The sequence below is a fragment of the Gymnoscopelus braueri genome, assembly GCF_963280865.1.
Source record: "Gymnoscopelus braueri genome assembly, chromosome: 15".
NCBI lineage: Eukaryota > Metazoa > Chordata > Actinopteri > Myctophiformes > Myctophidae > Gymnoscopelus > Gymnoscopelus braueri.
This window is the reverse complement of record NC_137620.1, coordinates 262,301-406,479: the sequence shown is the minus strand read 5'-3', so window position 1 is coordinate 406,479 and position 144,179 is coordinate 262,301. Positions and strand designations below refer to the sequence as shown.

The window sequence follows — 144,179 nt, the reverse complement described above, 5'->3', positions numbered from 1 at the left end:
CTTGGCAGAATAAGAGAATAATCGTATTACTGCTACTGGGCAGCTCACACATACACAACTGCAGAGCAACATTTATAGACACTGTAGGTCAGGTGCACAATAACAATACATTCTAGCATGCAGTGAATAAGGGGGCAAGGAGCCATCTCTGTAGTCACCCGTCACAGCACCACCACTGACACCTTACATCAACAGAGTTGGTTCACAGAGAAAGAGATTCATAACAAAATAATGAGAGAAAACAGTTAGCACGCCATAAACTAGTGGTAGGAGGGTGAGGGGGTTAGCACTGTGGACAGGTGTACAGCTCAGGTACCAGAAGAGGTATGCAAAGTGGATTAACAAATGAACTGGATATATCTCACAACACCATAGCACATACCTCTGATCACTGTAGGGGTTTCCAGAAATTGCGGAAAGTTGAAAAATAATTGTTGAAAATGTTACCCTATATTCCACATGACAGGCCAAATGAAGAGGATCTATGAAGTCCCCACAACACACCTTAAAGGTCATCATTAGTTTCTGTGTTATAAAAATGATGCCAATACTTTTTTAAATGGCATTTTACATTATATTTACATTCTTAAATGTGGCACCATTGACTTACCTTATACTGTATACATTTGTTTTTTTAAATTTCTGATAAGAAGCTGGCTTTGTTACTAACAAAATGACTGTAGAGCAGTTGGTGTTAGAGAGTTAGTGATTAAGAAGGGGTGGGGTGACAGGGTTAATGTTTGTTGGTTTATTAGTTTTTTATTCTGAGCCAATTTGTATACTATAATTTGTCTGTCTGTCTGTCTGTCTGTCTGTCTGTGTGAGTGCGTGGGTGGGTGCGTGCGTGCGTGCCTGCGTGCGTGAATGTGTGAATGTGTGAATTTCCTGTTTTATCAAGCTATTTTTCTTTTTTTCCCCTATATTATAAAGGAAGATTCTACCAAAATTGAACAAAGTTTTTTAATTAAAAGATAACTTTATTGATTGATTGATTGAAACCTTTATTTATTCTCGAAAGGAGCATTGAGGTTTACCCTCATTTGCAATGCTGTCGAGATTACATACAAAGCCCTACTTAATCAGGACGCAAATGAAAGGTTAGCTCCATAAATGGAACTTAGAGATGTTTTCTTTTCTTTTTTCTTTTGTACTCTTAAATTGATCAATTGAGCCCCTGCTCTAATTACAGACATATGACAGGTAAAACATTATATGTTGTAACATTCTAGATATATATTTTTAGAGTAGGGGAATGAATTGCAGCAAATGGTCCGACCAGCCTGGAATCACTCACTGGCATTTTGCACCCATGTGGTATGTGCTAAGACTTCGGGTCTAATCAGGTCACCTCACATTTGGGATTATTGAGACTAATCTGATTCCAAGTAAAATGTATATTTCTATTGTATTTATTTTGGTTTTGTTCATATCTTTATTTAGAAATACAATGAAGTGCAGCTTGTTGGTGCATGTAACTAAACTGTGTTCGCTATCGTATTGAGACTATCTCTCCACCCAACATATTTCATATGTATGGGGAATGACCCCACCTCACTTGAAGTGGATACTAAAGACTTTGGCTTTGGGCCTGGCCCCTGGCCTCTTAGCAATGGGTCTGCCACACACAGTGGTGCGAACCTAGCCTGGTAAACCCTCCCTCCGGAAATCTCAATTCCATTTCATTTCAGGAGTGAGTCTGGCCTGATCGCCCATTGTGGGGATAGAGCGTCGCAGTTCCCGCCCACTTCCTGTTTTTTTTGGTGCCGGAAGAAAAAACTCAATGCATTTTTCCATTGACATTTCCAAAAATATTTATATCTATTAATTTAAGCCTCGAATCAAGCCATCATGACATGACATGAATCATGACCATAAACGTTTGATTCTGTGATTTTTTTTGTTGTTGAAAACGGCAAAACAAAGGGTATTTATTAAATATAGTATATCATATAATTAAATATAAAATTAAAAAAAATCACAGAAAAAAACGTTTTATGGTCATGATTCATGTCATCTCGTGATGGCTTGATTCGAGGCTTAAATTAATAGATATAAATATTTTTGGAAATGTCAATGGAAAAATGCATTGAGTTTTTTCTTCCGGCACCAAAAAAAACAGGAAGTGGGCGGGAACTGCGACGCTCTATTTGGACGTGTGCGGAAGTAGTACTGTTGAATGACAACTCCTTCAGCCAATCAGCGTACCAAAACAAGTGACGTCATCTCAACGCGCGTTAGTCCACTAGCTAGTAGTAGTAGGCATATGGTAGTAGGCTCACTGGCTCAGGCAGAGAGAAGCAACGTTAGCAACTGCAAGCATAGTATTAACCTACCGTATCCATTTATTATTAGTTATGGCTGAATCAGATGTGCACGATTTTTGCCGGCTCTGCAAAGAGAATTGTCGTAAAGGCGGTCGTTTAACGAACACCAAGAAGATTTTCGAACGTGAAGGACCTGACAACAAAAGCTTATTTCAGCGTCTGGCCTCAGTTGGTTTAAAGTTGCAGTCACAGGAGGGCAAATCCTTTCGTATTTGCACGAAGTGCTCCAGACTGGTTAAAACAGTAGAGGAGTCGATATTAACACTCAACAAGTGGAAACTTTCTGAAGAGACTGGTCCACCGGCCGATGCGAGCCAACCCCCAACAACACCTAAAACTACACCACCTCAAACGGAGAAACGGACCAGAGAATCGCCTTCTAAAACACCACGGGCAGCCAAAAGACAAAGGCACCATCCCCCAACACCGAATCGCAAAACAACGCCACTAAAAACCCCTAGTAGTCCATGAGCCAGAGCCCCAAAATTGAGCAAATTTTTTTGAAAGAGTGGGCAAAACCAAACCTATATTAAATTGTTCATAGGGTCAATACGAGTAAATAAATATATGATAACCTCTCCACAGGAGCAGCTTTTTCATGGTTATCACACATTTTGTTATTTTCCCCATACGTACATGACAGGTGAAAAAATGACAAAATTTAAAAAAGAGTTATCATAATGAAACTTCCTGAGTTGATTACTTACATGAAGACAATGATTTATCGTATTACAAGTTTTCTGAAATTGTATATTTAAATATGCAAATTAGGCATAGGAAAATATGCCCAAATTTGCATAACTTTCCAGAATCAACATTGGACAAAGCCAGAGTCAACATACTTATTTCATTTTGTTAAGATGTTGGATTCAAAGGTTTTTAACGAGGGAATATTCAATATCTGCTCAATTTTGGGGCTCTGGCTCATGGACTAAATGCCTAATTTGCATATTTAAATATACAATTTCAGAAAACTTGTAATACGATAAATCATTGTCTTCATGTAAGTAATCAACTCAGGAAGTTTCATTATGATAACTCTTTTTAAAATTTTGTCATTTTTTCACCTGTCATGTACGTATGGGGAAAATAACAAAATGTGTGATAACCATGAAAAAGCTGCTCCTGTGGAGAGGTTATCATATATTTATTTACTCGTATTGACCCTATGAACAATTTAATATAGGTTTGGTTTTGCCCACTCTTTCGATAATTTTTGCTCAATTTTGGGGCTCTGGCTCATGGACTATGGGACAAGACAAAGTGTGTTAGAGGTAAGAAGTTCACAACGATGTACTAATGTAATGCTATTTATTACCGTTTTCGTCAGTATCAGAGGTAATTCTGCAGTGGTGGAAAAAGTACCCAAAGGTTTTTAAGTAAAAGTATCAATATTGCAATGTAGAAATACTCTGTTAGGGCGCGCTCCCACCAAGAGTTGGCTGGCTGCTGTTTGCAGAATCTGCCAATGCATTGTCAATGCAAATGCGTTGATTCACGCAAGAGCAGATTTTTCCGCTAGTCGCGCAGACCTTGCGTTTATCTGCTCTCCGCGACTAAGCATAAATCTGCTGGAGGCAGGCGCTGATTTTCTCCCTCTGTCCAATCGGGTGAGTGGAAGGCGGACCGTCTCAAGACTCAGGAAGCAACATGGTGCTCAAGGCAGCAGGCAGTGCGGGCTACGAAGTGAGTGACAGGCGCGACACTCCCGTTTTTTAGAATCCGCTGGCTGCAAAAAACTGTGGCCGCACACAACCTGCGTTTAACAGCGGCCAGCCAACTCTTGGTGGGAGCGCGCCCTTACAAGTAAAAGTCCGGAATTCAAAATTGACTTGACTAAAAGTACAAACGTCTTGGCATCAAAATACACTTAAACTAAGTACAAAAGTAAAAGTACTCATTATGCAGAATGTCCCATTTGTAGTTTCCCAAACGTAGAAACCCCTTTTGAAAATAACAGATGTACAAGCTCAGGTTGCATTGCATCTGAGCTTGTAGATTTGCTATTTTCAAATAGCCAGAATATATTTAGGGCTGAAATGGTTAATGTATGTTTTGATCATAAACAAAATCTACAAAGTAACTAATTTCTTAATTTTTCAAATTATTGCAGTGGATTAAAAATCCAACATTTGTCTCTGAGATGTAGTGGAGTAAAAGTATAGAAAAATGGAAATACCCCAGTAAAGTAAAAATTCCTCTACTTAAGTACAGTACTTGAGTACATGTACTTAGTTACTTTCCACCACTGAACAGCACCAACATTCTTTCAGTCAAGCAAGTTAACAATGAGAGAGAAGGTTTTCACTTAGATCAAGCATTTTGCTGCTATTTTCCCGTTTAAATTTACAACTGACTAAGTTTTACCTGGCCATTCCACGTTCTCTTTGGTCTGCAATGCTCTGCATACCATTTTTTGTTGAAAATATGGAGTAAGAAAATTTTGTTTTGTTTAATTGTCTTTTTATGATAAAAGATTGGAAATGTATAGCTCAAAAGCCTATTATCATTACCTGTTTATTGATAACAGAAGCTGTAACCAATATAAACCTAGTATTATTCAGTCAACAATACTGTAAATAGTAATGCACTCTCTGTTTAATCTTTCAGGTAATGATTCGATACCCTTCAGCTAAACCAGCCACACTGAAATGCCCTACATCTGCAGCAGGGATTGTGGAAAATATTGCAAAGGAGAAATGGTCAACTGCTGCTAACCTCATCATGAAACATGACATGCTGTTGAACAAAATCAAAGAATCTGTGCTTGGTCCCCTAGACGAAGAATGCAAGAGACTTTGCCATCCTAAAGGAGATTTCATGCTCTTTCGTTGTTCTCCCAAAGACTTGAAGTCCTTCTCATTTGCCAAGATGGAGTCAGATCTCCAGCGTCGGGCTCCATTTCTGTTCTCACTGTTGTCCACCATCACACACCAGTCTCCACTTAAAACCTGTGCTGCTGCATCTGTACTCTTGAGAGGAAGAAATGAGAAACTCCCATCTGCTTTTGCATATTACATAAACAGTGTTCTACAGTATGGTGGTGCAAAAAAGGCTGTGTTTCAAAGACTCTGCAAGTTAGGGATTTCAACCAACCATGACACAGCAGTCAGGAAACAACGTGCACTGGCAGACACGTGTGGTGATGCACTTCAGCAGCTCAAAGCTGCAAACGAATTGTTCCTCAACCCCCAGCAAGACTCAGATGGGGACATAAGGAGATGTATGGAAATGCTTGACTTGTCTGGTAAGAGGAACAGGATTTTTACACTCTGACATTTATTTTGTGCCTTTTTTTAATTCTTCATTTACAGAGCCGTAAATGTAATAGTTTTTAATGATTTCCTAATATATTTTTTTATTGTTTTTCTAATAGAAGGAGCAACACCGAGCACTTCAGCCGCAAAAGAGTTAAGTGTCACAGAGGACCTCCAGGACATGGAGGAGGAACCAAGCACTTCACAGCAGGGCAGTGAAGCCGCAAAAGATTCAAGTGTCACAGAGGACATCCAGGACATGGATGTCCTAACAAGCACTTCACCGCAGACCAGTGAATTACTGGATTACGGTTTATTGATGCCAGCTGAAGATGACCATGTCTTGCCATCATCAAAAGCTGCGTCACCACCAGTAAGCCTAGAGTCAACCAAGCCACCACCGAGCTACTCAGTAATACTGGACAATCTGGACTTCTACATGCCCACACACCACCAGTCAATAGATCAAACCAACAAATCCATACACTGGACTCACCATATTGCTGTGGAAGACCGAGTACCCACCCACCACCTCAGCAACGAGAAACCACCACAGTCTGTCACAGAGTACGACATTCTGGACTCTCTTCCGTCAGAGGACGATCAAAACAGCATGCGAAGTGCATTCATTGTCCTCGGAGCCAGAATCCTCACCCAACATCTTGACGCCTTCAAGCCCTTGAGTGACCGTGTGGTCCGTCACATTCCACATGAATATTTGGAGAACATGTCTAAGGCCTCCACCCATGTAAGTACTGTTTAGCTAAACAATGTAATTCACCTTCACTGTCACTGTGTACGGCTATAGACATAAGCCTGTCTTATTATAATACAATATATTGTCTCCTCATAGCATCCCCTTGGTCTCATCTTTAAAAATGAGAGCCAGTCTAGTGACCTGGCAGACATTCTTCTGCATATCCAGAGCAAGTAAGTGCTTTCAAATGTGAATTGTATGAGTGTTTGAGAGAGAGGGTGTGGCTCGATGGTGTGATAAGAGTTTTGTGTATTTTGTAGCTATGTTCCACAGGGTAAGGATGGCATGGCAACCCTCCTGGTTGGAGGCGACAGGCTGACTGAAGGTGCCAGTCGCAACATACAGTGGTGCTTTGCAGACGGACGATCAGCCGAACAGAGACTTGAAGGACTGCATTTCAAGTTTGAAGATTGGCACGCTATTAGAAATCTCTTTGAAGTGAGTCAATCGAAAAAGTCAACAGATGGTTCAGGAAATTATTTATTTGTCTAATACTAAAATCAAATAGCATGTAGGGGCTTCGAAGTTTGTAGCACCTAGTAACGATGAGAAAAATCTGACTTCAAGGATATGTTTTTATTGAAAAGCACAATGCCCTTGTCTAAGAGAATAAGTAATAAAAGAAAATGTAGATGCAAAAAAAAAACATTAAAGAAAAGAAATGCATTCTACTAATATAGAAATCAATTACCAATGCATAGATGTAATCTTCAAACATATTTTTCTGCTATGTCATTCAGATATATCATAAAGTCTTCTTCAAAGACGCATCTGCCAAAGACCACGGTACCTTGCTGTCAAACATGAACAAGCTCAGGTTTGTAAAACCATCTCACTGAAAATGTAACTGTTCATATTCAAAATTAGTTCACATTACTTGAATGCTCATAATTTACTCAGTTTTTTACCTGTTTAACTGTATGTTCTTTTTATTCCTCAGTGAACACCGGCCCCATGAATTTTGGCCTGGCATCAAGTGTCCGTGTAGCCTGGTAAACCCTCCCTCCGGAAATCTCATTTCCATTTGATTCCTGGAATCAAATGGAAATGAGATTTCCGGAGTGAGGGTTTACCAGGCTAGTGTCCGTGTGCATGCGTATGTGTTTGTGTGAGTGAGTGAGAGATGTTTTCTATGCTGTCCTGTAACCAGTGAACACCAGCCGCCATGAATTCAGGCTTGGTATGAAAAGTTTCCACGGGTTAGTGTATTCTTCTTTCATTGTGTGTGTGTGTGTGTGTGTGTGTCTGTGCGTGTGCGTACATGTGTGTTTCTGCAGTGATCACCGGCCCCCATGAATTTCGCCTCGGTATTGTCTGTATGCATGTGTGTGTGTGAGAGAGAGAGTGTGCTGTGAGAGTTTTCTGTTGTCCTTTTTCCATTGAACACCAGCCACTATGGCTCGGTATCAAAGTTTCAACTGGTTACTTTATTCTTCTTTCATTGTATAACTGTCCATGTTTTTGTGTGTGTCTGTGAGGGAGAGAGAGGCACAGTATAGTGCAATCTTAATCATCTCAAACTCTCAATACGTCTTAGGTGCAGCAATGCAAAGAAAGGCCCACATTCTGCATTCAATGCCTACAAAGAGTTTGTGGATAAAGACACAGCAGCACTGTTCCTGGCAGCAGCAATGACCCATTTTGGGCTGAAGGATGTCACTGGTATAATACATTTTTCATTAACATTTCCTTCCCAAATTGGATTAACATCTAGTAAGTATTTCCTTCAAGATGCTCTTTTTTCTTGTGCCACTTCCGTTAACAGAAATCCCAGAGGGATTCGTTCCAGACCACGTAAGGGATGCTTCATCAGAGGAGAAGAGGGACTGGCTGCATGACAAAGTGGCTCTAGTTGTGGACACCTACATCAACATCACGGACACCACTTCAGCCATTGCAACAGTGGTTATGGCTGAAGATCAACAACCTAAGGTTTTTAAACATATTTGCATAATAGTATTTTGTCTATACACCTTTGAAGATGTGGCCGTGCCGTCTACACTAAATGGGTCAGTATGTATGTATGTATGTATGTGAGCTAGCAAGAAAAATATGTGAACCATATTGTAAGATATTATTGATAACCTATTTAAGCATCCTTCCTTATTTTTATATGACACGATTAAATAAAAACACGCTTGACTGTACCACGTTTGTCGCACCAGCTGTCTTAGGCATAGCACACTGTATTCCATTGTCTCTCTTTTAAGTCTCCCTCTGTTGTCTCCACAGAAACAGCTTAGGTGCCGCATGGAAGGCTGCCCAAAGGTGTACAAGTACAGCAAGGCACGCGCTACACACGAGCTCAAAACCCACAACCTCCAGGTACAACCAGATGTACCCACCTCCCTACCCACCTCCACCAGGGACCACAAACAAGAGCATTCAGTGGCACGATTAAGCTATGGCTTTTTTTTGCTGAACCTCCGGGATGCTGTGAGGGAAGGAGATGGCGAGAGGCTGCTGAGTATGTACAAAGTGGCCATTATGATTTATCACGCCTATGGTCACACTCAGTATGCCTACAGCACCTTCCTGCTATCGGTCCAACTGAATGCCACTCTTCCACCCAAGTTGGCCCACAGCGTCACATGGAACAGATTCTGGAACAGTAAGGGGGGGACAGGAAATAACATCAGCCTGGACTTACACCTGGAACATATGAACAATTTCTGTAAGTCTTTCTTAAAGGGCCTTGGAAGTAACCTGAACGAGAGATCTGCTAGCAGAATCAGTAGGTCCCTCTGTGTCCTCAAGCACTTATTGGATGCCACAGACACTGAGCTCGGAGTGGCACAGCAAAGTGGCATGCATCGCACCCCTGACAAGACGAAGGACATCCGTGCACTTGTTGAGGTTGCCCTGGAGGGAGAGCTCTTTGCAAGTCATCCCGGTAGAGAATTCAAGGCATTCTCTGGTTTTGACAAGAACCTCTTGGCCAAATTAGATCCCTTAGAATTTTATCGGTGGCTGACGGATAGATTGAAAGACTGGAGAAAAGTTCCCATGTGAAACTGCCCAGATTTTCTGGGTGTCACCCATATCACAGGTGCATTTGCCTGTGTCGTATATTGGACATTATTGCTTATATTTTATCAACAGCAGGGTGGGACACTCGCTCAGGAAGCAGCCAGAGAGACATTAACATTCAGGACCTGATCAAAGGAGTTGATCTGATCACACACACAAATGCACCCGACTGTTATTCTAATGTGAGCGACAGTATAAGAATTGAACTGAAATGTGACTTGTTACTGTCCCACTCCCCAGCCGTGATGTCTAAAAAAAAATCAAAAATAGCAGATGTACAAGCTTGCAGTGCGACACGAAGTGACACGCTGTGAGCTTGTAAATCTACTATTTTAAAAAAATCAAACATATCAAATATATATAACAAATATATATATATAATATCAAAAAATTTAAAAGACACAGATTCTTTCCCGTTGTAATGGGACTTTACTACTAAACTGTTTTTACAGGGACATATTTTAGCTTATCTAAGGTCGAATGTAGGATTACCATTTGTCCTTTCCATTCAGTATGTTATTTGTATCGATGTAAATGTTGTTGTTTTTTTTAGAATTTATAATTACATTTGTTTGATTTGTAAATAAAAATGCTTGCAACACCAACTTGGGATTTCTTAAAAAGCACTATTGTGTTAATACAGCAATTGACAGTCTCAAAGGACACGTAGTAGAGTATGTGTACTTTCTTAGGAATGTAAAATGTCACCAGCTATTGCTGTAACTGTACAGAAGCTGTGCAAAACTCTTAGCCCTTGCTGAAATTAAGTCACCGAGTTCCAGGCAGTCGTCGGTCATCCACAAATACATTTATTGGAAGAGACCGCATGTACAAAGGCTCCTTTCTGATGTTGAAGTCATTTACATTTATCATCATAGTGGTTGATCAGTGAAACAGACATTGTGACTCATTGCGACTGTCTAAGGCAGGTGTCTTCAACAGGGGGTCCTCAGAGTTGCTACAGGGGGTCTGCCAAATCTCTGATAGGATCATTGTTTTTTTACATTAACCACTTGAACCTAGCATCCCTATTCTAAGGACAACTTTAGCCAAAAACATCCGATCTACAAGCTCACAACGCCTCGCAGCGCGAGGCGTTGTCAGCTTGTAGATCGGCTATTTTCGGCAGAGGGAAAAAGAGCTGGCCATGAATAGAGTGAAAGGTTAATAAGTATTGACGGTTTAAGTCATTATGTCTGAAAATACACATTGACATGAATCCAACGTCTATAAAAGCTTTAATCTGCAACACAATTTTATGTAATATGTGTGGGGGTCCCTGCTTAATCTCTCAGTTAGGGGGTCCTTGGCCTGAAAAGGTTGAAGACCCCTGGTCTAAGGGAAAACATTTTATTACCTAACCCCCAAGCTATGATATTTTACCTCTCGGACCCAAAAAATATTGATATCGTTAAGATTATCTCCATAATTCCATGCTGTATATATGTGGTTCAATAGAGATGACAGGCAAACGTTTACCGAAATAACTTCTACATTCCATAATTGTGTAGACTTCTTGTTAATTAAGTAATGCTGATGTTTAACAATGTAATTCTTGTTTAATTTTACACTCAAGAGTTAAAGCTCTATAAGGGTCCATTTGGTTACAAACTCCAACTAGCTGGGGACCACCTGGAACTACCTCAGGGACCACTGGTTAAGAACAACTGGTCTAGCACTATTAATGTTATCTAAATTGACAACACAATAAAATCGAGTATCCAACAATGAAATCTTTATTCAGTTGCATTCAGAAAAGTACAAAAGTGTGACTCCAAACAAAATATAACTACATTTCGTGCCCAGGCCAACTTCAAATGTCATCATTTGAGCTGGAATTTGAATCCTCATTGGATAGACAGTCTGCATCTGCACCTTCCTTGTCAAAATGTCCACGGAAATACATATCTGTCTTACGAGATCTTGCCTGCTGTGGGGGGGAGTCAGGCGGCATATCTTCAATGTCATGAAAAACGTCATTGGTCATTCGTAATATGGCCCTTGCATGTTTGCGGCCGAAGACAGGAAGGTGGTTAACAATGTAATCCAAGTCGAAGATGTGTGCACATTTTGCCAAAACGACAACAATCAACTCACTGCTAAATCCTGTACAAGCTGCCTGGCTAGTGAAGAGGTATGGCTTGTGGGCAACCAAATCATTTTTATACTTCTCTAACTTTTCCTTGAGTAATGTTTTCTGAATACGCCCCACCTCCCTTGACTTCACAGGTACAAAAAGATTTTTCGGCAGCTCATAACTGGGCATAGGCTCCACACAAACACCTGGTGCATCACATGAACATAACTTATGGCAAAATGTACAGCAGAGATGACCTGGCTCAAGACTTTGGGTATTCTCCTCAAACTGACTATACAGGGCTTTTCTGAAGCAGCTAGTTTTGCCTGTCTTAACAATTTCTCTTACTTCCTTATCCACACGAATTGACTGTTTTGTGTCGTATAGAACAGCGTGTGATTGCAGACCATTTCTCCCAGCTCTGCCAACCTGTTGGACTATCGCTTCTGTGTCATCTGGTGGACCAAACATCACCACATGAGAGATATTGGGAAAGTTGAGGCCCATCCCAAGTGCTGTTGTGGCAACTACGACTCTGCAATTCCCCCCCTGTCCATTAAGTGAACTAATCACTCTGTCCTTGTTGTCTTGAAAAGTCTTTGCATGGAAAATGCCAATCAGTTGAGTGTCTGCCTTCTGCTCTGGGTCCTTGTCTAACCAGGCATCCTCACCAAGTTCTGCTTTCAGATAGCAGAACACCTCTCCTACTGCCTTCCATGCACGGCAGTAGATAATGATCGGTGCCATCGATGTTGCCTTGGCTCGAACATCATCCACTATCCAGTCCAGGCATTGTAGTTTATCTCGTCGTGGTGTTGATGCCAGTCCTAGTCGGATGTTAGTTCTGTTGGGGCTCACAATCACCCGTTTTGCATTCTCCATGTGTATAATTTTGGTGACTCTGTCTCTGGACTCCAGGTCTGCCGATGCTGTCACAGCCAACACTGGTGTGCCTGAACAAGACATAAGAATATAATACATGACATTTTTATTTTATTGATCATAAGGTATGTCACAAATCAACAGTGCTATTTATTGCACAATTGTCAATAGCAATTACAAAACATAGATATATATTTAAAGCTAAAAACTACCAGGTGATTAGCCTGGTACCCAGTGGTTCTCAACCTGAGGGTCCCCAGATGACAGATGAGTACATTGAAATGTTAAGGCCTTTGTCGTATATTAAAGTCTAAAGTCACATTTCAGTTTACTTTTATGCACTGTATTTCACATTTACATTAGAACACAGACTGGGGGGTGGGGGAGAGCCCCCACCTGTTGACCAACTTCTTTGATCAACTGTTGTCAGGGAGCCTGGGTGATGTCTTCAGCTTTACAATAGGGATGTAAATCAGACTTCACACCCATAGCCAGCCTCTCTAACAAATGGTCTTCTCCTGTCTATGCAAAAGTAGACCTGTAATCCCAGTAATGCTAGCATATGGCTTTAGATTTGTACATTATGTTATGAGGGTATTTACTTGTCTTTAGTATCATTTCTTAATATGTTTTGACTTGCACACTGTTCAGATACCACACCTTCTAAGAACTTTTTAATACTATAAAAAAAAGTTTCAAAAATAAACTTATTAAAGACAAGAATAAGACAATCTACAAGCTGTGTGCTTGTAGATTGGCTATTTTCACAATATTTATCTGTGGACCCGAGTCAAACTAAATGTAATGCCTCAACTTGTACATTCAAAGTGCTTGTCAGGGTTGGGGGTCCCCAGTGCAAATATGATTCTTTTTGGGGACCATCCCCAGTTTAAATGTGATTATTTTGGGGGACCCCAGTTCAAATATGATTATTTTTTGGGGGAGGGGGGTGGCCTGACAAGGTTGCGAACCACTGACCTAGCTCCTGTATTTGCATTATTTACCTCACTACAGTTACAGGGCCAATTTTACTCACCTGGTTTTACAATGGATCGAAGTTCTCCAAGCTTTGCAAAGCACTTTCTGAATGCAGGTTTTCCTTTTGGCCCCTCTCCCCTGATGATGATAATAATAAGACAGACATAGTTTTAATTAGCATGTGCACTTTGAAGCCGGTAGCCTAACGGTCCACTTGTGTTTACAGATAACATTAGGCCTACATTATGACTAGTCCTGGTAGCAGTGGTGGGGATGTAGATATACTTTGTTAAGTAGACGTCCCGTTTTTAAATAATTGTAGTGGAGTAAAAAGCATCATATTTGCCTTGAGATTTAGTAGAGTGGAAGTACAGACAATTGGGAATACTCCAGGAAATGTACCTCAAACTTGTACTAAAGTAAATGTACTTGGTTACTCAACCACTCCCTGGTAGTCTACTACAACACAAATAATCATACCTATACACACTAACAGGAGATCTACAAATAAAATGTGTTTATATTTACCATTTGTACGCGACATGTACCTCGTCGACGACTATCCCCTTGAGATTTTCACGATACACAGGATTTTCCAGCATATTTAGCCACTTTTCATTCAGCCAGGACTCTGGACTGCCGAAAACTAGCTGGTAGCGTCCCTCTTCTATGTCCGTATCGCTGACGCTGTTAACACCAAGCTGCATAGCAGTGATTCCTAGCTTTGATGCCTCTTTTATCTGGTCCTCCATCAGCGCAATGAGTGGTGAAACAACGATGAAAATAGGATTGATGCCGGGGGAAAGTTTCTTAGACACCAACGGTGCAAGTTGATAGATAAGACTTTTGCCAAATCCAGTTGGAAGAATAGCAAGAACGTCTTTTCCGCCGATAAACTCCACAAGTGCATACTCCTGCTCTTGTTTAATTGCTGTAATTGAGTCAATGTCTGCAATTACTTCACCTATGGCTGTTTTTATACGGTCGATGTTAACGCTAGTTAGCTCCGCCATGTTTGTTGTTGTGGTGGGTAAAGGGTTAAGCGTCGCGCATTAGTCATGTCATAGTCTGAACCAGTCGGTCCCTGATTGGCCAACGTAAGCTGTCAATCACAGAACGATGAGCGACGACGCTGATAGGCTCGGTTAGCTGGTAATTCCACTAGAAACCCCCACAATGGGCGATCAGACCAGACTCACTCCTGAAATGAAATGGAATTGAGATTTCCGGAGGGAGGGTTTACCAGGCTAGTGCGAACCCTGCAGGGAGCAAGAGCTCTATCTACGAGGGCTGCTTACTCATACAGGTGGAGGATGTTTGACCCACTCCTGTGTAGGTCTCGGGAGATCCTGCTTTTCCTGCAGGATCAATTGGACAAGGGGAAGGCGTTTTCAACCCTTAGGGATATGGTAGCTGCCATCAAGGCTGCCCGTGTAGGGGAGTGGAGGCTTTCTGCAAGCTGCAGTAACCTGGTTGCACTTTTCCTGAAGGGCGCCCAGAGGTTCAGAGCTCGGGTTAGGGCCCCACCGGCTCCACTTTGGGACCTGGGGTTGGTCCTGGAGGCTCTACGACGAGCCCCCTTCGTACCCCTTGAGTCGGTGAGCCTGAAATGTCACTCAAGACGGCATTCTTGTTGGCTGTCACTTTTGCAACGAGAATTGGGGAGTTGCAAGCTCTGTCAGTCCATGAGGAGACTGGATTGGACTGGATGATGGAGGAGTAGTGCTACGTCCCAACCCGGCCTTTCTCCCCAATGTTCTCTCAGAGGCACATCTCAATCAAGCGATTGAGCTCTGTCCTCTCTTTGACATGCAGGCAGAGTACAAAGAAAGAGTCGGCCCCCACTCTGCCCTGTTAGAGCAATAGAGTCGTACATCGGGACCGCACGTGCCCACAGAGTAACGGACCAGCTCTTTGTGTGCTTTAAGCAGGAGTGCTTGGGTAGACCACTGTCAAAGGCTAGACTGTCCCACTGGATCACAGAAGTGATACAAGCAACATACACTCCACCCGTGGGGTGGCGACCTCCTGGGCACTGTGGAAAGGTTGCGTCTCTGACAGAGATCTGCACAGCAGCAACATGGTCGACTCCAGCGACATTCACCCGGTTCTACCGACTGAACGTGGCTGTATCCGCTCCCTTTTGGGAGTCGGACTCGAGGTAGGCATCACCTTCACCAGTCAAGTCGGCCTTGCGTCTGGCGGGCTGGCTTGGCGGCCCTTCGCCCCTGTGGTCACTGGCCTTAGCGTCTTGTGGGGCCAGGCTCTGGGAAGCGTCTTGCGCCTGAGCATTTAGTGAAGGATGGCGTCTGGCTGTCCGGCATCACAAGGGGTTGTAAATATTTTAAATACAGTATGTGCTGAGTCGGAGCTCACTGGTGTTGGCCCTTGGGTTCTGGGACTACTTCGCTTCCTCGCGAGGTGTCTTACAGAGTTCCCCATACATATGAAATATGTTGGGAGGAGACATAGTCTCGATACGATATATTGAGTCCGGGTGGCTCAGTCGGTAGAGCTCTCGCCTTTAGACCACAAAGTCATAGGTTCGATCCCGGGCACCGCCAACTCAGCGTATGAGCAGCACGGCTTTGGTGCGGTAAGTCGTGCTGTAAGTACTGGGAGCTGATGGTAGGTGTGGCAATCCATCTCCCAGGGGTCTTGCACATTGTACCGGGGACAGACTCCAGTGTGTTATCGGTAGATACTGACACTAAGCCACTCCCAACCTACTTATTATAGAGAACGTTCAGTTATGTTGTAACCTTTGTTCTCTGAGTGAAGAGACTATCTCTCCACCTCGAAATCACTCGGAAGCGATGTTGATCAAGTAAAACCAGTGTAATCACGCACACCTGGGCCTTATATACTCTACTCACTCACTCAGTGACAGCAGCACTGACAGCAGCACTGACAGCAGCAGAGCCGCCCAGCAGCAGAGCCGCTAGCCCAGCACACCACAACGCTTCATGCTAGACCAGACCTCACAACGCTACATGCTAGATCTGATCTTCGCAACGGGCTCCATTCGGAGCCCTTGTGCGTAAGTACCGTTCGGATCTGCCTTCTTCAGTCTCTGACACATCAACTCTATAAATCTACACGAGATCATCGCATTGGGCTCCATCTGGAGCCCTTGTGTGTATGTACCACTGCTTCTCATCTGGCTATTAACCAGCGTTACCACCCGGCTAACAACACACTACTGCCTTGCCTTCTCTAGTGCTGTGTATTGGCGTTTCATTTCTTTTCCCTTAGCATGGCGCCACTTACCCCGGTTGTGAGCATCAACGAGCTGTCCTGTCTGAGGTCCGAGCTCCACACCATTGAGGGCCTCCTGGGTGACGTCCTCCGCAGGAAATCCGTGGTCCTTTCCCGACTGGGTGTACTGAACGCCAAGGGTCTACTCAGCTCACCCCCACAACCCGGGTCATCTACCGCACACTCCCCTTCCTGGTCCACTGTCGTGAGGAGGGGGAGAAGGTTCTCTATCCCGCTGTTTTCCCCAGGCGGAGATATTGACAGAGTCCCACTCTCAAACTTTTTCTCTCCGCTAGCAGTCCACTACGAGTCCGGTCTGCCGGCTAGCATTGTGCCTCCTGCTAGCCTGGAGGTTGCTAGCCCGGAGGTAGCAGCGAAGATGCTAACAACAACAGCTGAGCGTGTGGCTAACGCGGTGCTAACCGCTCCCAGTCCACTCGCCGGCCAGGCACAACAGGTTCGCTCCAACTCCTCACGGAAACGTTCCTGCCCCTCGACTCCGAGAATCCTCCACAAACGCACACGTCGCTGTTCCCCTCCACCGCCTGCCATCCAACTCTCGGTGAGTCCCCCTACTAGCAGCCGACCACACTCTCCCTCAAACTCTCCCGTAGTCCACCTCCTTGTGTCCACTCCAGCTACTCCTCAACTCTCACTTCCAGCTCCACTGCCCGGCTGTGAGTTAGCCACAGCTGTAGCCAATGATGACGTCATTAGTCATCAGGATAACACCAAAACCCCTGAACATGAATCATTCACATTTGTCCCGTCCCCCGTGATAGCTACTACTGCCACCCCGGAATCTGTATTAATTACATGTGACTCTTCCACTGTGATTACCATGGAAACGCTTGAATAAACTGCATGTGCCTCTCCCCCCCCACCCCCTGTGATCAATAATAACCCACTACTCGCCTGGCCAAAACTCTCTGTGTATAAGGGGCTGTTATTTAAGGACAATAATCCTGAGTTTCTCATCATTGGAGATTCTATTACCAGAAACATTGTAATTCCAGGTGCCATCACCTTCTGTCTCCCGGGTGGTACCGTTACCGATGTTTCCCATCTAACACCTATTATTATTGGCCTCTACCCCTCTGCCCACACCGTGTTTGTACACATCGGAACCAACAATGTCCTTAATCGCCAATCTGCAAAACTCAGACTAGATTTAGAAGCACTTGCAAACAACATCGAAAGTTTTAATAAATCTTGTGTCTTCTCTGGTCCCATTCCGGCTCCCTCTAAGAGCCCCGAGCATTTTAGCAGACTCTACAGCTTACAGCAATGGCTTACAGCTTTTTGCATTGCTACAGGTCATGGCTTTATTGACAACTTTGATACATTTTGGACCAGAAATTACTGCTATAAACCTGATGGCCTGCACCCTAGCACCATAGGCATCAAACAGCTCACCGCAAACTATATCCGCCATGTCGCCTTCAAGTCATGATACTCTTCACAGCATGATTCCACCATAGATCCCATATCCTGCAATAATGATGAGCATCCTTCTGAGGGTCATGTTGTCATTCCACTCCCCTTCTGCATACCTGTCAGGATCACCGCAAACCGCACTGCCAATAGACCAAGTAGCTCTGTAAATCCCTCCAATTTAATTTCACTATCATCAACTACACATCCCACTACTCCTGTCTCCTCTACTGTCAAAATTGCTCTATTAAATATCAGATCCATGCTTCACAAATCTATTATTTGTCACGATTTCATCGAAGCACAAAAAGTAGACAGAGACGTGGCTAAGCCCAGAGGACAATGTACCTCTTATTCAAACCACCCCACCGAATTTTTCTTATTTTAACCTGCCCAGACCAGAGGGCACTGGTGGTGGGCTTGCAGTATTCTATAAGAATAATTTTAAATGTTCTCCTATCTCCTTCGGTGCTTTTAAAACCTTTGAAATTTTTAGCTTTTTAATCAACAGTAAAAATCCAGTGCTCTGTGTTTTAATCTATAGGCCCCCCAAACACAACTCTGGTTTTATTATTGAATTCTCTGAGCTATTGTCCCTGATTACACAGCGCTATGACAGCATCATCTTATTAGGAGATCTAAATGTCCATGTCTGCTGTCCTTCCAACTCACTATCCTCTGATTTTATTCATCTCACCGAGTCATTTGATTTTATACAGTTTGTCACTGGGGCTACTCACCGTTTGGGTCACACTTTAGATTTAGTTTTATCCTTGGGTTTGGCTCTCAGTACTGTGGAGTTACTCGACGAGCTGATGGTCCTCGGTGTGACGGACCATAAGGCCTTGGTTTTTAATGCCCCACTCGCCCGCCCTCCTCCCAACCGCCCTGCTTCTATTAGATCACGTGCTTTTAATTCAAAATCAGCCAGCGCATTCTGTAATGCCTTTTTATCTTTTCCATCTCCATATCCCTCTGGGCAGCTTAACAACGCTGATATCAATGTCATGGTCGACAGTTTTAACAGCAACTGCCTAACAATCCTGGACTCCATTGCACCTTTCAGAACCAGAACCCCAAAATCCAACCCAAACCCATGGCTCAATGAACACACCCGGTCAGTCAAAAGAAAGCGCAGAGTAGCAGAACGCAAGTGGAAATCTACCAAACACCCTGATTCCCTCATCATATTAAAACAACTCATGAAAACCTACCAGGAGGCTGTCATCAACGCCAAATTCAAATATTACTCTGACATTATTACCAAAAATAGCAATAACCCCAGGACCCTTTTCTCAGTAATCGACTCTGTTACCAAACCCCCGATCACTCAACATCTAGAACCATCATCACAAAAATGTGAAGAACTTCTGACATTCTTCATTAATAAAGTACTAAACATTCGCCTCCAGATCACATCCACTACTAAAGATACCTCATTACCACCCAACATTCCTGCTCCTCTACATCTGTTTGAACCTATCACCCTGTCAGAACTCACTAAAACCATATCACAAATGAAATCCTCATCCTGCAATCTGGACACAATTCCAACTTCATTACTAAAAGAGGTAATTGAAACAGTTGGTCCATCCATTCTCACCATAATTAACCACTCCATAATCTCCGGTTCTGTCCCATCCTCATTTAAACACGCCTTAATTCACCCCTTTCTAAAGAAACCCAGTCTCGATCCGCTACTTCTCATTAACTATAGACCCATTTCAAAATTATCCTTCATGTCCAAAATTCTAGAAAAAATTATCTCCTCACAACTTCTCACTCACCTATCTAATTACAATCTGTTCGAAAAATTTCAATCCGGTTTTAGAACACTCCACAGTACTGAGACAGCCTTGGTCAGGGTCACCAATGACCTTCTAATGACACTAGATTCTGGGGACGCTGCAATACTGGTCCTCCTTGACCTTAGTGCGGCGTTCGACACAGTTGACCACGCCATTCTGCTGAGCCGACTGGAGTCATGGGTGGGTCTAGGGGGTAGTGCTCTCCAGATGATGAGTTCCTATCTTACAAGAAGGACTGTCTCAGTGGAGATAGGAAATGCCACCTCTTCCTCCGCCCCCCTCATTCATGGTGTCCCGCAAGGATCAATTCTTGGTCCACTACTCTTCTCTATTTATATGCTTCCTCTAGGTCAAATAATCAGAAAACATAACATTCATTTCCACTGTTATGCCGACGACACCCAACTATACCTGCCACTCAACACCTCAAATCCCAACTGTCTAGCTTCCCTTAAAACCTGCCTGGCCGACCTCCAAAAATGGATGTCTGCAAATTTTTTACAACTCCACTCTAACAAATCAGAAATTCTCCTGTTTGGCCCCATCACCTCTAGATCCCAACTTCACAACTGTCTTGACTCCATGTCAGCTAATGTCACACCAATAGCCAAGAATCTGGGCGTACTACTGGACTCTGAACTCCGTCTTGAGGCTCAGGTAAAAACGGTGGTTCGTACCTGCTTTTTTCATATTAGGAACATACATAGAATCAGACCAATACTCTCCACCCCTAACCTTCACAAAGTTGTAAATGCTCTTATTTCATCCCGCCTAGATTATTGCAATGCCCTATACTCCACTCTCAATAAAGGTTCCATACACCGTCTACAATTGGTACAGAATGCCGCCGCCAGACTCATTACCGGAACTAGGAAATCTGAGCACATAACCCCGGTACTGGCGGCACTGCACTGGCTGCCTGTAACTTTTAGAATAGATTTTAAGATTTTATTGTTAACTTTTAAAGCTCTTAATGGCCTGGCACCACATTATCTCACTGACCTGCTCGTTCCCCATGTGCCTGTCCGCCGCCTAAGATCCTCTGACGCCGCCCTATTAGATGTCCCTATATCTAGGCTGGTGACCAAGGGCGATCGGGCCTTTGCCGTCAGGGCCCCTACCCTCTGGAACAGCCTCCCATTGGACATTAGGGTTGCAAGTTCCATTGCCATTTTTAAAACCAAATTAAAGACCCATTTTTATAGAAAGGCCTTTTTAACCTCTTAACAGCAGAATCTCTGTGCTTCTCATTTACTCACTGATACTGTTGTATGTTGTTTTTATTGTTGTAAAATTGTATTTCATTGTTCACTGTCTGATTTTAAGTTGTTAAGCACTTTGTAACATTGTTTAAAAAGGTGCTATATAAATAAAGTTTATTATTATTATATACCCGTGTGTGCAAATACGACTGGTGTGTCTTGTGTATCCACGTCACAAGTGAGGTGGGGTCATTCCCCATACATATGAAATATGTTGGGTGGAGAGATAGTCTCTTCACTCAGAGAACAAAGGTTACAACGTAACCGGACGTTACACACACACACACACACACACACACACACACACACACACACACACACACACACACACACACATTTTAGCATGTAGTCAGGTGAATTCATGCATGCACATGCATGTATTCAGTACCCTGCCACCATCCCAACCTCAGAAAAATAGGGTTCTGCCGACAGCCAGGGTGAATTCAAACCAGTGCGTACATTCACAAACTAATATAAACCTCATTACAGTCATCTTAATGCTTAAAGCTGAAGAGCTGAGAGTAGCTCTGAAAAAAAAAGAAAAATATTTGAGCTAGACTCATTTTGATACAAAAGAGCCAGTGAAAGAGTTGCTTTGCCTAAATTACATTTTTCATCAATCAGCAAAGAACACATTTCTTGCGAGAAACTTTCTTGCAAGAAAGTCAAAAGCAAAACACACACACACACACACGCGCGCGCACACACACAAGCACGTGCACATACACACCCACACACACACATGCATGCACACACGCACGCACGCACGCACACACACACACACACACACACACACACACACACACACACACACACACACACACACACACACACACACACACACACAGAAGCAAGTTGACATAAATGGAACACATTATAATACACTGTGAAGGATATTCAGAAGGATATTGAAGGGGGTTGTTTATGTTGGCATTTGAAGTACATTTTTTGAGAACACAAATATATTAAATCCTCATTGTGGATTTATCCATTTGTAACTCTGAGTGTACAAACTCTCAGAGCATTTGTATACTCTCAGTGCATTTGCATACTCTCTCAGAGTAGCATTTGCATACTCTCTCAGAGTAGCATTTGCATACTCTCTCAGAGTAGCATTTGTATACTCTCAGAATAGAATTTGTATACTCTCAGAGTAGCATTTGTATACTCTCAGAATAGAATTTGTATACTCTCAGAGTAGTATTTGCATACTCTCTCAGAGTAGCATTTGCATACTCTCTCAGAGTAGCATTTGCATACTCTCTCAGAGCAGCATTTGTGTACTCTCAGAGTAGCATTTGTATACTCTCAGAGTAGCATTTGTGTACTCTCAGAGCATTTGCATACTCTCAGAGTAGCATTTGTATACTCTCAGAGTAGCATTTGCATACTCTCAGAGTAGCATTTGTATACTCTCAGAGCATTTGCATACTCTCTCAGAGTAGCATTTGCATACTCTCAGAGTAGCATTTGCATACTCTCAGAGCAGCATTTGCATACTCTCAGAGTAGCATTTGCATACTCTCAGAGTAGAATTTGTATACTCTCAGAGTAGCATTTGCATACTCTCAGAGTAGCATTTGTATACTCTCAGAGTAGCATTTGCATACTCTCAGAATTAAATAAACACTGAGGATTTGATCTCAGACATAAAAGAAAGGGAAGGAGGACAACACAAAGAGTACAGGACATCTGTCTATGATCAATTCCTGACAAAAGGTCTACAGCAGGCGTCTTCATCAGGGGGTCCGGGACCCCTAGGGGGTCCTCAGAGTTACTACAGGGGGGACAGTGATAGGAACTTTGTTTTCATTTGTATTAACCACTTGAACCCTATAGCATTCCTATTCTGGGGAGAACTTTAACCAACACTTGCCAATCTACAAGCTCACAACGCCTCGCAGCGTTTGTGTATAACACAATGTTATACAATATGTATTGGGGGTCCCTGCTTCATCTCTCTCTCAGCTTGGCCTGAAAAACATTGAAGACCCCTGGTATACAGTGAACAAATAACCACGGCAGACGCCTCAAAATCCAATTTCTGTCCATTCACACGTGATTGTAGCTCATGAATGACCACCCTGCAACTGTGGTTATGTGTGCACTACCTCAGTAAATGTGCACACAATGGTGAATTCCTTTGTTTTTTTTCTGGATGCACATGAAGGACATGCACGTACGGCACGTTATGATCCAAAGACTCAGTACAAATGGCAGGGTACTTTAAACAGTAGTTCATCAAACTTATTTGTGCCAAGGACCCCCAAATTGACATATATTTGGCCACGGACCCCCATCTGATTTTTTTTTGTGCAAGGGCATTTAAAAAATGAAAAGATTATTCAAAATCTTTCAATCAAAAGTAGCAGATGTATAAGCTTGTATCTGCAATTTTTCAATAGCCAACATATAAATGGATAAAGTGGTTAAAATGATTGTGATGCTGTATTAACTACTTTAGCTGGGACCCCCTGGAACCCCTCCTAAACCCAACCATTAGCACTGCAGCAGACATGAAGGATCTCTATTACATATATTATCCCAGCCAGCCAGCCAGCCAGGGAGAAATGATATAGTCAAACTGGAGTGCTACAAAAGTACCAAATGTTATGGGAAAAAGAACAGAGAGAGCAGATCTAGAGAGAGAGAGAGAGAGAGAGAGAGAGAGAGAGAGAGAGAGAGAGAGAGAGAGAGAGAGAGAGAGAGAGAGAGAGAGAGAGAGAGAGAGAGAGAGAGTATTAGGCTGTGGACCAACTTTTGAAAGGGTTTGTTGCCAGGGACCCCCTTGAAAAGAATGTTTGTTGTTTGATTAGATTTAGTCCAGCATTCTACAACTGTCTATACTGTAGTTGGGGAGAGAGAAACCTATGATTCGTCATTCTTATGTATGTATATAATAGCTGGTGAAATTATGGTGAAATGAACCACTTTCAACCTGGTGTTCCTATTCCAATGTGTCGTGATGGGACACATTGTTGGCTTGTAGATCGACTATTTCCGCTGTTTAAAAAAATACGTTGGTGGTTGAACTGTTCCTAATTTAGCTGGGGATCCCCCCAAAGGAGCCCACTTTGAGAACCCCTGGCATTTAGCACACATACGTAGATGGTGGGTATCTCTGTCTATCTACCCTTTTCTCTCTAAACACATTGTGTAACAAAAAACGGTCCGGACCGTTTTTGAGAAGCTGTGCGTTATGTGCCATAAACGGTCCGGACCGTTTTTGGCCCATTTATTTTTGCATATATTTTTCCCACGTGGGGCGCTCTAACGAAACTTTGGGATCATCCAAGGAGTCTCTAAGAAGGAGAGGCCGGATGTGGATCCATGTAAAAAATGCTTCCGTTCGTCCGCTCCAATGTTAACTCCTTGACTAAAAGCTTAATATCTCCTATTTCTTTTTAACGTGGTGGAAGTGAGCCGTTTTCGATCGGCGATCACTCTGCAATGGAGGATCGCGTTAGAAATATTATTGTTCCAGGCGTTAGTCGGGACCCTCCGCCGTCTCGCACGCAGCTTTGTTTACATGCACGTCCGCGTCGGGGCTTCTACAGCACGAAACATATCAGCGTAAGTGGATGGAAGATATGCTGGCACTGGATGTACCCTATTTTAGTAAACCTCTGGCACACGATGTGTTAACTGATGATATTTAGCACACATCACTGATGGGGCCCTGCGTGCATAAAAGACATCTGATGTCTGTGCCGGCAAATTGCATTGTGTGTAAATGTCAAAGACAGTGGAAAAGGTGTCCAGGATGAGATAAAGAGTGACCCAGGCCTCTTCCACAGACACCAGACTGTGACTTCTGGGGTCACACTGCTTCTATGAGGTTCCACCAAAGCCTTTGGATAAGGTTAGAGGCTTCTTCCTCTGCCGTTGAAGGCTACTGTACATAAATGGATAGCGGGCGTTTGGTTTGATGTGGGGTTTCTGAACACGTCTGGAGTGTGAGGTATTTCTAGGAGGCAGAGATGAAGAGATGTTCAGAGGTAGCATTTTATTGGAAGAGTTTAGCTGTGAGGAGGAGAGAGAGAGAGAGAGAGAGAGGGAGAGGGAGAGGGAGAGAGAGGGAGAAGCCACAGCTGTAACAGGCTGTAGAGCTATACTAGCCTACGAGCAATGAAATCATTTTATCACTGTTCACTAGGAAAGACCAAACATCAGACAAAATAGGTTTAGGTTGTTTATTGAAAACCCAGGAGTATGGTCGTTTATGGGCACGTCGCATGCGTTGCATGGGACGTGCGGCATAAACGGCCATGGATGCAGAGTGTGGAATGGTCATCTAAGGTCATCACTACACGCAAGCGTGGAGTGTGCGGCTTAGATGGTCATGAGCAGGGATTTGACATTCTGCAGCGCGTGGTCATCTAAGGTCATCACTACACGCAAGCGTGGAGTGTGCGGCTTAGATGGTCATGGGCCCGAGAATGGCATTGGGGTGCCGGCGTGATCATCTAAGGTCATCACTACACGCAAGCGTGTAGTGTGCGGCTTAGATGGTCAAGAGCAATGGTCATGGGAAGGCAGGCGTGATTAGGAGGGGAAATGGCCAAGGAGGAGGTTCCGGGGGGTCATGGACCCAGATACTTTGGCTTAGGGGTCCGAGGCGTTAGCCGTGCAGAGGTAGATTAGGGGACCCCAAAAGTATCGGAATTGTTTTACGAGATCATGGAGAAGTGGGCGTTATGGAGGTCCAGGGTGTTTGTACGGATGTAGCTGTGGTAAGCTTCGGAGGACCAGCGGCCAAGTATTTGGATGATGTGATCCGGTACTCCCTTGCTAGAAACCGTGGAAGCGGCTCCTATTCGAAAAGAATGGCCGGAGAAGCGTTCTGGGGAGTATCCGGCTTTGGTGAGGACCAGTCGGAGGTGGGAATGGAACCAGGTGTGGGTGGCTACGGAACCGGTGTTAGTGGTAAAAAGGGGGTCCGATGTAGCGGCGTGCTGGCCGCGTCGGGAGAGAGAGTAGTTGAGGAGGAGCTCGTAGGGGCTGAGGAAGGAGTTGAGTTTGTAGATGTAGATAGGGGAGGTGTTACCGAACTGGCCAGTTTTACTGTATTTGATAGTGAAAATGAGGGAGGATGATGTGTGTATCGTCAGGTCGGCCAGTCGAGGATGGAGAGCCGGGTCGAACCTGGAGTTGGAGGCAGTGAACTCCGAACATCTTAAAAATCCAAAAAAGGCCAGGAGGAACATGGCTTCGAGCGTTGCGTCTGTATGTGGATCTGAGTATCCGGAGCGTAGGATGTGGATGCAACTCATTAGGATTTCCACGGTGAGGGGTTGGCGTTGTGGGGGAATCTTTGGTTCGTTCCTCTGGAGCCCTTTGAGAAGCAGGGTGATCTGGGGGTGTTGGATGGATGGATGTGGAGTGCCGGTTAACAGTTTGGCGAAGAAGTTGATACCACACAAGTAGACTCTGATGGTTGAAGTCCTGATGGCCGTTGTGTGGAGGTAGCTGTCGTAGGAGGAGAGGGTGATGAGGTCCATGAATGGGAAATGGATGTTGAAGAGGGTGTGGAAAGATTGATAGCTCTTCCAGGCTGTCCAGTAGGAGGAGAGGGTGGAAGGGGCGACGCCTTGCAGAATGGTATGCCGGGATATGGTGACGAAGTGGTGGAGCGGGTGATTTATTTGAAAATCATCTCTGAATAGGGTGGAACCGGGGTTGGTGTCTGGTCTGCTAGGGCGGCCAATCCTCTGAATTTCTGGAATTGGAAACGGGAAAGAGAGTTTTTGGTGACGGTGATCCAAGTTAGTCTACGGAGAAGGGCCATGATGGGGAGTGAGGAAAAACGTCCTTTATTGATTATGTGCACTGTGGTGAGGTTGTCTGAATGGATAAGGACGGAACGGCTTGTCCATTCTGAGCCCCAGAGGGATGCCGCCACCACGATGGGGTAAAGCTCGTAGAGCGCCGAGGAGTGGACGTCGTCTGTTGATTGGGAAATCAACTCCTATGGCCACTCGGCAGCAAACCACCGGCCACCGTAGTAGCCGCCGTACCCGACGGAAGGTGCCGCGTCCGTGAAAAGCTGTAAGTCCTCTGGTGAAGATGAGTAATCCTGGTAGAAAAAGGAATGCCATTCCAATGAGACAGGAGCCACCACAGTCTCAGCTCAGAAAGGCAATCGGGTGTGAATGTGACTTGGTGATGAAGTGATGGGACTGAAGATGCCAGGAGGAGGAGGTGGGAAATGAAAGAGCGGCCTTGGGGAATGATTCGGATTGCATAGTTGAAATGCCCGAGGAGTGAGAGGAGTTGCTGCTTTGTGCACTGGGGGACGTCGAGATAGTTGGAGATGAGCAGTGATATCCGATTGAGTTTGTCCGGGGGAAGTGATGCTTGAAAAGTAGTGGAGTTGAGGGTGATGCCAAGGAACTCAAGGGTGGTGGAGGGATCTTTCGTTTTCTCGGCCGCGAGTGGTATTCCGAGCTGCTGGAAAACTGTTTTTAGTGTTGTGAGGCTTCTTGCTGGTGGTGCTGATGGGGGATCGACCGTGAAGAAGTCGTCGAGGAGGTGGACCAGGTGAGGGAGTTTGTAATTGTTTGTGAGGATCCAGCAGAGGAGTTCAGAAAGATTGTCAAACAGTTTTGGACTGCTTTTACATCCGAACGTGAGGCGCACTGCAAAATAATAAGCACCCTCCCAGAAGACTCCGAAGAGGTGCCACGAGTCGGGATGGAGAGGCAAAACTTGCGGTAGGTGGGGAAGGGAGGGGAAGAGAATGGACCGATCATGAAGCCGTTTTTAACCTCTTTTTGGAGGAGAGTTGTGACTGTCTCTGGGTCGATGGTGGCTGAAAGGAGGTTCTTGCAAGTGTGGTTGGATGAGGGTGAGGTGATGAGTCCGGGAGAAAAAACGAAGTTGAGGCCGTCGATGAAAAAACGGATGAATTGGGGATTGGGATGATTGGAGAGTTCTTTGGCTAATGCGGGAATTATGACAGGTGTGTTGAGATGGCTGGACAGTCAACTGCGGGATAGCTTGGTAGGTTTCTGGGGGCAGGTGGGGCGGGAGTGGGCGCCGCCGCAGAAGGTGCACACATGGAGTAGCTTGCATGATGACAGTTCGCAGCCGCCCTCATTAAAGTTGTTGCACAGCATCCTGTTACCCAGGAAGACCAAAGGACGCCCACGTCTGTCCTTGGCCTTTGTAGCCGCAGAGTAGTTGTTGCTGTTGGATTTTGGAGGGTAACTGGGAACACTGAACAGTGAAGGAATGGCGGGGCTGGTTTGTTGTGAAGTGGAAGGGCGTGGAGTGGGACTGCTTGGAGCGGGTGCGATGTAAGTGCAAAGGGTGGTTGGATGGGCGGGGCAATTGCACAGGTTGCAAGATGTGGCGGTTTTCCCTGCAAAAATATGGCAATATAACTCCAAGTCCATAGTGCCGCAGTATGTAGATGAGTTGAATAGTTGGGTAACACTTTAGAATAACTATTCGTTATAAGTAGTTAATAGATCATTCATAAACTGTCAGTTAATGAGTTATTAATGACTTGTTAAGCATTTGTTAATAGTTAGTTAAGGATTAATAAAAATGCCATATAACTGCTTAATAGATCATTTATAAACCATTAATTAATGAGTTATCAATGTCTTGTTAAATGTTTGTTAACAGCTAGTTAAGGAGTTGTAACCATGCCTTATAAATAGTTAATAGATTACTAACAAACAATTATTTAATGAGTTATCAATGACTTGTTAAATAGGTTTTAATAGTATGTTAAGGATTTATAAATATGCCTTATAGATAGCTAATAGATCACTCACAGAGTATTAGTTAACTGACTTAATAACTGTATGCTGATTATTTATAACTATGTCTTATAAATGCCTTATAACTAGTTAATAGATCATTTATGAACCATTAGTTAATGAGTTACTAATGTCTTGTTAAATATGTGTTAACAGTTAGTTAAGGAGGTATAATATAATTAAATAAATAAATATAAATAGGTATAGATAATTTATATATTACTCACAAATTATTAGTTAATGACTTGTTAATAGCTTGTTAAATATTTACTACCTGTACGCTAATGATTTATAACTATGCCTTATATATGTTCAAATGATTATGAACAAGCTATTAGTAAAACACTTACTAATGGCTAGTTAAGTAGTTGTTAATAATTGATATATGTTATTGGGTAGTTATTCTAAAGTTGCAACTATTCCTCATTTACTAACATGAGTTAAGTATTTGTTAATGGTTAATTTATGTTATTGGGTAGTTATTCTAAAGTTGCCACTACTCCTCATTTACTAACTATTAACAAATACTTTACTTAACTTTTTACAAATCAATTGTTAATGATTTGATTCTCATCTACTAATACCAAAGACACGTTGTACAACAGCAAATGGGGGGTACAGAAATGTGATGTGATACTGTGGACATATTTCACATTTTGGTACCTCAACCTCAATATTTTACAAAATAAATACCACAGATGAAATAATGAACAATGTATTTTTAATGAATAAAGAAAACAGTACAAAAATAACAAATGCATCAATCTAAAATAACAATAGCAAATAAAGAAATAGTCATATCAACAGTAAAACAGAAATTAGAAATGACCAAAAGGAATACCTTCATAATCCCATCATAATCCGCCTTTACAGTCCAGATTACATATTGCTTTATCCAGTGGATATACAGCACACACATTAGCTTTAGCTTTATAGCAGGCCTTCTGCAGTAAGCAGTATGGCCACAGCAACACCATGTGCTAATATTGTAGCTATGCTAATATTGTAGCTAACAGGCTAATAAGTGTTCCCAAATTATAAATCTTAATCTTTTTCATCAAACAAACAAAAACGAATTCTTTACATTAACTAATAAACACAACAGTCCATACAGTTTTCATGGTTTTGCACTACATCACCTGAAATGCATAAAATAGAATACCCAATGTATACAGCCCCTTCTCTTGTGTCTTGTTCACAATAACTGAACAACATCCTGCTCATTTCAAAATAAAAGGCAGTTCAGCTTCAGAACTCCATTGAGACACTGCCATCTACTGACACAAAGTGGAATTGGTACTACACTACAGACTAGTATAGTTGCATGAACTGAACAGTTTTTCTTCATTCAGTAGAAATATCAGATTAGAAATAGTAGATCTACAAGCTCACACTTGAGCTTGTAGATCTGCTATTTCTAATCTGATATTTCTACTGAATGAAGAAAAACTCAAGAAGAATGCCCCTTTTCAAAATTCCAGACCATGACTGTGGTCATCAATGGACTCATAACTGACCCCTGGGTGTTTACTGGGCCTTTTTAGAAGCAATAACCCTCAATTTGAAATTTGTGAGGTTGCAATTATTTTCTTCAGTTTCTCTTCATTCGCCAGAAATATCAGATCAGGAATAGCAGATCTACAAGCTCACAACAAGTTGCAATGCGTCTTGCTGTGAGCTTGTAGATCTGTCATTTCTTATCTACCTTTTTGGCAATGTTCCACGTATGTTCCACGTATGTTCCATGTATGTTCCATGTATGTTCCATGTATGATCCATGTATTTTTATTTTATTGTCCTATACAGTTCAGTTCATGCAACTACACTAGTCTGTAGTGTTAGTGTAGTACCAAAACCACTTTGTGTCAGTAGATGGCAGTGTGTCTCAATGGAGTTCTGAAGCTGAACTGCCTTTTATTTTGAAAGGAGCAGGATGTTGTTCAGTTATTGTGAACAAGACACAAGAGAAGGGGCTGTATACATTGGGTATTCTATTTTATGCATTTCAGGTGATGTAGTGCAAAACCATGAAAACTGTATGGACTGTTGTGTTTATTAGTTAATGTAAAGAATTCGTTTTTGTTTGTTTGATGAAAAAGAGTAAGATTTATAATTTGGGAACACTTATTAGCCTGTTAGCTACAATATTAGCATAGCTACAATTTTAGCACATGGTGTTGCTGTGGCCATACTGCTTACTGCAGAAGGCCTGCTCTAAAGCTAAAGCTAATGTGTGTGCTGTATATCCACTGGATAAAGCAATATGTAATCTGGACTGTAAAGGCGGATTATGATGGGATTATGAAGGTATTCCTTTTGATTTTTAATTACTGTATTACTGTTGATATGACTATTTCTTTATTTGCTATTGTTATTTTAGATGGATGCATTTGTTATTTTTGTACTGTTTTCCATATTCATTAAAAAATAAATTGTTCATTATTTCATCTGTGGTATTTATTTGTAAAATATTGAACAAGGTTGAGGTACCAAAATGTGAAATATGTCCACAATATCACATCAAATTTCTGTACCACCCATTTGCTGTTGTACAACGTGTCTATGGTATTAGTAGATGGGAATCAAATCATTAGCAATTGATTTGTAAAAGGTAAGTTAAGTATTTGTTAATAGTTAGTAAATGAGGAGTAGTGGCAACTTTAGAATAACTACCCAATAACATATATTAACCATTAACAAATACTTAACTCATGTTAGTAAATGAGGAGTAGTTGCAACTTTAGAATAACTACCCAATAACATAAATTAACCATTAATAAATACTTAACTCATGTTAGTAAATGAGGAGTAGTTGCAACTTTAGAATAACTACCCAATAACATAAATTAACCATTAACAAATACTTAACTCATGTTAGTAAATGAGGAATAGTTGCAACTTTAGAATAACTACCCAATAACATATATTACCTATTAACAAATACTTAACTAGCCATTAGTAAGTGTTTTACTAATAGCTTGTTCATAATCCTTTAAACATATATAAGGCATAGTTATAAATCATTAGCATACAGGTAGTACATATTTAACAAGCTATTAACAAGTCATTAACTAATAGTTTGTGAGTAATATATAAATGATTTATAAGGGATAGTTATACCCCCTTAACTAACTGTTAACAAATATTGAACAAAACAGTAGTAACTCATTAACTAATGGTTTATAAATTATCTATTAACTAGTTATAAGGCATCTATAAGACATAGTTATAAATAATAAGCATACAGTTAATAAGTCAGTTAACTAATACTCTGTGAGTGATCTATTAGCTATCTATAAGGCATATTTATAAATCCTTAACTTACTATTGAAACATATTTAACAAGTCATTGATAACTCATTAACTAATAGTTTGTTAGTAATCTATTAACTATTTATAAGGCATGGTTACAACTCCTTAACTAGCTGTTAACAAACATTTAACAAGACATTAATAACTCATTAACTAATGGTTTATAAATGATCTATTAAGCAGTTATAAGGCATTGTTATTAATCCTTAACTAACTATTAATAAATGATTAACAAGTCATTAATAACTCATTAACTAACAGTTTATGAATGATCTATTGACTACTTATAACGAATAGTTATTCTAAAGTGTTACCAATAGTGGTAGGCGTGATGCGGCTCTGGCGGAGAATTGGCGGTGGTACTCATAGAACAGGGTTCCTCCAAACCGGGCGGAAAGGTACATGCAAAGGTACAAGTAGTCGTCTAATTCCTGGCGCCGGGATGGGTATGTGGAGCAGAGGGGGTCGCGATAAATGGAGAAAGCCAAGATGAATTCGGTTGGGGTGAGGATGGATGAAGTGGATGGGGTGAGGTCACGGAGGGTTATTGTGACTCCTCCTACTTCTACGGACCGTGGGTGGAAACTGCTGGCGGATGGGCGGATGAGTGATGATAAGTCGACATCCATACCTAACAGGATCTGGTTTCTGAGTTAAGAGGAGACCAAGCGTGAAGCAGCTGGCTGCGCGACGTCACGGCCACGCGACGGACCGGCGTTGTGGTTGTTGTTGTTGCTGTTGCTGTTGCTATTTCGTGCTGTGGTGCTGCAGCTCCGGTCCGGTTGTGTTGTGGTGGATTGGAGCAGGTTAAACAGTGCCTGTTTCGAGGCAGAGCGGGCGAACCTGACCCCTTTGGCTAACAAAGCCCTCTGGATTCCGGTTTTGTTCCAGTCGGTAATAAGGAGTTGGAGGGAGGCGACGGGTTTCCCGGATCGGTGAGTGGGATTACGGGATGACTGGTGCTGCTGTGATTGTGACGGGTCCCGCTGGTGTGGGGTGGGCCTGCGGCTGGTCCGCTTGTGAGGTGGGGTTCTGTTGAGCGAAAACGCGGAGCCAGGAGGAGGGATAGTGATTGTGGATCTGACCGGGCGTCTATTTGGTGGAGTATCCGGAACGTACTGGGCCAAGTCCGGGAAGGCGGGAACCGCATCTTGAGGTAGCTGGATCTGGTGAGTAGGTACCGGTCCTGGGGCGGCCGCCTGACATATATTTATAGACATATAGATCCTCATCATCGGAGGCGTTTACATTGAAAATGTGTGCCATTCTTAGCTAGTAGCTAAAGTGTTAGCAAAGTTAGGACGAGTATGGTTTGAGAGATAAGTAACAACTAAGCTCTCAACGAACGTAGTGTGTGCTTGTTTACAGGAAACTAGCATGCCGCCATTTTTGGAATCTGGGTTTAAATACCCCGGTAGTTGGCAGGGGAGGAGTTGTCAGCTTGGTTGGAGATAGGTGAGTGGTTGGCACTGGTTGGCATGGGTGGAGTTGCTGGTGGCTGGTCAGAGAAGTGATTGATTGTCTTCTCCTTGGTCAACCTCCTGAACCTCAGTTGTACCAACTCCATTTAGAGAACTTGTTTTAAAATCCATCACCTTTTTAAAAGTACAGAGTTAGAAAGTGTAGAGGTAGTAGAGCGGATAGTAGGAACAATCGTTCACTTTGTGATACAAGCGTGAAAATTGGCATGAACATTCCTTTAGGTCAACTCTTTGACTTTTTTAATCGAGCCACTCAAAAATCCAAGATGGCGGCCATTTTTCAAGATGGCCGATACCTTAGTGGGCAGTTAAGTGATATGATGGTTTATTTGGTGATACAAGCATGAAAATTGGCATGAGCAGTCTCTGTGGGTCACTTGACAATACGCCACCCACAGCTACTTGAAATTTCAAGATGGCGGCCATTTTTCAAGATGGCCAACACTTTAGTGGAGCATTTAAGTTATATAATGGTTCATTTGGTGATACAAGCATGAAAATTGGCATGAGCAGTCTCTGTGGGTCACTTGACAATAAGCCACCCACAGCTACTTGAAATGTCAAGATGGCGGCCATTTTTCAAGATGGCCACCACCTTAGTGGACTAGTTAAGCTTAAGAAATCATTTAGTTGGTGATACAAGCATGAAAATTGCCATGAGCCGTCTCAAAAGGTCATTTGACAAGAAACCGCCCACAGCCACTTGAAATTTCAAGATGTCAATCTTTAAATGATACCTTTTCTCATAGAAATGTATTGGGTTCCTCAAAAAGCTCTGTCAAGAGAGGTTGTTTGACTGTGTTTTGTCTGACTCCTCGCCCACGACCTGTCCAGTTTGGTAAGACCTGTCAGGAGTTGCCTCCCACCGGCATAGCTCTCAGGGTTCACTGAGGTAGGCCTAAACAAGCTCCCTTACCACGACAAGGTAACAGTCACAAGGGAGGATATATATATATATATATATATATATATATATATATATATATATATATATATATTGTTTTTTTTAAACTAACAGCCATTACATGTGTCAAATAAATACTAAGGGGTGGGGAAACAAAAAATAAGATGAATAAATTAGCACAGTTGTGGTGCTGATAAGCACAGTTGTGGTGCTGAACGGACAGTGCTCCAAAATTATGAGTAATGGCTAATACTGAATGGCAATAGCCACGGAACCATGACAAACGATACTAAGGAACTAAACTGAAAATGTGCTTCACTGTTAGATATGGCAGTGGAAGGCAGTGGAAGCAATGTTACAAAGTAACAACTGAAAATTACACAGTAATAGACTAGATAAAAAGTAAAACATGATGCGTCGATGTGACGAGGGGAAGCCGAGCCATAGGCCTCCACTTGAAAACACAGAGGACAACAGGGAATAACTCTGGCAAAATAAACATGCAAATAGGTTCTAGCAGGGGAAACTACATAGGCATGTGAAACTGAGTCCATATCTGAAGCAGTTACACCTTCCAGTACATGCCTTGGAGCACCCACATTTGGTCAACTCCCAACAACTCTCCGCAATAGGTGGAAGTGGAGTCCAGAAGACTTTCCACTTCTCGTCCTGTTCCACCCATCCCCAGTCAGATGGGCTCTGCATTTGTGGATGTCGCTTCAATGCCTGTCCCCACACGTATCCAGCCTCATAAGAAGCATGTTTGGCATGCTCTTTGAGTGCTGCTTGAGTTGGTGGGATCAAGTCATATTGTCTTTGCTTTCTGGCAAAGAGATCAAGCCTGGCCTCGTTCACAGTTGTGACATCGCTGGACCGGTCATACATTAGATCTTCTTGGCCTCTTGACATGGATATCTTTGGTATCTTCAGTGTCTTCAGCAGATGTAGATGCTCTCTTTTGGGCCCTTTCCAGCTCTGTGTTGTTGAACCTAAGTTTACAGCTTGAATTATATTTTGCTCTGTTTCTTGTCGATGTGCTTTCTATGCCATCACCTTCATCTAGTCGGGTTGGACTAAGTAAGATAGGCAGAGCATTGATCTTATGAAATAATGGAACATTTCTTGCAATGGTATCATAACCAGTACGATCGTGCTCTCTGTTGAATAAACTCGGCTGAATGAGTTTTTCCTTGGTGACCTGCTGACAAATTAAACATCTGTCCCAGTTAGTTTTCACAACTGTTATGATGGCTTCTGCCATGTCTGCAGCATAGGCAGAGGCCGAGGGTTTATCCTTTTACCACCTTTTACCAAGCACTTTGATGTATGGGATACAACTAAGTTCGTGCCTTAACCCTACACTTAGTTCGATCGTTCATCCAATGCCATTTAAATCCTGAGCGATCTGTACACCATCCGGTTAACTAAAACCCCATTAACCTTGGCTCGGCTCTCCCGTGCTGGCACAACCTGTCAATTCAGGTGCGGCTATCTAACTGTTTTTGGGTAAATTAGACAGCATTTGGGATACCAACTTTCAATTAGCTGACATTGAACCCCACTCTGAGTTTAACAGCAGTGATATATCACCAGTGTGCCCTGGTAGTGCAGATATTCACTCTTATCTAATCTATCTATGATCAACAAATCAACACAACTATATTGTGATGTGTTAAAAGTTGTTCTTTAGCATAATAATAATAATCGTATAATCGTCCTTAAAGAAAAAAAAACATAAATTTCTATGAGAAAATGTATCTTTTGAGGATCCAGGGGGCGGCCATCTTGAAAATAGAAATGTAAAGTGGCTGGGAGTGTTTTCTTGTCAAGCAACCCTTAGAGACTGCTCATGCCAAATTTAATGCTTGTATCACCAAATAAACCATTATATAACTTAATTGCTCCACTAAAGTGTTGGCCATCTTGAAAAATGGCCGCCATCTTGAAATTTCAAGTAGCTGTGGGTGGCCTATTGTCAAGTGACCCACAGAGACTGCTCATACCAATGTTCATGCTTGTATCACCAAATAAACCATTATATAACTTAATTGCTCCACTAAAGTGTTGGCCATCTTGAAAAATGGCCGCCATCTTGAAATTTCAAGTAGCTGTGGGTGGCCTATTGTCAAGTGACCCACAGAGACTGCTCATGACAATTTTCATGCTTGTATCACCAAATAAACCATCATATCACTTAACTGCCCACTAAGATGTCGGCCATCTTGAAAAATGGCCGCCATCTTTGATTTTCAAGTGGCTCGATTAAAAAAATCGATAAATGACCTCTAAAGATGATCTGTACCAAGTTTCACGCTTGTATCACCAAGTGAACGATTCTCCCAAAATATTGCTTTTATCCGCTGCACTAAGGTGCACGCACACACACACACACACACACACACACACACACACACACACACACACACACACACACACACACACACACACACACACACACGCACACACACACTCACATTAATCACAGCTAAATTAACTCAATCAAAATTTGTGTGTGTGTGTGTGTGTACAGTAACAGTCAAATATTTGAACATTTTCCCCTATGATGACATGTCCAAAACAAGGACACCAGGTGAAAAGTGTTAAATGTGTGTCTGTGGGTTTCATATATATTTAATGAAAGAGAAGTATTTTAAGAGCTTGGGACTAAATAATAACTACATTGGATCCATTGGAACACAGGTTCTGTTGTTTTTATTTTTACTTTTATTTGATCATTTCCTGAAAAGTAACTGTGTTGGACGTACACAGGTTTCAGACCGACAGCGACTATTATGCAAATACTGCATCACTGTAATAATTGGAGTGCATTGAAAGTAACAAAACATCCACTGTAGCATAAAGCTGTGGGTTTTAAAATGACGGCTGCAAGCCATTCAAACAATAGATGGGTCGGACCTCGCCTAAGAATGACATAAAAACGCAAACCCACAGGCAGCACAATGAATCAGTGTGGCTGGCTACCCCCCTGCCCTGTTGGCAGTGGTGTAAAGTAACTAAGTACATTTACTCAAGTACTGTACTTAAGTACAATTTTGAGGTATGTTTATTTTACTGTAGTATTTCCAATTGTCTATACTTTTACTTCTACTCCACTACATCGCAGAGGCAAATATTGTACTTTTACTCCACTGCAATTATTTGAAAAACTTTAGTTACTAGTTACTTTGCAGGTATTAATTATTACATTATAAAACATACATTAACCACTTTAGCCCTATTTTATACCTAGGCTATTTGAAAATAGCCGATCTACAAGCTCACAACGTGTCGCACTGCGACGCGTTGTGAGCTTGTAGATCTGCTATTTTCAAACATTTTAGTACTTTTACTTTTGGTACTTTAATTACATTTTGATACCGATATTTTTAAATCGGGACTTTTACTTGTAACAGAGTAATTCTACATTGCAGTATTGATACTTTTACTTAAGTAACACATTTGAGTACTTTTTCCACCACTGCCTGTTGGCACACATAGATGCTCCTTGCCCAGTTGGCACGCACACACACACACACACACACACACACACACACACACACACACACACACACACACACACACACACACACACACACACACACACACACACACACACACACACACTGATGCCCATTTCCCAGTTGGCATGTAGACACACAGACAGGAGGATTAAAGAGCTAAGACTAATGGTGGACAGGCTTTAGCACACAGCATGTAAGCTGCATGGCTTGGCTTGATGGGGGCTTATAGAGCCTGCTTTGGTCGGCCCTCAGTGACAGATTAGCCGAGCTGAGCTGCTCTTGGCCAGGGGCCCGATCATGGCTGGAGGCCCCGAAGAGCAGCAGCCATCGATGGATGGATGGGACCACCATCAGTCATGCAGCTGGCTTGGCTGGCAGTGGTGGAAAGTAACTAAGTACTGTACATGTACTCAAGTACTCAAGTCATTTGCGTTGTGTAGTTACCTTGGCACAATGTAACTCCAAAGGTGGACAAGAACTAAACAATAATTGCTCCATTGATTAGAAATTGATAATTCAAAATATGCTCCTCATTGACTTACATTGTACGCTGAAACAGCTCTCAAAGTCACTCTTTTAGAACGTAAACAAACACAAACAAAGCTGATTCAGACAATATAGAACAACATTTGCTTTTTTAATAAAAAAAGTCAACTTCCTGCTTATTTATTACCATTTGAAGATCCGGATCCGCGGATCCAGTCTGGGGTTTCTTTTTAATAAAAATAGCAAAATTGTTGACATTTGTATTAGAAGAGTGACTTTGAGGGCTGTTTTACCGTACAATGTAGGTCAATGAGGAGCATATTTAAATTTTTAATCAATGGAGCAATTATTTTAGATTTCTTGTCCACCTTTGGAGTTACATCATGGCAAAGTAACTATACAACCCAAACCTCTACCAAAGTAGTCTTGGCCTTTAAGCACATTCTTGAGGTATTTTTTCACTTTACTGGAGTACTTCCAATTTTCAATAATTTTACTTCTACTCCACTCTCAAAGGCAAATATTTTACGTTTACTCCGCTATCATTATTTGAAAACTTTAGTTACTAGTTACTTTGTAGATTTTGATTATTATTACAAAACCACTTCAGACCTATACTGTATACACTTTGTCAATTTGGAAATAGCCGATCTACCAGCTCACAATGTGTCGCTTTGCGACGCGTTGTGATATTGTAGATCTGCTATTTCCAAAGATCTGCTATTTTCAAAGGATGTACATTTTTGATGCCGATACTTTTGCACTTTTACTCAAGTACATTTTTGAATACCGAACTTGTACTTGTAACAGACTATTTCTACAATAGGGTAGGGTATTGATACTTTTTACTTACTAAATGTGAGTACTTCTTCCATCACTGTTGGCTGGATTCCTCTCATGGAGGAGGACACGATATGGTCCCGTTGTCACTGGACCAGCATGCTCATTCTCTGCATATGAATATATTGTCGCTTTTTTTTTCTTCACAAACTAATGCCCTGTTTTATACTTTGGCGTATGATGAGGTCACACATAGACCTGCTATTTTAGCATAGAACACTAACCATGAAAATAGTCACACTAACACTAACCATGGGTATATTTTACCCGATATAATACATTTCATAAAAACGATTTCTCATCAAAATATATGAAAGTACAACAATACATGGGGAATTGATGTACTCCTCTTCGATATTTCAACATGAAATTTCGCAAGAAATATTTACATCATGGGGGAACCCTATAAAAAAAACAGCAAAATCTGTGAAAAATGTGGGTATCGTAAAATAAATAATTCCTTAAAAAAAATAATGGAGCTGTAAATATTGTGAAAAAGCAGATCTACAAGCTCTTTCTTATATTAGTTTTGGTCAATGTTTGACCAATTTTAATAGTATAGTTTGTTGATAAATTATTTTCTTTTGGTGCAGTAATGGTCTTTTTTCTTTTCTTTTCTTTTTAAAAGGGTTTAAGGGTTTTGAAAAGGCCTTACATTGTCACTTCACTGTCTGTCACCTGGGGACCTCCCTGGGGGTCCCGGCCCATATGTTGAGAACCACTGTTGTAGACACCCCACTGAGCTGTTATACCCTGACCTAGGAGTCACTATAGTGCAGTGACAGATCACCCTCCCGGCCCTCGTGTGGTCGATGCCGTTGTTGACTTTTAATATCATAATTTTTTTGCTAAATTAGACACTGAAATATTAACAGAGGGTATGATGACCTGCCTAAAAATAACAACACTCAGACAGAACTGAGCCCCAGGCATCAGAGGAAACCAAGGTTACTTGTTGTTTGGACTCTGCTAATTGAAGGAAAGCAGACTTAAAAACAGGCATGAAAGTGACTGATGGTCTCAAATTAGATGAGATCGTTAGTAAGATGATCATGTTGTACAAATATGCTTTCAGTGAGTAATTGATATTAGAGTAGCCAAATATTTGTTTTACTCCCACTTTAGTTATGCCAATTAGCTGGTGGTCATGTACTTTACCCCTGAGCCAACCGAGCGCCACAAGAGTGATTGATATTGGGGCACTGACGACACGATGCCTGATAGCGAGTTGCGGGTTCGATTCCCGACCTTCAACATATTTGTTCCTATTCTTGACCTTACAAAAAAACAACAATTTCCATTTCCATTTACTGTAGATGGCCAAGTACCGTACATTTACTTGAGTACTGTACTTAAATAAATTGTTTGAGTAATGTACAACATTTCTGGATTTCAATACGCCAATGAATTGATATCAACAAGAAAATGTACATTGTACTTTAGAATACTTCAGTATTTTTAAAGGCAAGTACTCTAGTTGAGTAATACTTTGATTCAGGTACTGGGGTTGAGTAAGTCATCCACCAGACCACCACTACTATAAGGTATAACTACTAACTATAATGGAGTCCAGAGGAACGATAGGAACGCTGCTGTTCACCTGAATCTATCCCACACAGGGCTGGTTGTTCCCTATTGTGTATCTTATGTAGATTACCTACGTATGAATAAGGGTTATATTAATACAAATGTAGATTGCGTCTGAGTTTGAATAAGAAACAAAAGGTTCCATTTCCCCCTGGGTCTCTGCATGCGGCTGTCAGGTAGATAGGGGGTTTGACCAGTGGTGTTAAGTACATGCACTCCAGTACTGTACTTAAGTACAATTTTGACATTCTTTTTTACTTTACTTGAGTACTAGTTACTATGTAGATTTTGATTATTATTACAAAACATACATTAACCACTTCAGCTCTATACATTTCGGCCATTTGAAAATAGACGATCTACTGTACAAGCTCACATTGCTTCGCGACGCATTGTGAGCTTGTAGATCTGCTATTTTCATTTTGTAATTTTTTCATACATTTGAAAACTTGTGAAACATTCTGTGTAACGAGAATTCCAAACGTTTACTTGTAACAGAGTATTTCTACTTGGCAGTATCGGTACTTTTACTTAAGTACAAATATTTGAGTACTTTTTCCACCACTGGGTTTGACTGACATCTGTGTGGATCCAACCAGAGAAGTAAACAGCATCAGGTCTTATCAGAGCCGAGCAGAGAGCTGCAGGGTTGAGAGTCTGACTGCTTGATTGGGGGGAGTCTTTAGACCCAACGCTGCAACGCAGCCCTGAGGCATGACCTTTGATCTCTATCTTTTCTCAGACGCTCCCGGAGCCCTGTGGTGAAATGACTGTTTGATTCCAGGTGAAACTGAAATGTCTAGGGGCCGTGTCCACAGAAAGCGATCTTTTCCATAGCAAAGACGTGTTTTTTAGTTGTTGTTTTTTTGGCATAGCGCTGTGGGCGCTTCAAGCTGAAAATAAATTAGTTTAACATTTGGAGAAGAGAGTTCATGAATGTCGCGAATGATCCTCCTGGCTGTGCTGTGCCCGACCACACAGACATTTTCTCGCGAGCCAGACTGTTGCCTCCCACAATTTTCAAATGCTTGCGTTAAACAGTCTGGAGCAACGGAAGCTCTGAAAATGATCAAGTGATAAAGCGGATGTGAAGCCTCCTCCCCGCTTCCGTTTAGTTTAGGGAAAAGGGGAGGGGACCTATAGTATAGAGCCCTGGGAGACCCCGGCCAATGAAGTATACTGTATATAGTTTATTAACCAGGTTGTCAGGATGACAGATTTACGTCTATCTGACATAAATCAAAAACAGTTGACGTCTGGTGATGAGATAACGTTTAACGCTCTGTTGGAAAGCAGTCAAGAGGATTAAATTCCTTTTCTAAAGGTTCTTTAACCCTTCCATTGTGTTAGGGTCTTTTTTTGACCCGTTTTCAAGTTTGAATAGGTAAAAAGTACCCTTTACATTTCTTTATTGGAACGAGGCTTCATGATATCCTCAGAAATAGCCATTTTAACGCAACAACATTATTTATCATTATTTTAATTAATTCTGATGGTCTCAAAAAAAAAAGTGACACTTGTGGTGAGGGACAGCGAGTGCATTTTCCGGCAGCGGCTGCTGCGGCTGGAGCTGCCGGTGGCGTCAGCTTTGGGAGTGTGCTGCGTTTGTGTAACGCAGTCCCCACTAATATTATTTACGATTCTGTGCCTATCGGTACATAACTCGGACGCCGCTTAGTCGAATAGCAGACCATCGGCCGGTCGTCGCGGGCACTCGCGCCTGGAGGCGCTCGGGCGTGACTCCTTGGCCTCAAGGTCTGCTGATTCGGCGCGGCTCCGTCATGGTCCAAAACTATACTTTATCGGCGGAAAAAGAAGTTGACTGCCGCTCCTCCACCGGCAGTTCCGCGACTGCCGCTCCTCCACCGGCAGTTTCCGCGGCAGTTCCGCTGCTCCGCCGGCAGCTGACGCTCCACCGCCGGCAGTCACTGCCGGGAGCTGCTGCTCCTCCACCGGAAGTTCCGCGGACGTTCCGCGGCTGTTGCCGCTGCCGGAGAATGCACTCGCTCCTTCTGCTTGTGGTGTTAGGGTCCGAAATGACCCGGCAAAGAAGTGTGGCTCAATTCCCCCCCAAATTGTCAATATTCAATGTTTACATGTTTGAGAGTGAGAGAGACTTGTCCTCAATTAGCATTTGCTATCAGGAGTAAAATAAAGTTTGAGTTTATGAAAAATAAATGACTTTTTACCTTCTATGGTATACGGGTCATTTCGGACCCTAACACCACTAGTGTCACTATTTTTAATAATTTAAAAAAAGTTAAAAAATGAAAACAAGTATTTTTATTATTTTTATTATTTTTGAAGTGTGTTCTAATTATTATTCTTAATTATTCTATTATAGCTAGATAACATCATTATCCATTGCCTTCATTATAGTAAATTTAAAGAGTGAATTTTATATAGTAAATAGAAAACGAGATATATTGAAAGATGAAACCCTAGCCCTAACCCAACATAATATTAAAAAAAAGTGTTTACATGGATATGAATGCATTGCAAGTCAGCTATAAGGTGGGAGAAGAAAAAAAGAAAATAATTATTTTTTATATATATGAGTATTTTGGGCTGATTTTAAATCACGGGTCAAATTTGACTAACACCACAAGTGGATGCAGTTTTCTAACACAATGCAAGGGTTAATCTGCAGGACCGTTTTCTCTCTGTGTGTGATGTCTGACTGTAAAGTCGCACTGGTCTCTCACCCATGGGGAATTACGGTCACACGTGGATTCTGCCAATGTGTTTCAACAGGAATGGAGCGGTTTGTTGCTCTTGCGCAGCTATCCGTGAGTTGCAGACACCTTTCCAATAGAGAAAAGGTCTATTTGAAGCTATACATGCTCGAGACAGTTGCTGCTTTCCCCCCTCTATCTGTCCAATAGGATGAGTTGAAGGCGGCAACGTGGCAACGTCAAGACAGAAGGCGCTGCAAGCTACTCCGTGCCACAAAACAGGCGGCCGCGCCCAACCTGCGTTTATCAGCCTGCAGCCATAGTTCGGTGTGACCCTACCCTTATTATGTTTTTTATTGTATAACATTATCTATCTAACTGAAAACAAAATAAATATTTTCCATCCCTATGACTATGAAAAAACTGACAGTATTCTATTCACTGCTTTGACAAGTCAGGATAAGAGTAGATGGAGTCACAAAATAGGCTCCTGGAATAATGGGGAAAAGATGCAATCTGCAGGGTTATGTCTGTCATTTACATGTATACTCATATCAGGAACATTTGACCGGTTTATTATTATTATTATTATTATTATTACTTCACCCACGTCTTTGTACCTGTAAACCTGTGATGTGGCAATCAATCAGATTATGTTTCAAATTAATACGCGATAATGTACAATGCAATAATGCGCGACCTCTACCAAGTCTGATATTGTCCTATATTCAGGACACCTTGGAGTACATTAAAACGATTCTACCACTGCAAAAGGAGAAAAGGCTGCATTGTTTTGTTTTTAATGTACAGGGCTGTGTCTGTCGGTAAATGACAGACTGTTTCAGCGTACATGGTTATGTCTGTAACTGACAGTCTGTTATAATGTACAGGGTTATGTCTGTAACTGACAGTCTGTTATAATGTACAGGGTTATGTCTGTAACTGACAGGCTGTTATATAGTACAGGGTTACGTATGTGACTGACAGGCTGTTTGCAACAAATCAAGTCCTCCCCTGTAGCGTCTGAGAGATGAGCAAAGACCACATGCAGACTGTTTCAAGGCTGTGTGTGTGTGTGTGTGTGTGTGTGTGTGTGTGTGTGTGTGTGTGTGTGTGTGTGTGTGTGTGTGTGTGCGCGTGGCCGCGTGCATATGTGTCTTGGGAAAATGCAAAAGACGAGATGAGAGATGGAGTGCAATCGATTGCTTTCGGTGAGACAGAGAGTGCTCTCTGTGTGTGTGTGCACCCCGACCCTCCCCCTTGCCCCAGTGACATTGCAGTCACACAATCCTTTCATGCAGTGGTGGAAAAAGTACTCACATGTTTTACTTGCAGTAAAAGTATCAATACTGCAAAAAATAATAGAAATAATCTGTAGTTAAGTAAACGTCCAGAATTCAAAATGTACTTGAGTAAAAGTACAAAAGTATTGGCATTACAATGTACTTAAAAGTAAAAGTACTCATTATGCAAAATGTCCCATTACCCAATGCGATGCGACGCATTGTGAGCTTGTAAATCGGCTATTTTCAAATATGATTATTTTGGGGGTCCCCAGTTCAAATATGATTATTTTGGGGGTCCCCAGTTAAATATGATTATTTTAGGGGGTCCTCAATTCATACGTCATTATGATTATTTTGGGGGGTCGCGGCATTGATGGAGATCTCAATTCAATTTTTTTTTGTTTGTTTGAAAATTCCACAAGAGGGCGCTCTAACATAACTTAGGAATGATCCCTCGACTGAGAGAAGGAATGGACGGATGTGACGTCATCCCACGATCCAATACGTCACTTCCGTCCACCCCTATGTTATTTTTTGTAGAAAAAAATCTAGCTCGGATTGCTCCTTTTTTGGGTGAAAACAAGCCTTATTCAACGGGCGATAGCAACAAAATGGCCGATCGCGGTATAAATGTTTTTGTTCCGGTGGATAGAGGAGACCCCCCCCCCACACCCCCTTTGTTTACATCTGCGTGCACAACGTGGCTCTCCAAAGATCGTCGATATAAGGTAAAAAAACGCGGATTAATTAATAAAAAAATGCTTGGCAGTGAATGTGTACATTGTTAATGTTACAGAGATATGAAATACAAGTTGCTCATTGTTGGACAGCAAGCAGTCTGTGTATGGTCCCCTTTTTTGTGTCATTGGGATGAGACGTCATCAAACGACAAGTCATTAATGCCCTATATTATAGTTATTCCTGTCGTTCTCAGTGTGTACGGCCTTGCTTTTTCCTCACATGCTTTAAATTATGCCAATTAATATGCATGTGTCATAATTCCTAGTTCGGGTAGTTTATCATTTTGTGGTAGGGGGGCGTCATCAATGACTCAAACCCAGGGGCCTCCACAACCCTAAATCCGGCCCTGCACACACACACCCACTCACACACACCTGGCACTGCTGTCAGATGTATGTATTTACTGTATGGGCTGTGAGTGTCAGACAGACAGATGACATGAGAAAATCCTAAAGGAGTTGTAAGTCAATGCCGTGTTTACACACACACACGCATGCACGCACGCACGCACGCTCGCACACACACACACACACACACACACACACACACACACACACACACACACTGTCTTTCAGCAGATAAAGTGTCTGTGGACAGGTTGAAGAATCTGGTCTCTGAGTGCTGAGCAGCCTGACTGATGTGATTCTTTGAAGAACTATTACAGCGTTTCCTTTCTTACTCCTCCTCTCTTATACATCTGCTTCAAATGTGTGAGTGATAATGTACAATGCGATAATGCACGGCCTCAGCCAAGTCGTTATTATCAGCTTGTTCTACTTATAAAAAAGTTAAATAAAAAGTGAGATTGTGTTTGTATTATAATGTTTTTTTGTTCATATTTGAGGAAAAACTCCAAACAAAAGCTGCGTTGTCTTGGTCACAACTTTCTTGTCCAACAAACACCTGCTACCATGATCAGTGGTGTAAAGTAACTAAGTACATTTACTCAAGTACTGTACTTAAGTACACTTTTGAGGAATTTTTACTTTACTGGAGTATTTCCCATTTTCAATACTTCTACCCCACTACTTCTCAGAGGCAAATATTGTACTTTTACTCCACTACAATGATTTGAAAACTTTAGTTACTAGTTACTTTAGAGATATACATTATTATATTATAAAACATACATTAACCACTTTAGCCCTATTTTATACATAGGCTATTTGAAAATAGCAGATCTACAAGCTCACAATGCGTCGCATCGCGACGCGCTGTGAGCTTGATGATCTGCTATTTTCAAACATTTTAGTAGGGGACGGCGACAAACGGCGCACCCTTTCCTATTTCCCTCCCTGCACAGAGATTAATTAATTTCATGTAACCATACTTTTTTGTGAACAAGAGACACTTGTCCTCTCCCATTACCCGCAGTCCATTTTAATTTTAGTGAAACGAGTCGAACGCAATCGGTAAGTAAAGTGACGTTGCGCTACTCTCCGCACACGGCCGCCAGTCGGGACGAACAGTGCATACATGGGGGGCGGACGCCGCGGTCGGATGAAATGTCCTATAACAAGCACATAAGTTACATTTCTGGCATCTAACGCTCATTGATGCTTCAGTAGAATCCTACGAGCAAATGACCATGCTGATAGTCAAATAAATGTATCATGTTAATGTCGCCTCTGTCGTTTCCTCAACTTTGTGTTACACATGCACCGTTCGTCCCTCCCTGTCCGTAATGCACCGAGCGGAGTAATGCGCCGTTCGTCCCTCCCTGCCCTCCCCGGATGTTTTGCTAGCTAGCACAAAAGCTAATGAATATTTTTCAATGGAACCTTCACTGAGAGTTAGCCCACAGATTAGCCTAACAGACAAAATCCATTTACAATCGGCACCAAATAAACACAGCAGTACAAATGGAAAACACTCAAATAGGGTATTTTTTACTACAATGTGGAAATACACAAAAGTGGCTTCAACTCTGCCAATTTTGATCAGAACTGGGGGGAAAAAATCGTCTCTGATGTTTTCGACCGAAGAAGAAGAGGGTGACATCGCCGGATATGACACATTTTAAGTGTAGCATGAAAAAAGGTCCGACTTGCAACCGTCCCTCCGCGTCGTTCGACCCGGTTGTCCCTTACTTTTACTTTTGGTAGCCTACTTTAAGTATATTTTGATGCCAATACTTTTGTACTTTTACTCAAGTAACATTTTGAACACAGGCCTTTTACTTGTAACAGAGTACTTCTACATTGCAGTATTGATACTTTTACTTAAGTAAAATATTTGAGTACTTTTTCCACCACTGACCATGATCAGAAAATAGATGAAGAAGCGCTGCGTGGGTCCGTAATTATGTCAAACTGAGAACAGGTGCTCTTTGGCGAGGGTTTAGTTTCAAGAGTTGTAAGCTCCCTCTTTCCTTTGTAGGCATCACAGTGGACAAAATAAGGCCGTTGAACTTAAACAAGGTCCAAGGCAGCTCTGTTCAGTTCAAATAGAAAATCTTTTATTAATCCATAGCAAGGAGTTTAAAAAAAAACGCACAGGTGACTAACACGTTTCGGCCAGAGGCCTTCTTCAGGGTCCACTAGTAATGACATGACATGTCATTAAATAGCGCCCAGTCATCTTCACATGACATCACCACTTAACAATCAGAATAGAATTCACCTTAAAGGAGTAGTTGACCCCAAAAAATATATATTTTGCATCAATTACACACGCCATGAAGCCTTGAATTCATGTCTTTGTTACATTCATAAGCCAATAATTTGATGACCGCGTGGCTGCTCAGTATGAGACTCTTTGAGTCTCTTACCGGAGACTCCACCGGTCATCAAATTATTGACTTAGGAATGCGACCAAAACAAAAGAATCGCCATAAATTCAGGGCTTCATGGCGTGTGAAAATAAGTATTTTTTTGGGTGAACTACTCCTTTAACCCATGCGTGATTACATTACATACCAAATAGAAAACAATAAAGTACAATACAATACATCAGGTTGGAACACAGAACCCAAATGGGAAAATAAGAACCACAGTAGGATCCACATAGCATGACAACATACTGGCTGAGTAGCCCGTTATTCGAGAAATGGGGAGAAGTCAATGTCATCATTAAGACCAGGGCATGTTGTCGCTTTAACCGTAATTGTCAAAGGTTTCTCTTTGGGGTAGCCACTTGAGTCTATCACCACCTCTTACAGACCTGGGAATGACCTCAATAACCATGATTTTTGAATTATTTGGATGTGTGTGTCCAGCTGTCTTGTAGTGTTCTGCCATGGGGTAGTTGGGATTCCCTACCCGCAATTGCTCAGCAAATCTCTCTCTTAGTGCTAAGTCTTAGTGCGTCCAATGTAAAAACAACCACATCCGCATTGTAATCTGTATATTACATAAGTAGAACAATTAGCAAATCTTCTGACCTGGCAGGTTATTGACTGAATGTATCAACAAAGCTACCTGATTTGACTACGTTGGAGCAATGATTACAATTGCCACATCTAAAGTTTCCCAGTGGAGGTTGGAGCCAGGACTCTTTGGGGGGGGGGGGGGATAGCACCTAGGGCCCCATTCTGTGGCAAAAAATTCCCCGTTAAATCGGGATAATGGACCTGCGCCGCCCCAATAGGTTATTCTAGCACCTGCTCTACCCGTCACCATTATGCCGACGCCGTTATTTGCGCATGGAGGTGTGCCCGTGGGTGTGTTGTTGCTATATCCCCCACATTGAAATTCTCAACCCACACATGGGTACGGCTTGGGGAGGGGGGATAGTGGATTCTAAAAGCACCCGCTGGTTCATAAAATCACCCGTCAAGTGCACACAGACACTACAATGGCTTTGTGCGTTGGACCATGAGCCGTGTTGCCAGCCTTGGCGAGAAATAAGCAACCACAGTCCGCAGGTCTATGAAAACAAAAAGAAGCAACTATAAGGCCACATGAGCACTTCAAACTACTAACTAGAGCTTTCATATCCCCTAAATATTTCAGCCCGGCTCGACTAATAATTGACAAATTAGACCCAGCCCAGCCCGTCAGTCATTTTTCTAAAGAAGCCTTATTTCTCATTAAATCTTGGTAATTCGTTAACTCTTCCAACAGTCTATATTTTATTTAAAAAACAGCTTGGAGCAAATAGGGCTATATAAATATATACACTGCCCCATAACCATTTTAAAAATGATTATGGTATATGTTTCATAGAATAACCGTAATCATTTTTGCAATGGAGAAATCACATCCAATGTTACCTTCTAGGCTACTGCCCGGCCCGCTGCCTGTGGTCTCATCTGAAGAAATAATCCAACATTTACTTTGAGGTGAAAAAGACATGAAGAAAGCTCAATAGTCTGAAGATGTCATGTTATGGTTTAAACTTTAAAGGGAGCTCGATCTGCTGCGTCATGACAAGACAGCTGAGTGATTTGACCTATATTGCGTTGCGCTGCCCTGTTGATTAATTATTTGGCATCAGCTGTGCAAGAATATATAACTATTTTAAATGGCTTTCATATACTCTTGGGGATCTGACTAATATGACAAGTTGCTTATTGTGAACACAATAGCCTACGCTACAAATTAATTAATATGTGAATTTATTTGGATGTAAAAAAAACGTAGACCCAGTGCCGCCGGTGCCGACGGGCCGGGTCGGGTCCCGTTGGGTTTGGGCTAAAATCTTAAGCACTTACATTTTTTATAAGATGATCGGATCATAGTGTGATTTTCATTTTGGCTGCTGTCTCATTAAACCCATGCTGCGGGTCACGGGTGAATATTATATTATAGCCTATATTATATATATTAGCCTATATTATTATTATATTCCCCGCGTAAACGCTACGTTCATGACCCCCCAAAATAACCATATTTGAACTGGGGACCCCCCCATTTTGTTTGACTCGGTTCCACAGATAAATATTGTGAAAATAGCAGATCTACAAGCTCGCCAGGCGTTGGGTGCTCCATTGTGGTCTCGACCCACAGGTTGAGAACCACTGCATTAAAAGCTCCAAGCAAGTTACATGTCTAGTATGTTGTTGACCACGTAATGTAATGTTTTTGGTTTAGTGTTAGGCTTCTCCGTGGCGTGCGCGCCTCATTGCATGCTGTCCAAAATAACAGATCTGTAAGCTGTCGACAGACATGACGCAGCGCCGTTGATAGCTTGGATGTCTGTTATTTTGGGTAGCTAGGCGACGCACATACGCATCGCAGCAATGTGTCTGGGTTTGAGAGGCTTTGATTGATGTAAACTTAAAGTTTAGCTCTGTTCGGGATTACTGAACAAAGGTGGATGATGAAAGATAACGGGGACAATATGGATGTAAGTTAACTTTAACTGCGTCACTTCAGAGGAAACTATGGAGCTACTACAGAGATGTTTACACACCCCTGGAATCCATTAGAATGATGGAAATAGAACAATACAGCCAACGTGAGTACATAGGCTATAGACCTTTCCTAAAACTGTCCAATTTATTATACCCATGTGCTACTGTTTGTCTGTGTACCACGTAGGAGCGTTGTCGCAACATGATGTAATTAATTATTTGGGAGCAGCCGGTGTGTACCAATAGTATACATATTTTAAATGGCTTTCATATACTATTCCGGATCTGACTAATATGACAAGCTTATTGTGAACACAATAGGCTACAAATTAATATAAAAATGTATTTGGATAAAATAAAAAAAAAGAAGGAAAACAAGCCCAATGTGGCTTATAATAATCAGACCAGGCAACAGTGCAGACAGGTAGATAGGCTAGAGCATATATTGGATCGGGATGACGGCTAGCGCAGTCTTCTCTTAAAGGCAATGGCTTCTGGCACGGTGATTGGTTTTATCATTGTAACGCCCAAACCACACCTATGCATAATGTAACGGGTAGCTCAGGTGTTTGGCGGGTCACGGGGGTGCCATAGAATACCGAATTTTGCGGGGAAACGCCTCTTGCCTAGTCCGAAATCCCTAATTAGTGGTTTGTTCAAATTTCCCTTGGAATAGGGCCCCTAGTCTCTCGTAGCCAGACAACTATTCCACAATCTCCAAATGCTATAGAGTCTGGAACTACACCTCCCGAAATCCGAGAACGGAAGTTGTCATCTGTTTGTCATTTCCGTTTAAAAATGTCTTTACATTTCATTTTAGAATTTTCATTTCTAATAAGCAGCAAGCTACAGTATGGTTTTGATTTATATTAGGACAAACTTGCGCGACTGCATAGACAAAACGGAAACGGGGAGGAGGCATCACATCCACTTTATCCTCTAATCTTTTTCAGAGCTTCCGTGCTCCAGACTGTATGACGGAAGCATTTGAAAATGGTGGGAGGCAACAGTCTGGCTCACGAGACTAGATAGCTCCTTACAAGCTTGTCGTTGAGAGTGGGGGCACATTTGAAAGAAAAAGACGGGGAATCAGGAAACACAGGTTTTAAATCAGGATCACTGTATAATGCACCGATTCCTTTTGATTGCTTGATATCATGGGCAAATGTACTGTACTGGGTTGTACTTTTCCTTTAAAGATTTAGCTTTGACATAAGAATGATTCAGTGTGTCACTTTTATAACCCCTAGCTTTGTGTAAACCTCTGGTACATGTTGATGGCTTGTTGGTCAAAGTCATTATCAGAGTCACATATTCTCTGTAGTCTCTGAAACTGTCCAAAAGGTATGTTGGAGTTGGGACTAGAGGGATGGAAGCTGTCTGCCCGCAGGATAGTAGGCTAGTCCTACGGGCAGTAGTCACTGCGGTCACTACATTTCCTAAAGATAGATGTGCGTATACTGTCATTGGCATCCTTTGACATCCTCATGTCTAGAAAATACATTTCTGATTTGCTATATTCCAAGCTCAGTCTAAGATTATCATTAGTTGATGAATAGATGAGTAGATGAATTGTTCCCCAGATAGGCCCAAGAAGAGTCCTGCATAGCCAGGGGCATAGGCTCTACCCATGGCCGTCCCTTTCTCTTGTCTGTAAAGTTGATCCTGAAATAGAAAGACATTGTTTCTGAGTGTCCATTCTGTCAGTGACACAATGAAGTCACTAGGGGGCAGCATGCTGTCCTCAGATCTTTGCTGTAAATAGTGTCTTAGTGCTTCAAGGCCGTCCCTGTGATCAATGTTTGTGTATAGAGATTCAACATCCAATGTCCATAGTGACTAAAAATGCATCGCCAATATTTTGTCCATGTTTTTCTTTTTTTTGTGTGAAGGAATGCAGGTCAGCTGGAAACAAAAGGTTTAATGAAGTAATCATTTAGAAGATAGTTCAGACAAGGTTTCATTACCACTAATGATAGGTCTGCCTGGTGGATTGACAGGGTTCTTGTGCAATTTGGGTAGCATAATCAGAATCAGAATCAGAATCAGTTTTATTGTCACATCGCAGGTTTACAAGGTAAAAAAGTGGGTGAAATTCTTTTTTGTACATCGTTCCCATCGCAACGTTAGTTTCCATAAAACAATAAAAGTCATATTCTTCATCAGTATCCATTTTTCATCTTTGGCAGTGTCAAGTAGTTGTTTAAGCTAAGAGTGCATGTTTTCCAGGGGGTTTGACATCAATGGACTGTAGTATACAAGATTATTGAGTTGTAAAGCCTCTTGAATATATTGACCCTTACCCCAAATCACTGTGGCACTGTCCCTTGTCAGCCATCTTAACCACCAAGTTGTTGTTGTTCTGAAGTCCTAGAATAGCCTGGTTCTCTTCCTTTGTAGGGTTGCATTTCCGTTGTCTTCTGGTCCCATCCTGAAAAAGTTTTTCCACATCTTGCGTTACTTTTTTTGTAAATGCGTTCAAACAGGCATTGTTGTTGTTTGAAAATAACGTTGATTTGAAAGGGCTGCGGGCTATAGCCTGCTCAGTGTTGGGTGAAGTTCTGGAAACAGTGTTGATTTGGGCTTGAAAGGGCTGTAGGCTATAGCCTGCTTAGTGTTGGGTGAAGTTCTGGAAACGGTGTTGTGAGGATTGTGACTTCACTGTACTACGGTATTCTTTTAAATGTAGATTCCTTTAGAACTTGAGAAACTTTTGTTTTACATTCATTTGTGGTATATGTTGGTGCAAAATATAGTCCTTTCAATAGAACAGACATACAGACATCAGAAAGAATTGTACCTGATATATTTATCACCGTCTGGTTCACTGTGTCGGTCCGGTGCTGCGTTCCCGTAGCCGGTCCCGGTCGTCCGAATGGTGTTGAGTGAAGCGTCCGCTTCCCCCTGCCCCTCCTCGTCTTCCTCTTCCTCTGAAGTTTGTGGTGTTTGTGCGGTTGTCTAAACAAATCAGAAGTGCTAATAAAGTGATCATGTACGACCTTAGCCAAGTCCATTATGATCAGCTTGTTCTACTAAAAAAGTTAAATAAAAAGTGGAATTGGGTTGTTTTCCCTGTTCATACTTGAGGAAAAACTACAAACAAAAGCTGCATTGTCTTGGTAACAACTTTCTTTTCCAACCAACACCTGCTACTATTTGTTTATAACAGTTTAATCAATCATGAGCACTGATTTAGAATGTTAATGACCATTAAACCACGGAAGAATCACAAGTTTATGGTGGTTCTATTTTTTGCACAAATCATTAAGCCTGATTTATACTTTGTCGTATGATGGAGTCTACAAAGCACGGTAGATCGGGTATTTTCGGCACGTGTCTCCGGCGTACGACACAGATAAATTCAGCATTAGACTCACCTGTGTTGGGTATCACCATCCTGCCTCCTGTATGGCCAAACACCCCTGTTGTTTTGTGGTGCGGCGTGAAGGGGGTCGAGGAGACCTGAGGGGTGAAGAGACTCTTCTCTCTTCTGCCCAGGGTGGCATCTACCCCCATCATACTGTAGTCTGGTGCCAGGGTGGCATCTACTCCCATCCTGCTGTAGTCTGGTGCCAGGGTGGCATCTACCCCTATCCTGTTGTAGTCTGGTACCAGGGTGGCATCTACCCCCATCCTGCTGTAGTCTGGTGCCAGGGTGGCATCTACCCCCATCCTGTTGTAGTCTAGTGCCAGGGTGGCATCTATGCCAATCCTGTTGTAGTCTGGTGCCAGGGTGGCATCTAACCCCATCCTGCTGTAGTCTGGTGCCAGGGTGGCATCTATGCCAATCCTGTTGTAGTCTGTTGCCAGGGTGGCATCTACCCCTATCCTGTTGTAGTCTGGTGCCAGGCGTCGGGGGACGGTTTGAGTAGGGTGGGACATGGTGTGATACTCTGCTCTCTCTGCCACCCCAAGAGACACCATGAAGGAACCTGCTTGTAAATAAACAAGCACAAACATTCACATCATAAAATTATAAATACTCACAAATGTCATGTTACTACAAGTTAGACAACAGCTTTTTAGCCTTGCTAGGAGAGGCTCTAAAGACTGCAGCATACTCCACAATTACTTTGTTTCAGCTCCGGTTAAGCCAATATCAAAATAATGTTAATGCAGAGCAAACAACATGGGCATGTTCGGAAGTCACTCTTCCCGACCAGGGGGGAGAACAGATTGGTGAAGTTAGAAGTGTCCTATTATGGTTTTGTTAGAAGCAACTAGGCCAAATGAGGACTTTAAACCTATATGCATTGGCTATTTGAAAATAGACAATCTACAATCTTCACATCTCATCGTGGTGCGAAACGTTTTGAGCTTGTAGATCTGCTATTTTCAAAAGAATCTTGAAAAGAAAATTGGGTCCTTGACATGAAAATGTTTGAGAACCACTGGTTTAAACAACATTTAGGAAAAACGCCCAAATAAGCAACTACACTTATATTACTTATAATATAATATATATATATACATATACTTATAATTAATATTTATCATTTTAATAACTAATATTTGATTGTGTCAAAACTATTAGATATACTATACTATATTTATTAAATATAGTATATATTCAAATATGTTTTGACAGAGAATCAAATGTTTTATGATCATGATTCACCAGGAGCCTGGATGGCTTGTTTCCAGGCTTAAAATTATTTATATCTGTGGCACCATATAATGGCCGCCACTGCTATGCCCTATTCTTCTTTTCTATTCTATTCTATTCTATTGCCTGATATTTGCCTGATATTTCCTCACTCCTCTATCCTCACTTGAACCAGGATTTCAAGTGGTTTGACGGCCATGCCAGGCCTTTTATTCCTGCTCCAAAGTGCTAGGAGAAAGGATTAGGAGGCATCTCTGAGGAGCTATGAGCGAGGAAACATGAGTGCATGCTTCCAGGAGGACGTTCCAAGCTGAACAGCACGATGTTAATGACATCCTTACAGCTGGGTATGTTGCATTGTGTGTGTGTGTGTGTGTGTGTGTGTGTGTGTGTGTGTGTGTGTGTGTGTGTGTGTGTGTGTGTGTGTGTGTGTGTGTGTGTGTGTGTGACAAACCCTTGTCAGGGTTAGGGATACTCTGTATTGGTGAGTACACAAAATTAAGTACTTGAACAAAAAAAAATGGCATTGGAGCAACCCTGCTGTCTAGTTCTTGTAGATAGAAAATCGCCAAAAAAAAAACAGTACCGGCAGGTCAGACTTAACACATTCCCTGCCATTGACCTCCGACATTTCAAATCCACCCGTTGACGGAGATCTCCGTCTTTCCAAAAACTTTTTTTTAAAAGAGAATTCCACAAGAGGGCGCTCTAACGCAAGTTAGGAATGATCCTAGGACCCTGAAAGAAGAAATGGACAGATGTGACGTCATCCCAAAGAATGACACTCCTGTCCGCTCCTTCTTTATGAGTTTTAGAAAAACCCTCCTTTCTCTTTTTTTGGGGTGAAAACGGCTGACCGGGCCAAAATGGCGGATTGCGGTTACATTTTTTTGCTCTGGTGGATAGATCAGACCCTCCCCCATCCCCCAGATATTGTTTGTTTACATGCACGCGCACATCACGGCTCCTGTGGCTCTGCAAAGATCATCACTATAAGGTATAAAACCCTGGCAGAAGCTACATAATGAATTAATTAATACCTGGCAGGGAATGTGTAAAAGAAAACGGTAATCGGAATCGGCCAAGAATTTTGCAATCGTGCATCTCTAAAGAGCTTCAATGTGAGGAATTGGAATGTGGCTGTCAGTCCAGCTAACTCCTCCGGACTCGCATATAATCCTCTCCTCCTCGCTCGGAGGTGGGACTAATGCGCGAGTGCAGGACGCGAGTGGAGAAAGCGAGTGTGGAAGTTGGGGTATTGGAATTTGGCTAAGGACAAAACGCAAGTGAGGGAAGCAAGGATCTGTTCCTCTCACCTTTGACCTTGAGGTCAGGTAAGGGGTCAAGAAGTGACCGCTCAACCATCAGATCCTTCTCCATGGAGTCCTGGAAACACATGGTGCTGGTGTAGGTTCTAGACGCCGTCAGATCAGGCTGCATGGAGGAGTTGATTAGCAGAGGATTTCCTAAAAAACACAGTAATATGGGCAGTTTGTTTTGTTAGTGAATATACAGTTATAGCCCTAGCTTGCAAGGCCATATCCCTTATAGCTATCTTATCTCATTCAGTGCCAATGACGTGTAACATGTCAAAACAGTGTTTTCAGTGTTTATGCATTCAACAGCCAATAACTAAAGAATGGACGGTCGAGGTGAAGCATGGAAGCAGAGACACTCCAAGATAGGGCCCCTAGTCTTTGTGCAAAACTGTAGTCCCGGGTTTCCAGAAGGTGGCATACCTGTTTCCTGTTTCGGTTCAGCTTTGTATAATTGGCACGGCAGCAGATTTGTGCCACAAACACATAGACACCTTCACATGTGTTTCCGGTTTGAACCGGCTGCCGAGCCAATCAAATGAAGCTATGGGAAACTGACCCAGAACAGGAAACACAGGAACTTCTGGAAACCTGTGACTACAGTTACACACTCGGTGCATTTAAATATTTTATCTGAACCATTTTCTCTGGTCAGGGTCACTTACTGTACATGTGCACAAATCAGTAGATGCGAGCAGATGACAGTAGAATCTGCCAAAGAGAAGTGGATATACAGTACAATTGATAACTGCTAGTCTCTACTGTACCATCCTCACCATGGACAAATGTATGCAACCCACTCTCCATCATTAACCATATTCCATATTCACACAGCAGCCATTTTGCTCTTACTCAGGGTGGGGGTGGAATGCATTCCTGTGTTTTACATTATCCACCTCAGCTGTGATTATAATAAATGTTGTTCTTTTCTTTTTTCTATTTTTGAGATCATAAATAAATAAATCACGTTAAGCAGCCATTTGAAGCTGTGAAAAAAGCCTAAACAAAACCTATTCTAAGCTTAGTAAATAATGTTTTGCTTAAAGATTATCTTGATGTAAAATTGTATAAAATCAGGAGGCGGTAGATAATGTTTTCACCTCTGTCCATCCGTGTAGCTGTGTATCCGTTTGTGAACAGCTAATTTAAGCCTATAACTCTTGAACTGTAGGTCATACAGTCATTATTTGTTCCTACTGGATTCCTTGGTTCATGCCGCAACTCCCCATATATAGTCCCCGCCCATTTGTGCCTAACTGCATTTTCCACCATTTTGAGTTTCCTTCAAAACACACAAAACAACTCAGACAAATCATTACACATTATCTCTGGAGTCATGTGATCAACATTGTTCAGGCCCATGGGTTGCAAACCCTGCCTGGCAGAGATCTGAGCTCCGAGTTTTTTGTGTTATATGTGTGTGTAGTAACAACACATTTCTAGTGTGGGTTATATTTGTGCGTAGTAACAACACATTTCCAGATCACAGTGATACCAGCCTTTGATAAGGAATAAAAAACATGGCTGAATCTAGCGTCAGAGAAGCAGCAAGTAAAGATCAGAGCTTTCTCTCTCTCTCTCTCTCTCTCTCTCTCTCTCTCTCTCTCTCTCTCTCTCTCTCTCTCTCTCTCTCTCTCTCTCTCTGTCTCTCTCTCTCTACCTCCTGCTGGCTGATCAAAACACACTTCATTACTTCCCACTGAGAACAAGAGCCGTAGAGACTCTTAATGTGAGACTTATGAAAACCTGACTGTGTCTGTGTGGAAACAAAACCTATGTATGAGCTCTGCTATTGCCTTTGGTGGTACAAGGATGCAGGTTTGTTAAAAAAAGAGGTGGATAAATTGTATTAACCACTTAAGCCCTATATACTTCATAATATGTCAGATAGCAAAAAGATAGACGATCTATAAGCTCACAATATGTTGTGAGCTTGTGAATCAAAACATGTACCCAGATTAACCCCAGGGTTAAAGTGGAAATGCCTCCATCCTAGGGGCATGTGAAAAAACTATGCATTTCCCAATTCCTCACAAGTCTACTTTTACTGGTTCACAAACATTATTGTGTTATAGGAGCCTTTGTCAACTTCATTTTTAAGGTTTAGCAAAGACAATTGAAGATGCTGATCTTTTAACTTTCAGTGAGGCAGATATTTAGTGAGGCAAAATTTAGAGTGGCAGAGAGAACAGGTTTTGTCCTCTCTTTTTTTCATCAGAGCTACAACTTATAACAACACTGTCACCTTTGATGCTACTATTAATGTTAGTTACTAGTTTAAAAGTTCACAAAGCCTATAATATTTTGAACCAGGAAAAGTAAACTTGTGACAAATTGAGAAATGGATCGTTTTTTTTTCACATGTTCCTAGAATCATTTCCACATTAAGGCAGCACTATGTAACTTTCCTCTTCTACCCGATTTGAACCCGGTTTCCTGCGCAAGTGCTGACATTTTTACAATTGAGCTAATAGAGCCTACCTGCTTGCTCGGGGGATAAATTGACTCTTGACCATTGGGTCAAAATCTGTGTCAGATCCTGTGTCTAGATGAGACATGACCTTTACACGATCTAAATGTCTCAATAGAAGAGCAGGGAGACAACGTACAACCACCCCAATTGTATAAGTTATGTTGTATTAACATACTTGGACAACATTACATGTTATTCATTAAACAAAAGTTACATAGTGCTGCTTTAATCAAAATAAATTACTGTATTTGTGCATGCAGCAAAATTATATACATGCATGCGTGCGTGCGTGTGTGCGTGCGCGTGTGTGTGTGTGTGTGTGTGTGTGTGTGTGTGTGTGTGTGTGTGTGTGTGTGTGTGTGTGTGTGTGTGTGTGTGTGTGTGTGTTCAGTGTTTGTGTCCCAAGCTCACCTTGGCTACAGGACTTGAAAGTGAAGGACTGGAAGTCTCCAGTGAGAGCCGAGGAGTCGATGACATCCACACCGTACTGGCTCTGGTTCCTCCTGTACAGAGTGACGCCTACGATCAGCAGAACCACCGTCACCAGGCCTGCAGCCACGCCCGAGTACAGAGCTACATCACTGCTGCTGTCCACACCTGAAGCAGAGAGAGAGAGAGAGAGAGAGATGCCTGAGTACAGAGCTACATCACTGCTGCTGTCCACACATCACTGCTGCTGTCCACACCTGAACCAGAGAGAGAGAGAGAGAGAGAGAGAGAGAGAGAGAGAGAGAGAGAGAGAGAGACGCCTGATTACAGAGCTACATCACTGCTGCTGTCCACACCTGAACCAGAGAGAGAGAGAGAGAGAGAGAGAGAGAGAGAGAGAGAGAGAGAGAGAGAGAGAGAGAGAGAGAGAGAGAGAGAGAGACGCCTGAGTCCAGAGCTACATCACTGCTGCAGTCCACACCTGAACGCGCCTGAATGCATATCGAGAGTGGGGGATGATTTCTTCTTTAGACCATTACCTCTAGGCCACGCTGGGCAAGACCTAGCTGGTTGAGTGTCTAAACCAGTGGTCAAACTATGGGTCGCGTCCCAAAGTGGGGTCACGGGAGGGTGCCGTCACGCATTGGCAACCAAAAAAAGAAAAAAGAAAAACTAAAAAAAAAAGTCTCGACCAACGTGAAGGGGACTGTGATGAATGCAATTAGTGTTCATTGAGTATACCCTTGCAGTAGACTAGTCAGGCAGGGTTGTTATATAAGCCTGACCAGCTGTACCTATTTTGCTGATTAACGCAGTAAGTGGCAGAAGCCATAGAACACTGGCTGAGGCACACAAACTGATTTTAGCTGTTCATAAAAAATGTACTCAGGACTTATGTTCAATACGTACTATACGATACGAATAGGTACGACTGCGTGGATCAGGGGTCCATTTCGTTCCATCTCTACCCTCGCGGAGGGGGGGGGGGGCTGGGGGTTATGAGGTCAAGGGGTCGAGGGGAGGTTATGAGGTCAAGGGGGTTTGAGAACCCCTAGTCTAAACGAAAGTACCGGAATTTGACAGAAGTACCGCCCAAGGAAATGACGCTTTACAAATCTGTTTACATTCTCCGTGAATGAAACCAGTGTTGTGATTGGTCGAAAAAGATAGTTTCCGGGGAAATACATACGACGGAAGTCCCGCCCCTATAGTCACTCTCTGCCTTAGGTCATGACCAGGCTTTTCTCGTCGGAGATGAGTAAAGGTTGGGAGCGAGGCTACCTCTGGGCTACAACTCTCATTTAGCAGACAGAGAGAAAGACAGGAAGGTTTGCAGAACTACTGTTGTGAAGACTTTCATTATAAGATCAAGTAACTGGTGTATAAGCTTTGTCCTGGGATTCCAGAAGGTTGCATACCTGTTTCCTTTTCCGGTCCAATTAGCCATAGCCTTGTTTGATTGGCTCAGCAGCAGAAACACATTGTGAAGGTGTCTATGTGTTTTGGGTTCAGAGGAGGGCAGCCAGGAGGGGAGGGTGATATTTGCCAAGGCTGGGGGCGGAGCCTGTCAGTGGGGAGTGTTGAACAGGAGGAGTAGGACAGAGGTGCCACAACCTCTCGGTGGGGGCTCCTCACTGGTAGGTGAGCCAGTAGAGTACAACAACAGTGGCAACACATAAATGTGTGGGGAGGGTTAATTAGCATAATGTCTAATTTGGGAGACAAAGAGGCTACACAAATAATTTGGCATTTCGCATCGCGACGCGTTGTGAGCTTGTAGATCTGCTTTTTTCAAAAATGATAGTACTTTTACTTTTGGTACTTTAAGTACATTTTGATGCTAATACTTTTGTACTTTTAATCAAGTAAATTTAAAATTCTGGACTTTTACTTGTAACAGAGTATTTCTATATTTCAGTATTGATACTTTTACTAAGTAAAGAATTGTAGTACTTTTTCCACCACTGACATATCCGTGCATGTGCGTGCGAGTGCCCCTGCTCAAAAGACCGGCGGGGCTCTATTCTTTAATATCCATCCTGGATGTTAAAAAGAACCCTTTACAAGGAAGGTGATTAGAATCATCCTAGGACCTGACTGTCATTTCCAATTTGGCTGTGGCTGTGGCATTGCACTCCACAGGGATAATGTGACAACACTCATTCATTACATTAGCACAGAGGTTGAGTAAATGTACTTTCCACCACGTTGTGACAACACACATTCAAATACATTAGCTCATTAGCAATGATTATGCTCTATCTGCTCCCACCAGCGCAGCGACATCCAACAACTCCAGGAACCAAAACGATGGGAAATAAAGCTCACTAGCAGTATTGCCATGTCCGCTTATTATAAACGACTTTGGGCTTGTTTTCTGTAAAGTCGCTTATTTGGGCATGTTTCCTAATGTTGTTTAAACCAGTGGTTTTCAAACATTTTCATGTCAAGGACCGCCAAATGTACTTTACCGCGGATGCGTTGTGAGCTTGTAGATCGGCTATTTTCAAATATCCGATGTATAGGTTTAAAGTGCTCATGTGGCCTATTACAGTCCCTTCTTTTTGGCTTGTTTTCATAGATCTGGCAACACTGCTCACTAGCCTTACCTGTTATGGACAGATAATGAGAGCTGCACTGAAATCAGGACTGGCAGAGAAAGACTAAAATATACAAATTGGCATTAACAGCTACAGCAGCAGGTTAATTGAGGGCTTGGAAAGTTTTAGTAGACATTCATCATTCTTATACCCCTCCTTTCCAAAAAAAAAAAACTACGTACAGATGTGTTAATGGATGAATAATGAAAATATAGTTTTGGTTTCATTTCATTGTGAGATATTAGTACTTTCACTGCCAGGTACTATGCATCCGCTTCATCCGCTGGTGCCAGCGTTATTTACCTGTTTTGACGATCTTTAGAGAGCCGCAGAAGCCACGACGTGCACACGGATGTAAACAAAAAGTGTCCGGGAGGTGGGGGAGGGTCCCGTCTATCCACTGGAACAAAAACGTGTTCGGCCATTCTGTTGCCTTCGCCTGGCTCGTTTTCACCGACCAAAATAAATCTGAGCTAGAAGTGTTTTTCTACAAAAACCTAATTTAGGAAGTGACGTTTTTTGGGATGACGTCACATCCGTCCCTTCCTTCTATCAGCGTCGAGGGATCATTCCTAAGTTGCGTTAGAGTGCCCTCTTGTGGAATTTGCAAAACAATAATAATAATTGAATCGACGTAGATCTACGTCAATGGCGGTCAACGGTTGGATCTGAAAGGATGTAGATCTACGTCCTTAGCAGGGAATGTGTTAACTATACAGTACCTGGTCCAGAATTAAAAAATGCATCTATGTTAGCCATGTAAGAAACACAGCTGCATGATGGGTGTTTTAGATGTAGGTGTGTCCAGAGCCATGGGTGTGCCAACGTGCAAGCATCAGACTCTTTCTTTTCTCGGTGTTCCGCCCAGGTGGATGTGGTTTTGAGGTTAGGTTTAGGCATAATGTATGTAAGGTTAGGGTTAGGCATAGTGTTTGTGAGGTTAGGGTTAGGGTTAAGGTTTAGGCATAGTGTTTGTGAGGTTATGGTTAGGGTTAAGGTTTAGGCATAGTGTTTGTGAGGTTATGGTTAGGGTTAAGGTTGGGCTTAGTGTTTGTGAGGTTATGGTTAGGGTTAAGGTTAGGGTTAGTTATAGTGTTTGTGAGGTTAGGGTTAGGGTTAAGGTTAGGCTTAGTGTTTGTGAGGTTATGGTTAGGGTTAAGGTTAGGGTTAGTTATAGTGTTTGTGAGGTTAGGGTTAAGGTTAGGGTTAGGCATAGTTTTACTAAGGTTAGGGTTAGGGTTAAGTAACAACGAAACAAGGTGTTCAACTTTGAGTTTAACCAGCAAATAATTCCACGCCCCTTTATAGAACAGTTCAAACAGTAGGTAGGCTACAGTACAATCAATAAACCATGTCTGATGTGTGCTTACAGATGTTATTAATGGATAACACAGGGGTTAACCCATTAAGACCTGAGGCGATTCTTTAAAATGTTTTCTAAATCCTAACAGTTTTTTGACAAAAATCTAAAAAAATATGAGAGTGAGAGTGGGAGAACAATATCTTGCTCATACTATATGGTGCCAAAAATAACATTGTTTTGTTTGACATCCAAATTAAAAACCTTCATTCCATTGTAAGTCTGACTCATACATGCAATCCAATCTCTCCAATCCCCCATGAGATTTGTAGATGGTTTAAATATGTCTTCAATATTATAAAGTGTTATAGAATAGCACAGCCCCTTGGTAACAAGCTGGCAAAGTAGATATTTGATACTTTACTTCACTATTTTATACCAGAATGAGGAGATGGATGAGTCGTTGGCCAATTGTGCCAAAACCGCTAGGCTGAGTTTTAAGAGTAGAAGTGATATTTTAGGATTGGGTTAGAGAGGAGCAGTGGTGTAAAGTAACTAAGTACATGTACTCGAGTGCTGTACTTAAGTACAATTGTGAGGTACTTAGTGGATTATTTCCCATTTTCAATGCTTTTACTTCTACTCCATTACATCTCAGATGCAAATATGGTACTCCACTGCAATTATTTGAAAACTTTATTTTCTATATACTTAGCAGATTTAGGATTATTATTACAAAACATAAATTAACCATGGATTCCCCTATACTTAGGCTATTTGAAAATAGGAGATCTACGAGCTCACAAAAGGGCGATGCGACCCGTTGTGCGCTTGTAGATCTGCTATTTTCAAAATACGTGAAATGGGACATTCTGCACAATGAGTACTTGTACTTTTGTACTTTAAGTATATTTGGATACCAATACTTGTGTACTTTTACTCCAGTAAATGTTGAATACAGAACTTTAACTTCTAGCAGAGTAATTCTACATTGTGGAATTGATACTTTTACTTTTAAGTAAACAAAAAATGTACTTCCTCCATCAGTGGAGAGGAGAGTGGTACACGAGGTTATTATTTGATGTATTTATATTTTAGGATTGGAGAGGAGAGTGGTACATGCGATGGTGCCAGAGAAGCGAAGAGGGAAGCAGATGCTTATATAACAGAAGAGGTGTGATAACATAATTGGATTATCATTCTAATGATCTATTTATGCAAATTTGCAAATCACTGTCAAGGGACAGCTCGTGTATTAACCACACGGCGGAGCATCACTATTCTGGGGATATCATATAATAGGCAAACATTCAGCAAAATTAGGCAATCATTAATTTTGGTAAGAATAAGTGAACATACAGCAGCAATAATAGATCAAGAAAAATAAAAAAAGTTTAAACAAAAAAATAAATCACAACTTTTCATCAATTAACACATTGAGTGCCAGGTACTATGCATCCGCTTCATCCGCTGGGTGCCAGCGTTTTTTACCTTGTTTTGACGATCTTTGGAGAGCCGCAGAAGCCAGGACGTGCACGCGGATGTAAACAAAAAGTGTCCGAGGGTGGGGGAGGGTCTCGTCCACTGGGACAAAAACCTTTCTACCATGATCTGCCATTTGGTTGCTATCGCCCATTGAAAATGGCAAAAAGTTGACCATTTCTCCCTTAGACAGACGACCCCCCCCCTTTGCTTTGACTCTCAACCCCACCCCCCTAGTTTTTTTTTCAGAGTCTTTATATAGTGTTTTTTCTGTATTTTTGTGATGATATTGAACTGTTTGGTGTTACTATTATGTTTATGAATTGAATATCCAAGGACCTCAATGGAAACAATACCGCAAGGACTTCTTGGGACGTTGTTCTCCATAGAGAAATTACTTCTGTGACCCAGGGGATGAGCAAGTGACGTCAGGACTTCTGTACTCTATTTACTGAGGATTTTACTGTTTGTTTGTCTGTTGACATGATGGAAACTTCACCTCAGCCTCGTAAATTATTTTCCCATATCAGTACACATCAGCAGTGGTGTAAAAAGTACTCAAATGTTTTAATTATACGTAAATACATATACTAAAAGTACAAGAATATTGGTACCAAAATGCACTTAAAGTACCAAAAGTAGAAAGTACTCATTATGCAGATTGTCCCATTTCATTACTTTTCAAATGTAGGAAATGTATAAAAATCCTTTGAAAATAGCCGATCTACATGCTCACAATGCGTCGTGGTGCGACGCATTGTGAGCTTGTAGATCGGCTATTTTAAAAAAAGTACATAAGGCTGTATGTTTTTGTAATAATAATCTAAATCTACAATGCCAACCGAATCGCCTCCACGATCCATCTGGACAGAGTCGGTCTAGCCACCGCCTTCCTCTGACCCCGGCCAAAGGAGACGAAAAGCTGAGACGACTCACGGCCGACCGCCGTCCTCTGACAGTAGAGCCTTAAGGCCCTTACTGGACAGAGACAGTGCAACCGTTCATCCTCTGCCGAAGTGAACGACGGAGGATGGAAAGCCCCCAGTTCCACTGGGGCCCTGGCAACCGCGCCGGTCTTAGACACAAACGTCAAGTTGGGTTTCAACAAAACCCTCTTGCCGTCGTCTGAAAACCACATGCATTCCTCGCTCACAGAGAGCGCTTGCATGTCACCAACGCGTTTTGCCGTACAAAGGGCCACCAGGAGCACCGTTTTGAAACTCACGATCTTCAGATCCAACGTTTCAAGAGGCTCAAAGGGGGGCCGACTTAGGAAACAAAGGTCTGTTCACTGGCCTAGCACGCCTGGCACCGGTCATAAACCGTCGCACCAGCCAGTGCGCGCCCACCGACTGGCCATCGAATCCATCGTGGCAAGCGGAGATGGCTGCCAGGTACACCTTGATGGTAGAGAAAGCCAAATCCTGGTCCAACCTGTCCTGCAGGTAGACCAGAACGCTTCTCACAGGGGCCTGAAAAGCCACCACCGGAGGTGATTGCTCCAGGCACCATGTCTCAAACATATTCCACCTAACGTCGTATCGACGTCTGGTAGAATCCGCCCTAGCCCCCTGTATAGTGGCTACCACTGCAGGGGGCAGGCCTTGCGAGGTCAGACTCGACCTCTCACGGGGTAAACCCACAGATCCAGAGTCTGGGGGTGCTCGTGTTAAATCTCGTCTCCACCTTGTCTCAGAAGGTCTCTGAACAGGGGGAGAGGCCACGGCTCGTCGTAGAGGAGGGGAGAGATCTCCGTCCTCCACGTGCCCCATGCTGGTGCTACCAGCAGAACCATCCCACCCTGGGTCCTGATCCTCTCCATTGTCGGACGGATCAGATCCAGGGGCGGAAAGGCAAAAAGTAGACCGCTCGTGCGCCAGAGCGTCTACTCCCAAGGACTGGTCCTTGGCCCTGATCGAGAAGAACCGTGAGCATTTTGCGTTCTCTCTGGACGCAAAATGATCGACCTGGTCCCGGCCGAACCGGGCACAGATCAGATCCACGGCTCTCTGGCACAGCGACCAATCCTCGTACCGGAGCCCCCCTCTGGACAGCAGGTCCGCCCGCTGTTCAGGTGGCCCGGCACGTGGATGGCGCGCAGCCGTGCCAAGCGTTGCACGCTCCAGAGCGTCAGCTCGCGTGCTAGCCTGTCCAACACAAGGGAACCCAAGCCTCCTTGTTTGTTGACATAACACATCGTTGTGGTATTGTCCGTTCTGACCAGGACATTGCACCCCACGATGTGGCTCTCGAAATGTTTGAGAGCGAGGAAGACCCCCAGCAACTCCAGGTAGTTGATGTGGGCTCTCCTCTGGGAGGAGTCCCACAACCCCCGGGCTGAGTAGCCTTCGTAGACAGCCCCTCAACCGGAGAGGCTGGCGTCCGTGGTGATCACCTTCCAGGACACTACAGCGCCTATCTTGACCCCTTTGGACAAGAAAGTCGCCTGTGTCCACTGTTGGAGTGACATTACACAGCGTGGTGACACTACCACCTTCCGAGAGCCCAAGGAATGCGGTATCCTCAGAGACCGCATCCATCTCTGGACGTGAAAATAGGCATTATTGAGGTCTATACTCGTCTACCAATCTCCTTGTCGTATTGTTTGCAACAACGTCGTCGTTGTGAGCATACGAAAGTTGAAAACTTTTAGAAACCTGTTCAAACCCTTGAGGTTCAGAATAGGTCTTACGCCCCCCCCCCCCCCCCCCCCCCCCTTCTTTTTCACCAGGAAGTACTCCGAATAAAAACTCCGGAGATAATTCCCTGATTGCGCCCTTGCTCAGGAGAGCCAGAACCTCTTCCCTCAGTGTTATGCTTGGCCTTGCTTGGCCTGACCCACGGGAGAACACTACATTGGTTGTTAGAGGAGGTTTGCTCATTAATTGCAACCTGTATCCTTTTAGTACGGTACGTAGTACCCAAGGATTCGGTGCGCACGCTTTCCATTTGGAAAAACATTGAGCGAGGGGATTCAAGGGGAAGGTGGGGGCTGCTGACGTCATCTGCCCCGACGGGTTCTGACCGTTCGACAGCGGGGGAAGCCTGTGACGTAGACAGGGAATCCCACACACTGTCGTCATCCGCCCTGTAGCATTGCTCGCTAGCGCTAGCTGGGCTAATGTCGGTGTCGTCACAGAGCGAGCGTCCGTTCCCATGGGAACGTGAGACGCTGTCGCTCTGCGTGACGTAACCTCGGAACCAAACCTTGTTGTTGTGTCTGCCCGGACCGCAACTCCCCCCGGGGAGTGCTGATGGAGTAACACCGGGGTTTGTTGATGTGAGTTCCGTCGCACCTCGTCCGCCATGTTGGTGAGGTCGAGGGGAACGGACCTGTCGTGCGGGGTTTCTACCCGGAGCGAAACTAGTGTTCCCCTTGGGGAGCTTCGCTGGTGTAACACCGGGGTTCTCTGTGACGTAAACTTCCGCCTCTCTGCCGCCATTTTGGGGCGGCTGAGAGAGGCGGCCATTTTGTGCCCTTTCCGAGCCCCAGAGGCGTTTTGCCGCCCTCTGCCGGACGGAAGAAGGTACTGCAGAGATGCAGATGGAATTAAAGTTTTGTCCACAGAGAACCCCCTTTTTACACAAAGTATTTGAGACATTTGATTCATTAGCAAAGGTTTCTCTACCTGCGATTGATTCAACATGTTTACAGCATGCACAGTATTTGTCCCTACAGTGTTTGGGATGTCGTCCTGACTGGTTAGGGGACATGGCGAACACTGAGGGCTCATGAATGATTGCAGAGGACAGTGTTTCCCTCCGGGATTTCCCGGAGGGAAACACTGTCCTCTGCAATGTGTCTTGACTTTTCATGACATGGAAAAAAATTGGCATTTGTGATTTTGGCAATAGATTTATTCCACACACAGGAAGCACATTTTGTACACTCATCACTTGAGAACGAAAAAGGCACACATGGCTTTGAACCGTATTCATTGTCTTTAGCGTCTTTCTTAGTCTCTTTGCACCGGATGACTGGTCCTCGACTCCGTCCGGTTGGGCAAGGAAAGCGCCAGTTCTTTTTCCCAAGTGGGAAGCTGACCCCGTATGATGCCGGCCAAGAGGCCGTGACGGGGTAATCAGCTGGGGGCCCGATAGTCGGGCGATGAGTGTCACTTCGGCTGCCTCCCCCTGCGACTAGGCCCGCTGTTCTTGCGTTGCGGTCTAGGCGAAGGTGTAGGAGGTGGAGCGCGTTTCTCATCCTTGCGCCTGACATCCTGAGCGCCGAAAGAGCCTTGAGGACGCTCCCAGGAGCTGGCTCTGGAGCTGGATGCCTTGGACGCGCCACGCTTGCGTCCAGAGGCGCGCTTGCCACCCGCAGCTCCCTGCTGTTGCGGTCTGGCCACAGTGGGGGCGGTGGGTAGTGAGAGGAGGCCTGCGGCTGTCTCCTCGAGCTGTTTCTCCACTGCCTTGGTCCTGGTGATCAGGTCGGCTGCGGTGTCAAACAGGTTGCCGGCTTTGAGTGGTAGGCCACGGAGACCCGTAGTCAGTATGGCCTTGCACCCAGCGGCTAGGTCGAGCCTAAAAAGAGTAGTCTTTAAGCTTCGCCGCGGCCGAGCCCTGGAGCAGCGAACCCACATTCAAGGCCTTGACAGCCGTAGCAGAGGCCTTGTAGAGACCAGCGTGTGTGGCGGTGATGGACCTCTTACCGTGGTCGACGAAGACGGGGCCACTCCCGTGGCTAAGTCTCACCGACCCCGCTTTGGCCCTCTCGATGGCAGTGGCGAGGTCTCTGTCCAGGTCGGCCCCAGTCAGGATGTCGGAGACAAACCCCAGTCTGTCCGGCTCTTTCCTGACCGCCCAGGATAACTGCACCGCGTCCCTGACGCTGCAGGCTTCTGGAAGCAACTTGGACTCGATTGCTCGAGGGGGGCGGGGGGTCAAACCTTGGAACCCCGGTATGGGGATCCCGACGGACAGCTTCGTCGGCTCCATGGGCTGCGCCAGGCCGCATCTGGCGATCGCCCGTTTGAGCACGACGGAGACGGCCTCCTCGGATATCCTCGCCTGGCCAGGAATCTCCGGGGTCACCGCCGTCTCTCGTGCAGGCACAGGAGGAACCGGGCTGATCATCGTCACCTCCTGTGACTGCTGGTAGGATGTGAGGCCTACGTCCCCATCCTCGTCCGCCACCGCGACGAGGCCTTCGTCGTCCTCCTCGGCGCCGTCGAAGTCACTGCCGAAGTCCGGATTGGCAGTGTCTCCCCAGAAGGCGATGGAGGTGGTGGGGGAGAAGATGAGGATGTTGCTGTCTTGAGACGGCCCGACGGCCTCGACAGCGGCGTCTGAGTCCGGGGTTGAGGAGGTGGTCCTTAAGGCCTCCTCATCCCGGACCTTGCTGATGGCTCCACTGGAACGTGGGGCCGAGTAGAGAGGAGGGCCCATGGCCCCCAGGCTAGTGATAGCCGCCGGTTCCCTTGGTGCTTTGGCGGGCGGCGCCTCGGGGCTATCACAGCCGTTACCTGAGGCAGCTAGCGAGGCGGCCCTGGCCAGGCGTCGCTCCAACTGGGCCTCAGAGAAGCTCCTGCAGGGGTCGCACCCGTGTTCGTCTCCGTCTCGGTTACGGGCAAGCCAGGCGTGGTTAGGCCCCAAGCAGGACAGGCAGAGGCGGTGGTCATCGTCCGCAGCTACGAGGTATTCACATCCTCGCATGGACGAGGCACCTCCATTCTTTCCTTTCTCCTTCGAGCACGAGGCAAACATACAACAAAAAGGCTAGGTAGCTAGCCTAGCTGCTTGTTTAGGACTTAGCGTAGCGTTAGCTTAGCTTAGCTTTCGCCTCGTGGCGAGAAAACGGAGAGGATAGGAAAGAAAGTAATAATAAGAGTAAATAAATCGAAGGAACTCGGGAGAGTTATAGTAACTGAAAACTGATTTACGAAACACCCGTAGAGTAGCACGCCAATGCCCTCGCTCTGGGTTGTGTTGGAATTCGACAAGTTTTCTCCGTAGTGCTAGTTCAGCTCGTGCGCAGTCGCGTAAGCAGAGTGGAAGAAGAGGACGAGCTCATATGACGCAGTGGTATTTATACCACCACCGGTCGCCGGTGTTTTGCGTCACACGACCCTACTCCAATAGGAAATTGAATTCGGGAGTCTGTGTGTGCTCTGTGTGATCGCCAGGGGGCGATGATATCCCATAGTAAGTACCTTACGGAGCTATGCTGTAATAACTCAAGTTTTCAAATAATTGTAATGGAGTAAAAGTACAATATTTGCCTCTGATATGTGGTGGAGTAGTAGTAAAAGTACTGAAAATTGGAAATACTCCAGTAAAGTTAAAATACCTCAAAATTGTACAGTACTTGAGTAAATGCACTAGTTACTTTACACCACTGTCACTTACACATGATGCTGTTTGTTATAAAATACTCGTAATGGAGAAAGAACTTACCCTGTGGTGTCACATCGTGTAACAGCTTTCCATCTGCAAATACAAATACAGTTTTACTTTTATATAGTAACAACAAATAAATTAACACATAAATCAGTGCCCATACATGGTAGATCACTGTTTCCTAAACAGTGGGCCGGGACCCATCTTTGGGTCGCAGACTAATTTTATGGGTCCTGAGTAAAGTAAAAAATCTCCTTTTTTCCGTTTCCTACCTTTAGAAGATTTAAAAAGGTTTAAACAAAACAATCACAACTTTTCATCTATTCAAAACAATTCATTTTTCAAAAGTATCCCATAAATCAAATGAAAAAATCTAATACTTTCCATAAATAATTTTAAAAACAAGTTTAAGAAGTAATGAAAATAGCAGATCGCTTTGCGCCGCGTTGTGAGCTTGTAGATCTGGTATTTTCACTAGTTTGGGTCCCGGCAAACGTCTAATTTGTCTTTTGGGTTAAAAAGTTTGGGAACCACTGCTCTAGATTGACATGAAAACTTCAGTGTCTTCAATAAAGACAGATTTAACCCATTCAATCCGGGGACGCATCTGTCATTTTAGATTCCTTTGGCTACTCGAAAATAGCAGATAAAGCTCACTGCTATTTTTTTGAAAAATCGTGAACATTTTGTGCAAATATTTAAATACATATTTTTCAAAGCGAATATTTGTCAAATATTTTGTTCCAGGCACCAACCCAGAAGCAAAGATTTGAGTTACAAATGTTCGCTTTAAAAAATATACATATTCAAAGATTTGCACAAGATTTTCAAGATAAAAAAAATAATAGCAGATCTACAAGCTCATAGCGCAGCACTCGATGCCGCGCTATGAGCTTGTAGATTGTTGAGATATTTTTGAATAGCCCAAAGAAATCTAAAGATGCGTCCCCCCCGGGTTGAATGGGTTAATGAGAAAATTCAAGATGAGGGGTTGTATTGACAGAGCAGAGAAGCGTACTGCATTCTGCTCAGCTGGAGGCACGTCAAACTATCAAACTACATTATCTGATAATCATTTTGCCAATATTTGACAATTTACAGACTTGTGTACGGTTGAATTAAAGGTGCTGTATTTTGTGGATTAAACTAAATAAATATTGTTAAAAAGCTAAAGCTCTCTATTCTGATAGTAATCACGGCTATAGAATGTTTGTGCAGTCTCAAAAGAGAGACCACCGGTGCAGTTCATGTTGCTAGATTTTGGGAGAGAATTAAGCAATTAGGTCTATGAAAACAAACCCAAAAGAAGCGACTAACACATGAGCACTTTAAACCTATCTAAAGCTCACAACACGCGACGATGCGACACGTTGTGAGTTCATAGATCTGCTATTTTCTAAAAGATCGTGGGAAAAAAGGAAAAAATATTGAAATATTTTTAAAACATTTTAACAACACAAATCTGGTAAAGTGGTCCCTGGCACATAATGTTTTCAGATGGGGGTCTGTGGACAAATACATATTAATGTGGGGGACCTTGACATGAAAATGTTTGAGAACCACTGGTTTAAACATCATTCCAAAGTCGCTTGTATAATAGACGGACATGGCAACACTAGTGGTCATGGTCTTAATGGTTAAATGAACACCTATGACTCACTGTGTGTGCAGAGACCCCCGGTGCAGTTGTCATGGTCCTGTGTCGCTCCGTCACACATAAGCCCCCCGTGTTTGGGTTGAGGAGACGAGCACTCTCTGCTGCGCTGTTTCTGACACATTGTCCCACACGCTGTCCACTCACTCCATGTTCCCCAACCTCCATCTACTGAGAGAGATGACATAAAACAAGAAATAATAATTATAATAACTGTTTCTGACACGTTGTCCCACATACTGTCCACTCACTCCATGGACCCCAACCTCCATCCACTGAGAGAGTGGATTGTTAGACGCTTGTTATACGCCGTTGAAAATAGCATGTCTCGCCAAAAATACATAGTAAAACACAGGCGCCGAGATACAGGCGATTTCCCAAATACTTTAACCAGGAAGTGAATGGAGCAGTAAATCTTTGGATCACGTTATCTCCTATCTATATATATATATATATATATATATATATTTATATATATATATATATATATATATAAAAACAAGGTTCAAGGTTCAACTTTATTGTCAATTACAATACCAATTACAAGTGAAATTCATTCATTGTGCGCTAAAAACCAACACAGCAGCTACAGTCTCAAGAATACCACATTAAAGACAAAAATTATCTATGTTAAAAAACTAAGCTGCTTAAATAAAATCATTATATAAGATCTAAACTACCTAAATGTGCAAAAAAGCTCAAGTGCAAACTGCATTGTCATAGGTCCAATACATTAGCCACAGATTTATGGCCATATAATCCGGGCCATGTAGTGTTCAGTGTGTGTTCATAAGTCTTACATTGGCGGCCAAGAAGAAAGTACTCCATAGTCTTTTTGAGTGTGGCTAGCAAGGCTGAGATACTGCTTGCCTGGCCGCGGCCGCAATGCTGGCCTGAACAGGCTGTGGCTGGGATGGTGGATGTCCCCAACAATCCGTTCAGCCTTGGCCACGCATCGCCTCTCGTATATTCCCTGGAGGGAGGGAGGCTCACCGCCGACTATACGCTGGGCTGACCGCGCTACTCTCTGTAGTGCCTTCTGTTGAAGAACAGTGCAGCTCCCGTACCATACGATGATTCAACCCGTCAGGATGCTCTCGATGGTGCAGTTGTAGAAGGACCTCAGGATACGGGGGCTGACCCTGAACTTCTTCAGGCGCCGTAAGTAGTACAGGCGTTGTTGCGCCTTTTTCACCACATGAGTGGTGTGAGTGTTCGTTGTCTATGTGTGTGCCAAGGAATTTAAACTCAATGACTCTCTCCACTGCAACTCCATCGATGTAGATTGGCGTGTGCTCCCTCCTCAGCCTCCTGAAGTCCACAATTAGTTCTCCCGGCACCACAGCGCCAGTGTATTGACCTCTTCTCTATAGGCCGTCTCACTGGCATCAGTGATCAACCCCATGAGTGTAGTGTCGTCGGCGTACTTAATGATGACATTGCAGCCGTGCGTGGTCATACAGTCATGTGTGTACAAGGAGTACAGGAGGTACTATGGCAACTTGCCAGATCAGGCTGATGGTCTGATAGGCAAATCAGAGAATCCATCAAGCCGAGAGTCTGATCACTGATCGAGGTGGGGTAAGATGCCTAAATCATAGCCATAGCTCTGATCAACAGTCTGTGGCGGGTCTTGGAGGCATGTGGAGTGATCCTGTGCTTGCGAATCCCGGACGAACTTCCGGAGCTTTTGTCAATTATAGTAGGAAGATAATAACTGTTTCTGACACGTTGTGCCACACACTGTCCACTCACTCCATGGACCCCAACCTCCATCCACTGAGAGAGGAGATGACATAAAACAATACGTAATGACTGGGATTGAGGCCAGAACCTTGTGATTCAAAGGCGATCACTCTACTAACTTAGCTACCCGGGCACACAACTGTACAGCTACTAGAGGTTTGGGCCACAGAGGAGACGAGCAGGGAGAGAGGGGAATGACAAGAAGGAAAGAGAGAGGGGGGGGGGGGTCGCGATGCGACGCATTGTAGATCTGCTATGGGGGGGGGGTTGAAGATGAAGATTAGATATTCTAGAAAGAGAGGAACTGACCTTGTCCTTGTTTATTAACAGCTGCTGGGTATAGCTCTTCCTGAACATTGAGCCTCAAACTCTTGCCAGTCCACAAACACTCTGTTTCCAAGGTGTTGCCTTTTTACATCTCTGCATATCGGTCTGTGTGTCTTTATCTCGATATGCCCAAATATGGATGACTGATGTCATAGTACTGACAAAACAAATCTTATTATTAGCAAATTTCAGATTATAGATTTAGCTTAAATGGCCATTCAGGTTGAGTAACGTCATTAGCTATTCCATGTAATGATGTCATCAAGGAATGACATCACAACATCGTCATCACATTCAACATAATTGTCCTTTTAAATGTGTTTGTTGTATTTTCCAACACAACACCATTCAGCAACTGTAGGCAATACATTGCCCTGCCTTCTAACCTTGTCTGTAGATTAGTTGCACTGATTCACAGTGGTGCTGGTGTGTGAAATGTTTCACTGGACGATACATCGGAAAGGAGGAAATAGGTATTTCTACCCAGCTTCTGTGGTAGTGGGACACAAGCTGTACTCTTTTAGAGGATACAATAACAACAGTAATCAGATTGAAGTTCACATCTTCAATACAGTGTCTTTACGCTGGAGGAAGTTGCCCCCATGGAAAAATGAAAGAGGAGAACATGACCTTGAGGTTCCCTGTGCGCGCAGGGGCCACACAGCTGTTCTGGTAGAAGATATTGTCTACATCTGGGGGGGATATCCTTACTGTAACGTGCTTTATTCATTTGATGTTGACAACCACAGATGGTCCAAACCCAATATTTCTGGTACTGTCCCAGAGGAGAGGTACTTCCACTCAGCCTGTGTCTTGAGGAAGGTCATGTATATTTATGGAGGACACATCCATGGATTCACTAATGACATGTACAAGTTGGACACAAATACAGTGGTCTGGTCTTTGATTAACACCAGAGGAACTCCAACACCTGCTTCAGTAGGTCACTCTGCCACCATCATTGGGACAAAGATGTTTGTATTTGGGGGCTATAATGGGGACCAGGGCGACTGGTACAACAACATCACAGTGTTTGACACAGAGACCAACTGCTGGCTGAGCACACCTTCTGCACAGCCTCTTCCGGCAGAACGCTCTGGTCATTCAGCCTTTGCCTACAATGGAGAACTGTACATATTTGGTGTCAACGACTCAAACCAGGACTTCAATGATCTGTGGAAATTCAATTCACAGACCTGCTCATGGAGGAAGGTTGAGCCCAAAGGGAAAGCCCCGTGTAGGATGTCTTGTATGGATTGTTGCATGGTGGGAGATCGTATCATCGTTTTTGGAGGATGCAACACACCTGATGACCTGCATATCTTAGATTTAAGTCCTAATCTGAAGATGTTATGCAAGCTAGCAGTTATTCAGTACGGTGTGGAGCAGTCTGAACTCACACATGACATCAGATGGGAACTGGCTGTCATGACTACCAACAATAACTGAAAACAACATAGCCCTATAAAAAGAGAAACAAACTGTGATCCCACTATAATAATAACTAGATGTCAGGGCCGCTTCGCGGCCCTCACATCTAGGCCTGATCCGAGGTTGGTCCAGACAGCTAGTCACTCTGCACACACGTCATGCGAAGTCCGGCCCCTCTGGCCTCTCCTCTCCTCTCCCTCCTGTCCTCTACTCACCCCTCCCCTCTCCTCTCCTCTCCTCTCCTCTCCTCCCCTCCCCCTCCTCTCCTCACCCCTCTCCCCTCCCCTCCTCTCCTCTCCCCTCCTCTCCTCTCCCTCCTGTCCTATTCGGTTCTTAAGTCTGACGTCATTTTGTAGTCCGACGTCACCTCCGGGTCCAAAAGGCACCAGCGCCGTCCACTCTTCATTGTAAACAAACATGTTGGAACCCGTAAATCTTTTTACAATAACCTCCTTTTTCAGAGATGAACCATTGAGGGTTAATAAGGGTCTTAATGCTAATATCATAGACAGTAAAAAGTAGGCTAATATATATATTTATATTTGTATTTATTTATTATTATTATTAACATTATAATATATATATTTTTTATATTTATTGTCTCCTAGCCAAGCTAACATTGGTCAAGCTCCACGTGACACGTGTCAATATGTTGACACCAATGCTTTTGATTGGCTAGAGGGACGCATGACGAAATAAAATCCTATAAATACTGTAGGTGTGTCACTTCAAAAAGCCATTTACTGTTCCAATCAAGACTGATTGATTGGAACAGTACCTTCCAGTACAAATCACCCGTCCGTCCGTGCGTGTGTGTGTCCCTCTGAGAACACCTAACATTGGTCAGTTTCACGTGACATCACAATATGTAATATTAATATATAAATAGCTTAGACAGGAGAGGCTGAGATCACACAATGCAACTTTAACAACAGGACGCATTAAATACATTGTGCTCACGGCTGGGGAAGCTAAAACTGCTAATCATTGACGAAGTTTCCATGGTGGGTGCAGATCTTCTACATCACATTCACAAACGCCTTCAAGACATCACAGGCATACACAGCTCAGAGTCCCGTTTTGGCAATGTCAGTATCCTTGCAGTCGGTGACCTGTACCAACTACCACCAGTCATGGCAAAACAAGTATTCGATACCCGTTCTGATGCCTATGTCAGACTACATGGTTCATTGTGGAAAGAAAACTTCCAACTATTTGAACTAACAGAAACGATGCGCCAGAAAGATGACCAACCTTTGCAGAACTGCTTATGAGAGTTCGTACAAACACATGCTGTGCAGAAGACATTGCACTGCTACACACCAGAATCGTCTCTAAAACAGATCCCTCATACCCAAGTGACGCATTGCATGTCTTCAGAACAAATGCAGCCACAGATTCACACAATGGCGAAAAGATAATAAAGTTGCCAACAAAAATATCCAACATCACCGCAATTGATTCACAAAAAGATTGTAAGACAGGACTAGTTAATGTTACACTATCAAGCAACCCATCGCATACAGGAGGCTTACGGGAGGTCGTGTCTGTAGCAGTTGGGGCCAGAGTCATGTTGACAACCAACATCAATGTCTCTCATTGTTCCTCATCTCAGGGGTACATAAATTACTTTAACATTCACCTTTTAACAAAGAACTTTTTGTTTAACTGAAAGATATATCTTTTACCCTACTGTATCTCATTAGTTATTGTTATGATAATATAATTGCTATGATATAGTAACATGTTCTATTTTAAGTAAGAATTAGAACATTCCTAGAGAACTATGGTTAAAGATAGGGTAAGTGATTTCATTTGATTAAAATAGCACAGGTCTGCTGGCGGAGACTTGTGCTCCGAGGAGCACATTTTCTAGTTTATATATATATTTATATATAGATGTAAATAAAAAAACAATTTCCTCTTCTTTTTGTCGTTGCCAGGAAAGCGGTAGAATGACACTTTAGTCGTTATTTTAGTCTCAGATCTGTTAAAACAGCGAGGGATACAGCACTGCGCATATTGGGAAAATACACACTGGGACCCGGAAGTTATTCTAGCAGGGGCTAGTCTGAACAACCGAACACTCACCCCTCCCCTCCCCTCTCCTCTCCTCTCCTCTCCTCTCCTCTCCTCTCCTCTCCTCTCCTCCTCTCCTCTCCCCTCCTCTCCCTCCAGTCCTCTACTCACCCCTCCCCTCTCCTCTCCTCCCCTCTCCCCTCACCTCTCCTCTTCTCCTCCCTCACCTCTCCTCTTCTCCTCCCTCCCCTCCCCTCTCCGCTCCTCTCCTCCGGCATAAACGTCATGCGAATCCCTGCCAGATCAGGCTGAGGGTCTGATCAAAAAATCAATCATAATTTGCGTGATGTTTGGACAACATTTGTAGGAGCAATATTTTAAAAAATGGTTCTGCAAAAATCGGCCTCCTGGTGGTGCTATAATAGTAGTATAATATTTTTTTATACTTTTTATCCCACGATTTTGTAACCCCATTTTTTACACGGAGTGCCAGTTGTCTATGTAATCCTGGGCAGTACCTTCCCTCTGCCAACCTAGGGAGGCCAGGGCCGAGCTCATGCCTCCTTCAATGCATAAGAGCCAAGTGACCTTCTTATAACCTGACAGGGGAGAGTTTCCCTGGACTTAGCGCGTGGAAGGAACACGTTATTACAACCAGTTCCTTTCCCCTCCATCAGGCGCCCCGGCTGGCCAGGGGGAGGCAGTATAGTGACCAGGATTACTGCATGTTTTTGTGATGGTACCTACCCTAGGGGACATGGGGAGAACATGCAAACTCCACACAGAGAGGCCCTTCCACCAACCCTGCACTGATGACGCAGAGGAGAGAACACGCCCCCAGCGCCCACAGCATCCCCTGCGGGAATTGAACCCAGGACCTTCTAGCTGTGAGTCGACAGCGCTACCGACTGCGCCACCGTGCCCCCTTAATAGGGCAATGTTGAAAGGGTGGCTTTTTTTCCTCAACGTAGTGCGAAAATGCATGCGAGGTTTCACCGCAATCGGACACTGCGTTAATCATTTGCGGCATTTTGTCAAAACGGACCAATCCTGCAAACTTGGTAGCCATTTTAGCCAATCAGGATGAAATATTAAAAATCTGAAAGACCCGTTTCGTTCAATGACTAATAGAAATACTCTGTACAGATTTGCGTGACGTTTGGACAACATATGTAGGAGTGTTTTGCAAAAAGCGGCCTCCTGGTGGCGCTATAACAGGCCCATGTGAATAATTTGGGGCATAGGTTCTGAGTTGGCATCCAGGGAGTGTGTGCACAGTTTCGCTGCGGGATATTAGCTGTTCACAGACGGACACACGGAGACACACGGAGACACACGGAGACACACACACACACACACACACACACACACACACACACACACACACACACACACACACACACACACACGCAGACGGACGGACGGACAGACAGGGTGCAAAACATACTGTACTCTCGCCATGCCGAAGACAATAATCATCACACCAAGTGTGAAGTAAGCAGTGCCTTTGATGAGTTGATTTCATCGAGCTATGAACTAGAGCAGTGGTTCTCAACCTTTTCAGGCCATGACCCCCAAAATAATCATATTTGAACTGGGGACCCCCTACCCTGATAAGCACTTGGAATTGTTGTTGAGGCAGTTGAGGCATTACATTTAGTTTGACTCGGTTCCACAGATAAATATTGTGAAAATAGCAGATCTACTGTACAAGCTCACAACGGCTCGCAACGCAAGGCGTTGAGGGCTTGTAGATCGCCTATTCTCACAATTGTTGTGTCTTTCTTATATTATTTGATAATTTGGCCAATGTTTGAACAGTTTTTATAATATAGTTTGTTGAATACTTTTGAATATAGAGTAATGGTCTTTTTTCTTTTCTTTCTTTATTTTTTGAGGTATCAAAAAGGTCCTTAAATTGTCACTTCACTGTCGTCTGGGGACACCCCCAAAATCATGTGGACCCACAGGTTGAGGAACCACTGCAGGAACAATGTTCAATCCATCCCTGTCTATTCATTTCAATAGGCTGCTCAACAGCCCCAGTTGAAAGAAATCACACCCAGGTGTTGAAGTAAGCAGTGCAGGCATAGCGAGGAGTTAGTTTACAAGTTCCTTAGAATTATAGGTCAAATACAGCTAAAGATCGAAACGGCATGCTGCTGCTGTAGCATGTATCGTGCGCGTGATTGCGTGCGTGTCTCTCCGTACATGCGCGTGCTTTGCCTCGTGCGTATGTGTTTTGAGTGTCACGCTGTGCCGTCCTGAAACAAATGCACGCACGCTCGCAAACACATTCAAGATAAACCAGGCTTCCATAGCCAGAAGAGCAGCTCCCAATGCAAAAAAAAGTGATATTTACAAAATGCTGACAACACAAAGACGCCCTGTAATTTCACTGAGTCTCCCGAGAAAGTCTTTATAGAGCTTTTGGCAACAAAACTCGCATAGTAAACATTGTCCTCCCCAACAGGGATAGAGATGTGAGGACCGTGTTGGAGCATCTTGCTGACTTGGAACCCAAAAAACTGCTTGTGTCATGTTTCACCGACTCCCCCTTCCACTATTATGACTCCAAGCATTTTCAAGGCTTTCCCCTCAACTTGATCATCTAAATGCAAATAATGTGTTTTTGTTGAATTCAGATAAGGAGGGAAAAAAGCAAGGTTAAAGGACCACTTCACTCATTTATTGATGTAAGAACAATGGCTTCTTTTTAACTTTCCAGACAGAGAAAGGCTGTAGTTTCGGTTTATTTTTCTGTGTTTTTTCCCCAGTCCCACTTCCATAGACTTTGTGTTCAGGGCTGCTGTCTAAGAACACTGTGTGTTATGTTGCAGACATAAAAATGAGGTCAGAGCATAAAAAGACTGTCTGAAGAGAAATGAGTGCGTAATTACCCTAAATGTAGCAGAGAGAGAGAGAGAGAGAGAGAGAGAGAGAGAGAGAGAGAGAGAGAGAGAGAGAGAGAGAGAGAGAGAGACAGCTGTGTTCCCAAGAGAATGCTGTCATAAATACAGAAGCACCGGCAAACATTGCATGAGAGCTCAGCCTAACTACTTTCCACGGGTTGTGTTGTCAGCCTTGGATTCACGGAGCAATGGGAGCCACATTACCGATCAATATTATTATAATGAATATTACAACATTACTAATCAATATTATTATAATGAATATTACAACATTACTAATCAATATGAGGCACCTGCTTCTGCTATAAAAATACATTCCTGGATTATCACCTGATTAAATGTTAAAGTGAAAGAACCAAAAACATGTGTAGGCCTACCCAACTCTGATCACTAAGGCTGAAATGCGGAACTTATTTTAAACACTTTGGTTTTTAACCTATTGTCCGACTATTAGTGACACAACACGTTGCATCGCGACACATTTAAGAGCTGCTGATTTTGGACTTGCATGGGGCCAAGGCCGTAGGGCCTATGGTCCCTTTTTGTTTCTCTACCTTGTATTATTCTTCCACCGTTTTACGCATAAATGCAAACTCAGCAATATGGTAGAGGGTCATGGAAAATGGTCAAGAAATGAAACTCACACTCATTCGTCAAAGGGTGGCACTATAGCACTCAATTGAAAATGCAAACTTTGAACAGGTATAACTCATACCCTGACTTTTGACCTTTGACCTTTAGATCTCCCACCATTTTGAATTATATGAAAAATTGTTCAAATCTATCTCCTCCTGGGATTTTTGCACAATGTGCACAAAACTTTCTACATACATGCAGAGTCACATTTTTATGAAACTTTGCAGTTCGGTAGAGGGTTATTCCATATCACTGAAACCAATCTTACTCCAAATGGCCAAAGGGGGGCGCTATAGCAATCGTTTACTTTAAGCCAATAATTTGATGACCGGCGGAGTCTCCTAACGGAGACATTTGCTTCTTTCCGCCGGTCATCAAATTATTGGCTTAGGAATGCGACAAAAAAATTAAAAACTCCATGAATTCATGAATGAAGTCATTTTTCTCCTTTAAATAAGGAGCAGTGCAATATGTCATGGTTTAATGCGTACCTGGACATAATGCGTTGCAGGTGCTCTTCTGTACAGACATGCCCTCGCAGAACAGCCCCCCGTTGAGAGGGGCGGGGTTTGTGCACGTGCGCGAACGCCTCTGCATGCCCCGCCCACAGCGCACGTTGCAGGAGGACCAGTCTGTCCACGAGGACCAGCCTCCGTTTACTGGAGGAGAAGAAGAAAAGAAACAGGAAGAAAGACACTCTATAAGCAATGGTAGAAGTAGAATTTTAAGCTTGTAAATGTGGGGCTGATTTGAATTACTTTATGTGCTGCTGGTTATATAAACCTATACTAATATTTATGTTTTGTATTTGTATTCTAAATGTGCAAAGTGACTAAAGCTGTCACACAATTGAAGTGGAGTGAACAATACAATATTTGCCTCTAAGATTTAGTGGAGTAGAATTATAATATATATTTACAGGAAATATGCACCTCAGCCAAGTAAAAGTACCTCACAATTGTTCTCAAGTACAGTACTTGTACAGTAAATGTACTTTCACCACTGCATGGCAGCGCAGAAATGTCAGACCAAAGCAATCCTCACAGTTTGAACACTGACCTACTTTCTACTTCACTCTCTTTTCTCAAAAATATATCCTTTTATATACAAAGATATAAGTAATACGATGCATTCTTTCATATACAATCATACTACAGCGTCAGACAAAAGTATCAAAAGTAGCAGATCTACAAGCTTGAAGCGCGGCGCAAAGCGACACGTTTTGAGCTTGTAGATCTACCTTTGACGTTTATGAATTTGAATCCTCCAATTTTGGACATTATGAAGTTTCCACCCGACAGAGATGATAGATCACATATCAAAATCAGAGGCATGGACCCCCGCTCCCCTCGGTCCGAAAGATATATATCGCTCTGGCTCTAATGATCCATCCATTACCTTTCATCTGCTGCCGTAAACAGCTGACTTATTGTAATATCACATTATTTGTCATGTTGGAAAATGAAGATGTGCTCTTTCTTGTTGATCTACATCTGTCTCATGCTATCAAGAGTAGGAACATTGTGAGAGTCTTCATAAGTGTGACAGATTGATCTACATCTGTCTCATGCTATCAAGAGTGTGGAACATTGCGAGAGTCTTCATTAGATCTACATCTGTCTCATGCTATCAAGAGTAGGAACATTGTGAGAGTCTTCATTAGTGTGACAGTGGTTGATGACTGACGGGCCTCAACTGCTGCTTTGATGAGAAACAGAAAGGCTGAATAGTGAGAAGATGTTCGCTTGCTTTCTGTGAAAACAAAGGAGCCGCTCTGGATGTTGATAGACGTCAAGATATATAAATGTGGAAACACAGAGAATAATGAGCTGTGGAGTTTTCCCCGGTGGAATAGCAGTGCTTTGTTTCTTTATTTGCAGCAGCCAACAGAACAGCAAAAGAAGGTATATATGCTAAATGTTGAACACCAAAAAAAGGTGCTAAATAGCATTAAAAGTGGTTTTGTGGCTTGTAATCGTAGGCAAACCTCTTTTGGTGGTATACCACCTATCTTAAAGGTACTATATAGCACCTATCTTAAAGGTACTATATAGCATCGATCTTAGAGGTAGGCTACTGTATAGCAGTGATTCTCAACCTTTTTCATTTCAAGTACCCCCAGCATGATATGCATTGATTAGGCCACAGACCTCCATTTGATACCATTTCCTTATCTGTCAGTGTTAATTTAACTCTGAGAGTGTACAAATGGACCCTTAGGGTCCATTTGGTTCGTTTGTACACCTAATGTGGACACCCTCAGTTAATTGAATTAACCCTCAGTTAATTAAATGAACAGTTAATGAGGTAACTGTTAAGTTAACTGAACATGTATTTAATGAACTGAGGGTAGATAAATTAACTGATTGTACTGTGTGTCTGCACATAGTTTGGGGGTGCATCCCTGGGTATGTACTAGTAAATGTGAATACTGTATGTGTACAGTTACACTGTCTGTAAGATCCTGACTCCTGTCAATTTAACTCTGAGAGTGTACAGAATGTAACCATTTGTTTCTAACCATTGTAACCATTTGCACATTCTGAGAGCTACAAACAGTGCTTAATTTGTAAATTATTAGGTGCCGGTGCTCATGAATCCGACAAAAAGTCATTGTGCAGTATGTGCATTTGTTATTAAATGTGACCCAGACAGGATGAAATTAAGGTGTCATCTTGAATGAATGAATGAATTCATTTATTTGGTAACTAGAAAAAGTGCTCCTCGGAGCACAGGTCTCCGCCTGGTCAGGTAGGTTATTGTGGCCTCCTGGTGGCGCTATAATAAGCCAATGTAAAAAGGGCGGCATTTATTCTTAGGCCTTGCACGGCAATCGGACACTGCATTCATGATTTGAGGCATTTTGTTCCAAAAATGTGTTTTGCTAAATTAGACCTGCTGGTGGCGCTATAACAGGCCAATGTGAAAAGGGGTGGCATTTGTTCCTCGGCCAAGTGGGAATGTGCGTGCAAACTTCCACGGAAATCAAATGCTGTGTTCATGATTTGAGGCATTTTGTTCAAAACGAACCAAGCCTGCAAACTTTGGAAGCCAATCTTGGCCAATCAGGATGGAACATGGAAAATTGGACAGATCCGTGTTGATCACATGACTATAGAGATACTGTGTACCGATTTGCATGACGCTTGGACAAAATATGTAGGACGGACGGACTTCCATTTATTTTACCGTAGACGACCACGGTGGCCGTGGAACTGCGTCTCTTGGCCACGATGTTACTGGCTACACAGGTGTAGTTCCCAGAGTCTGAGAGACGGGCTTCTGGAATGATGAGGTTCTGATCCACTCTGGTGTCAACGACTCCATCCCAGTTCACAGGCTCCTCGTTCTTCAGCCACTCCACCTGCACACACACACACAATTTAAATGCAATTTAAATGGAAACAAATGCTATAACTTAAAGGGATTTTTCACTTTAAAAAAAATGTTGGGTCTACTCAGGCTTTTGTGAGCCCCCCAGACAGTTTTTAAGTTGCTTGATTCAGTATTTAGATATTTGATATTCATTTTATCAGACACACCCCCTTCCTAAACCCATTGTAGCTGTAGGGGGAGCTCAGGGGGACGGCGCCCCCTTAGCTCTGAAGCTACTATGGGGGCTGGGGGCTGGGAACTCCACATGCACGCGCGAGCACGCACCGTCAGCGGCGAGCCGTCTTTAACACCTTAAACAATGGCCTCAACCTGGCTGCTTTGCATAACATTAGGCTACTCGAGAAAAGCCATGGAGTGTGAAAGGGTTAATCGCTTAGCAGAGGACACAAGAGCTGTAGCCTACCAGACACTCACAAAGTTATTATTATTATTAAAAATCACATGTTGAATACATGTATTTCAACTAGCACTGAGCTGGTCAGCTATGTGTACATGCTTGCGCGTACGTATGCACGATCACTTGAATCCATGGATATTTGTTCTTATTTTTTCTCCTTCACGGTGAATGAAAGAATAAAAAATAAAAAAAAGTTAATAGTGGGCTAAGTTTAACAGCAGCAAAACTATATCAAAAATATGTTTCTAAGCTCTCACACAACTCTCACAGTATAATCAAAGTGTCATGTATCCAGTCATATCCTCACTGCTTCCAAAATACACTAATTTCCACTCAAACTTCACTATTTAAAACACTTCTGGGGTGAACAGTATCACGCACAAGGAGCAACAAGGACGTGTTCCTGCTGGGTGCACGTGGGTTTCAACACAAGCCAAGTTCTCTCTAGAGTATTTTTGGATGTGAAATGTTCTATCCTTTTATGATTCTTTTCTGCATCAGGAATATTTTTGACTTGTCATTTCACACACTTAGTGTTATAGTTTTCAACCATAACTGTTACAGTTATTCCTAATGTTGATTTTGTGGTGAGATCTTTTGTTCTCTATTTTGCATTTTAATGTGATTTTCTTATCAAATGTGTGTGTGTTTTTTTATCACCCTTCTCAATTATAATTTAGGCATTTAGTTGACACTCTTATTCGGAGCGACTCACAAGTGTGATATCATAGTAAACGGCATGAACCCTATAGTCAACAAACAACAAGGTAAATAGTCACCTAAGTTGGAAAGATAACAATCTAGTGCTTCAACAAAACTAGGATACCAGGTTAAACATCTGTTGAAACAACATCTGTTCTATATAACAATTAACATTTGTGTCGCTACAATATAACGTCTCGTAAAGAGACCTAAAAAGGCTGTCCAATAGTTGTATCCATTCAAGGTGGCCTTTCTCCATGATATTGCTACATTTTGCTCAGGTAAACAAAGGGATGCTTTCTAACCTTGATGTCAGACCTACTGTAGATCACTAGATGTACACAGTAAAATCCTCTGTGTTAATATTTCATTTGTAACGCAAGTACACAAGTGTACAAATGGTCCATTTGATTAAACATGAAGCCTAGTGTCCCTATTCTCTCTTCTCGGCATGCCATGATAACCGACTATTTGGTGAGAACAGGCAAATATTTGATAGCAGAAGCTCACAATGCGTCTCATCGGGACGCATTGTGAGCTTGTAGATCAGCAATCTTGAAGAAGAGATTTGAAGAGATTTACACACACACACACACACACACACAGACACACACACACACACACACACACACACACACACACACACACACACACACACACACACACACACACACACACACACACACACACACACAGCTGACAGCTCCGCCTCCAACACCGACTGTGAACAAGCAACGCACATATTCACACAAGCCCTTACAGAGGCTGAGGCACACGCACTGATTTTAGCTGTTTCCACGGGTCCATTTGGTTCCATCTGTACCCTCACGGATTTAAATTTAGATCGTGATGTAACATTACCGAGCGGCTCGCTCGGAGCGGGGAGATCATTCTCGCAGACAGACAAACAGAGCATACCAACTGAAAAACGCCACGGTCGGTGGCGAAATAAAATCGAGAGCTGGATCAAGAAACTGCTGGTTCTAGGCCAGCTAGGCTAATGTTAAACTTCGAGCAACATATTTTGGCTAAATGCTTATGGGCAGGTACAAATACATGGACCACGCACGGGTCCATTCGGTTCCATCTGTACCCTCACAGAATTTTCGATTGGGGGTGATGAGGTCGCCCAAACATTTCCCACATAATATGGGGTTGTGGTATAAAAAAGTTTGAAACCCCCTATATAGAACCCTGATGCACCCTGGTAAATTTAGTCAGTGGTGTAAAGTAACTAAGTGCATGTACTCAAGTACAATTTAGTATTTCCAATTTCCAATACTTTTACTTCTACTCCACTACACCCCAGAGGCAAATATTGTAGTTTTATTACTCCACTACAATTATTTGAAAACTTTAGTTACTAGTTACTTTTGATTTTGATTATTATTACAAAACATACATTAACCACTTCAGCCCTATATACATTTCGGCCATTTGAAAATAGCCGATATACAAGCTCACAATGCGTTGCGATTTATACTTTTACTCAAGTACATTTTGAATTCTGGACTTTTACTTGCAACAGAGTATTTCTACATTGCATTATTGATACTTTTATTGATTTACTTTTACTTAAGTAAAAACATTTGAGTACTTTTTCCACCACTGAATTTAGTATAGGTTTGAAGTGGTTAAATTAACATTGAGTATTTTACTGTGTAATCCATAGGACAGAACCTCCCTCAGGGAGATCCAAAGCAGGTCAACAGCGTCTACTATTACCAATATGAGGCCATGCAGTGAGTGAAAGTAATTAGGAATTATAAACTTAAAGTATGGTGTGTCTGTGTGTCTCTATGTTCACTTGGCTGGCTCTGTAAATTGCTATTAACTTGCCATTAGTTGGATCTTTTTCATTGAGAGAGACTCACTCAGGCGTCAGGGAGTGGGTTTTGATTTATGGCGGTGCACTGAACATTACTAACTACCAAGCCACTAGGGGGCTCTGTGTGTGTGTACTTGTATTATATACTTGTGAGGACCAAATGTCTCCATAGTAGAATATGAGAAATAGACATTGTGAGGAGCAAGAGAAATGTTTGTCTTTATGGTAAAAAAAAAAAACTGAATCTTTTTGTAATTGTAACGGTTTACAATTACGAAAAGACAATTTTTGTAAAATAAATCTACAAGCTCACAACGTGTCGCTTGTAGATCAGTTCGTTTGGGCTTTAGGGTTGGGGTTAAAAAATGGCACAACTTGTAAAAAAGGTATCCATAAAATCACTGTCCTACCATGTGCATGTCCTCACAAGTATAGTCATACAAACACAAATACATCCAATGGGATTGTGTGTGTGTGTGTGTGTGTGTGTGTGTGTGTGTGTGTGTGTGTGTGTGTGTGTGTGTGTGTGTGTGTGTGTGTGTGTGTGTGTGTGTGTGTGTGTGTGTGTGTGTGTGTGTGTGTGTGTGTGTTGGAGTGAGTGCATGTGTGCATCTGTATGTATGGGCCTATGTATACTGTATGCTGGTGAGAGTGCACATCACTGTACATTCTCCAAGGCAATATGACCACAGCCAACACAGCGTGGCAGAGATTGCTTTGCTCTTTCAAAGTGCCTGGGAAGAAAAATATAAATGGAGCTGGAAAATCTATAAAGACGTTATGATGTCATCTGTCATTTTTTACCCCTTTGATGTCCCAAGAAATGTGCCTTTAACCACTGAAGCCCTATAGGCTATATACACCGCCGTATGGCATATAGCAAAACTATCAGATCTACAAGCTCACAACACGTTGTGATCCAACACATTGTAAGCTTGTATTAACCAATTATTTTCAATAATTCAATCATATATTCATTCATTCATTCATTCATTCATACATACATTCATACATACATACATACATACATACATACATACATACATACATACATACATACATACATACATACATACATACATACATACATACATACATACATACATACATACATAAAACGTGCCTCTTCACGCCGCATAGGGTAGGGTGTATGGGCGTTGGTTTACAAAAAAAACAAAAAGTTAGAATATGGAGATAGGAGGTTTCTGCCCGACAACAACGATACACACGTGCACACACATACGCCCATACATACATACATATATATATATATATATATATATATATATATATATATATATATATATATATATATATATATATATATATATACATACAACAAAATTAATAAGATAAGCAAAAATGTGATTAAAGCCAGGGAAATAAGTGAGTGTTGTGATTTAAAACCTTGATAGACAGGGTAGATCTAATAGAGAGAGGCAGGCTGTTCCATATGCAGCCTGCAAGGGGAGCCGCCACAAAGACACGTTCAGCCCTGCTTTTCTCACAGCTTCTTTGTATGACCAGTGGCAGCTTGTCAGCAGACCTCCGAGCTCAGGCTGGGATGTAATGGTGCACGAGTTCAGAAAGATACAGGGGAGCCAACCCTTTTAGAGGTTTAAAACAAATAATACAAGCTTAAAATCAATTCTAAAATTGACAGGGAGCCAATGAAGCTGAGGCCAAGACAGTGGTGAGGTGATTTGTGTTTATTTAGTGCCAGTGAGGAGGCGAGCAGCTGCATTTTCAACTAGCTGCAGGTGCCTGAGTGACGACTGATCAATACGGTGTATACAGATTTACAGTAGTCAAACCTGGACCAAAAAAAGCAAAGATTGCCAGTTGTTTCTGAGTTAATCCATTAAAGGTATCATGACATTCATTTTCACTTTTTTTATTTTCAATGTTTTATTTGGGGTTTTATGACCTCAATTACACCCAAAAAACCTGAACTTAAAACATTCAGTGGATTTTCTGTGGTCTGGGGTTTTCTGAATAATTAGGCTGAAAAGTAATCTGAGCTTGGCCCTTCGACAGTGAGGTCACTGTCGAATAATCCCGCCCACTCTCCTCCTCGCCCCTCCCCTCCCCTATCCTTTCTTTGGGGGGGGCGGAGCAGAGGCGATGATTGACAGGCAAAATCCCTCACCAGCGACACCCGCAGGCAAAGATTTCTTTTTTCATTGCAGTTGAAAAGGCTTTAGAAATGTGAGAGAAAAACACCTGCCATTGATCACTGGAATGGAATTTTCACTTAAAACTTTTTGTACACTTTTGAAGGACCAGGACAAAGACTTTGAATGTGGTGTAAAAGTGAATGTCATTAAACCTTTAAGACCTGAGGCCGCTTCTAAAAATGTCTTCTAAATCCTATAACAATTTCCTGAAAAAAACGTATGTTGCTGTATCGGTGGTTCTCAAACATTTTCATGTCAAGGACCCACCAAAATTATATGTATTTGGCCGCGGACCCCCGTCTCAAAATATTTAGTTCCAGGGACCCCCAGAAGCAAAGATTTGAGAATATATTATTCAAAGATTTGCACAAACTTTCAAGGTTTTTCAAAAATGGCAGATCTACAAGCTCATAGCATGGCATGAAGTGACACGCTATGAGCTTATATATCTGCTATTTTTGAATAGCCAAAGTATAAAATGTGGCTAAAATCTAAAAATATTTCCTGGTCGCAGTCAAGTAGCAGCTGAATTGAATCATAGCAATTAGCTCTGAGAATAAAGTAGATCTGGACATCATTGACAAAACAGTGAAAAGAGATATAGTTCGGAGAAAATTGACCCTAGGGGCAGCATATGAAGCAACAAGAATGTAGGGCCCAAAATGGAGCCTTGAGGTAAGGGTTAGGGCCAGAAGTTGATATCAGACAGGCAAGACTGAAACCAGGTTAGGGTGGTAATATTGTACCTGCCAACATGATAATCAAGCTGTGAGAGCCTTATGATAGATAGATAGATAGATAGATACTTTATTGATCCCCGAGGGGAAATTCAGATATCCCATAGCTCATACAGCAAGGTTAGTTAAAAACACATCACAAAAAAGGGGGGTCACAGGTTAAAACTGAGAGAAGACAAATATAAAAGATATAATATAGCTGCAAGCAGCGATAATACGGGGCCAGTGAATAGAGAGAGAGAGAGAGAGAGAGAGAGAGAGAGAGAGAGAGAGAGAGAGAGAGAGAGACGGATTAGATTGAAGAGAGAGAGAGAGACGGATAGATTGAAGAGAGAGAGAGAGAGAGAGACGGAATAGATTGAAGAGAGAGAGAGAGAGAGAGAAACGGAATAGATTGAAGAGAAAGAGAGAGAGAGAAACGGAATAGATTGAAGAGAAAGAGAGAGAGAGAGAGAGAGAGAGAGAGAGACATGGAAACGGAATAGATTGAAGAGAGAGAGAGACATGGAAACGGAATAGATTGAGAGAGAGAGAGAGAAAGAGACATGGAAACGGAATAGATTGAAGAGAGAGAGAGAGAGAGAGAGAGAGAGAGAGACAGACATGGAAATGGAATAGATTGAAGAGAGAGAGAGACATGGAAAACGGAATAGATTGAAGAGAGAGAGAGACATGGAAACGGAATAGATTGAAGGGAGAGAGGGGAGAGAGCGAGAGAGACATGGAAACGGAATAGATTGAAGAGAGAGAGAGAGACTTGGAAACATAATAGATTGAAGAGAGATGAAGCGGAATTGACATCTCAACCTATTGCCATTAACAGGAATCGAACCCTGAACCTTCGGATTGACAAGCTGCAACACTACCTATAGTGCTATAGCTTTGTACAGGCTGAGGTTGTCTGTTGAAGATAAAAGTGAACCAGTGAAAGCAGCCGATCTACAAGCTCAGAAACACGTTGCTATCTGAAAAGTTTTGAGATTGTAGATCGGCTATTTTCAGAATGAACTATGTCATACATTGAAAAGACATACTCTCAAATAAGCATTTCAGGTTATCTTTAACAATTGCACTTGCATTAATTGACACAATCATGTTGTGTGCAATGCAACTTAAATGAAGTCTGCATCAAGTGGGGCTTGAACTGGCAACCTTGAGGTTCTAAGGCACACACTTAAGCGAGAAGCCATTGGACCAACAGACCTGACCTGGTGAATGAGAGAGAGAGAGAGAGAGAGAGAGAGAGAGAGAGAGAGAGAGAGAGAGAGAGAGAGAGAGAGAGAGAGAGAGAGAGAGAGAGAGAGAGAGAGAGAGAGAGAGAGAGAGAGAGAGAGAGAGAGAGAGAGAGAGAGAGAGAGAGAGAGAGAGAGAGAGAGAGAGAGAGATGGAAACGGAATAGATTGAAGAGAGAGAGAGACATGGAAACGGAATATATTGAAGAGAGAGAGAGAGAGAGAGAGAGAGAGAGAGAGAGAGAGAGAGGAGAGGAGAGGAGAGGAGAGGAGAGGAGAGGAGAGGAGAGGAGAGGAGGAGAGGAGAGGAGAGGAGAGGAGAGGGAGGGAGGGAGGGAGAGGGAGAGAGAGAGAGAGAGAGAGAGAGAGAGAGAGAGAGAGAGAGAGAGAGAGAGAGAGAGAGAGATGACATTTTACATCCTGCCAAGTGAAAAGCAACATGTGGTTTCACAGTGTCTGAATTAAATATTAGATTGTAATGTCTTTAAAAATTGCACATGCATTATTTGATGCAGTCATGTTTTGTGCGATGCAATTAAAAAGTGTAATGACCCACCTACAGACAGAGCCAGATAGAGTGAGAGAAACAGACAGCTCAACCTATTGCCATTGACAGGAATCAAACTCTCAACCTTCAGACTCACAGAATGAGAGACTACAAGTAGTGCTATAGCTTCATCCAGGCTGAAGTTGTCTGTTGAAGATCATACACTTTTGCCTTCTGTCATGAACCAAGCCCCTGTTTCACTAACACTAAGATCACTCGTTCACAAACCATTTACCAATAGAGAAATTGTATGTCTCCTCGAAACCGAAACCAGTGAAAGCAGCCGATCTACAAGCTCTCTGAAAAGTTGTGAGATTGTAGATCGGATATTTTCACAATGAAGTACGTCATACATTGAAAAAACATACTCTCAAATAAGCATTTCATGTTATCTTTACCGTTTGCATATGTATTCATTGATACAGTCATGTTTTTTGCAATTCAACTTAAATGAGTCTGCATCAAGTGAGGCTTGAACCGGCAACCTTGCGGTCGTGAGGCACTCGCTTAAGGGAGAAGCCATTGGACCAACAGACAAGAACCTGTGAAAAAGGAGATCACACAGATGATACAGTTTCACGCAAATAGCTGAAAAATCCTGGGTTTAAGTGTTTTTCAAACTGCTCAAAATTGCAGACAATCTAAGGGCGGAGCTTACTGGTTAACGTGATACATGTGTTCCTCATGAGTCAAGGCACATGTGTAAGCAGGTTTAATGGCTGTCGGCCAAACGAGGCATGACTTTTGCCTGTTTAAAGTTTGCATTTAAAAAAAATCGCTATAGCGCCCCCCTTTGACCAATTGGAGTAAGATTGGTTTCAGTGATATTTGGAATGACCCTCAACATTACCGCAAAGTTTCAAAGAAATGTGAGTCTGCATGTATGTGTTAGGGGCAGATGAATAATTGTCATAAAACTGCAATATTCATTGGCTCATTAAAGCTTCATTTTTTCACTTATGGAAAATCTTTGCTGCTTGTTTGTCGGCATAGGTCCAAAGTTCATGTGTAAAACTTTTCGTGCAGATTACAAAAAAATCCCAGGAGGAGATAGGTTTTAACTGTTTTTCATATAATTCAAAATGGTGGGAGATCTAAAGGTCAGAGGTCAAAAGTCAGAGTGTGAAAGTTGTTCATCATGAGTAGACGCATGTGTGTATTGAAGTTTCATGGCTGTAGGTCAAACAGGGCATGAGTTGTACCTGTTCAAAGTTGGCATTTTGCTATAGCGCCACCTTTTGACGAAAGATTGTGAGAATTATTTCTTGATAGTTTTTCATGACCATCTACCATATGGCCAAGTTTCGTAAAAAGCGTATGCACGGTTCAGCCAGAACTGCGAAAAGTGGCAGAAGAAAAAAGAGGGCAACATTAAAACAGGTCCAGAGCTGAGCTCTGGCCCCGTAATGACCCACCTACCAGAGCCAGATAGACAGAGTGAGAGAAACAGACAGCTCAACCTATTGCCATTGACAGGAATCAAACTCTCAACCTTCAGACTCACAGGCTGAGACACTACCTGTAGTGCTATAGCTTCATCCAGGCTGAAGTTGTCTGTTGAAGATCATAAACTTTTGCCTTCTGTCATGAACCAAGCCCCTGTTTCACTAACACTAAGATCACTCGTTCACAAAACATTTACCAATAGAGAAATTGTATGTCTCCTCGAAACCGAAACCAGTGAAAGCAGCCGATCTACAAGCTCACAAAACGTTGCTATCTGAAAAGTTGTGAGATTGTAGATCGGCTATTTTCACAATGAAGTACGTCATACATTGAAAAAACATACTCTCAAATAAGCATTTCATGTTATCTTTACCGTTTGCACATGTATTCATTGATACAGTCATGTTTTTTGCAATTTAACTTAAATGAGTCTGCATCATCTGAGGCTTGAACTGGCAACCTTCAGGTTGTGAGGCACGCGTTTAAGGGAGAAGCCATTGGACCAACAGACAGAAACCTGTGAAAAAGGAGATCGCTCAGATGATACAGTTTCACGCAAATAGCTGGAAAATCCTGGGTTTAAGTGTTTTTCAAACTGCTCAAAATTGCGGACAATCTAAGGGCGGAGCTTACTGGTCAACGTGATACATGTGTTCCTCATGAGTCAAGGCACATGTGTAAGCAGGTTTAATGGCTGTCGGCCAAACGAGACATGACTTTTGCCTGTTTAAAGTTTGCATTTTCAAAAAATCGCTATAGCGCCCCCCTTTGACCAATTGGAGTAAGATTGGTTTCAGTGATATTTGAAATGACCCTCAACATTACCGCAAAGTTTCAAAGAAATGTGAGTCTGCATGTATGTGTTAGGGGCAGATGAATAATTGTCATAAAACTGCAATATTCATTGGCTCATTAAAGCTTCATTTTTTCACTTATGGAAAATCTTTTGCATCAGTTTTTCGGCATAGGTTCAAAGTTCATGTGTAAAACGTTTCGTGCAGATTACTAAAAAATCCCAGGAGGAGATAGGTTTTAACTGTTTTTCATATTATTCAAAATGGTGGGAGATCTAAAGGTCAGAGGTCAAAAGTCAGAGTGTGAAAGTTGTTGATCATGAGTAGACGCATATGTATATTGAAGTTTCATGGCTGTAGGTCAAACAGGGCATGAGTTGTACCTGTTCAAAGTTGGCATTTTGCTATAGCGCCACCTTTTGACGAAAGATTGTGAGAATTATTTCTTGATAGTTTTTCATGACCATCTACCATATGGCCAAGTTTCGTAAAAAGCGTATGCACGGTTCAGCCAGAACTGCCAAAAGTGGGAGAAGAAAAAAGAGGGGAACATTAAAACAGGTCCAGAGCTGAGAGCTCTGGCCCCGTAATTATGAAATAAGCATAAAAAAGCATTTAAAAGGTGTCACTGGGAATAAAAATCATCCTTTGTCATTGTCATTGCACATAGACCCATAAATAACTAAAAACTAAGACCATTAGTCCATTAGTCCAGTTCATAGGCCTAGCGGCTGGTCATGGAGTTGAAGAGCCTGATTGCTGTTGGAACAAAAGTGTTCTTAAAACGATCGTTCTTGCAGGGCAATGAACGGAACAGGTCCTTACGACTGCTTTTTTGACCTGCCAGGATGTTGTGGAGAGGATGACCCACATTGTCCATTATGGCCCTGCTCTTCTTGTGTATACATCTCTCCACCACAGCCTCCAGTGAGTCCGGCCTCTCTCCCAGTACTGAGCCCGCCTTCTTCACCAGTTTGTTCAGCCGCTTAGCATCCTTGTCCATCACACTGCCTCCCCAGCAGACTGCAGCATAGAACAGGACACTTGCCACTGCTGACTGGTAGAACATATGCAGCATTCTGCTGCACACGTCAAAAGACCTAAGCCTCCTCAAGAAAAAGAGCCTGCTCTGTGTCTTTTTATAGACAACATCGGTGTTCAGAGCCCAGTCCAGGTTCTCATCCAGGTGAACTCCCAGATACTTGTAGGACTGTACCTGCTCAATAGCTGTCCCTTGGACGTTGACAGGCTGAGGAAGAGCGGGCTTGTTCCTCCGGTAATCCACCACCATCTCCTTAGTCTTGGTGGTATTTAGTAGGAGGCAGTTCCTTTCACTCCATTCCCCGAAGGCCTTTGTCAGGTCCCTGTATTCCTCCTCCTGCCCATCCTTGACACACGGCACAATGGCTGTATCATCAGAATATTTCTGAATGAAACAGGACTCAGAGTTGTACTTAAAGTCCGACGTGTACAGTGTGAACAGGAAGGGAGCCAACACAGTCCCCTGTGGAGCCCCCGTGTTGCTCAACAGCGTCCCCGAGACACAGTTCCCCAGCCTGACATACTGTGGTCGTCCTGTCAGGTAGTCTGTTATCCAGTTCACAAAGGAGGGGTCCACCCCCATCCCATCGAGCTTGTCTCCGAGTATGGAGGGTTGGATGGTATTGAATGCACTTGAAAAGTCAAAGAACATAATCCTCGCATAACGACCCGGCTTATCCAGGTGAGAATGGACTCGATGGAGCAGGTAGAGGAGAGCATCCTCCACGCCTAAGTGTTCCTGGTATGCAAACTGCAGGGGGTCAAGCATGTCATTGACCTGTGGTCTCAGTTTACAGAGAAGCAACCTCTCCAGGGTCTTCATGATGTGTGATGTGAGGGCCACCGGTCTGTAGTCTTTTGGCTCACCCGGCCGCCCTACCTTGGGTACCGGCACAAGACATGATGTTTTCCACAGAACCGGGACCCTCCCCCTTTGAAGACTCAGGTTGTATATCTTCTGTAAGGGCTCCGCCAGTTGGGCAGCACACACCCTAAGCAGTCTCGGACACACACCATCTGGGCCTGCTGCCTTTCCAGGACGCAGCCTCCCCAGCGCCTCCCTAACCTCATCCACTGTGATGAACAGTGGAGGTTGTGCAGGTGTGACCAGCGGTGCCGCTGCGGTGATGGTATTGCAGTCCAGTGGTGGAGATGGAGAGGTAGAAGGAGAGGCCACTGCTGAGATGATGGGGGTGGGGGGGTGGTGAGTTGACTGAGCTGTGCCTGGTGGTACAGGGCCGGCATTGGCCACTGAGCTAAACCTATTATAAAAAAGGTTGAACTCATTGGCCTTATCCACATCCCCCTCCACTGCCTGGCTGTTCTTTGCTTTATAGCCCGTGATAGTCCTCATTCCCTTCCACACCTCTCTGATGTTGTTATCCTGCAGCTTTCTCTCAACTTTCCTTTTGTAGGCCAACTTTGCCTGCTTTATTGTCCCTTTCAGCTCACGTTGCACTCGTTTGAGCTTCTCCCTGTCTCCATCCCTAAAGGCCTCCTTCTTCTGATTCAGAAGTACCTTGATGTCACTGGTGATCCAGGGTTTGTTATTAGGGAAACAGCTTACAGTCCTTGCCGGTACAACATTGTCCCTACAGAAGTTGATATAATCAGTAGTACAATCCACCATCCCATCAATGTCACCCCCATGTGACTCCAGCAGTACATTCCACTCTGTGCGCTCGAAACAGTCCCTAAGAGACTCACTGGCCTCAGGTGTCCATCTCCTAAATGAGCGGGTGGTAACAGGTAGCCTCATTACACAGGGTTTGTAGTGAGGCTGGAGAAAGACCAAATTATGATCTGACTTGCCCAATGGAGCCAGTGCAGCTGCACTATAGGCACCCTTAACATTGGCATACATCAAATCAAGTGTCTTCTCTTTCCTTGTGGGACACTTCACATACTGTGTAAAACCAGTTAGATGAGAGGATAGTGTCACGTGATTAAAATCACCCGAGATCAGGATCAATGCTTCAGGGTGTTGTGTCTGTATCCTAGCAACGGTGTCATGAATGACGTCACACGCAACAGCAGCCACTGCACGTGGATGGATGTAAACAACAATGGCGACGATGTGTGAGTATTCCCGTGGTACATAGTACGGACGTAGACCCACTGCCAGCAGTTCAATGTCCTGACAGCAGATCCTCTCCTTCACCGTTAAATGACCCGGGTTACACCATCGATTGTTCACGAACAGCACTAGACCCCCACCTTTGGACTTGTTGGTCGCTGTCGCGTCTCTGTCCGCTCGCACCGCGGTGAAGCCGGGTAGATCCAAACAGGAGTCAGCGGTGGAGATCTACAGTGTCAAAGGAAGTTGAGAGATCAAATAGCACCAAAACGGCAGGGCTAATGGCCAAAATATATAGGGCTGGAGTGGTTAGCATGTTTTGTATTAAATAATAATAGTTAAAGATAACATTCCTGAAAAAATAAATAAAGGGATATTCACTCGCAGTCGCAACCCACGAAAATTGATCCACGGGACCAATTTGAGAATTGGTCCTGACCCACTGTTTGAGAACCACTGCTCTAGAGTAGACCACAGCTTATAACCTCCTCTAAATCATCACACGGTCCCTAGGTGTCACCATGGCAGACACTGCAGCCCAGCGGGCCTTAATCCACTGGCCAAACTGGCACAGCATCACAGGGCAGACTGCTGGCAGAACTCCACAGACCACCTTGCTATCACAGTGTGCCCTGTATCCCTGGCACAGGAAAGGCTTGGCCGTGTCTAGAGCCTGGGGGGAGAGAGTTGGACAAGTTCATGAATGTATAGCTTTCATTCCCTCTGCCAAAAGGTTCAACACACCACTGATAAGATTTCAGATCTCAGGTCAGTGCATAATGTTCACTGCCCTATAGTGTGTAGCAAAATAATCCTGAAGGGGGTGTCAACGAGTGTCATTTGGGAGCAGCGAACATCTTGGTGGGTCATAAACAGCTTGACTTAAAGTTATACAGTGCAGGTCCACAAATAAAGATTTTTAGCAGCCTCTGCTTGTCATTACCGTCACTGCAGGCCGTTTGTTTATTCCTCTGTTACCCAGAATTTCATTTGTTTTCACCGGAAGACGGAAGCGTTTAAAAAAGCGTTCTTTTAATTGTTTTATACGATCTGTGGATCGTTTCTCTTAGCCAGTGGAGCTTTAGTTACCGTGAGCTGTGTTTTCTTTTTCTGTTGTTTTTCGACCTTCAAATCATACAATCTCTTAAAATCAGCGTGAGTTTCCCTTTTGTTATTAGCGCGGTAGTTCCTGGCCAAACAGGAAACCGGTGCGGTAGTTCCTGGCCAAACAGGAAACCGGTGCATTTCCGCCTCCGTGTTCCGGCCAGATGACGTCATTTTCGCGGGAAAGTCCCCCTCGACACCGTTCAATAGAAAATATATAAATAAAAGGCTTTCGGGGGTGAAATTCATGGAGTGGGTGTTGTGAAACTTTTGCCACTCACAAAAGATATAAAATTTAACTTTAGTTTTGTTGATAAAGTTACCTAGTATTACTTTAACATTGACTCCCACCAATATGTCTGCAGCTATGCACGCCCCCCGTGGTGACGACACGTTGCCAAGCACTATAGATCCAGTTCCTTATTTCTGCCCCGCTGTCCTTGATCCCCATATGTCTCTCCTCACTCACAGACAGTGGTGTAAAGTAACTAAGAGTAAAATATTACTTACTTTTACCCCACTACAATTATATATACTATGCTAGTTACTTGTAGATTTTGATTATTATCACATTCACTGCAGATATTATTTAATTAATTCATCCGCTGCTTTTGGGATGACGTCACATCCGTCCTTTCCTTCTATCAGAGTCGAGGGATCATTCCTAAGTTGCGTTAGAGCGCCCCCCTCGTGGAATTTTCAAAAAACGGCGGTGAACGGCTGGATTTGAAATGACGGAGATCTCCGTCCTTGGCAGTGAATGTGTTAACTCATTCAGTGCCAGACTTATTTCTGGCTGTGTTCGCCCACTGACAGACTAACTGAATTAGATTAGTTTTTTTTGTCAAAACTAACTAAAACTAACTGAATTACAAAAATAAATGGCAAAACGAACTAAAACTAAGCTACAATGAAAAATCCAAAACTATTATAACCATGGCTCTCACAAACGAAGGGAAAGCTCCGATTATATTTTATTTTCTCTGGGCGACAAATAGTCATCCACTTTGTGTTTACCAACGGTCCGACACGTGATCATAATATATACATAAATGTTCTGTGGCCAGCTGGGGACGTGGGAAATACGTGCATTTTTGCCAGTATATGGTGCCTTCAGCTAGCCTGGTAAAGCCCCTCCCTCCGGAAATCTCATTTCCATTTGATTTCAGGAAGGAGTCTGGCATGAGAACCTATGTGTGTTTTTGGCTGTGGGCTGGAGTTGGGCGGGAGTAATACCGTTGACTGACAACCCCTTCAGCCAATCAGCAGTTGTTCCCCTTCAGCCGTTCGTTTTTACCACCACCAGAGCCAACGTGACGCAACGGGACTTTTGAAAGGCCCATGCCGAAAATAGGTTGCCTTATTCGGATACATGCGTGTCACTGCCCGCCCATGCCGGTTCTCTGAATTTTTATTTTTAAATAGGCTGTCATGATTAATTGACCACATATATGAAGTTAAACAACTAAATTCTATCCGAACGATATCTTAAAAGTAAATTTCGTGCCTCAAAAAAGAAGTTTAAGAGCGCTTTGAAGTTTTAAAAGAGAGACGAAAACAGCGTACAGAAAACAATGGCTGCCGTTCCATTTTGGTTGGCTGCACTCGGATCCATTCGGGTTCACTCGAACTCGCCGCCTGATTGGCCAACTTTCGCTGTCAATCACAGAACGATGAGCGAGGAGGGGCTACCAGGCTAAGGACGCTGATAGGCTCGTCCACTTGGTGGACGACGAAAAAAAGCCAAACAAGCATGCCAGACTCCTTCCTGAAATCAAATGGAAATGAGATTTCCGGAGACTAGCCTTCAGGCTAGCCTTCAGCTTCCCTGCGCCCGTGAAAGTTACCTCGCGGGTGAAAACTTTTTCCTCTGGGGGTCGGCCCATGGATCCTATGTGTCTACACACACGATCAGACGATGCGTAATAATGGACATACATTTTCTGTGATCTGTTGAAAAGATTATAAAACACAAAAATCGCTGGCAGTGGGTGAGTTTATTAATGACTATACTCTGGCAGTGAAAGAGTTAATACACAGTACAAATCCTCAATGTTCTTTTAATTCTGAGATTGTACAGACATGGACATGGAAATTGTACAGATTACGGGTCCATTTGGTTACATCTGTACAATCTCAGAGTTAGAAATTCATATATTAAGGACTGTGTACATGCTTAATTAAGCCATTCTTGTAGAGCTTTTCATAGTATTCCTAATTGTTTTGGTTTGGTTGTTCTTGTTCAATCTGTGTCCTTCCCACTCTCTTCAGTGCGTCTATAACCTTGTTATGTTATTTATTTACATTGTGTGATGGTATAATAATAATAATCTCCTTGTCTGGAGGGAAATGAAAATGCATAATGCTGATGCTGAGGATGCTCAAGCCATCCTGATCAGAGACTGACAGGGGAGGAAGGGAGGTGGAAAGATTTGCTTAATTAGCATATCATGTTTTTTTTTGCTTAAGCCATTGAATCCGGCAACGCATATTGTTATTTTAGATTTTAGCTAAAACCATTATTTTCGACTTTGGCTATTCAAAAATAGCAGATATACAAGCTCATAGCGTGGCACTCGGTGCCGCACTATGAGCTTGTATATCTGCTATTTTTAAAACATCTTGAACATTTTGTGCAAATATTTGAATATTTATTGTTAAAAGGATTTTTTTAACTCAAATCTTTGCTTCTGGGGGTCCCTGGAATAAAATATTTTCAGACGGGGGTCCGCGGCAAAATACATAACATTTCGGGGGTCCTTGACATGAAAAAGTGTGAGCACCAACTGATATAGCAACACACTGTATGTACGGTTTTCAGAAAACTGTTTGGATTTAGAAGACATTTGTAGATGCGTTCCCGATTTGAATGGCTTAATTGGCAACGTGCAATACAGCAGCAAAGCCACACCTAATCCTATGATCCATGCCGAACAACAGTGGTGGAAAGTAACTAAGTACATTTACTTAAGTACTGTACTTAAGTACAATTTTGATGTATTTGTGCTTCACTTGAGTATTTCCACTACATCTAAGAGGCAAATATTTTACTTTTACTCCACTACAATTATTTGTAAACGTTAGTTACTAGTTACTTTTTAGATATAAATTATGATACAATAAAACACACATTAACCACTTTAGCCCCATTTTATACGTAGAATATTTGAAAATAGCTCACAACACGTCGCATCGCAACGCATTGTGAGCTTGTAGATTGGCTATTCTCAAACATTTTAGTACTTTTACTTTTTTTTTTTTTTTTTTGATGCCAAAACTTTTGTACTTTTAATCAAGTAAATTCTGAATTCTGGACTTGAATATAGTATAGTATAGTATTTCTATATTGCAGTATTGATACTTTTACTTAAGTACAGAATTTGAGTACTTTGTCCACCACTGCCGAACAGCATGTCTACTAAAGTAGCAGCGTGCATCCGAGTCCAGATCGATGTATTTGCCAATAGAGCTTGTACCTCCTCAGGGCTCCTTGAGGAGGTGCCAGGGCGTCCTCTACCTTCATGTTTAGGTCAGTTAGGAAACTGTAACCACGGGTCCATTCGGTTTCCTTTGTACACTCTCAGAGTTACAGATAGTACAGTGTAGATTGGGGTCCCATGGGAAAAAAATATCACTGAACCAAGCATTAATCATAGCCCCCCTCCCCATCAGGTGTAATACGTGAAACGTCCATCATTGTGGAAACAGCTTTAATGGCTTTACATTCACATTCAATTAAAAGAGAATTGAAAACCACATGAAGGCAATTACAGAATGTTGCTACCAGATCAGCTTTCATTCTGTCCAATTCAATTAACTTTGAGTTTCATTAGTGAATGAATGGTACAACCTTCACCCTGATACAACAATCTGAATGGTACAAACTACACCCTGATACAACACTCTGAATGGTACAACCTTCACCCTGATACAACACTCTGAATGGTACAAACTACACCCTGATACAACACTGAATGGTACAACCTTCACCATGATACACTCTGAATGGTTCAAACTACACCCTGATACAACACTCTGAATGGTAAAAACTACACCCTGATACACTCTCAATGGGTCAAACTACACCCTGATACAACACTCTGAATGGTTCAAACTACACCCTGATACAACACTCTGAATGGTACAAACTACACCCTATACACTCTGAATGGTTCAAACTACACCCTGATACAACACTCTGAATGGTACAAACTACACCCTGATACAACACTCTGAATGGTACAAACTACACCCTATACACTCTGAATGGTTCAAACTACACCCTGATACAACACTCTGAATGGTACAAACTACACCCTGATACAATACTCTGAATGGTTCAAACTACACCCTGATACAACACTCTGAATGGTACAAACTACACCCTGATACAATACTCTGAATGGTACAAACTACACCCTGATACACTCTCAATGGCTCAAACTACACCCTGATACAACACTCTGAATGGTACAAACTACACCCTGATACACTCTGAATGGTTCAAACTACACCCTGATACAACACTCGGAATGGTACAAACTACACCCTGATACAACATGAATGGTACAAACTACACCCTGATACATCACTCTGAATGGTACAAATTACACCCTGATACAACATGAATGGTACAAACTACACCCTGATACAACATGAATGGTACAAACTACACCCTGATACAACACTCTGAATGATACAAATTACACCCTGATACAACATGAATGGTACAAACTACACCCTGATACAACATGAATGGTACAAACTACACCCTGATACACTCTTAATGGTACAAACTACACCCTGATACAACATGAATGGTACAAACTACACCCTGATACAACACTCTGAATGGTACAAATTACACCCTGATACAACATGAATGGTACAAACTGCACTGAACTTTCATTTCATTTCTGGGTCATCTGGGGACATATTATCTCTTTAGTCAAGTGATCAAGACGGATCCGTCCGATCTGTCACATTCCATTCCTGATTGGCAAATTCCGAACATTGCTGGCCCACACTAACCTACCTGACCTGCATGGCGGAGACCTGTGCTTCAAGGAGCACTTTTTCTAGTTTTCTATCAATTACACACATCCCATGAAGCCTTGAATTTATGGAGATTTGTTTTTTTTGTCACATTCCTAAGCCAATTACTTGATGACCGGCGGAGTCTCCAAAAATGTTTCATGGGGTGAGCAATTGATAGAAAATACGTGATTTTTTGGGTGAACTACTCCTTTAAAAGTGACAGTTTAAGACATGCAACGTTTCCGCCAAACAGCGGCTAATCCCTCACAGTCTCTTTACTTTATCTCCACTACGTCTCTGGAAACATTATGTTTATCCCTGAATAATGACATTTTAAGCACTTCAAATGACTGTGGACGAGCCAACTTAATGATTAATCACACTTAAAGCAGACTGGGGCAGTTAATGTGGGCCTAATGATTGTGAAAATTATTATTTTTCTTTCATTATTCAGAGGTTTCTTTCGTCTTGCGCTACGCTTGTAAAGTTTCCTTTGAGCGATGTGTGTGATCGCCTCCCTGACAATTAACGTACCGTTAATTTCAAAATTATTCTTAAGTTGTTTTCTTTAAGCCTAATTAATTAGTTTAATTATTCACCAACCGTGATCTTTAATGTGATGTTTAATGAGTGTTTTTATCACACTGATAAGGAATAACATAATCTTCTCTTTAACATAAACAAAAGCTATCCTATCCTATATTAAAATGGCCGGTGGGCGGGCGGACCTCTGATATATAGACACACTCTGGAACTACAAATTTCACGCCGACTTTTGAGACAGCGCCTCCACTCGAGGTCCATTAGAACGATGTACTGCAGCTGCCAAAGCATTCCCTATAAGAGGATATGAGAGTTAGCCTACTTTTAAAATTATCCTACATTAACTGGAGACGATATTGATTTAAATAAAAATATGTTTCCAAATGTATGGAGTGTCTTTGTCAACATATCATCTTGTTTTCTTAATAGTTGATGTGTTTCACATTTAATTTGCCACTTTAACGAGTTACCCATAATGTTAACACAGCAGAGGCGAGACGGCAGACAGACAAGTAGTCGCATTTCACTGACATCACGGTCTTTACGAGCGCCGAGCGCCGACCAGTGGCGTACCCACTGTAGAGGCAGGACAGGCGGTCGCCTGCCCAAATAAGATCTCGCCTCCCCTAAAAACCCCAAAGAACCCGAAAATGTTTTGAACTGAGCAGATTGGACCTTCTGTTCCAGAGATAATGACCAAAACATCTTGAAAACGGCCACTTTCGCCGGTCTTCTGGGTATTGAAAACCTCAAGGGATGCGTCCGTGACGTATATACCATGCGACCACTTAAAATGTAGAACTTTTGACACACTGATGGAGTATATTATAGTATATTGTGGGTAGTATATCGAGATAACAGATATGGGACATTAAAAAGGATAAATTAAACAAATGGGACAGTTTATTAGAACGAAAAAAAAATCGCTACAGCCTCAGTAGTTAACCAGTGAAATTACGGTATTTTACAATGCCTCTCATAGAGATTGCATTGAGAGCTGCAGTTCATCGTTCTAACGGACCTCGAGTAGCGGTGCTGTCTCAAAGGTGGGCGTGAATGTGTAGGAGCCTGTGTCAGCCCGTGTGTGTCTATGGGACCGAACGACTTCAAACTCGGCACGCGCAACGGCAAGGACTTGAGGGAGTGCGGTGCCCACCGCCAAGTAGTTCGGTTATTGTAGTTGTTGTCCAGAACCGCAGATCCAATCAATATGCCCATATATGGGCATTCCAATATATGGGCATAATACTGATGACTGCTATGTAGACTTTCTCTGTATGGAGATACAGATATCTCCATATATGGGCATAAAAGAGACACAGATAGACAGACATAGACAGATATCTGCATATATGGGCATAAGAGAGACACATGTGGGGGGGTGCTGCGTTGCTTTTATCCACCAGATTGGGACGTTCACGGCATATTTTGCACCATTACGGTGCGTTCATCATTGGTGACGAGTGCCTCTGCTGGCTGCGTGCAGCGAGCTGCGCGTCGCAGCGTGTCTGTGTGTCGATGCGAGGCAACACTCACACAATCACGTGCAGCATGCGTCCCCTCCCCCTGCGCCTAATGGCTGTACATGGGGCCGACGCGTGCTTTAGCGTGATTGTGTGAGTGTGGCTTCAGGAAGTAAATTCCTAGCCTCGATCTCCAGGCTTTTATTTTTTAGTTTTGCTAAAAAATTAAAGCTTGGAAATTCCTGTCCCAGCTGTTGGTACGCAAAAGCGCCTCGCGTCGTCTGATGTGCCGCACATTATTTATTTTGGGTGCGCATGCGCACCTGCGCACCAGTTATGTGCACCCCTGCCTATGTTATACCTAGGCTATTTGAAAATAACCGATCTTGCGACGCGTTGTGAGCTTGTAAATCGGCTATTTTCAAACATTTTATAACTTTTACTTTTAGTACTTTAAGTATATTTTGATATCAATAAACATTTGAGTACTTCTTCCACCACTGCATTTACTCAAGAATTTTACTTAAGTACAGTACTAAAGTAAATGTACTTCGTTACAGTCCACCACTGACTATTGTATAAAACAGGTTCTCTGGGGGAAATGTTACAGAGTGATTGTCAGTGCCATGAAAAGAAACATGGTAAAGCTCTCCCACGTCTGTTAACATTTCTCCTGAGAAGAGCAATATAGCTGTTTTATGTAATGAAGTGTGTGTGTAATTTAGAGTGCGCGCCACTCTAAATTGTATAGTAGGATAAAAATACAAATATTTGCGACACGTTGTGAGCTTGTAGATCGTCTATTTTCAAATTGCCAAAGTATAGGTCTGAAGTGGTTTTGTAATAATAATCAAATTCTACAAAGTAACTAGTAACTAAAGTTTTTAAATATTTGTAGTGGACAATATTTGCCTCTGAGATGTAGTGGAGTAGAAGTAAAATGATTGAAAATTGGAAGAACTCCAGTGAAGTAAACATACCTGAAAATTGTACAGTGCTTGAGTAAATGTACGTAGTTACTATCCACTACTATCTACAGTCCAACAGTGTCATATGCATAGATACATCTACAGTCAAACAGTGTCATATACATATAGATACATCTACAGTCAAACAGTGTCATAGATCTATACATCTACAGTCAAACAGTGTCATATGCATATAGACACATCTACGCAGCAGTCCACTGCACTCTCAAACTGTGTTCTGTTTACATTAGTTCAGCATCAAATGCTTTGGCGCCGTGACGATATGCAAATCACTGAAAGATGGAAGAATAAACAGCCGTGACCGATCGAAAATGTGTCTCAGAATCCCATTTATCCATCGTGACTCAGTGTACAAACGTACACATTTGTACACTCTCTGAGTCAAATGAAATATGGTCAAATAAACAGCAGTGACTGATTGAAATGCAATATGTTTCTACTGATCATAATGCGTCATGTGCTATTAGTAGTCAACCTGTAGTTGAACTTCCATCATAGTGAAATATTTCACATGCGTATATAATATATGACCTCTCAGTCTTTCACCTCCTTCCAGCTCACCTCCTTCACCTCCTTCCAGCTTGCAAGGGGTATGTGGCCATTCTCCTGCGAGCTGCGTTCTGTCTCTGCATTATTTACTGTAAGCGTTGTCTTTGTCAGATGGAGTCACATTAATGAATGCATGAGGAGTTGTCTATTTGGTGACCGCAGGAGCACGGGAGCGCTACAGCGAAGCTCCATTTGTGTGATTTGAATCATTCATCACACACATACTGTACCCCCACAGAGATGTGTGTGTGTGTGTGTGTGTGTGTGTGTGTGTGTGTGTGTGTGTGTGTGTGTGTGTGTGTGTGTGTGTGTGTGTGTGTGTGTGTGTGTGTGTGTGTGTGTGTGTGTGTGTGTGTGTGTGAGCATGTGTGTGTGAGCGTGCGAGTGTACGCACATGCACACACACACACACACACACACACACACACACACCCACACCATCTAAGGGGCGTTGTGAAGGAATCCAAAGCAAATCCAAAGCTACAGATGCTCTCATACATAAACCTAGATATTGACACTATCATTGTAGTATTGTCATGTTGAATGTGTCACTTCACGGATACTCACCTGATTGTATATTCATAGCATAAAGCAAAACGGAGAGAGAGAGGGAGAGAGAGAGGGAGAGAGAGAGGGAGAGAGAGAGAGAGAGAGAGAGAGAGAGAGAGAGAGAGAGAGAGAGAGAGAGAGAGAGAGAAAATGTCCTCAATACCTCGGCCGGAGGCACTCCCTCTGGTGGGCGGCAGTGCAAGACGATCATGCCTTTGAGAGGCACCTCTCTGCCCTGGGGGTCCTGCTCAAAGTTCTTCCTCAGATCTGACACAGAGTGGAAAAAAGAATGGATTAAACACACACACACACACACATACACACACACACACACACACACACACACACACACACACACACACACACACACACACACACACACACACACACACACACACACACACACACACACACACACACACACACTCTCACACACACACACACACACACACACACACACACACACACACACACACACACACACACACACACACACACACACACACGCACACGCACACACACCAGAGACTCACAGGCGATGCGTACGCTGGCCTTGCGGCTCTTGGAGGTGCCCAGGTGGCTCCAGGCCACACACAGACACCAGAAGTCCTCTGGACCATGGAAGTCCTCCACCTGCTGACGGGACACGTTGATCATCACCTCACGCACCTTCAGCCCTGAAGACACACAGATAGACCTTTTACCAGTGGTGGAAGTAAAAGTACTCAAATGTTTTACTTCACTAAAAGTATGTAGAAATACTCTGTTACCAGTAAAAAAAAGTCCGGAATTCAAAATGTACTTGAGTAGTAAGTATTGGCATCAAAATGTATTTAAGCACCAAAAGTAAAAGTGCTCATTATGCAATATGTCCCATTTCAAGTTTTCAAATGTATACAAATCATTTGAAAATAGCGGATCTACAAGCTCACAATGCGTCGCAAGCTTGTAGATCCGCTATTTTCAAATGGTCGAAATGTATATAGGGCTGAAGTGGTTAATGTGTGTTTTGTAATAATAATCAAAATCTACTAAGTAACTAGTAACTAAAGTTGTCAAATAATTGTAGTGGAGTAAAAGAACGATATTTGCCTCTGAGATGTAGTGGAGTAAAAGCAAAAGTATTGAAAATTGGATACCTCAACATTGTACTTAATACAGTACTTGAGTAAATTAACTTAGTTACTTTCCATCACTGCCTGTGGGATACATTCCGTTTAAAGCAGTGGTTCTCAACCTGTGGGTCGGAACAAACTATAGGCTATAAAAACTGGTCAAATGTTGACAAAAATTGTCAAATAATATAAGAAAGAGGCAAATATGAGTGAAAATTGCTGATCTACAAGCTCACAATGCCTCGCAATGCTTTTTTCTTTCCTGGCAAACAACACACCAACGATGGAGCTTGTTGCACAAAAACACATTGTCACCTTCTTAAACTAATTGCCTTAGTAATTTTTTGAGGAGAATCATATTTTTGCCTAAGTCAGGCAGCTCCTCATGACTCATCTCCTAATTGAAAAGGATCATGCTGTTCCCTCCCCTTTTCGTATAATGACCCCTAGTGTGATATTTTTTTGGCCAAGTAACAAAAATGGCCTAAGTCTGCATGGAGTAAATCAGTAAATCATTTGGCCTAAGTCAGGTTTAATCCTATTTAAAGCTATTTAAATCTCTTATGTTACATAACTGACAGACAGCGTAATTTTTATGTTAATAGTCATAATTTGTAATAAATGTTTTGGGTGAAATGATTAAGACATATCATATAGTTTTGTTTTGGATCTTTTTTTTTTTTCTGAAAAAAAAATTACTTAGGCCATTAGTTTAAGAAGGTGACGACATTTCACCCACTGATTTACACCTGTAAACCTGTGTGGAAAAATGTTTAGTTAAAATAAGTGTTAAATAGCTCTATATTCTCATAGTACTCATTGCTATAGAGTGTTTGTTCAGTAACATGGGTCTCCATGTCTCTCCAGCTCTTTATTAAACCGAAAATTCATTTTTTGGGTCGGGATACCAATTCTATCCAATCAGGATAGAGAACTCAGTCAGGAGGATACAGATTAAACCAGTGGAATTGGAAGTGATGACACAAAGAAATGAGCAGACACAATTGCAACTGGAACACTATAACATTTAAGTTGATAAATGGGTACTCTCTCCCGATTGGCTGGAATGTTGTCACCCACTTGACATTTTATTTTCTGTTTATAAAGGAGCTAGAGAGACAGGAAGAGTCCTGTTACTGAACAAACACTCTATAGCAATGAGAACTATTAGAATATAGTGCAAATTGTTGCATTATTGTATTTTATGTATGAGTCACTTCATAATGAGCACCTCATCTCAACTGAACTTTTACTTAAAACCCAGTAAGACCTGAGGCTGATTCTACTTTCTTCTTCTTTTTCATTGACCCCCCATCTGAAAATGTTTTGTGCCAGTGACCCCCCATAAGAGACTCAATTATTCAAAAATGTTCAAACACTTTTTTTCATTAAAACATATATAAAAAAATATATAAGATAAAAATATAGCAGATATACAAGCAGATATACAAGCTCGCAGCATGGCCCGAAGTGATGCGCTGTGAACTTGTAGATCTACTATTTTTGAGAACCACTGTTCAAAATCCTAAGAGTTTTTTGAATAACTTACTGTATGTTTGCTATTTAGGCTATTATAAGCTATAGCTAAAATAAAAAATGACACAGAAACTTTCCCGGTTGTATTGGGTTAATGGCACAGAGATCATTGTTTCATATCTGCACATTATGTATGATTTACTTCATAATTAGCACGTCATCTCAGCTGCTGAATTCAACTGAGGGGAACGTTGAAAGACAGAACATTAATGGACAAACAATGAGAGTATTACATTATCAAAGCACAGCGCACTGGGACACATTTCTTCCTCAGCAGCTTGTGTGATATTATCTTGCGTGCACTATGACTACTACCTCACAGCATTGGAAGTAGAAACCATTAATTATGCACTTGTTCTTGTGGTGGGGGTTGTCTATGGTTCGGTGTTACCCATAATGCAATACACAGCAGCAGACAGCAGGCCAGGCATGGATTGTGTAGCAGAATTAGCCACTGACACCACATAATCACATCACCACTCTCGTTCAACACAACAGCCAGGCAGCATGCTGAGGATAGTTTGGTGGGTGCACACAATACACTAGCGCTACAATGAACAACATTTGCTAGGTTTCCAGGGCATTTTTTTCCATAACGAGTAACCAGTGGTGTAAAGTAACTAAGTACATTTACTCAAGTACTGTACTTAAGTACACTTTTGAGGGATTTTCACTTTACTGGAGTATTTCCCATTTTCTGTACTTTTACTTCTACTCCACTACATCTCAGAGGCAAATATTGTACTTTTACTCCAGTACAATTATTTGAAAACTTTAGTTGCTAGTTACTTTGCAGATATACATTTTTACATTATAAAACATACCTTAACCACTTTAGCCCTATTTTATACATAGGCTATTTGAAAATAGCCGATCTACAAGCTTACAACGCTTCGCATTGCGACGCGTTGTGAGCTTGTAGTTCTGCTATTTTCAAGCATTTTTTCAAATAGTTCAACTAGCCTATCTACATCGACACGTTGTGAGCTTGTAGATTGGTTATTTGAACTATTTGAAAATGTTTGAGACACAACAAACAGGTGGCTGTCTTTGACACATTATTTGAGAGAGCACTAATGAGCACAGAAAGAGTTGGACAATTGTATGGCCCAATCAATCAACTCGGCTCACAATCCCTTTGAAGTTCAAAAGGATCGATTAACAGCGTGTGTGGGTAATGTGATTCGTGTATGCATTTACATGTAGTATTGTGTATGTAGTAATGATTTTGGTCAGGGGAATAATCTGTTTGTTTGTATTGAGGACTCATTTAAGTTATACATTTTGGTATGCTCCAGTGGGAAGGGCCTATCCTTTATAAGAAGGTTAAAGGAGTAGTTCACCCAAAAACTGACTTATTTTCTATCAATTACACACGCCATGAAGCCTTGAATTCATGGAGATTATTTTGTTTTTGTCGCATTCCTAAGCCAATAATCTGATGACCGGGTGGCTGCAAGAGTCTCCTACTGAAAATCTTCGAGTCCTACTCTTTGAGTTCAAGGCTTCTTCATGTGGTGAGTAATTAATAGAAAATAAGCGCAAAAAAACAACTATGAACGGTGAACTATTCCTTTAAGTAGATTAAAGGGCCGTCCACACCAATAACTCTAACGATAACTATAATGATAATGATGTGATCATCCACACTGATGAACCATAACATTCTGTTATGTGTTGAACAATATCACTCTGTACATAGAGATGGAGTATGATTGAGTCAGTGTTCATTAAATCCTTCTGAAAGTGAACCCAGCGATATCGTTCCCCACTGTCGTTATCGTTATCATTGTGGTGTCGACTCCACTGTCCACTTCGCTTAGAGCCATTAGTTAAATGTCATATTTATAGTGATGTGTGTTGGTGTGGACGCCCTTTAAGCCACAGTGTGAGTCATTATCAGACAATACACAGCAACATGAAGGTCATGCTTCACCTAGAAGGGCTTTATTTATTTTCCAATAATGACAAGCTCAGTGGACATTATCCCTCTTTATTACCTGCTGCTTACAAATTAAATCAATAATTTGACACATGATGTAGATTTAAAAATGATTTCATGTGCTTACACGCTTCTGTTTCCATATAGCAACATAAACAGAGGCAGATCACCAGTCTGTTATTGAGAACAATCTTGAGAGCAATCTGCTCTATGAGGAAATAACACAATGTCTTGAATGATTGATTGATTGATTGATTGATTGATTGATTGATTGATCAATCAGCATCACATAAAAAGGGTATTTGTAGTGATTAATGTAGTAGTTAATCACGTCTCTCCATGTACACATGGGGTAAAGATTTTAGCGTCTGTATTCTGTGGCAGGGTGAATAGCATAAAAAACTATCCAAAAAAATGGTGATTCACAAGCTCACAACGACCTACACGTTGTGTAGACGGGCTGTTTTCAGCAAAGAGATTTGGTGCCTGTCTACCTGTCAGCCTGTCAGTTTGTTTGTCTGTCTGACTGTCTGTCTGTCAATCAGTCAGTCAGTCAGCCTGGCATTCAGCCATAGGCTCTGGTTCATTGTCTTTAAGGCTGCTGGAGTCTATGAAGCGCTCCTCAGGGATGCCAGCGGGCTGTGCCAGCGCCACAAGTGGCTCTATGATCTAAGCAGCCTGGCAGCCTGGCACAGATCACCTCCCGGGCGTCTCTTCTTGTCATACTTAGCGTGGCCTCAGTGGGGGGGATTGTCAGGAGGATGGTATTAGGTTGAGGCAGACAGCCGTGTAGATACGGGCTGACATGGCGCGCTGTGTGTTGAATGGATGGTGGATGGATATAGCATGAGTAGAGTGCCTGACGGACGTGAACGCATCTTCGGGGGAGAATGTTTGTGTAATATGACATTGTGGCGTGTGGCGTGGCATGTGGGAACGGGTCAGGATTTGGCTGAGTGCCAGACACTGACTGACACACCCTGCTAGACAAGTGGGACACCATGCTCCCGGCAAAGATCTTCAGTCTGGTCCCCAGCTGTGTGAGTGTCACACTCAATGCACGTTATACTCTGTGCAGACTGGAGAAGCATGAGAATTGACCCGTTAAAATGCTGAGCCTTTAGTTGCATCGCTTCCCCAAATTAGTCAATTTGATTATTTAAAACGAAGTAGTCTGTTTACCAGACACTTGTTTTGGCTGAGTAACGTTCATGTGGGTGGGGGGGGGGGGGGGGGGGGTATTCAACATGTAATTGAGTAAAAGTATGTAAAAGTAAGATATTGTCGTCAATATATACTTGCAGTATTGATGCTATTACTTAAGTAAGACAATTGAGTACTTTTTCCACCACTGGTCTCCGACACTATCTCTTCATCAAAGACCTCTGCAGGGATGGATATCCTATATCTCTATGCCAGTTCCTCTTTGTGTATCCTTTTTCCTGTGCCCCCTCCTCTCCTCTCCTCTCCTCTCCTCTCCTCTCCTCTCCTCTCCTCTCCTCTCCTCTCCTCTCCTGCAGCCCCCCCTCCAGAGCTGATCTCCTTCCTTCCTCCTGTCCTTCCTCTTACCTCACCACTCTTCCTCTTATCTCTCCATCTCTGGGTATCAGCCTTTCAGTTGAAGTCTCCAGGCACAGATATCATCCCCTTTGTCCCACCTTCCTGTGTGTGTGTGTGTGTGTGTGTGTGTGTGTGTGTGTGTGTGTGTGTGTGTGTGTGTGTGTGTGTGTGTGTGTGTGTGTGTGTGTGTGTGTGTGTGTGTGTACGTGCGCGTTGTATCTGTCCCATATTCCTCTCCCCTCCTCTTCTTTCACCGTGTTCTCCATCCATCTGTCCATCTCTATCTCTCCTTCTATCACTCTTCATCATCTCTCTATCACATTTCCAGGAGGAGATTGTTTGTCAACAAAATGCCTTCATAAGTAAGACTAATCCTCCATAGAGTGTGTTAGTTGTGTCTGTGTCTCACTGATGTTCCTGTCAAAGACTGTTAGTCACTGAAGTACGGACAACACAACTATCTCTATGGAATGAGTTTAATATTGTTTCATTACTCACTGAAATAAAGAGTTTTTTTCAACTTATGAAAGACTGTTCTCCATGGTGGCAATGGTCTCTGTTCTCAAACTCTCGTCCTTCACCAGTTCCTGAGTTGGGAAACTCACACATGTGGCAGATCTCACATTGTACGATAAAAAGAAAGAAAGACTAGATGACAACAAACTGTATCACACTATTAGAAAGTAATTATGCAGTGACTTACACATTAAGACCTGAGACCGACTCTACAAATGCCTTCTAAACTTTAGAAGGACCCCCAAAATTATATGTATTTGGCCGTGGACCCCCATCTGAAAATGTGTTGTGGCAGGGACCCCCAGAAGAGAAGAGTCTGTGTTAAAACATGTCAAAATGATTCAACATTTTTCAAACACTTTCGAGATTTTTTTTTTTCAAACATGTGAAAAAAGATCTGTGAAAAAAGAGCTGTGCCGCTCTGCGTTTCTGCTATTTGTGTGAACTACTGTTCTAAAACGTGTGTTGCTATATATAGCCTACAGCTAAAATCTAATATGACAAAATAAATAAATAAAGATACCATTCCAAAGAAGAAACAAATTAGACACATGCGCATGAAGCGAGCAAAAGGTAATTTGTTGTCTCAGAAATTGGTGACGGTACAGAAAACATGCTTTTTTTGCACTGAAGTTGGAAAATGGAGACCACTGCCAATTTGCCACCATGGAGAACAATCTTTCATCATTTAAAAAACGTCTCTACTTCAGTGAGTTATGAAAGCTGTGGTCCCTGAAGTACTGACTGCTAAACAATCTTCATGGGCTGTTAACATCGTCTGTGGCTGGGCTAACACATAGCGGTACCTAATGCCCAGGACTCTTGTTGTATTTGCCACTTTTATACCAGCACTCCCTTATGTGCTTTGGTACAGATCCAACAGAATACTTTCAGGAACTGCATTAACCCTGCAAGACCCGGATATATTTCTACTTACAAAAAAAAATTGTCAACCTTTCAGATGGTGTTTTAGGAGTACTTTGGAGAGGAAAATATAATGTTTTTTAAAAAAAATAGTTTTCGTAAGGTTTTATTGAAATGTTGTAATATTACAACAGTGGGTCTAACGGGTAGCAGAATTTCCTATAGGCCATTTTACTCACTGTCAGAATAGCATGGCAAATGTCTATATACTTCACTAAAACAACTTAAGGGTTCATTTATATGGTTATGGTTTATCATTTGGCCTCAGAACAGTATACATTATGAATAATATTGGGCCTCAGAACAGTACATTATGAATAATAACATCAATAAGCCATATTTTTAAGAATTTTGATTTTATTAAAAGAACAAAATGAAAAACAGTACAATGAATGTACTAAAGAAACCTAATTACAATATACACTGGTCACAATGTGATGCAAACAGCCCTCCACCGAAGACCAATTCACACCTGCTCAAAATGAAACGGGCACCCCCTCTCATCCATCTATTTGAACACCATTTACAATCACTTGCTTTTTAGCAGTGATAGTCCCAGAAACAGTTTCGGTCTCCTGAAATGCACAGACGAACACCACACTTGTTTCATTTGCTCTATTTCTTTTCCACTTGTGTTAACTGATGTTCCTGTTGTTTGAAGGCTGTACACATTTGTGTTTGTTGTCAGGGAGTCAATCATGTCTTCGGACACAAACCGGCGGAAGTACTGCAGTGGTGTGTGGAGTGAACTCACATCTTCAGTCAAAGGTGGACCAGAAAAGTCTGTATTAGGGCTGATGAAGGTCTTCTTCTGCCACTGATATCTTTCACTGGGTTTGGCGTGTTTGGCCGGTTGGGGGGGGGGCAGTGGGTCAGTGGGTTCACTGGGTTCACTGGGTGGATGGTTTTCTTTGGACTCCTCTCCACAGGCCTCTTCATCCGACTCTTCATCAGTTTCAGTAAAGTCGATGTCCACATCACTCTCTCCATTCATTACAATATCCAACACATCCCTTGCAGTGAAGCGAGGCTCTCTCCTTGCTTGTGGCATTCTGAAATGAAAATAAAGAAATACCATTAGTACATTAGTACTAGCACATCTCACTGCAGGTACATATTTCACAAGTCACACAATACTGTCTGGCCAACCTATTGTACTTTGCTTATCCTCACAAGTGGCATCAGTGATGATGGTACTTAGCACCATCAGTGATGAATGATGATGCTTAGCCTAACAAAGGGATTGGGGATGACTGTAAGTGGGCAATCCCAACACCCATCACATGAACAATGATGAGAGATTCTTAACTGGGCGACTCCCATATGAACAATTACCATACACTGATTGCTAACCACAAACATTACCAAAATGTTTTGCTAAAACATTATAGGCAATGACATGTTATAAGCTAATGATGCAGTATATTTGTCTTCGAGTACAATTGGTTACAATATACAAATTGGTATATATATATATATATATATATATATATATATATATATATATATATATATATATATATATATATATATATATATACACACACACACACACACACACACACACACACACACACACACACACACACACACCAATTTGTATGTTTTAACCAATTGTACTCGAAGACAAATATACTGCTTTAGCTTATAAGTTATAACATTTCATTGCCTATAATGTTTTAGCAAAACATTTTGGTAATGTTTGTGGTTATTTGTGGTATATATATAGTAATGCAATGTGGGGAAAATACACATAATTGTATAAATGTATTGTGAAAACTATAAGACTCCACTTAGCCAGGTGAACAGGTGGCATTGCTATTTGCTACCACTATGACCCAGAGTTGTAAAAAAACAACAAGTATAAAGCATGCTCTAATTTACATTTGGGGGATATCTTTCCCAATAATATCATATGTACATGTTCTAGACATTCTAATGATCACCAAAAAAATTATTGCAGACATTTTACTTACTTTTTTGTGAGAAATCCTGTCCAGTGAAAAAGAGATTGTTCTTCCTTCAAGGATTTTCAAGTTGTGACTTTTCCTGCCTCTGTGGGGGGTATTTATATGCAAATATCCCGGCCAATGACATTGCAAGACTAAACAATAGGATCCAATGATGATGTTTAGGTGAAAGAATAACAGGAAAACAAATGATTTATACCATGTTTTTGATAAAATACAAATGTTGTAATATTACAACTGCGGGTCTTGGAGGGTTAACCCATTAAGACCGGGAACGTATCAGTGTCATTTTGAGATTTATTTTGCTATTCAAAAATAGCAGATCTGCAAGCTCGTAACGTGGCACAGAGTGCCACGCTATGAGCTTGTAAATCTGCTATTTTTTGAAAAAAAAAATTTGTGCAAATCTTTGAATATGTATTTTTTTTTAGGCAACATTTTTTACTCAAATCTTTGCGTCTGGGGGTCCCTGGAACAAGTCCTTGGCATGAAAAGGTTTGAGAACCACTGATGTAATAACATACATTTAAAATAAAAAAAAGCTGTTATGATTTAGAAGACATTTGTAGAATCCCCAGAAGCAAACATTTTAGTTACAAATGTTTGCTTTGAAAACTAATTATCTGTATTCAAAGATTTGCAAAAAAATCCCCCAAAAAGACAGATCTACAAGCTCCTGAGCTTGTAGATCTGCTATTTTTGAACAGCAAAAGAAATAAAAAAATGACGTTCCCGGTCTTAATGGGTTAAAAATAACATTTTCATATTGTTCATAACTTATTCAGTGTCTGTGGAGACTTGATACATCTTCCCAAAATCTAGAAAGCTACAGTATGTGCTTTCCTACAGGGAGGATAGATAATGAATAGGGACCGTTTCAGAATATCGTTGCTGTCGGGTGGGACACGTTTTATGTCCAAACGTTCCTTTTTTGTTATTTTGTGTTTTCACACAAAAGTAGTGAAAACAGCAGATCTACAAGCTCACAACGCGTCGCGATGCGACGCTTTGTGAGCTTGTAGATCTGCTGTTTTCACTACTTTTGTGCTAAACTCTTGTATGCTGAAGTAGGGCATTAATGTACAAAAATGTTTAATAAAACACAAAATAGTTGAAATGCCTCTCTCCATGCTGAAGAAGAAAGTCTCTTAGAAACAGAGTAAAAGTATTTGGAGAAAAAGGAACATGACTATAAACTGAGACTGGAATAAAGCAAGTTGTGGGGAGTAGCTGCAAAACATTTCAAAACATTTCTCCATTTTATACCGTTGTTAATCATTATTTAGTTGTGGGGAGGGTCAAGAAAAATCTATTTATGTCACGGGAGGGTCACAGCCTTTTATTTCAGAGCACTCTAAAATCCTACTGTGACCCCTCATTCTAATTGATGAACACTAGTAACTAGGTGGAATCCAAAGAGTAAAAACTCAGAATGAAATTGTCGTATATTGGTCCATGATCAGACAAGAAAAACACTATTCCATAACTATTCCCTGAATGCAAGAAGAACAAGGATCCAGTTTGAAAGAGGGTTTGTCCATAGAAATGCTTTTATTTCCACAGACGTGACACCTGCATTGCCAATCCACAGAGTGTACCTGAATCACCAAAACATTGCACTTTATACAGACAGACATTTGACTTAGGACCTCCTCCCAGTCCTCCTTCTTGACCACTCACAAACAAGCTTTTAGAAACAAAAGGCTTCTTGGCCAGCCTTTTCTCAGTCATTTGACAATTTACTTAACCCTTATCTATAAAACTATACTTTTACACAAGCTCATATTATGAAATCTTTGTTTAACATCTTATTAGCTTCAAATTAAGTCCACACACATTATACATTCACAATTGCAAACAGCAGTTAGAAATACAATGAGTCAACAAAGACAACAGTTAGGGGAGGGCCGCTTCAATTGTAACATTTTTCACCTTTCAGTCTTTTACTCGGCGATCATTTTACCTAAATATTTTCAAGCAAAGAACCTACACATGTCTGCTATCATAAACCACTTAAAGTTTTTCAATTGATCAAACAGGTCGTGAGTTATTAAACCGAAAGTGGACGCTGTTCCGACGTTACATTTTAAGTGCTTACCAGACTAATTGTAACAGCCATAGTTACAAAAGTAACACTGCTAAAAAACGGCATTAAACAAATTGTTTTCAGCTTAAATCAATTATATTCATTTCAAGCAACTGTTTTACATTGTTTTCATACCAAGGATGTGATAAGATAATGTATCAAACGTAAGGAATTTATTAAATCTTACCGGGATAGCAGTTTGAGTAAATTCCATGGGAAAATCCATTGATTACACCTAAACAGATGGGTGTTCAAATCGGGTCGCTCTGTGCTCCACTGCTTTGGCTTTGTTTACAGAACAGAGCTAACGTGCATAGAGTAATAAAACGATGTAAACTGATGAAGAACAGATACATGCAGACAACCATGTGGATTTTAGCTCGACAACATTAAAGGAAATATTTGTAGACCAAAGATACTCAAGGTGATTTTTTTTACTAACTTTAAGATAAATCAGTTTTTCTGCGATAACTTTCTCTAGTCTGGATGAAAATACTTCCTACTTCCTGGGCACGTTCATTATAGCGCTGGTCACATACTGATGTGATGACGTTATGAGAAAATTTACCAATCAAGAGAAAACATGCTTGTTGCAACCATGACGCGTTACAAACATGGCGGCTCTCCCCTACTTTAAGACAGAATATTTTCCTTACCTGGCGTTTCTCTTTGTTAACCATACAAGTCATAGTTATCAAGACTTTAATCATTTTAACTACACACTGCAGACCTAAAACTGAAGAATAATAAAAGTGTATATATTTTACTGTTTACTCAGTCATCTTGACCTGGCTCCCATCACTACACATTTGCTGTCTGTAGCTGATCGGCCCAGGAAGGAACAATGATTACTCTGATTAGTTTAAACTAGACCATACCCGGTGAGGTGCGCAGGCAAAAGTAGTTGCAAACGTGGGGTTATTGCACGTCCTGTTGCGCGTCCCGTCCCGTAGGCCCCCCCCCTCCTCTCGCTTCGCAGTCACATGCACATGGTAATGGTCAATGGCTGTGCGCAATTTGAGATCAATAGCTCCAGGCACTGAGGAGAACCGGGCAGAAACATTTTTGGGCTCAGAGGTTTGGGCTCACAGGTTTGGGCTCCACAAACAGGTGACGTGCATCACCGTTCCAATGACCAAAACTCCACTTCGGGATTACTCACACCCGGCATGGCAGACCTGTGAGCAGTGTGCACTGGTGTACACTCTGTAATAGAATGAAAATGTAAAAAGATAGACCAAATCGCAGGAGATGAAGTTAGCAGTTTATTTGTATAAAAGGAAGGTAAGAATTAAATGGTGTGAAAGACAGTGGCAACGTCGTCAGGTCCACAGATTGTCATGGCAGGGCCCGCGGAATGGGAGAAAAGGAGAAGGCAGGAGTCAAGCACACAATGTGCAGTATATGTTATGTGTTATGTACTGTAATACAGCATATAATATTATGATATAATAATGTATTATTATATGTAATAATAATATAATATATAACATCATTAATACAATATTTATCATAGTATAAGATATAATATACATAATAATACATATTATTGTAATGTCTAATATTATGATATCTAACAGTTCATTGAAATAATAATTATGTAATTTATTTATATAAAATAACATATATGGAATATATATATAAATAGCCATATAATAGCCATATTCATATGTATATTATTTATATAGATTCACCGTCTTTCTCTCGTGTAATACTATATAACATGTATATAGGAATATATGTAAATATCCATATAATATCCATATTCATATGTATATTATTTATGTAGATCCACCGTCTCTCTCCCTGTCGTTTTTTCATAAACCTGGTTGCTTGTTTCTCGCGCACATTCTGGCAACACAGAAAGCAGTCGGTCGCGTCGCGAACCTCCCCCCCACGCGCACACACACACACACACACACACACACTCACAACACACACACACACACACACACACACACACACACACACACGCACACACACACGCACGCGCACACGCGCGCACACACACGCGCACACACACGCGCGCACACACACACACACACACACACACACACACACACACACACACACACACACACAGACACCGCACGCGAGCCTCGAGTCTCTCTCTCTCTGTTTCTCTTTCGCTCCCCGTGTCTCTGCCAGTGTTGCCATGTCCTGTTATTGTAAGCGACTTTCAGCGAGCAGGAACGGAGGAAAATGCCTGTCTTAGAGGCTTTGTTTAGACGCTGGTGTGGGTAAAAATGTTTTGTTTGGCACGAAAATGACGGACATATCAGCGTGAGTGTGGTGGGAATACGGACTTTGCCGCGGTGACTGCGACGACGTGTAAGTACTCTTCGACATTTTTGGCTAACGCTAAACGGTGCCTTCCCCACACGTTAATGTGTGGGGAATTTACACACACACGCGCGCGCGCGCGTAACTTTGGGGACACACACACGCGAGCGTAACTTTGGGGAAGCACGTTCTGTGAGTGCAACATTGTAATGCTTTGGGGCTGTAGATGCGACGCATGCGCAGTTTGATCTCCCAAAACACCACGTCCCAAGACACCACCACAGAGGTTCCCAAGACACCACCACAGAGGTTAGTCAAATTATAGGAGGATGAATACAAAAGCCTTGCCCTGATAATCAAGACAAGACAGAGGGTATCAATGCCTCTGAACCAAAGAACAAAAGGTTTATCAAAACGACTGTTGTGCCTCTCACCTCTTACCTGGACTCTACAATGGCCAGGAACTCTGAACTGATTGCATTACAGCTGAGCCCACACAAAGGTCTCTCCCAGTACTTGGTCAAAGGTCAAACTCAGTTCTAAATACAAACCTTCAAGTATTTTACCAATGAAATGGAATATCATGGAAATCCATGTTCTCATGTTTGAAATTATACTTTTAGTCCTGGATATACCATAAAATGAACACTGATTAATTTACTGTGCAGCTTGTTGTTAACAACGTTATCAAACAGTGTGATCAAAGTTTGTTTTGCTACAACATAAGCCGTTTTAAGATCCAAGGGAACAACTCAGAATTAATGGACAGACAGAATTAGAAAACTTGAAGATTTGAGTTTTAAACATTCAGAACATTCTTCTTCTAATCTAGGATGTTTAGCTTTGTGAGAAATAACTTAATCCTTTATCAACTCTCCCTTGCTAAACTAATTGTCATCACACACATTAATCTGCACAGCTACTGTATATGAGGATGTTTAATTAGGACATTCTGTCCAATGCTTACAGCTCCTACAATGTTACCACTTTAAGCCAAAGTATTTACCTTGAGTTTGAACTCAAAAACGCACCGGAGCGCACTTCTGAGCCATCTGAGCATCTATCTGCTGGGTAAAGCAGTAAAAGTAAAATAATTTCCCCTTCCCCACGGACCAAAAACTAGGAAATGATGTGGATCTGGGGATCCACATAGAAACAGCTCCAATATGGATCAGACATCTCCATCATCATTAACTTCCATGTAAGTTAACTATTTAATAAAAGCATAACACGCACGCACGCACGCACGCACGCACGCACGCACGCACGCACGCACGCACGCACGCACGCACGCACGCACGCACGCACACACACACACACACACACACACACACACACACACACACACACACAAATGCATTCATCCCATAGGTTGGGGGACTGTAACCATGACGACAGTCCCATCGGCCGAGCCGAATTCAGAATCTCTGTTGTTTACAGCGAAACGCAAATAATCATGTTAAATTGTGGCCAAGAGAAGAAGGGGCTTCCTCACGGTGTGCATAGGCTAATGATCAATGGCCATGTGCAAGTGCAGAGCGATGGCTTAAGCCACTGAAGAAAACCAAGGAGAACAGATAGACTGACAGACTGACATTCCTAAAAAGATAGGATAAGAGACAGTGGGGTCAACAGAGCCAGTTTTTATAATTGACCAAGTTTCATCTGCTGTGCAGCAACTTGACAGCCGGGATCTAAACCTCAACCACGCAAAGCACACCACTATAGCGTTCTACACTACAGCACAGTAGCCCCTTCATTTACCGTATTTAGAGCATAAAGAAGTCATGAGTCAATGAGTCAATGAGGCTGTCATGAATAGTTAATAACAGTACACATCTACGTATAGAGAAGGTAATGATGTACATTATGAAATATTTACACTTTACGCTTGTGTTGTAAAATGAATTTGCTTCACAGCTGAGGCTGACACACGCAACATGACTTGTTAAGGTGAAATATGCAGTATTCAGTACAAGCTTATGACAAGCCCGGTTGTAGCTATTCACCACATTGGATATTCTGTGTCTTTCTTTGTGTTCATCTCTGTGTCCTTTGGTAGACATATCTGAGCTGTATGGATATCAGAACAACCACACGTAACAAGTTATGTTTTTTGTTTTGTTTTGTTGAATATGACAAAATAAGTTGTTATCTACCAAGACCAAACATAACAAGTCGTTTTATCTTAAACAAAATAAGAACAAAATATTATCTAACAAATAAATAAATAAATAGACATACACACAGACATAAAGTCAGATATAGATGCGGAACGCAGCTTAAAAACAAGCGCATCCCCCCCCCCCCAAAGTACCGTAGGCTTTTCTCAAAATGTGCTGTATGGTGTCAAAGTGTCAGGCGTCAGCACATCGCTGTATACTGTAAGTGACAATACTGAGCACATAGACGCTAAACAGCAGTTATAATGTACTACATTCTACACTGAGTAAAATAGACAGTAAACAGCAGACATACTGTACTACTGCTCGCTATATCTCAAGTTCCATCAGTCACAAACTTATGAATGACAACAAATGTCCAGGCAGCAAAGGCAGTAAAGGCAGTAAAGGCAGTAAAGGCAGTAAAGGTAGTAAAGGCAGTAAAGGTAGTAAAGGCAGTAAAGGCAGTAAAGGTAGTAAAGGCAGTAAAGGCAGTAAAGGTAGTAAAGGCAGTAAAGGCAGTAAAGGCAGTAAAGGCAGTAAAGGCAGTAAAGGTAGTAAAGGCAGTAAAGGCAGTAAAGGTAGTAAAGGCAGTAAAGGTAGTAAAGGCAACTGTCAACATTCAGGGAAACACACAACACTAACTCAAAATCAGACGATCCGAACGGAACAAACTAATGTCGGTTGTTCTGGTGTAGTATGCACTGGGCTGAAATCAGAATCTGCTTTTTAACTACTTACACCTTGTATACTTAGTTTAACGGGGTCCCCCAGGGCTCTACACCAGGTCTGCTATTATTTCCCCCTACACCACATCTCTGAATATAGGGCATAGCAGTGGCGGCCATTTAGTGGTGCCACAGATATAAAACCCATACATTTTTCCCATAGAGATTTCTGAAAATATTTATATTAATTATTGTAAGACTGGAACCAAGTCACCCAGGCTCCTGGTGAATCATGACCATAAAACATTTGATTCTGTGTCCAAAAATATTTGAAAACCGCAAAAACAAGGGTATTTATTATACATAATTTAGTATATAATAATATAGTAATTAAATATTCAATGCAGTGATGCAGGAAAGAACGAGGGAAGGCCAGTGTGAGAATGAGGGAGACCATAGGGAAAGAGAGAGAAAAAGGAGGAGAGGAAAATACAGAAAAAGAAAAAAATATATAATTTCTCTGCCGTGAGGATCATCAATGCAGAATCTCAAGTGTGTGTTAAAGAGAAAGTAGGTTGTCATTGTATCCCATGGAGTGCGCTGTGTGTCTGTGCTGTATCAATCACTCTGCTTCCCCTTCAGTGTGAGGATGAATGTGAGAACATGGAAATAGCATCTGGCCTAAATCTCTGCAAAACAAGAACTGTTTACTCTTTGAACTTAAACGGAGAAAAGGGGCTTATGGCTCCATCTATGATGTGTCGCCAATTGGAAGAGTGTGTGTGTGTGTGTGTGTGTGTGCGTGTGTGTGTGTGTGTGTGCGTGTGCGTGCGTGCGTGCGTGCGTGCGTGCGTGCGTGCGTGCGTGCGTGCGTGCGTGCGTGCGTGCGTGCGTGCGTGCGTGCGTGCGTATAGCGTGCGTATAACTGGTAGTGTAAGTGTACATATATAGGAATACACAGCGTCAGTAAGCTACTACTGTCTACTGTCTTCCATATGAAAATAACAGCTTCTTATTGTGCATACTAAACCTCATGCTATACTGCAAAGGTGATGCTTTCACCTTCACAAACTGTTTGATGCCGTTTCAGGGGGTTGTTTAGAGTTTATAGTCAAAGTTATACTGGCACACTGTATTTTACGCAGGGAAATGAAAGGCATCCAGATAATCCAGAGATATCACGGCATCTTGTGTATTATTGTTGATTTCATAGCACAGCAGCAGCCAGATTCACCATCAGGTTTTGTGAGAGAAATAAGCAACCAGGTCTAGGAAAACAAGCCCAAAAAATGACTATAGCCTACGGCTATTTGAAAATGGACGATCTACAAGCTCACAACGCGTGGCGATGCGTTGTGAGCTTATGAATCTGCCAAAAAAAGAAAAGAAAAAAGAAGGTAAGTATTAGCACAAAATATTTTCAGATGGGGGTCTGCAGACAAATACATATTAATTTGGGGGTCCTTGCCATGAAAATGGTTTAAACAACACAAGCCCAATATGGCTCCATATGTGGGAAGGCCTGACACCACCTGACATCACCACCGTGATGTCAGGAGCCACCCTCAGGGTTATAAAACAAGCCGTCTGTCAGGGTTAATCTCATATCATCATCGACATTAGACCCAGTCCTAACCCTTCCAGAGTGAACAGCATAGACCCAACCAGGAATAACGCATCAGGCAATGCAGGGTAATCAGCGACGCTTGAGGAACATATTGACCCTACACAGAGTACCAGGACAACTGGCTGGCCGTACAAACCAGCTAGGCCTCTCAGTGGCTCTTGAGCCCGGTTCTAAGCAATCAGCCGATTATAAGTGTTTCAGAGAGAGAGAGAGAGAGAGAGAGAGAGAGAGAGAGAGAGAGAGAGAGAGAGAGAGAGAGAGAGAGAGAGAGAGAGAAAAGGAATAGATTGAAGAGAAAGAGAGAGAGAGAGAGAGAAACTGAATAGATTGAAGAGAAAGAGAGAGAGAGACTTGGAAAAGGAATAGATTGAAGAGAGAGAGAGACATGGAAACGGAATAGATTGAAGAGAGAGAGAGCGAGAGAGACATGGATACGGAATAGATTGAAGAGAGAGAGAGAGACATGGAAACATAATAGACTGAAGAGAGAGAGAGATGGAAGCAGAACGGATTGAATGGACATCTCAACCTATTGCCATTAACAGGAATCGAACCCTCAATCTTCGGATTGACAGGCTGCAACACTACCTATAGTGCTATAGCTTTGTACAGATTGAGGTTGTCTGTTGAAGATAAAAGTGAACCAGTGAAAGCAGCTGACCTACAAGCTCAGAAATACGTTGCTATCTGAAAAGTTGTGAGATTGTAGATCGGAGAGAGAGACATGGAAACGGAATAGATTGAAGAGATAAGGGTTAAGAGTCTTGCTCAGGGACAAATTTCATTTGCTGGCCTGACCTGGAATCGTACCTGTGGCAACTAGGGCCTCTGGCTCCCTAGGCTGGCTCACTAACCACTCAGCTATGGCCGCCCCTCAAAAGAGAGAGAGAGAGAGAGAGAGAGAGAGACATGGAAACGGAATAGATTGAAGAGGGAGACATGGAAACGGCATAGATTGAAGAGAGAGAGAGAGAGAGAGAGAGAGAGAGACATGGAAACAGAATAGATTGACGAGAGAGAGAGACATGGAAACATAATAGATTGAAGAGAGAGAGAGAGATGGAAGCAGAATGGATTGATTGGACATCTCAACCTATTGCCATTAACAGGAATCGAACCCTCAACCTTCGGATTGACAGGCTGCAACACTACCTATAGTGCTATAGCTTTGTCCAGGCTGAGGTTGTCTGTTGAAGATAAAAGTGAACCAGTGAAAGCAGTCGATCTACAAGCTCAGAAACACGTTGCTATCTGAAAGGTTTTGAGATTGTAGATCGGCTATTTTCAGAATGAAGTATGTCATACATTGCAAAAACATACCTTCTCAGATAAGCATTTCATGTTATCTTTATCAATTGCATGTATTCATTAATACAGTCTTGTTGTTTGCAATGTACTTTAAATGAAGTCTCCACCAAGGGAGGCTTGAACTGGCAACCTTGCTGTTGTGAAACATTCACTTAAGCGGGAAGCCATTGGACCAACAGACCTGATCCAGTGAAAACGGAGGTCAAACAGATGATACCATTTCACGCAAATAAATGAAAAATCCTGGGTTTAAGCGTTTTTCAAACTGCTCAAAATTGCGGACAATCTAAGGGCGGAGAGAGAGACATGGAAAAGGAATAGATTGAAGAGAGAGAGACATGGAAACATAATAGATTGAAGAGAGAGAAAGATGGAAGCAGAATGGATTGATTGGACGTCTCAACCTATTGCCATTAACAGGAATCGATCCCTCAACCTTCGGATTGACAGGCTGCAACACTACCTATAGTGCTATAGCTTTGTCTAGGCTGAGGTTGTCTGTTGAAGATAAAATTGAACCAGTGAAAGCAGCCGATCTACAAGCTCAGAAACACGTTGCTATCTGAAAAGTTTTGAGATTGTAGATCGGCTATTTTCAGAATGAAGTATGTCATACATTGCAAAAACATACCTTCTCAGATAAGCATTTAATGTTATCTTTATCAATTGCATATGTATTCATTAATACAGTCTTGTTGTTTGTCTGTGTGATCTGCTCAAAATTGCGGACAATCTAAGGGCGGAGAGAGAGACATGGAAACGGAATAGATTGAAGAGAGAGAGACATGGAAACAATAGATTGAAGAGAGAGAAAGATGGAAGCAGAATGGATTGATTGGACGTGTCAACCTATTGCCATTAACAGGAATCGCACCCTCAACCCTTGGATTGACAGGCTGCAACACTACCTATAGTGCTATAGCTTTGACCAGGCTGAGGTTGTCTGTTGAAGATAAAACTGAACCAGTGAAAGCAGCCGATCTACAAGCTCAGAAACACGTTGCTATCTGAAAAGTTTTGAGATTGTAGATCGGCTATTTTCAGAATGAAGCATTTCATACATTGCAAAAACAGACCTTCTCAGATAAGCATTTCATGTTATCTTTATCAATTGCATATGTATTCATTAATACAGTCTTGTTGTTTGCAATGCACTTTAAATGAAGTCTCCACCAAGTGAGGCTTGAACCGGCAACCTTGATGTTGAGAAACATTCACTTAAGCGGGAAGCCATTGGACCAACAGACCTGATACAGTGAAAACGGAGGTCAGACAGATGATACCATTTCACGCAAATAACTGAAAAATCCTGGGTTTAAGTGTTTTTCAAACTGCTCAAAATTGCGGACAATCTAAGGGCGGAGAGAGAGACATGGAAACGGAATAGATTGAAGAGAGAGAGACATGGAAACAATAGATTGAAGAGAGAGAAGGATGGAAGCAAAATGGATTGATTGGACGTGTCAATCTATTGCCATTAACAGGAATCGAACCCTCGACCTTCGGATTGACGGGCTGCAACATTACCTATAGTGCTATAGCTTTGTCCAGGCTGAGGTTGTCTGTTGAAGATAAAAGTGAACCAGTGAAAGCAGCCGATCTACAAGCTCAGAAACACGTTGCTATCTGAAAAGTGTTGAGATTGTAGATCGGCTATTTTCAGAATGAAGTATGTCATACATTGCAAAAACATACCCTCTCAAATAAGTATTTCAGGTTATGTTTAACAATTGCACATGTATTAATTGACACAATCATGTTGTGTGCAATGCAACTTTAATGAAGTCTGCATCAAGTGAGGCTTGAACTGGCAACCTTCAGGTTGTGAGGCACACGTTTTAAGGGAGAAGCCATTGGACCAACAGACAAGAACATGTGAAAAAGGAGATCACACAGATGATACAGTTTCACGCAAATAGCTGAAAAATCCTGGGTTTAAGTGTTTTTCAAACTGCTCAAAATTGCGGACAATCTAAGGGGGGAGCTTACTGGTCAACGTGATACATGTGTTCCTCATGAGTCAAGGCACATGTGTAAGCAGGTTTAATGGCTGTCGGCCAAACGAGGCATGACTTTTGCCTGTTTAAAGTTTGCACTTTCAAAAAATCGCTATAGCGCCCCCCTTTGACCAATTGGAGTAAGATTGGTTTCAGTAATATTTGGAATGACCCTCAACATTAACGCAAAGTTTCAAAGAAATGTGAGTCTGCATGTATGTGTTAGGGGCAGATGAATAATTGTCATAAAACTGCAATATTCATTGGCTCATTAAAGCTTAATTTTTTCACTTATGGAAAATCTTTTGTATCAGTTTGTCGGCATAGGTCCAAAGTTCATGTGTAAAACGTTTCGTGCAGATTACTCAAAAATCCCAGTTTTAACTGTTTTTCATATAATTCAAAATGGTGGGAGATCTAAAGGTCAGAGGTCAAAAGTCAGAGGGTTAAAGTTGTTCATCATGAGTAGACGCATGTGTGTATTGAAGTTTTATGGCTGTAGGTCAAACAGGGCATGAGTTGTACCTGTTCAAAGTTGGCATTTTCAATTGAGTGCTATAGCGCCACCTTTTGACGAAAGATTGTGAGATTTATTTCTTGATAGTTTTTCATGACCATCTACCATATGGCCGAGTTTCGTAAAAAGCGACAGCACGGTTCACCCAGAACTGCGAAAAGTGGCAGAAGAAACAGAATACAGGGAATAATAAAACAGGTCCAGAGCTGAGCTCTGGCCCCGTAATAAGCAAACATGGCAACACTGTTCACCATGTAGTTCACACATGGGCAACATACGGCCCGGGGGCCAGAACTGGACTATGAATTATTTCAATCCCGTATACGCAACGTCCTCAAATGAAAACAAAACAACCCGCCAAACAAATCTACATTATTAAAGTTAATTTAACTTGATTCCAATTAGGGAGACCGTTGTTCTGTGGGGGGGAATTCAGTTTCAGTTTCACCCATGCTGATGGCTGCTCAGATGGTTATGGTGCTCGGGGTGGTGGGTACTTTTACTTTTGGTACTTTAAGTATATTTTAATGACAATACTTGACAATACCCCTGCTCTAAATTAACCAAACATGTTATGCTGCGAACCAAAACTTAGCGTCGAAGTGGGTTATCATCAGTTCCAATTTGGCTATGTTTTACTTTAATTGCCCCATTTCTCAACACAGAAATATTGCATGAATGATATTAAAGTTCACATGCAAAACAAAAGACCCTGATTGCACCCATGATAATACATATATTGATGTTATTGTAAAACCTGTCTCTGGAAAATAACAACAAAGCCACACTAAAATAAAATATAGTTCATCCTAGTCCACCGAAACAGAGAGGCTCTGCTCACACCGTAAAAAACTCAATATTAATTTATCCATTTGTGACTCAGAGAATATAAAAAATGTAATCAAATGGGCCCGTTATATTTGTATTCTCTCAAAGTATAATGAACACAGAGTTTGCTGAGATTTTACTGTGCAGCCTAATTCAAGGGCATCCATAGCTGAGTGGATAGAATTCACCTAAGATTGGGAGGACAGCTAGTGCTCAATCCTTGGCAGAGTCATCCCAGAGACTATAAAAACAATGCCTCCCTGCTTGGCACTCAGCAGCAAGGGATGTTTTGTGGAGGGGGATTCTGGTGCCATCCCGGGCACTTCCGGGAATTGGCGTTCTAAAACCCTAGATGTAAAAGGGCTCCGCAAAAAAACTGTAAAAACGACAGAGGCGTGTCGTCTAAAGTGGACTTGAGCCACGAGAGGCACCGTTCGCCGTGCCGAACTTTACGAAGTCCGCTTCAGCCGACTCAGCGCTGTTCGAGTTAATGTCCCGATAGGGACAGAATCGTAACTCATATCCCCCCTAGTCAACATGTGCCGTTTCAGCCCCCCCTTCCAGTCAAACGTTTGACTTCTTGGGACATCCATAACAAGAAGTCATCCGTTCCGTCTGCCGTCTTGGGAGTGAGAATGCGTTGGACATACTAGTGTCACAGGAGAAACAGGACATAAGCTCTTGACCTACAGTATGGGCCACATGACTCGGGAACCGTTTTAGAGTGTCTGGTCAATCGGATGTTACCCGGTTCGAGCCCCAGCTTGCCCAGTGTACGTGTCAAAGTGTCCCTGAGCAAGACCTCTGACACAGGGTTCTTCAACGTTTTTCTGTCCAAGGAACCCATAGATGGGAGAGACATGAAGCAGGGACCCCCCGACTACATATTGTATAAAACAGTGTTGTAGATTAAACTTTTTTTTATGAAACCATAGATTGTGTTGGATTCATGTTAATGTATATTTTCAGACCTTTAACCACTTAAACCCTCAATACTTAGAAAACTTGCCTCTTTTACCCCTACACCAAACCTCTTTGCCGTAAATACCCGATCTACAAGCTCTGTGAACTTGTAGATCTGCTATTTTCAGCTAATGTTCCCCTCAGAAAAGGAATTTGAGGGTTCAAGTGGTTAATGTAAAAAAAATAAGTTCCTATCACATAAACATTTGGTGGCCCCCCTGTAGTCACTCTGAGGACCCCCTAGGGGTCCCGGACCCCCTGTTGAAAACCCCTGCTCTAACAGCTCCCTCGTCCCCCACGCACTCATCAAAAAGCCATCTGAGCAGCCATCAACCGAGCAAAGCTGTAAAAAGCTTTCCCCAACAGTCCCCCCCCCAGAGACCAGAAAATACCCTTTCCTTACTTTTCTCTTGCTTTGTCTCAATTGCCATTATTCCATCACTCCTCTCCCTCCCTCTCTCTCTTTTCATTTGGTCTCTGGGGTGTGCTGCTCGCTCTACCCCGCTCTCCCATCTCTCCCAGTGGACAGAGAGAGAGGATCCAGATGGGAGAAGGACTATGAATTGTGAGTGCAGCTTGTAAAGTTTTAGAGGCCAGAATACAATGGTGACTGTGGGACAGATAATGATCAGTACTGCGTAGAGTAAAGCCAAGCATCAGCACTATCACAACAGCAAACAGCTTGTATAAAAGCCCTGACCTTCATTGTGCTTTGCTTTCTGATTGCTATAATTCAATTAAACGATAATCATCGCTTTAATGCAGACGAAGTAGCATTCGCTAAAACTTTGTTTGGTTCCTTAGGCTATGAAATTGATTTGTCGCTGAGGGCGAATGGAGAAAGGGATTGTTTACTGGTCCATTGGGGAGGGGTTGCTTTTCTCCATTCACCCAGCCTATATGGCTGCTCAGATGGCTCAGATGAGCGCACAGGGGGAGCAGTTAGGGGTTCGATCCGATCCAGATTCAGCTTTATCGTCACATCACAGGTTTACAGGTGTAAAGAAGTGGGTCAATTATTATATATATATATATTTTAATTATTATTCATTTTGTCATGCAAGCTCCATCACTTGTAGTTTCAAGGGAAGGGAGGAAGGAAAGAGACCCCTTTTTTCAGCCCAAGGACCCCTTAGCTGAGAGAGAGAGATGCAGCAGGGACCCCCACTACATATTGTATAAAATAGCGTTGCAGATTACTTTTTGATAGATTTCATAGATAACTCCATAGTAGAGATGCGCGGATGGCGGTTTTAGCCGCGGTTGCCGCAGTTAACCGCAGTTTGGGTGGATTTGGGTCAATCAAATATAATTATTAATTAATATCGGATAAACCGCGGGTGAAATATTGCGGTAAATAAATTAATGACATCTAATATATCTATCCATAAAATAGCTAAATCTCTGCGTGCTTGTGTCTGTGTGAGTGTGTAGAGCAGCCTCTGTGCGATGCGATCACAAAATGCATTGATTTAGCCTATGGAATGTCGGTGCGTCTTTTTTCTTTTTTTTTAACCGGTGCTGCTGTGCTGCGCTGAAGAGCAGTGCGCTCTGTATGTTGGATGCCGCACAGTTGGATGCCGCACCGACATTCCATAGGCTAAATCAATGCATTTTGTGATCGCATCGCACAACTAATACTAAAACTAACAGGGAATACCAGAAAATAATAATATTTTGACATACGGGAAAAACGGTTGGTGCGGATGCGGATATTAAAATTGGATAATATGATTATTGCGGTTGGATAACGTATGGATAATTAATTTGTACCGCGGATTCGGATGACCATGAGAGGCCATCCGCGCATCTCTACTCCATAGACTTGTTTGGCAGCACTGTTATCAGTGTATGTTGGATTCATGTTAATGTGTATTTTCAGACATTTAACCACTAACCATTAATACTTAGTAGACTTGACCTTTGGCTCTGTACTTTCGTCTACACCAAACCTCTTTGTCGAGAATAGCAGATCTACAAGCTCACAACGCCTCGCAGCACAAGGCGTTGTGAGTAGATCTGCAATTTTTGTGTGGTCGCCAAAATAAATCCCTCAAGTTTGAGAAGCCATGTGATAGAGAGAAACGTTTTGTCGCGTCTCTCTGTCTCTCTCTGTTTCTCTCCCTCCCTCTTTCTCTCTCTCCATCTCCACACACACACACACACACACACACACACACACACACACACACACACACACACACACACACACACACACACACACACACACACACACACATACATTGCTCCTTCGTGTCATGTCTCTGTGTCTCTGTTTCTCTCCGTCCCTCTCTCTCTCTCTCTTCATGTCCCTGGCAACACTGGCGTGTACGCTTGTTTCTGTCTGTCTCTCTGTCCCTCTCTCTCCCCCTCCCCCCTCTCTCTCTGTCGCTTTCCTACTCCGTCTCTCTGTCTCTGTCTGTCTCGGCTGGTCGCGGCTCTGACAGCGCTGTGCTGTGTGCACTGCAGTGAGTAAAAGGGGGAGGGGCTACTGGCAGCTGATTTGCAAGGCAACAGCGCGTTGACGCGCAAGGCGTTGTTAGCTTGTAGATCTGTTGTCCAACAGACGGTGACGATTTTTACGTTGCACTACCTGCGGAAGTGATTTGCATAAGTATTGGGTCATAATGCGTTTCATATTCATTGTACATTGTGCAAGTACAGTAACGGTATGGGGAGCAGCTGGTGTTACAGGCAGAATATTGAGGAAGTTTTGTGGAAAGTGTGGAGTTAGTTGGGCCATGTGTCTGCTTTGAGACTGTCCCCATACACTCATGTACACTCCATGAGTGTGCTGGTCAATTAATGTGGCAAGATAACTGAATGTTACACCAATCATTTGCTTTGTTTGACACCTTGCCTGTCAAATCAAATGTATGCATAGATATTAAAGTATAGATATAGGTCATAAGGGTGGTCACAGCTGCCTACTTTACTGGAGTGACCCTTCTGATGTTTACGGTCATGGAAACCATAACACACACATAATAAATGGTGCATTTATATTAGCCTGGTTCCAGACGAATGTGCCATTGCAAAAAAAATGGCCCGTGGCAGATTAGGTCTGGCCCCTTTCAATAGAGATTTTATTTCTCTCCCTCCGAAGTTGTGAGGGACCAATCAGAGCCCAGTATGCAAATATGGGGTGGGTTTATCACCAGAGGCATTTTTTTATTTGCCCCTCGGAAATGCAGGTTCCACACAGAGATTCCAGACTAATATCTACGCAGTGATATTAGTCTGGCCATGCCAGGCTACATTTATATAGCGTTTTTATCCAAAGTGCTTTACATAGATTGTGCATTACATTCACCCATTCACTCACACATTCATACACCGATGGAGGAGGAAACCATGCAAGGCACCAACCTGCTCATCGGGAGCAATTAGGGGTTCAGTGTCTTGCTCAAGGACACTTCGACACTAACTCTGGGGGAGCCCGGGAGCCCGTCCGGCCACTCTACCCCTGAGCCACTGCCGCCCTTCATATGTAAGGATCAAACACATGATATGAATTGATGACTTTATCTTCCATGTTTAGATGGAAGCACAGCGGTGCGGTACAGTAACAGCCACTTCAAAGGATCTGTATTTTAACCCATTAAAACCGGGAAAGCATCTGTGTCATTTTAGATGTTACCTATTATAGGCTATATAGCAACATAAGTTTTCCAGAAAACTCTTACGATTTAGAACAATGGTTTAGAACAGAGGCTCTCAAAAATAGCAGATCTACAAGCTCACAGCACGCCACTTTGTGACACGCTGCGATCGTGTTTTTGAAAAATCTTTGAATAAGTTGGATCTCTTCTGGGGGTCCCTGGCACAAAACATTTTCAGATGGGGGTCCGCGGCCAAATACATATAATTTTGGGGGTCTTTGGCACGAGAAAGTTCTGAACTACAAGGCATTTGTAGAATCGGCCTTAGGTCTTAATAAAGTGTTAGTTAGTTAGTTTCCAACTAACTCCTAACACTAACCCTGATTCCTAACGCTTAACTCCTAACCATAACCCTACCTCCTAACCCCACACATGGCCTTAATCATCTGTATAATTAAAGTGACTCCATGGGAACATGTGTTCATTAAGCATCCATTTTTAAACATCAAACGTGTGAACTCAATCTTTTTAGCTCCAACAGAAGGGACAGGAAAAGCTGAGGTGACATTTGGGTGTCAATTTACACACACACACACACACACACACACACACACACACACACACACACACACACACACACACACACACACACACACACACACACACACACACACACACACACGCAGAAACTATTTCGGTTTATGTCTTCTATCATCATTGTGGATGTTGTACCTGTCCCGTGGTCGGTGTGCTCCTAGGATGTGTGTGTGTGTGTGTGTGTGTGTGTGTGTGTGTGTGTGTGTGTGTGTGTGTGTGTGTGTGTGTGCGTGTGCGCGTGCGTGCGTGCGAGCGTGTTGTGCGTGCGTGTGTGTGTTGTGGTACCTGTGGTTGTGTCAGAGTACTCCTGGGTCGTGTGGTGTTTCTGATGAACCCATTCTCCGTTGCACTTGAAGAAGATCTGGAGGGCGGGGCGGGCCTGACAGTGCAGCCGGATGGGGTTGCTCTTGATGATGTAAGCATCGTTCGGCTCCAACAGGAAGTGAGGTAACGTTCCAGACTGACCAATGACATGATGCAATGACTCAACCCGGGAACCTGAAGACACACAGAGACATGACATACTGTTGATTAGTGGTGGAAAGTAACTACAGTGGTAGTACCTTGACAATGTCAGGGGTGGTACCCCTCTGGTGCCCCTGTGGTACCACCTATTTTTGTGGTACCACTTTTTTCTATGTGGTGCCACTAGATGGCGGTAGAGAGCAACTAATGGCGGTAGAGACACACAGGCATGTTGTGTCTATTTGAGACAGGGCTGCTTTCAGTCAACAGATAGAAGCTGCAATTGAAGCTGAACTTGTTGAGAAGTGAAACAAATAATTGTATGGGTTATATTATCAAGATGTATTTTGGTAAATTGCAAAACAACTTATGTCATAAAGGTTATAGCCTACACAATAAAGTCCTCATTATTAGTGGCATTTTGACACTCCTAAATGAACACTGAGGATTTTACTATGTACACTGAGGCCTATACGGTAGGCTATCATATGATACACAGGCTAACAGTCTTTGTTTTTCATGGAGATCCTCATCTTGTAAAGTTCTGCAGATGGTTGATAAGAAATCTTTCTCTATCTGGTGTTTGGGTCAGGATATGGCCTAATAATCATGTATAGGTTGTGAAGACTCCAGCCACGTCTGTCTTCTCAGAATTGCAATGGATTTCATTGAAATGAAAGGACTCGGGAAAGAGGAGAGATGCTAAGCAGAATATATACCTAATATAGTTATACAAATGAACGCTCTTATGTGGAGTTATCCGACCTATATCCAACGTAAACTCCATATATGGAGATAGCTTACATCAGTAAGATGTCACGAGCATCCAGCCAAGCACTATATAAATGGTGAACTCAATATTTCCGTGTCCAAGAGAAGAATTATTCAACTTAGTAACTAAGTAATTCACTCTTTGACTATCTCTAATTCTCAAGACGGTCTTGAGGATGGTCATGGCTCCGCCACTGGCTCGCCCTCGAACTAGCTGGTTCCGGCCACCAGACAAAAGAAGGGCCTTTTGTCTAATAGTCATAGGGATGTTGGCCGCCGCCGCGGTTATCCTAATCCACCGTTCTTTGAATTGGAAGAATGAGGACCCGGCTCCAGCTCCGACAGTCCCCAAGAATGAGGACCCGGCTCCAGCTCCGACAGTCCCCTTGGCCCTGACGTGTCAGAGAGAAACTCCGGAATATCTTCGCTACGACAAACCGAGCGCCCTGACTGGACGCACCGACGTTGTCGCGATGACGCCCTGGTTAGCTCCGATCGTATGGGAATCCACATTCGAACCTGTGTTGTTGGATGGCATCTACAAACCCTGCAACATCACCGTGGCAGTTACAGTTTTTTCCGTTGGTGAATACATACAATTCCTCAAGGATTTCCTGGAAACCGCAGAGAGGTACTTCTTCGTGGGATTTAAAGTCCATTATTACGTCTTCACGGATAGGCCAGAGCAAGTCCCCTCCGTTAAGATGGCTGCAGGACGGGAGTTGTTTGTCAAGCCAGCGCCAAACTCAAAACGCTGGGAGGAGATAACAGCCGGCAGGTCAAAAATAATTGCCAATTTTATCGAAACGGAGCTGCGCGATGGCGCCGACTACATCTTCTGTTTTGACGTCGATTCGAAGTTCCATGACCGCTGGGGATCTGAAACTCTAGGTAAGCTGGTCGCCGTGTTACACTTTAATCACTTCACCCAAGAGCGCAGCCAGTTCATCTACGAACGCAGACCGGAGTCTAAAGCCTTCATGTCCGCCGACGAGGGCGACTTCTACTACGGCGGGGGCGTGTTCGGAGGGGAGCCGGCGTCCATCCATCACATGCTGTCGACGTGCAGCGATAACTTTGAGCTGGACGCCCAGCGGGGCATCGAGGCAGCGTGGCAGGATGAGTCTCATCTGAACGCCTACCTTTGGCGCCACAAACCCACCAAGATTCTGTCTCCAGAGTATCAGTGGCATGACTTCCACGCCAGAAAGCCAGAGATCAAAATAATCAGATTCTCTGGAATCATTAAGGACTACCGTAAGGTACAGCCAGGATGGACCGGCGGCGCGGATTATTAGGAAGAGAGTCATCAGCAGGTCATCAGCAGGTCATCAGCAAGTAAGATCTACAACATCACGAAGAAACTCAGCGGCAAGTACACCAGCCAGTCAACCCCTGTCAGAGACAAGGATGGCACCATCCTCAGGACAGAGCACGAACAGGCCCCAAGATGGGTACAACATTTCAGCGAAGTACTCAACTGTCCAGAGCCAGAGGTACGTCCAGGATGGACCGGCGGCCCGATGTAGGAAGAGAGTCATCAGCAGGGCCGGCGCGTCCATACTAGAGCTGGGATACCCGACCGAAACTGTCGGGTACCGACGGGCCGTGCATGGGTCGGATGCATTTGCATAATTGGTGGTCGGAATTCAATTCGGATCGGTCATATTGTTGATATATAGAAAATAAAGTGTAAAAATACGGTCCGTCTGGGCGAAACGCCAAAGAAAGAGGCTCACCCGTGTCTGTTCTACTTCCTGGTTTACGTGACAACGCACAGTGCGTTGTCACGTAGCTTACTATGACACCGTGCTCGGCTTGTGTGTCTCTCTGCGTCTCTGCGTCTCTGCGTCTCTGTGTGCACTGCCTGTGCACTGCCTGTGTGCAGCCAAGTAAATGTCCAATTTAGACGTACCATACATCAAATGAAAGGTCTTTGAAAACTGAACACACCTGTCAAGGTTGCGTTTAAGCCCGCCCCTTCCCCCGGAAGCCACGCCCCGGAGAAGCCTCCTAAAAACTCCCCATTGAAACCCCATGTTAAATGAAAAGTGCCCGAATCGCTCCGAAACTTTTTCTACCCCCCCTAAGTGGGGGTCTACGAACAAGTACTTCGGGCTCGGATTTTGGCTCAAAAACATTCAAAGTTTTTTTTTTTGTGAATTTGTATTTTTCTAAGATGCTCCTTTTAACGCAGATTTTTTTTGTATTTTTTTATTGGTTACTTTTTTTTTTATACGTTTTTTTTCATTTTTTGTTTCATTTTTGGCGTTCGCTTCCCGCGTTCGCGCGTCTTACTTGTAATTAATGGTCGGGCTCGATTCGGGTCGGACACAAAGCTGTCGGTAACGGGTCGTATTCGGGCTGAAAAAATCAGCCCGATCCCAGCTCTAGTCCATACAGGCGACCTAGGTGACCGCCTAGAGGCTAGAGCGGCAGTTTGGAGAGGCGGAAAAAAGTGTTGGCAAAAAAACAACAACATATTGTTGAACAGTTAATGCAAGTCATTAATGCAAAAAATAAAAATAACAATCACTTTGAAATGCAATCACCCTTCCCCTGTTGCTAATAATGTACTGTAGGGTTCATGGACTCACATGCGCCACATCGTGGCCGATCAGCCACACTACACCTAAAAAAAGGTGTCAAATGTGGCTAACCACTGTAAGTGCTAACCACTGTAAGTACATTTACTCAAGTACTGTACTAATGTACAATTTGGGGTATTTTTACATTCTTCAGTATTTACACATTTCTATATTTTTTTCTACATCTCAAAGACCCTACAACAGATGTGAGCTTTTAGAATGGTTTTTAATTGAGTGCCAGATCTTTTTTAAAACAGGGTAAAGCCAGTGCCAGCGTTTTTTACCGTGTATTGGCGATATTTTTAGAGCTGCAGAAGCCACAACGAGGACCCGGATGTAAACAAAGGGTGTCCGGGCGATGGCCAAGGGTCCCGTCTAACGACTGGAACAATAACATTTCAACCACGATTCGCCATTGCAGAGAATATGGCTTGCTTTGACTGTAAAAAGATATGGAGATATGGACCTTTTTCCCATCATTGGGGCGGATGCATGTCCGTTTTTTGGGGACGACGTCACATCCGTCCATTCCCTTTTAAAGGGTCCTAGGATAATTCCTAAGTTGCGTTAGAGCGCCCTCTTGTGAAAAAAATAAAAATAAAAACATAATATTACGGTGTATTTGCAAAAACGTAATATTACGTTTTTGGCACTGAATGTGTAACCAGTCATCTCACCAGGGTAACCTAAGGGCGGCTTCACACTGGGTCTGTTTGCATTCGAACCGTTCCCGAGTACGAATGGCCTCTACCAGCTGGCCGGCATTCACATTGGCCAAGATCCTTGCGCACCAGAGTACACTTGCATATATACCCCCGATCCTATAGGTGGCGGCATGCACATAGTGGTTCGCCAGTGGACACAGACGTCATCAACTATGCGACAATGTTTGTGCTGGTCGCGCATAAATATAGGGTTGCGGCTGGGGAGAGAGTCAACGCACTGAGCGCAGTGAGCGCACAGAAGTCAAGGCACAGACTGCTGTGTTGTTGACGGACAACGGATGTACGCTTATGAGAAACAACACAAATAAAACCTGGTGAAACACTTGTGTGCATTAGCGCAAGATGAGGATACAGGAAACATTCAGTCTAAATGTCCAGTTTGCTAACCTTCACAACTACTACTACTTTTGCATTTGAAACTTTAAATTTCTCTAAATATTATAAACTTTCACGACAGCTTAAGTACAAAAATATATCATTTATGAAAAGGCAACTATAGTAGCCTATACAGTGAAGTCGGACTGAATGACTGAAACCTTGTATTGTGAATTGTACTTCCATGTACTGTTTCTCATGTCTCATGTCTAAATAAAGTACATCAATCAATCAATCAATCCAATGTCTTTTCTTTTTTTACTCTCTTGGTGTGGGGATTATCTGGCACATGTATGTATCTGTTATGAAAGAGAAATTGCATCATGAGTGAAACGGCTATAGTCCTTGGGAAACCATAAACCTACGTAGGCCTACATCTAAATGAGTTACCATATTTACTTACAAATTTCAAATGACAAAGCCTTATAAGCTATATATTTCTGGGATGCATAGTAGCTGAAACTCCACAAGATACCCACAAGATATACTATATATATATATATATATATATATAGGGTGGCCATACGTCCTCTTTTACCCGGACATATCCTCTTTTGGGGGGCTGTCCGGCCTGTCTGGGGGGTTTTATAAAATCCTTCAAATGTCCGGGGTTTTGAGAGTTTGGGTGATATCCCCCCCACTTCTGGGACGAAGAAAAAAGAAAAAAACTCGAGCCGGAGGTTTCTACGGGTGGAAAACGGAACGCTCGTCCTAAAACACACTGCCCCATTTTTTTCGCAGGCCGAGGCCGCCGGATTAGACCGGGGGCGAGGGTGTTTTAGGACGACGGTTCTTCCATTGCAGACTCTGAATCAGACCCCATTGCGCTGCTCACGCACCTGAAATGAGCGATGGAGACCCGCCAATGTTTCATGACTGATAGACATGAAAGAAGGCCCTTCACAGCTAATAGAGAATTTTAAATTTTAAGAATCGGTTCAGAATTGAATGAGTAAAATAGTTAAATAGCCTGAAGTGTCCTCTTTTGGGGAATTCAGAATATGGTCACCCTATATATATATATATATATATATATATATATATATATATATATATATATATATATTGTTGCTGTCCTTATATGGCCGTGACACGGCCTCTCTTTCTATCTCTCGCGCTCTCATTCTTTTTCTGTATGTAATGTTTTATATAATTAAAAAAAAAGTTTTATATATAAATGTTCGCTTTAAAAATATATATTCAAAGATTTGAACACATTTTCACGATCTTTTAAAATGAGCAGATCTACAAGCTCACAGTGCCAGGCTATGAGCTTGTAGATCTGCTATTTTTGAATAGCCAACGACATCTAAAATGACGTTGCCGGATTGAATGGGTTAAGTGGTTAAGAGGTGTGTAACGATAAGCATGTTTTGCTGTTCCTGAAACGCAGCCATTTTAATTACACTGTAACTAACCTGCTTGTGACCCGTAACCATTGTAATATTGATGAGCTGGTTTTAATGAAGATAATTACCCTCCCTCCCACCCACAAGGTAATTACATTAGAATGCAGAGATACAGTGTAGTAGGAACCTAGCATCAGTCTAAACCAGGGGTCTTCAACAGGGGGTCCGGGACAGCTAGGGGGTCCTCAGAGTTACTACAGGGGGGCCGGCAAATCTTTGTGTGCTATTTTCGGTGAAGAGGTTTGGTATAGAGAAAAAAAAAAGCAGACCAAGTACAGAGCCAAAGGTCAAGTTTACTAGTAAGTAGGGCCGGGACTTTATCGCGTTAATTTCGATCAATTAATTACAGAAAAATTATCGCGTTAAAAAAATTAACGCATTTTAATCGCACCTATTTTTGCACCGCGGAACGTTTCTCACGACGAGTTTCAGACGGACCGATATTACAGTGCACCAACAGACGGTGGTGCTCACTTCTCAGACATGACAGACAACAACAAAGTTAGCTGCAGCCAGCTCAGTGCATGAAAACATGATGCCTGCTTGATAATGTTGGCTGGGCAAATCAGAATCTGTAATGATGCCCCCCCTACGCGCGCGTTTGTCCCGTTTACTTAGGGGGGGCGGCGGTGCGCTGGGGGGGATTCCACGATGCGGTGCGGATCACATGCGCACGATTTTTATTAATAATTAATTAAACTACTATAAAACAACAGTAACAACAACACACTCTACCAGCCTCCAGTGGTGGAAAATAGCATATCTACAAGCTCACAATGCCTTGCGCTTGTAGATCTGCTAT

The 144,179-nt window shown here is 42.6% G+C and overlaps 2 protein-coding genes across 2 annotated transcripts; one reads left to right on the top strand and one right to left on the bottom strand.

Annotated features, from left to right (window-relative positions):
• Nucleotides 1-52,211: 52,211 nt before the first annotated feature.
• Nucleotides 52,212-138,042, bottom strand: LOC308102191 (netrin receptor UNC5D-like; the record flags this gene model as incomplete). Its single annotated transcript, XM_080451793.1, has 14 exons — nucleotides 52,212-52,345; nucleotides 53,782-53,895; nucleotides 54,343-54,471; nucleotides 54,784-54,897; nucleotides 56,888-57,037; nucleotides 59,772-59,957; nucleotides 71,568-71,600; nucleotides 73,171-73,335; nucleotides 82,727-82,894; nucleotides 85,425-85,599; nucleotides 109,007-109,110; nucleotides 109,377-109,520; nucleotides 137,330-137,542; nucleotides 138,015-138,042. The coding sequence occupies 14 exons, from the start codon at nucleotides 138,040-138,042 to the stop codon at nucleotides 52,212-52,214; spliced, it is 1,857 nt and encodes a 618-aa protein (XP_080307919.1).
• Nucleotides 138,043-138,546: 504 nt separating this feature from the next.
• LOC308102190 (globoside alpha-1,3-N-acetylgalactosaminyltransferase 1-like) lies at nucleotides 138,547-139,578 on the top strand (the record flags this gene model as incomplete). The annotated part of the gene is made up of 1 exon (XM_080451792.1): nucleotides 138,547-139,578. One exon carries the CDS (start codon nucleotides 138,547-138,549, stop codon nucleotides 139,576-139,578), a length of 1,032 nt encoding a protein of 343 aa, XP_080307918.1.
• Nucleotides 139,579-144,179: the final 4,601 nt, after the last annotated feature.